The sequence below is a fragment of the Myotis myotis genome, unplaced genomic scaffold (assembly GCF_014108235.1).
Source record: "Myotis myotis isolate mMyoMyo1 unplaced genomic scaffold, mMyoMyo1.p scaffold_m19_p_5, whole genome shotgun sequence".
NCBI classification, from domain to species: Eukaryota; Metazoa; Chordata; class Mammalia; order Chiroptera; family Vespertilionidae; genus Myotis; species Myotis myotis.
In genome coordinates this window covers 71202284-71324179 of record NW_023416357.1, presented here as the reverse complement: position 1 = coordinate 71324179, position 121896 = coordinate 71202284, and the positions used below count along the sequence as shown (strand labels likewise).

At 40.4% G+C, this 121896-nt stretch overlaps 1 protein-coding gene and 1 pseudogene across 3 annotated transcripts; one reads left to right on the top strand and one right to left on the bottom strand.

The window, feature by feature from the left end:
• Positions 1 to 1034: 1034 nt before the first annotated feature.
• DTWD2 (DTW domain containing 2) lies at positions 1035 to 73506 on the top strand. Of its 3 annotated transcripts, XM_036310171.1 has the most exons (7): positions 14948 to 14980; positions 16642 to 16797; positions 17649 to 17739; positions 27786 to 27880; positions 30574 to 30766; positions 67079 to 67207; positions 72883 to 73506. In XM_036310171.1, the coding sequence occupies exons 2-7, from the start codon at positions 16784 to 16786 to the stop codon at positions 73051 to 73053; spliced, it is 693 nt and encodes a 230-aa protein (XP_036166064.1). In that variant the 5' UTR covers positions 14948 to 14980; positions 16642 to 16783; the 3' UTR covers positions 73054 to 73506. The 3 variants fall into 3 exon arrangements, with proteins under 3 accessions (XP_036166062.1, XP_036166063.1, XP_036166064.1); XM_036310169.1 differs by lacking the exons at positions 14948 to 14980; positions 16642 to 16797 and adding an exon at positions 1035 to 1317; XM_036310170.1 differs by lacking the exons at positions 14948 to 14980; positions 16642 to 16797; positions 67079 to 67207 and adding an exon at positions 1037 to 1317.
• Positions 22616 to 24223, bottom strand: LOC118655902 (annotated as a pseudogene).
• Positions 73507 to 121896: the final 48390 nt, after the last annotated feature.

The window sequence follows — 121896 nt, the reverse complement described above, 5'->3', positions numbered from 1 at the left end:
TTCTTATCCCTCCCTTTCAGTAGTAGTCCAAAAGAAATGATGGCTGCTGTTTGCAGGGGAAGAGAATACAAGATAGTTGAAAACAGCCCTCTATTCTATTCATAAACTTGACTTTACATTACTGAAAACCGAACAGTGAAATAAAACACTTTAAGAAATACAATATTTGCTCTATTACTGTTAGTGGTAAATCTACTTTATTGGTGGAAGTAACGTAAAGTATTAATAAGTTAAAAGAAGCAGTATCATTTTGGGCAAGTAGAAATTCCGCTTTCGTTGTAAGGCGGACTTCATTTTGGCTTTTAAAAAACTGCGGGCTCTACTGCTGTTATCCAGGAGCTGTAAAAACTTGAACAAGGTAGTTTTCTTTCTCTGGCTCCCCCACACACACACACTCCCCGCTCCGTCCCGCCCCCCTCCCCCCCCCCCCCTAAAATCTCAACCTTCCTATTGCCTCCTGATCTTAGGGGCCTTGGAAAACTCAAAACCTCATTTAACAAAATCTTGGTGTCTTACTGTACGCTTGATACCGGGAGAAATACCAAGTACAAGATACAGGACACAGGTCCCTGCCTTTCTAGAGCAAGAAGTTTGCATGAATCAGGCAAGAGTGAATCCAATTTTCAGTCAGTGCAACATCTCCTGGCGTGGCCTTTAGCTATCACATGCATCAGCTGCTGCAACTGCTGTGAACACTCACCCAGCAAATTCTTCAAGGGCCATGCTAAGGCGGAAAACGCTGAATTCCATCTTATTTTCGCTTTTAAAGAAGTGAAATTAAGGACGGTTCACTGGGTTTTGCTACCTGCGGCGTTTTCAGAGGGCATTCCTTTACCTGCCCCAGCGATGCAAAGCTAACCTCACACTTCCCCAGGACAAGCCACACTTCCCAGTCTGGTTCTAGGTGAAAGGTCGCACTGGACATTGACCAATGGGCTCGTTCCTTCTCCGCTGAGGGGCGGGACCATGGGGCGTAAACTTCGGAGGCCCGTCCCCGGACGTGGCGTGCGTGCGTGGCGGCGCGCGGCGCGAGCCTGGTTCGCTGGCGTGTGGCGCCCCCTGGCGGCAGCGGGGACTCAGTGTGAACAGCCGGAGCTGCGTCCCCGCCATGGACCCGCAGAAAGAGGCGCGAACACCCCGGGAACTGGTCACGCGGCCGCCGGCCTCGCGGTCTCAGACGCCGAAGGAGGAGGAGCGGCGGGAGAGCGGCGAGGCGCCGGCGGCGGCCCTGGGCGAGGAGGCGGACGACAGTGCGGACGGGCTGTGGGAGCTGCCGGTGGAGCCGGCTGAGCGGAGGCCCGAGTGCAGCCGGTGCAGGTGACGGGGAGCGGGGAGGTGGCGGGGGGGACGCGGGGCGGGGCGGCCTCCGGGGAGGCTGCGGGGCGCTCCCCGACGACCTAGGAGCGCTGGCTCAGGCATCGCAGCGCTTGGGGTGCGGGCCCGCTGGCTGACCTCGCAATCACGGAGCACACTTGTCACTGCTCGTTAGTAAGAAGCCGCTTATCTAGGTTTCGTGTTATGTAGCCTCACTCCCCGCAAGACCCGGAGCGCGTCACGTGATCAGCGGACTTCAGTTCTCCTGTCAAGAAACTTAAGAGTGATGGGAAAGAAAGGCTTAATGGCAGTAATCCTTGTCATTGTTAACACCGTTATGCATGAGCGACAGTCATCTCACAAATAAAAGCAAAACAAAATGCATTAGAGGACAGAAACCATCAAAAGTGGCTAGTAGAGGCGTTGAAGAGTGTATTCAGAATTCTAAATTCCCTCAGAAATATTTACTGAGCACCCACTGTGTGCCAGGCACCCTGTTAGGTCCTGGGGATGCAGGCATTTATGGATAAAACAGGCGTGGTCTCTCACAGTCCGAGGGCGAGATTCTGGACTGAACGCGCAGCACCGCCACCAGCTCACATTATTGAATGCTCACAACGCGCGCAGTTGTTTGGGTGCTTGTCAGGAGGGTTGTGAGGATGGCTTTCCCTACTTGTTCGAACGTTTTGCTGTGGAGATACACGATTCTCTTCCCGTCCTGGGTGTTCTGGATCATTTTCCTTGGTTACCGAAGGTCTCCATCTATCAGCTAGCTCCCTGGTGCCCTCCGCAATGTAACTGTTAGGTGGAGCCCCTGCGTCCTCACCTTGGAATCACACTGCACTTAGTCCCCAGACGCATACTTTCCTGAGTTGGCTCTCACGAAAGCCACCAGATGCAGGAGGTGAAATCCAACGGATCCTTTTCTGTTCAATTCTTACTAGACTTTTTGGCAGCATTCTGCTGTTGAATACTCACTTCTTTTTAAAAAAAAAAATATTTTATTGATTATTTACAGAGAGAAAGGGAGAGAGATAGAGAGTTAGAAACATTGATGAGAGAGAAACATCAATCAGCTGCCTCCTGGACACTCCCTACTGGGGATGTGCCCGCAACCAAGGTACATGCCCTTGACTGGAACTGAACCCGGGACCCTTCAGCCTGCAGGCCGACGCTCTATCCACTGAGCCAAACCAGTTAGGGCTCACTTCTTTTTTTATATATGTATAATTATTACTTTTTATTTATTTATTTGTTTATTTATTTAAATATATCTTTATTGATTTTAGAGAGGAAGGGAGAGGGATAGAGAGATAGAAACATCAATGATGAGAGAGAATCATTGATCGGCCACCTCCTGCATGCCCCCCCACTGGGGATCAAGCCTGCAACCCAGGCATGTGCCCTTGGCCAGAATCGAACCTGGGACCCTTCAGTCCGCAGGCCAACGCTCCATCCACTGAGCCAAACCGGCTAGGGCTCACTTTTTATTTTTTAAAAGTGGTACAGCCGCTTTATTTTTATTTATTTTAAATCCTCACCTGAAGATATTTTTCCATTGATTTTTAGAGAGAGTGGAAGAGAGAATAAAAGACAGAGAGCAATATTGATATGAGAGAAACACATTGATTGGTTGCCTCCTGCCCACACCCGGACCAGGGCCCAGGCCCAGGAGGAGCCTGCAACCAAGGTACATGCCCTTGACTGGAATAGAACCCCGAACCCTTTAGTCCGCAGGCCAATGCTTTATCCACTGAGTCAAACCAACGAGGCCCGGGCAATACTCACTTCTTGAAACACTTTCTGTGGCCTCCCTTTAGTTTATCTGACTTCTTTGCCCTAGTCTTCTTATTCTGCTTTAACTCTAAATGTTGCACTTCAGGTCATGGTTCTAAATTCTCTTCCAATGCCACACGCTTCCCACAAGTGATGTTACCAGTTTTCATGGGTAAGTTATCGCCTCTAACTCCAATATCTCTAGCCCAGCGATTTTCAACTTTTTTGATCTCATAGCACACGTAAACTAATTACTAGAATTCTGCAGCACACCAAAAAAGATTTTATATATTTTGCTCATCTGAAAAAAAAATAGGTATAATTTTGATTCATTCACACTGGGCAGCTATTGTGTGAGCTGTTGTCATTTTTTAAATTTAACATCTCAGGGAAAAGAGCTCAGTGCCCCTGACTAAAGAGTCAGATGTTGCATGTTTTAAAAATTCTTGTGGCACACCGGTTGAAAATTGTTGCTCCAGCCCAGTGGTCAGCAAACTGCGGCTTGCGAGCCACATGCGGCCCTTTGGCCCCTTGAGTGTGGCGCTTCCACAAAATACCGACTTCTGCGCATGGGCCACGAAGTTTCAATCGCACTGTACATGCGCGCCCACACGTGGTATTTTGTGGAAGATCCACACTCAAGGGGCCAAAGAGCCGCATGTGGCTTGCAAGCCGCAGTTTGCCGACGACTGCTCTAGCCCATACACTTCTCCTGCGTACCGGACCTATGCATTTCTTTAACCATTGTTTATTGAGTGCTCTGCTGATCACTGGTAATAAATACAGTGGAGTCAGTGTCCACATGGACTGTTCAGTCTGGTATTGGATACAGATAGTAAACCAGTAAACAAGAAACCAAATATGTAATTACAGTTTTGAAAAAACACCCAGCAATGAAGAAAAGGAATAGATTGCTATGATAAAAATAGAAGGGGGGGTGGTGTCAGGAAAGATTTCTGAGGAGATAGCATTTATATTGAAATTTGAAAGATGGGAAGGATTCAGCCAGGAGAAAAGCATTCCCAGGAGACTAGGACAGACCCGCTGAAGATCTGTACCACTTGAGTGCTTGGGGTATCTTACTGGGGACATTTTACAAGGGCTGGATTGTAAGACCTCAGAAGAAGGGATCTGGAGTGTAAGGAACTTTTTATATTTTCTAAGTGTACTATGTATAGTAGAACCTTAATAGACTTTTGAGAAGGATGGATAATTTGTGTCTAGAAGGCACCATTTATATGAATAGAAGGGGCGTTGAATATAATTTATTTAAATAAGCTGTCTAAGGGTGTTAGATGATAAGACTTAAAAATGATGAAAGAAAAGTGTTTCAAATATAAATCCAGGGCCAAAGTATCATGTGAGCTTTATTATATAGTTTTCAGTCTATTTAAAACTGCTAATTATAAGTGTTGTATATACTTTTAAAAAGTAGTCTCCTCTGTTTAGCAAAGGGTTATAACTTTTCTGATCTGCTTCTGCCCTTTAATAGACTTTACTTTAAAAATAAAGATTTTTTATTGATTTTTAGAGAGAGAGAGCGAGCAAGGGAGAAGGAGAGAGAGAGAGAGAAACATCTTTGTGAGAGCAAGACATTGATTTGCTGTGTCCTGCTGCTCCCTACCAGGGATCAAGTCTGCAGCCCAGGCATGTGCCCTGCCTGGGAATCAAACGGTCAATTTTTTGGTGCACAGGATGGCCCAACCAACCTAGCCATATCATCCAGGGCAACAGACTTTACTTTTTAAAGAGCACTTTCAGATTTACAGCAAAATTGAAGTGGAAGGTATGGAGATGTCCCATATAATCCTTGCTCCTACCAATCCATGAATAATTTCCTTCATTATCAGCATTCCCCACTAGAGTGGCACATTTTTACTGTTCATGAACTACATTGACACATCAGTATCACTCAAAGTTTATAGTTTACATTAGGTTAATTCTTGGTGTTGTGCATATTTTAAGTTTGGACAACTTTTAATAACATATATCCACTAGTATAGTATCAGAGAGAGTATTTTCATACCCTAAAAATCCCCTTTGCTCTGCATTTCCATCTTTCATACCCCCTAATCTGATCTGCTTTTGAAAAATAAAAATGACTTGCTGGATTTTAGCTTGTTTTCAGTTACATTTTGTTAATATTTTAGGGTTATGATTCATGCCAATTTTTTCTGCATGTAGCTTTTTCTAGTAAATTTTTCTACCTTTTAAAAGCTCTTCTCCCTGTTGGCATGCTATGCATTTTGTTTAATTGTTTAGAATACAATTCTAGAAATATGAAGACTATTAGGCAGCGGTTCTCAACCTTCCTAATGCCGCGACCCTTTAATACGCCAGGCACTTGTATGTGGGCGTATCTGCATGTGGGCGGACCCGCCTGGAGACATATAGAGGAGCAGTGTCTCAGTTCATAAGACCATCAAAAATATGTCTTTTCCGATGGTCTTAGGCGACCCCTGTGAAAGGGTCGTTCGACCCACCAAAGGGGTCGCGACCCACAGGTTGAGAACCGCTGCTATTAGGTGTTACCAATACAATATAAACTAATTGATGGCTCTTTATATTTTATAATATTAGGCTGTTAGGGTCTTATTATAATGTTTTCTGTGTGAACATTTATGCTTAAAATAGTTTTAAAAACGAAAAATCATTCTTATATTTGAGTGATCACTAAATCACAATTTTTTGGCCATTTATTTAAAATAGTATTTATTTCTCTAAACACATAACTAGCCTCCATGTATTTGAATGTTTTTGGGTGTTTCTATTGTAGTTGATTTCTAATTTCATTCCACTGTAATCTGAGAAGATGCTTGATATGATTTCAGTTTTCTTGAACTTGTAAAGACTTTTTTTGTGTCCTAACATGTGGCCTATCTTTGTGAATGATTTATGTGCACTTGAAAAGAATGTATATTCTTCAGCTTTGGGGTGAAATGTTCTATAAATGTCAGTTAAATCCATCTGATCCAGTGTGTCCTTTAGAGTCACTGTTTCCTTGTTAAGTTTTTGTCTGGAAGATCTATCGAGTGAAGTCAGTGGGGTGTTAAAGTCTCCTACTATGTCTGTCTCTCTCAAAGTCCTCTAGAAGTTTTTTGTTTTTTTAATATATTTACATTGGGTTCATATATGTTTACCAGGGTTATATCCTCTTATTGGATCGATCCCTTTAGTATTATGTGTAGTGACCTTTGTTGTCTCTTGTGATGGCCTTCATTTTGAAGTATATTTTGTTGGATATGAGTATTGCTACTCCAGCTTTTTTTTTCTTTTCCATTTGCATAGAAAATTTTTTTCCATCCCTTCACTTTCATCCAATGTGTGTCTTTTGTTTTGAGGTGGGTCTCTTGTAGATAGCATATAGTTGGGTCATGTTTTTATATCCACTCAGCTACCCATGCCTTTTGATTGGAACATTTAATCTATTCACATTTAGGGTTATTGATAGGTACTTATTTGTAGCCATTTTAATTCTGTATGGTTAGGTTTCTCTCTGTTTCTTCTTCTCCTTACAGCAGCCCCTTTAGCATTTTTTATAATGCTGGCTTGGTGATGTACTCCTTTAGCCTTTTTTTTGTCTGGGAAGCTCTTTATTTGACCATCTGTTTTGAATGATAGCCTTGCTGGATATAGTAATCTTGGTTTCAGATTCTTGCTTTCCATTACCTTGTGTAACTTCATCTCATGCCAAAAAATCTTCTGGCCTCTAGAGTTTCTGATGAGAAATCAGGTGTCAGCCTTATTAGAGCTTCTTTGTAGATAACAGTTTTCTTTTCTCCTGCTGCCTTTAAGATTCTCCCTTTGTCTTTAATTTTTGGCATTTTAATTATGTGTCTGGATCTGGGCCTGTTTGGGTTCTTCTTGCTTGGGGTTCTCTGTGCCTCCTGGACTTGTGTGACTTTTTCCTTTACTAGGTTAGGGAAGTTTTCTGCCATTATTTCTTAAAACATGTTCTCTATCCCTTTCTCCATTTCTGGCATACCTGCTATTTGAATATTGTTATGTTTCACATTTTCCCACAGCTCCCTCCTTTTTTTTAATTGTTTTTTCTTTTTGGTTCTCTGAGTGATTTTTTTCAACTCTGTCTTCTAATTCACTGATTCGATCTTCAGCTTCTTCTAATCTGCTGTGTATTCCTTCCAATGTGTTCTTTATTTCTGCTATGTCATTCTTTATTTCTGTTTTCATATCTTTTTGCATGTTGTTAAGCATCTTTACCATCATTATTCTGAACTCTGTATCAGATAAATTTCTTTTATCCATTTATCTCTTCTTCTGGAGAATTTTTACCGGGGTCCAGCCCCAGCGGTCCAGGGGGTCCCAAAGGTGTGAACGGAGTCGGCGAAGAATGTTTTACATGGAGACAGCGTTCAGAACTCTCTAGCTCTCTTTAGTCTCCGTGGATCTTCCTGTGCCTGGCTGAGACCACAAAGATCCTGAGGCAAGCTGAGCCTTTATTTTTATAGTCAGAGGTAAATAAGGTAGTGGTTACCATAGTTACACTGTTCTTGTGAGTTTCACTTGTTTACACTGTTCTTGTGAGTTTCACTTGTTTTTGTTCTTGTTGCACTTCCCTCAGCCCATTAGCTTCCCAGGTAAGATCTAGGGAGTGTCATAGGTCAAGCCTAATTATGCTAAGAGGACTATGCCCTCTAAGCTGGAACTTGTTTGTGACTTTGCCAGCAGGTCAGTTCGAGGCTTAATCCTATATTGGCTCCCCACAAATTTTCTTGTTCTTTCATTTGGGGGTTGTTTTTTAGCCTCCTCATTTTGGCTGCTTGTTTAGGTAGATTGCTCTGCCTCCCAATCTCTAGTGCAGGACAGTGTCAAATGCTGCTTCTGATTAGGCAAAAACTCAAAGACTCAAAGTCTCCAGAGACACCTCTGCGGTTCTCCACCTGTGAGTCGTGACCCCTTTGGCGGTCGAATGACCCTTTCACAGGGGTCGCCTAAGACCATCCTGCATATCAGATGTTTACATTACGATTCATAACAGTAGCAACATTACAGTTATGAAGTAGCAACGAAAATAATTTTATGGTTGGGTCACAACATGAGGAATTGTATTTAAAGGGCCAGAAGGTTGAGAACCACTGGTCTACAGATTGATAGGATTTTCAGGAGTTTTTTTCAACAGGGTGGAGCAGTTGCTTCTGCTTGGAGGTTAATTGTTATTTTCAGTCTCTTATAGGCCTGAGCAACTCCACACCATGGGAAAGCTGTTCTTCCCCCCAGGCAAGGTAGCCTGTATAGCAAATGTCTGCGTGAGGAAGATGACCTACCTCCACAGCATGAGGGAATGACTCAGCATAGGAAACCGGGGTGTCTGTCTTCTGAGCTCTAACCCCAAAGCCCCCAGTCCTGGCTTCTGCTCACACATCTCCAGTCCACTCTGCCTTCCCTCTGCCAGAGCACAAGGTGGTGGCTCGACAAGGAATTTTGTGTATTGGCCCTTTAAGAGGGTGCCTGAATTTCCAGCTGTATATTCCCTGGCAGACAGCGACCCTGCTGCTTTTCACAGCTAAATGTTATGTGGGCACCCTTCTCAGTTCTGGTGCTTTCTGCTGGGGGACCCAGCTTGGGGATTAGACTCCAGAGTTCTCAGTGGCAACCCACCCCCAGCCCTTTTGTACCTCTGCCCCCCTACCAGTCTCTCTGTGGTCTCCACTTTCGGTCCTCAGTTATTAGGCTTCTCTCTAGCAAGTCTTCTGTTGATTATTCAGGAAGTTTTTCTATATTTTAGTTGTAATATCAGTTTGGTCCTGGGAGCGTCTGTGTAATGTCCACTTACTCTGCCGCCATTTTTAATCTTTCCCCCAAGGCAGTATGAAATAAAGATTGTTGAATTGGTATCTAATTAGAATTAGAAAACAAACAAATTTTAAATTTTGGTAAATTTAAAATCAACTAGGTTAGCCCTGGCCAGTGGTGCCCAGTTTTTGGAGCATTGTGTCATACACTGGAGGTCGTGGTTTTTAATTCCTGGTTAGGGCACAGAACCAGGTTTCAAATTCAATCCCCAGTGGGGGTGCATATGGAAGGCAAGTGAGCACTCCATGTTTCTCTCTCTCTCTCCCACCCCCCACTTTCTCTCCTTCTCTTTCTAAAGTCAATAAAGAAACAAACATATCCTAAGGTGAGGATTAAAAAATTGAAATCAACTAGGTTATTGATGATAATTTTTAGGGTTAAAAACTTAGACAATCTGCAAGTTTAATTTTTTGTGCATTTCAAAAGTATCATATTCCTAAGAGAAAATTATTAAGGTAATGTTCTCTTTTCTGTTAGTATAGAAAATATGTTTACTCTTTGAAGTAGTTCATTAGTAATATATGTGGAAAGCTAACTGATTTACAGATTGCTTTGCAAGCTAATCATGTTTAAAGTTGAGCAAAGATGATATATGTCAAAAGGGAATTTTTTTTCATAATCTTAATTAAGTCTCCAAGGAGGAGTGACCAATTTTAAAAATCACATTAGAGCTTTCTAAATGTTTGATTTATATTCCCCAAGAAAAATAAGAGTTATTAGCCTCTGATAGAAGTTTTCTTCAAAGAACATCAAAGCATATTAATTCTTTAAAGTATATTTGCCCGAAATTAATAATTCATAGTTCTGTTAGTGCTTATGTAGTGAGAAAACATATTCAGAAGTAGTATAGTCTAAAATTTGTCATTACTTAAAGAGTTCACAGGTTACAAGTGCTTTTACATCTATATTTTTATTCAGTACATAAGACAGCTTTATGAATTAAATAGTTATTCACTTTTATAGTCTCTCCAGGTCAGATGACTACTAAGAAGTATAGCTGCTTTAGCTTTCATATTTTTATTAGTATACCAAATAATAATGAATTATACTGAAATGAATAGTATGGCTGCTTTTGTTTTCCTGTTGCATATAATAAATTCTTTGAGGGAAGTGTTTGTCTTATAATCCATCAATTCTTCCATTTTCCTGTGTCCATGACTACTTTTAGTTACTTTGGGATGAGCAATTTTTTTTTGTGGTGGGGGGGGGAGGGGGGGGAGGGGTGGGGGGGGGGCAGTGGGAGGGAGGCAATTTTAATTATTGTCTTTTTTTTTTTTTTTTTTTTTTTAAGATAGAGCTTTTATCTCTTGAATCCTTTACCTGCCTATGGTCAGCGTCTCATTTGTATTAGTGGCATCTCACTTTTCAGTCAGAAAGGCAAATTTGTCAAAGGGGAGGGGTTGGGGAGTGGAGAGCACTGCTTTAGACCTCTGGAGCACAGGTCTCTGAAATCTCATTTAAAGATATTTATTCTCTTTATAGAGTTGTTTCCTTTCCTATAACATGATTTTATTTTCTAAGCTTATCCTTCCTCTACTCTTGAAGGCAGTTATAAAATAATAGTATAGTGATAAAAAAAAATTTTGGGAGTATGAAAATATTATTGTTATTTATATTTGAAGCAATCAGACATGTAAGTTATTTTTTTCTCTTTATGAGGTAAAAGTTTACTATAATAAGAGAGAGAGAGAGAGAGAGAGAGAGAGAGAGAAAGAGAGAGAGAGAAAGAGAAACATCTACATGAAAGAGACACATTAATTGATTGTGTCCCGAATGTGCCCAGACTGGGGCTGGGACGAGGGATAGATCCTGCAACCGAGGTAGGCGTCCTTGACTGGCCAGGGCAGAGCTGTTTCTTTTTTAGTTGGTTTCAGAAATTTAAAAACTTGTTTATTATAAAGATTATATTCCTTTAAAATGACAGTAGAGGGCACTGTGGTATTTAGTTTTTTAAAGCTTGTTTTAAAATCAAGTTGTTGGCATTTTTATGTGTAATAGTGTCTATTCAAGTAATCTATTGAAGGCTATGAAACTCTTTGTTCTTTGCTTTTTCACTCTGTAGGGGCTATAAAAATCTTGTTGAGTATTGGGAAATCTGAGGTGCACTATTTTTCTGTGTTCAGCGTTTGCTTTTTTTTTTTTATATAGGTAAAAGAAATCCTTTTAAAATATTCTTGTAAATCTATTCACTAATCTTTACATGTTTTTCTCTGTGAGATTTTCTTGTTTAAAATTAGTATTATGAGAAACGTAGTTTTGGTGGATCTTATCTAAGGCATTTAATTAAATTTTTGAAAAATGTTTTTTGTAGGTTCTAGCACAGCCGTGGGCAAACTACGGCCCGCGGGCCGGATCCGGCCCATTTGAAATGAATAAAACTAAAAAAAAAAGACCGTATCCTTTTATGTAATGATGTTTACTTTGAATTTATATTAGTTCACACAAACACTCCATCCATGCTTTTGTTCCGGCCCTCCGGTCCAGTTTAAGAACCCATTGTGGCCCTCGAGTCAAAAAGTTTGCCCACCCCTGTTCTAGCATCTCTGGTCATATGCCAGCTACAATTTCATTTGCCTACAGGCTGGCAGAGATAGCATGCCCAGAGTGACAGATTACCCTTTTATTATAGCATTCACTTCAGAAGCCAGTCAATCTTAGTCTGATAGGAGTCCTACATATTTATTCCCGTAATCCTTAATGAGAAAAGAAAAAACCCCCCACAGATTTTATAAAATATCCTCAGGGAAATTGTTGGGGTCCAGCCCCAGCAGGTCCAGCGGTTCCCAAAGGTGTGGACGGAGTCGGCAAAGAAGGAATGACACGGAGGTAGTGTTCAGTCTATCATCATAGCCAGGTTCTCTAGTCAGGATCTCCAGCCAAGTTCTGTCCAGATTCTCTTGCCATGTTCTCTCACTGGGTTCTCCAGCCAGGTTCCATGTTCTGCGTTTATTGTCTTGTTACATCTGTATTTATACTAGTTGATTTTAATCCTATCAATTCTATTCCAAAGATTAGGGCGTTTCTTATCCCCATTCCAAGGTTACTCTATTGTTCTATTAAACTACAAGGAAGTAACTGAAGGAGAGTATCCTAAGTAAAGATTATGTAGCTTGTTCGTAGTTAAAGTGATTAATTACCCGCCTGGCACTTAATTAAGGGGTTTTATTCCCTCCCTAACTCCAGGGAAAAATCCTCACCTGGGGAAACAACCTTTCTTGAGGAGGTGGTTCTGTTTAAAACACATAGCGTTAAGAGGGGGAGCAAACATATGCCATATACGCCAGGTCCCTTGAGACATAAGCTGTGCAGATGTTTCTTCCCTTCAGCGACTGTGTCAAGCAGCAAGGGTGGACCAGCTTCTGGCAGGAAATAATTAAAAAATTTTACTTATATTTTAAGAATATAATTAACATTAAGTGGGTTGTATATATTTTAAAGAAGATAAACCACAATGATGAAAAACAGTATTTATAATACATTGGCAATACATTATACATGTGGAAGAGGGAAAAACCTTAGTTCATACTTTGGTCATTCTGTTATACATTAGTTGAAAATTAATATTTGTAAATGATTATAATTTTATAACATTTGCTTATGATTCATTCAGTAGTTATTCCCCAGAACTTTACTGGCACTTTATTACCAGCTTTATGAAGGAGGAAATTGGAAAACCTGTGACGTGTTCCAGCTCACATAGCAAGACAATGACATTGTCAGTGACATACCTTAATAAGTTATTCCCCAAACCTATACCCAGTTGACTAGTTGATATTTCCTCATATATTAATTTTTCTTTCTTAGATCTGTACAGATTCTAGAAGTAGTTTGATTTTTTATTTTAAAATGAATGTTCATTATGTGTAAATAATGTTTTGATGTGTAGTTTTCTGTTACTTTTTTTCTTTCTGTCAACCACAATAGTTCAAAGGAAGGAAGGAAGGAATTTTCTGGCATATCAAAAACAAATAAGCTCCATGAGAGCAGGAATCTTTGTTTTGTTGCCCCAAGTGCCTAATATCTGGCCCATAAGTGTACAGTAAATATTTGAATAAAAATTTTTGGAATTTATAATTTTTTAATCTAGTAACAATTTGAAATATTTAAATCTTTAAGAGTTAAGTTTGTATATAGGAAGAATTCTTGTTCTTTGGGAAAAGATTTTAGAATGAGGAGAGCAATTGCTATACACTTATCCACTAGTTTGGTAAGAGAGGGTTTAACATTTGGACAGCTAATCACCAGCACAGTGTATGCAGACTATTGTGGAAGAGAAGAGTATGAGGAAAATTGCTGTTAACGTATAAACAAATAAGCACAAATTCATATTGTAAGGTAACTTGCTAAGATATAAAGTTGACCAGTTATAATGCAAAATGTTCAAAAGAACTATAGTTTTTTAAAATTTGAGGTAAATGTAACAAGACTTAGGTTAACAAAGGAGACATGCTTTATAGTAAATAGGTGATGATATTTTATGAGCATGTCAAAGCATAAGCCAAAAACAAGTAATTTCAGCCTAAATCAGTTACAGTGTCTACACATAAAGTGTTTAGATGTTTTTTGTTTGTTTTGTTTTTAAATATATTTTATTGATTTTTTACAGAGTGGAAAGGAGAGGGATAGAGAGTTAGAAACATCAATGAGAGAGAAACATCGATCAGCTGCCTCCTGCACACCTCCTACTGGGGATGTGCCCGCAACCAAGGTACATGCCCGTGACCGGAATCGAACCTGGGACCTTTCAGTCCGCAGGCTGATGTTCTGTCCACTGAGCCAAACCAGTTAGGGCTAGCTGTTTTTTCATTAGTAAACTAGAGGCCTGTTGCATGAAATCCGTGCACTCAGGGTTGGGAGGTCCCTCAGCCTGGCCTGCACCCTCTCACAGTCCAGGATCCCTTGCTCCTTACTGCCCGCCTGCTCATGGCTCCTTACTACTCAGCTTGCTGCGTCTCTGGGGAGAGACCACGGGAAGGCTCCAGGGCATGTCCGACCCATCTCGATAAGTCCTGATCGGCCGGACCCCAGCAGCAAGCTAACCTAACCAGAGCGCCTGCCCCCTGGTGGTCAGTGCATGTCATAGCGACTGATTGACCAGTCGACTGTCTGCTCCCTCGTGGTCAATGCATGTCATAACCTGAGCTGGGGCAAGGTAGGAAATGGTTTATGGCCCAGATGCCATAAACTGTCCCGGGGATAGGGGATGGCATGGAATGGAAATAGAATCATAGTTGTTTAATAGCTACTCACTGGGAAGAAGAGATTTTCTTATAGACCCTGGGAAACTAAACAACGTATTATAAGAAGGAGAACAGACCCTGGGGTAAGACAGCCAGGAGCTCAGATCAAGGACAGAATCTATCTGAAGGGAGACAGCGTTCCAGGCTATCTTTGCAGTGTTATGGGGCTACTCTTTGCAAGGACAATGAATGAAGGCAGACCCTAGGGTAGGAACTCACTAACTTTAGATTTTTTCCCACCCACTAACCCTCTATGAGCTTGTTTGAAATGAAGGGTCAGAGCAGTCTTTTCAGGGTGTTATACCTGCTGCTCTCTCAGATTGCCAGCTATCTGATTAATAAATGCACCATAAGGATTCAACCTCATCTGTACTTACTTGACTCTGGTAGTGGTGGGCAACTAGGACCCTTTCGAGTCTGGTTTCGCCTATACCAAATTTTAGTAGGCATTCTTGAATAATATTTCTTTATTCGAATATGTCCTCAGGGCAATTTCTAGACTTTAAATGGTTGTTTTTAAAAATAGTTTTTGTCGGTATTTGCTTGCTTCACTGGCAAGTGGGTCTGTGAAGCAACGTTCCCTATCATCCTGTAAGTGGAACTCTCCAAACTACTTAATTCCAAATATTCCTAAAGTTCAGAATGTCTTCTCAGTAAGGAAATTACCATCTCAAGTAACTGAGTTTTTTGTTGTTTTTTTTCTCTTCTGAACAGAAGTTTTGGTCAGACATGAAACCCAGAGCTACCAATACCAGGGCAGTGTTTGCACTATTCTGTCATATTAAGGACTTTAATAATCACCATATATATCATGAGCTAAAGATGTTATTTTCAGGGTATGTTTACCTAGTTTTCTGCTATTCACAGAAATCTGAAGCTTCTTCCCAGCGTGTTTACTTGATTGCAGTTCTTTGGCTCTACTGATGTTTCCTGCATAGGACAGTTGTGTTTTTTTTGGGGGGGGGGCATTCTTTTGTATTCTTAGATATTTAAGTTGATATTAAATTAAATTCTGAATTTTTAAAATGGCTTCATCTTATCTGAAATTACATTTTATAAAATAATTTTACTGACATCTGTGCACTTTAGTCATATACAGAGTTACATATAAAAGAGTTAGATACTTAGCCCTGGCCGGGTGGCTCAGTTGGTTGGAGCATCATCCTGTACACTGAATGATTGTGGGTTTGATTCCCCATCAGGTCGTATAGCTAGATTGTGGGTTCCATCCCTGGTTGGATAGTATACTGATCAGTTTCTCTCTCACATTGGTGCCTCTCTCCCTCTCCTTTCCTCCCTCCTTCCTCCCTCCCTCTCTAAAATCAATAAGATTCTTGGGTGCGGATTACAAAAATAATAAGTCAGAAGCTTAAAGTTTTAGTAGTTGAATGTGCATCATTTTTTATTCTACTGAATGGAGAATCCTTTCTAATTGTCACCCTTGATATGTTTGTCAAAATACCTAGTTCAGTCAGTCACTCTGTTCCTTTTTGTGTTTACTTTTGTTTACTCTTCTTGTGACCACGGAATGACTCCATTCCTAAAATCTCACATTCCTGGGAGAGAATCCAGTGTAGGGCAGAGTAATCATACCAAATAATTTTGTATGTTATTAGAAAGCAAGTATATTGGTTTTCCTTTGGTTAATCATCCATTTAGTTTTGATGATGGAGAGTGGAGTGGGGACATGTTGTAAAATACATTTATACCTCTGCCTAAGATTATCACATAGATAATTTCTTCAGCAGGAGCATAGGTTTGACAGTTTCTTGCAGAAAGAGATTGTAGATACAATTGAACCAATTTACTCACACTCTAAGTTTATTGGCATAAGCATTTCTTACCTCAGGCTATCCCTCTGCATAAGCAAGATTACTGATAGTGGTTAGTTTTGTAGTAGTTTGTATGCTCTTGGGAATTCCCTATAATATCACATTCACTTGTACACTATTGTAATGTCATATAACACCTGTCTGTAATAGTGATCTGTTGTGAAAATTTACTTCCATGATACACTGTGTCTGGCTGCTTGATAAATTTCATACTGGTAAACACACATATCAAATGTAGGGTTAATGGTAAAATATCCATGTATGTTTCTACAATTCCTTTGAAAGGACACACAAGTAACTGGTCATTGGTTGCCCCTAGAGAAGAGAATACTCTAAGCTAGAGGGCTCAGATGGGAAGTGCACATTTTTATTCCATATGCATTTTGTAATGAATACAAGTGTTACTGAAACAGTAGTAGCTTTACTTACTAAAAAGTAAAACAAAAACAACAAAGTAAACAACAGCAAAAGGGAATATAGGCAGATGCTCTGCCTATTGTATTTGGATATAATTCCAGCCAAATATAATTTGGTGGCTGCTGTTTGGGTTTCTCACAATTATTAAGCTCCCGTGTTGATTGATGTCTAAATTTGATTAGAACTTTCTTTTAGGTGGTAATTCTGTTCTAATACTTTATCATCATAATGTTCCCTCCAACTTCCAGATGATGTAGAAAAGTTGCCAAGTTTCTCTTTGACATCAGATTTGTTCTTGATGTGGAATGCAAGTTAGTACAAGTGTTGCTTCATGAATAAAAGACTATGCTCCTGATTTATGAGTATTGTTCAACTACAGATAACTAAGACATGATTTTTTCGAGGTACTTTGATCTAGATGGTAAAGAATTTACTAGAATCTTTTTTTCAAATTCTCATATGTAAAGTCTGAGTGAATAAATTCATTCTTGGTGTTTCATTTTAAAAGAATGCAACTTTAGCCTTGGCCAGTGTTTCTCAGTGGTTGGAGCCTCATCCTGTGCACAGAAGGGTCATGGGTTAGATTTCCAGTCAGGGTACATATCTATGTTTTAGATTTGATGCCTAGTTGGGGTGTGTGCTGGGGGCAATCATCAATGTTTCTTTCTCACATTGATGTTTCTCTCTCACTTTCCCTCTTTCCTTTCTTACCTCTCTCTTCTTCTCTGTGCAGAGCATTTGGTGAGCTTGAGGGGCGGGGGAGGGGGGTGGGTGGGCGGGGACGGTGAAGGATGTAGAAAAAACAAAGAATAAGCGGAGTCTGATTCTAGGTGGATCTCCTGTGCCTGGCTGAGGCCACAGAGAGAGAGACACAGACAGCAAGCTGATGCTTTATTTTATAGCCAGAGGTAAACAAGGTAGTGGTCACCATAGTTACAGTGTTCTTGTGAGTTTCACTTGTTTTGGCAGCCCCTTAGCTACCTAGATAAGATCTAGGGAGCTTCATAAGGTCAAGCCTAATTATGCTAAGGGGGCTGTGCCCTGTAAACTGGGACTTGTTTGTGGCTTTGTCAACAGGTCAGCCCGAGGCTTAACCCTATAGCCGCTCCCTACACGTCTCTCTCTAGAGTCAATGAGAAAAAAACCCTCCAATGAGGATTAAAAAATAAAAAAGTTGGGTTATGTTCAAGTTTCAGGTTATTGTCATATTTTATTTTAAACATTTACAGGCTTTCTTTTCCTTTATGCCCTTTAGCCGGCCTCAGAAAGTGTGTTTATGTCCGTTTCTACCAGTGCATCCTCTGCACATCTCTACCTACTTGTACATAATTCAGCATCCGGCAGAGGTGAGTAAGACTTCATAAAATGCACAATTTCAAATAGAATATTAGTGTACAAAGGGAAACACACAGATAAACATGCTCGTTCCTCCCAGCTGCTTAGCATTTCTGGAAATAAATCGATGATAAATGCTTTCTCTTCGGGAAAAAAATAGTTTCTTTTATGTATTATATGGTAGTATGGTGTTATATGCTTTGGAGATGGAGAAAATAGTGTTATTTCATAAAAACTGTCATTGAATAGTATAGAAATTTAGAACTTCAACAATATTGTGTGAAGGAAAAAAGATTTTTGTGAGTAAAGAGTTAGTAAAATCATTGCTATTTAAATTTTGATCATAGCTTATATTCATTGATGTCTTGTTAAAATAGAAGTGCCTCTCAGCATATTTTATTTTTTGCTTTTATTTCTTAATTTTGATTTTTCAGTTAAAGTTGACATACAATTTTATATTAGTTTCATTTATACAATATAGTGACATTTATTTAACTTATGAAGTAATCACCCTGATAAACCTAGTAAACATCTGACACCATACATAGTTATTACAGTATTATTGGCCATATTCCCTATGCTATACTTGACATCCCCATGACTATTTTATAACTACCAGTTTGTACTTCTTAATCCCTTCCCCCTTTTCATCTATCTCCCCAACCCCCGTCCATCTGGCAGTTGTCAAAGTGTTCTCTGTATCTGTGTTTGTTTTTGTTTTGTTTGTTCGTGTATTTTGTTTTTCAGATTCCACATATAAGTGAAATCATATGGCATTTGTTTTTCTCTGTCTGACATTTCATTCATCACAATACCCTTTAGGTCAGGGGTGGGGAACCTTTTTCCTGCCAAGTGCCATTTGGATATTCATAATATCATTTGCGGGCCATACAAAATTATCAACTTAAAAATATTTGGTCAAACATTGAATTAGCTCATCCCTAATGCCTTGGTAGGGCTAGACCAAATGATTTTTGTGGGCCTTATGCAGCTCACAGCCGGACTTTGCTATTCCTGCTCTAGGTTCGTCTGTGTTTTGCAGATGGCAAGATGTTCCTTTTTTTTTTTTTTAAATCCTTACATGAAGATATTTTTTCCATTGATTTTTAGAGAGAGTGGAAGGGAGGAAGGAGCAAAAGAGAAGGAGAGAAAAAGAGAAACATCGAAGTGAGAGATTGCCTCCAACACATGCCAGGGGCATGATCAAACCTGTAACCAATGTGCCCTTCACTGGGAATTGAGCCCTCGACCCTTTGGTCCATGGGCTGTTGCTATAACCACTGAGAAACTGCCAGGGAAAGTCATTTTTTATGGCTGAGTCATATTCCCTTCATTGCGTATATGATCCACTTCTTTATCTATTCATCTACTGATGGACATTTAGGTTGCTTCCATATCTTGGTGGTTGTAAATAATTCCACAATCAACATATAGATGTATATGTCTTTTCAATTTAGTGCTTTTTTTTTTTTCAGATAAATACCTAGAAGTGGAATTTCTGGCCCTTCTGTCTCTCTTATTATACTAGTATAGCCTTTAAAAATTTTATTTATCCTCACCTAGTGATGTGTTTATTAATTTTTGAGAGAGGAGGGGGGGAGAGAGAGAGAGAGAGAGGAACATCAATGTGAGAGAGAAACATTGATCGGTTGCCTCTTATATGTGCCCTGACTGGGGATCGAACCCACAACCTTTTCTGGCGTATAGGACAACACTCCAACCAACTGAGCCGCCTGATCAGGGCTAGCCTTTGTTTTAAAGTCTAATTTGTCTGGTATAAATATTGCTACCCAGCTCTTTTTGTTTGCTTGTTTCCATTTTCATGAAATATCTTTTTCCATCCCTTTACTTTTAGTCTTTGTATGTCTTTTTTGATCTGAAGTGAATCTCTTATAGGCACCATATGGGGTTTTGTTTTCTTATCCATTCAGCTGCCCTATGTCTTTTGATTGGAGAATTTAATCCATTTATATTTAAAGTAATTGTGGTTATTACCACTCTCTGCATTTTAGTGTCATAAAATGAATGTATAAAATAATTTTTTTGTTTTTCAATGAGTAGAACAAATATGTATATTTTATAGTATACATGTTATATATAAAGAGTTTCTGATTAATACTCTCCTATATTAGGAAGTGTATGCGTGTTTATATGTTTGTAACTCTTGATTAACTGTAGTAATGAAGAGAGAAGAGAAGGAGGTCTTAGACAACCAAAAATTATATTAAAACAAAACTAGTCATAGTATGTTACCAAATGGGTTGAGTGTAAATTGTCACAGCATTTAGGGACCCATGACATCATAGATTGAACCAGGTTTTTGAAGGACTAATTTCTTTTTTTTAATATATTTTGTTGATTTTTTTACAGAGAGGAAGGGAGAGAGATAGAGAGTTAGAAACATCACTGAGAGAGAAACATCTATCAGCCGCCTCCTGCACACTCCCCACTGGGGATGTGCCCGCAACCAAGGTACATGCCCTTGACCGGAATCGAACCTGGGACCCTTGATTCCGCAGGCCGATGCTCTATCCATTGAACCAAACCGGTTAGGGTGAAGGACTAATTTTTTAAAAAATTTCTTAAGCCTATACCAATTGAAGACTTTAACAAAGATATAAAAGATATTACCCTGTCTTTTTACTTTTCCAAATGATGAAACACTTATTCTTTAATTACAAATTGTTAAATATTCCATTTATTGGGCAACCTTTTTTTCAATGTTAACAATAGCGTATTTTGGTCAGGACTGTGACAGTTTGGTAACTAGCATTATTTTGTTACATTTAAACTTGCAACAGTGTGCAGCTCAAATTTACATAAAATGATAGCTTACTGGCTATAACAGTTTTGACTAAAGCTTAACTTTAGATGGTGAATGCTACTATCATTTTGCAGTATATACTGTATGGTGTCTTTTTATTATTATGTGCTTCCAGACATAGATGGCTTTTAAAATGTAGGTGTTTTCATTGATTTGTGGCAACTTCAATGTTTTCAAATCCTCCCTCCCTTCTTCCTACCTTCCTTTCTTCCTTTCACTGTTAATTCACAATTTAGGTAATTAGTCCACAATTGTGTGCTCCAAATGTATTTTATGTGTATATAAGTACATCCATATTGTTTTCCTTATTGCCCAAGGAATTTTCCAATCTTCATTTATCTCAATAACACTGAACTGCTTGTGCTCAATCTCAGTACACTATTTTCAATAAAAGAATATACCAATTTGATGACTCCCTCTAAAAAGTGATTGAAAACCATTTGGATAAGTGGCAGGAGGTGGCTTTGGGAAAAGGAGACTTAGTGGCATGGATGATATGGAGGTGATATGATGGAGCATTTTGAGAGTAGGTATATATATGTAGAAAATTACTTAAGAATGAAAACAAGACAGTCTCTCAAAAAAGCTTTACAAGAAAGAAATGTTAAACTGCTTGGCCATTTGTGAACAATGTATATGTAGCCATAATGATATAAACATTGTTTATTGATTTAACTAAAAATATTAGAAGCTCTGGCCAATATGGCTCAGTTGGTTGAGGTGCCATCCTTACACCGAAAGGTGGCAGGCTCGATATCGCTCAGGGCACATACTCAGATTGCAGGTTCAATTCCCTGTCGGGACACATATGGGAGGTAGCCGATTGATGTTTCTCTTACATCGATGTTTCTCTCTTTCTCTTTCCTTCCTTTTTCTAAAATCAATTAAGAGCACAATACAAAACAAAACATGTCCTCAGGTGAAGATTACAAAAAATATATTAGACATGAGGGTAAGGGGTGACGTCAGAAAGCTGAATCCTCATTTATTTTGAGAGGCTGTAGTTATAAAGGGCAAGTAGTTAAGAGTAAGGGCAGATTGTTTGAGTTTAAATCCTTCATAACTCTGTAAAGTCTGTAACCCTGGGCAAGTTAATTAACCTCCCTGTTTTCACTTTTGTTATTAGTAAAATGTGCATGTTAAAAGATACACTTCTTTACTGGTTTATTATGAATAGTAGTTAAATATATTTATAAAATGCATTTTGAATTATGTACATTAGAGTTAGTTATTATGATAATGGTAGCTTGTAGATAATTGATAAATTATTAATACAAGAAATAGCAAAACACGCATTATTTAGAAATAGTGAGATCAATACTAAAAGATAAAACTAAAACAGTTGAAGTGATTGCCTCTGGAAGTGGTTTAGGGGAGTGTATTGGAGAACATTATAAATTTTTGGCACTATTTAATTTGACATATATACATGCATTAATTTGATGCATATATATATATATGTATATATGTCAAAAGTTTGGAAAGTGATTTCAGTATGTGTCAAAGTCTCCTAGTGATGGTCTAGAGAGGTAAGAAAACAGTATGAAGCACTGTAAAATGTCCTCTCTCACCTGTCTCCTCTTAGTTGCATTTATATTATTAACTGCTCCAAATTGCTGTTTTCATGTTTCCTTAGAACTCCAGCTTGCTACACGTTCTTGAAAAAATCCCAGCAAATACTTAATCTCCTATTTTCTTTTCCTACTTTTTATTAGGTAGATGAATTTAGCTATTCTCAGCATCTTTAAATTTATTTTTCAATGATAATTTATTATTATTTTAATCAATAATTAAGGAACCCAGGAGAGAAAGTACACACAAAAATGTCCCTAAAGGGTGTATATACATGTGTGTGTGGTGGTGAATGGTGAATACTGTTATGACAATACTTTTGTTTTGCTGCTTGATCAATAAGTATATTATTGTCTGTATCTGAAAAATCTTTATAGAAAATTGTGACTTGGTTTATTAGCTCTCAGCAGCCCATTCCTGAGCTCTGAGGAAGCTTGCCTTCTTCTGAGCTACTTGATCTTTCTTCTGGGCAAGAGACAGTTTGAGACGTTTCACCTCTTATTTTTAACTTCTTTCTTAGGCTTCTTCTCATAAACTGGTTTCTCTCCTATAGCAGCATGAGCTTTCTTATACTTCTCCTCCATCATGTCTGGAGTTACGTTGTTTTTTTATGTACTGAGAGAATTGTTTCTTGTAAGCATCTTCATCTTCTTCCATTAGGTAATGCAGATATTCCAAAACTAGAGGCCCAGTGCATGAAATGTGTGCACCGCGGGGGCGGGGGGGTCTCAGCCCAGCCTGCACCCTCTCCAATCTGGGACCCCTCGGGGATGTCCGACTGCCAGTCGGACATCCCTCTCACAATCTGGGACTGCTGGCTCCCAACCGCTTGCCTGCCTGCCTACCTGATTGCCCCTAACTGCTTCTGCCTGCCAGTCTGATCACCCCCTAACCACTCCCCTGCCAGCCCGATCAATGCCTAACTGCTCCCCTGCCAGCCCGATTGCCTCCAGCTGCCCTCCCCTGCTGGCCTGGTCGCCCCCAACAGTCCTCCCCTACTGGCCAGGTTGCCCCCAATTGCCCTCCCCTGCCAGCCTGGTCACCCCTAACTGCCCTCCCCTGCCGGCCTGGTTGCTCCTAACTGCCCTCCTGCCCCTGCAGGCCTGGTCCCTCACAACTGCCCTCCCTCCCCTGCCAGCCCAATTGTTCCCAACTGCCCCTGCCGGCCTGGTCGTCCCAACTGCCCTCTCCTGCCGGCTCAGTCACCCCTAACTGCCCTCCCCTGCTGGCCTGGTTGCCCGTAACTATCCTCCCCTGCTGGCCTGATTGCCCACAACTGTCCTCCCCTGCCAGCCATCTTGTGGCTGTGGGCGTCACCATCTTTGAGGGTGTGACAGTCAATTAGCATATTCCCTCCTTATTGGCTGTGAGTGCCGCCATCTTTGAGGGTGGGGCAGTCAATTAGCACATTCCCTCCTTATTGGCTGTGGGCGCAGCCATCTTTGTGATGGTGTGAGGGTCAATTAGCATATTTCCTCTTTATTAGATAGGATGTTCTGACCCATGATGTGCTTCTGATGTACTTCTGCATTGAATTCCTTGCTTTCTGAATCATAACCAGGGACTCATTTGGAACTGTAAGGATTAGACGAGTCTCTTTCCACAGCTCCCTTTAGGGACCCAAAAACTTTATTTCTTGTAGTAGTTCTGGCAAGCTCTGCACTCAAATGGCATGTGAAGGCACCAGGTTTACCATCAATGCTTTCCACATTGTATTTGTCTCTGACACCTACATTTGGCTCTCACAGATACTGTCCTGGCGAAACCTATGGGAAGCCTGTGGGCCAGCAGCAGGCCTGTACAATGTGCTGCAGCATAATTTGTCAGGCCAACCTGCACCTCATACTTTGGGAGTTTATGAGCAAAAGCTACACAACTATCATATCTCCTTTCAGATGGGCATAAGCAGTCTGACAAATGATGTGTCTGTTTGTTACACAAACTGTCATCCTGTATTTGGGTGTGTTGTATTTATTTTTATTCTAGATTACTGAGCATTTCCAGGAATCAGTTTTACTCTCTCATCATCTTGTAAATCTCACTTGGTATTTCTTGAAGTAGGCCTTATTTTTGACAACGTTAACAAACCCCATTCTGTGGAAGAGAGGCCTGTGTCCGCAGCTCTGGTCCAGCATAGCTCCAGTGGGAGTGAGGGGAAATACAATACTTTCTATTTGTGTTACATTACTGTTTTGTGTAGTAATTTGCTAGGTAAATGATATTCCCAAAGTAAAGTAAATAATATTTCATTATTTCACATACACAAAAATAACCAAATTATTCACTGCAAGGATCTATACAAGCAGGATTATATAAATTGAAAAAGATAATATTGGGTTGTATGTAGGTACACTGATGAGAGAGGGGCTCTGTTATACATGCGATCAAGCATGACATTCCCAGTTGGACCTGAGGAGCCAGAGAATGGCTGAGCACTATAGACCAAAATCACCAAGATAAGTGCAGGCTAATGCAGAATAGCTAATCACCTTGCTCTGCTGGGATTAAGGATAGAATTCCTGCGCCAACAAGAAAGATTTTTAAGAAACTAAGATGGCGGCATAGGGAAACACTGAAATTGCTGCCTCCTACAACAACTTCAAAACACAATAAAAGGACAGAACGGACATCATCCAGAACTTACAGGAGGGCTGGCAGAGTGGAAATTCTACAGCTAGAAGGAAAGAGAAAAGCACATTGAGGTCAGGAGCTGAAGAAGTAAAGTGCAAAGGTACGGAGGCTCGAGAGTGCGCGGAAAGGGGCTGGTACCTGAGGATGCGGCTGTCTTTTTGAATCGGGAGGGAGTCACAAGCTCCCGACTGCTCTGAACTCCGGTTCCGGGAAGTCTCTGGGGACCCAGGACTCATACGGGGAGAAACTGGACTGTCTGGCAGCGGGCAGAACTCGGAACTCGAGGGCGGCTTTCCCTCAGAGGTGCTTGCAGCAATTAAATTATCAGGACACTGAGACGCGCGCGGCCCCTTAGGGCAGGGCTGAGAATCCGCCATAGTTCCTTGCTCCGCCCTTTGATTCCCTGAGACCCCGCCCCACCCAAGCTGCGGCAGAGGCTTTTGCATATGAATGCCCTGGCCCTTTGCAACCTGAAAATTACCTAACAAACTGCAGCTGGGCCACAGACCCAGAACTTCCAAGAGAAGGCCCAAGGCCCCACAGCAGCTTGCATTGCTTCACAGCTGGGCCTCATCAGGGCACCTTCAAACTCCAAAAAAGGACGGGGAATCTGCAGTTCTCTTCATAGCTCCTGCTGGGTAACCTCCAAGAACCAGTGTACCCAGTGGTCAGAGGTGGACCATCCGGATTACAACTCCTCAGATCCATAAGGGACACACCCAGGGGGCAGACTCAGTGAGCAACAAAGCCCCACTGAAGCAAGTCTTGCCTCAGAAGGGTGTCTTCAGCACAGAAGTTCTCCCACTGCAGACACAGCCGATTCTCACTGCCAGTTGGCCTGGAGGTCAATTTCTCCCAGTGATCTTACAACAATCAAGGCATAATTACAATAAGACTGTGCACAAAGCCCACAAGGGGGTGCACCAAGAGTGTCCACCTCAGGTAACAGGGGAGGCTGAGCTACTAGGCCCTATAGGACACCTAGCACACAAAACCACTCTACCAACACAGGGAAGCATAAAAAAATGCAGAGACAAAGAAACAGGTCACAAATGGCAGAAATGGAGGAAAGCAAACGACTGGATATAGAGTTCAAAACCACGTTTATAAGGTTTTTCAAGAATTTTATGGAAACCGCCGATAAATTTAGTGAGACCCTCAAGAAATCTTGTGAGACCCTCGAGGATATGAAAAAGGACCAACTAGAAATTAAGCATACACTGACTGAAATAAAGAATAATATACGGAAATCCAACAGCAGACAAGAGGATCCCAAGAATCAAGTCAAAGATTTGAAATACAAAGAAACAAAAAATACCCAACCGAAAAAGAAAAAAGAAAAAAGATTCCAAAAATATGAAGATAGTGTAAGGAGCCTCTGGGACAACTTCAAGTGTACCAACATCAGAATTATAGGGATACCAGAAGAAGAGAGAGGGCAAGATATTGAAAACCTATTTGAAGAAATAATGACAGAAAACTTCTCCTACCTGGTGAAAGAAATAGACTTACAAGTCCAGGAAGCGCAGAGAACCCCAAACAAAAGGAACCCAAAGAGGACCACACCAAGACACATCATAGTTAAAATGCCAAGAGCAAAAGACAGAATCTTAAAAGCAGCAAGAGAAAGAAAGTCAGTTACCTACAAGGGAATACCCATATGACTGTCAGCTGATTTCTCTACAGAAACCATGCAGGCCAGAAGAGAGTGGCAAGAAATATTCAAAGTGATGAATAGCAAGAACCTACAACCAAGATTACTTTATCCAGCAAAGCTATCATTCAGAATAGAAGGTCAGATAAAGAGCGTCACAGATAAGAAAAAGCTAAAGGAGTTCATCACCACCAAACCAGCATTATATGAAATGCTGAAAGGTATTCTTTAAGAAGAGGAAGAAGAAAAAGGAACTCTTACCATTTGCCACAGCATGGATGGAACTGGAGAGCGGATAAATACCACATGATCTCACTCATTTGTGGAATACAATGAACAACATAAACTGATGAACAAGGACTGATCCAGAGACAGAGAGGCATTGATTGGACTGTCGGGCCTTGGAGGGAAGGTAAGGGAGGGTGGGGATAAGGGGGAAAGATCAACCAAAGGACTTATATGCAAGCATATAGGCCTAACCAATGGACACGGACAATGGGGGGGGGGAGGGGTAGGGGGTACCGTGGGGATAAGGACACATATGTAATATCTTAATCAATAAAAAGTATATTTAAAAAAAAAAGAAAGATTTTTAGTGTTAGATGTTAGGACATTAAAAAAACAAACCACTTTTGATAGTTAACGGGATTTACAAATATGGTCACCAGATTTTTTCACTTTAAAAGATATTTTTCTTCCATTTCTATACTCTTTATTCTTTGGAAGTAAGGTCATAAATTCAGCCCATACTCAAGTGGGAGTGAGAAATTAAGCTCTACCTCCTGCAGTGGCAACATTTATTACTTGGAATTCTCCTGTCTCTTTTCTCCCATTTATTTGTTTATAACAGTCTGGACTCTTATTTTATACTTTGGGTTATAATTCAAATAATATGTTAACTTAATTTTGTTGCTCATATTATTCTATTTTGGGCCATTGGGAGCTCTTAAGATTGGCTTCTATGTGTCATTGATATGCTCCATCATTTTGTTTTTTGAAATCTTCCTTGCTTTCTGAGCATAAAGATCTAGGCAATTATCTTCAGGTAATTACTAATGGAATAAAAAGTTTTTCAGAATAAATGATTCAATTTAGTTAAAAACAAATTTATATTTTTCATAATTTTAACTATGATTTAATATTATCTTGTTTTGATCAATAAACCTTTAAATATACCCAAGTAGAATAAAAATGTATACTTGTAGTATATTTACTACTGATAAATCAGAGAAATGATAGTTCTTTTTATTAAACTGTGGTCTGCAGTAAAAGACTTGTGAAAATTCTGTATAATGTTATGAATCAAATGTTCATTATAAAGTTTTAAAAGTGTGTTTGTCTAAATAAAAATCTACAGCTTAATTTTTTAATTAAAGGAAAGCAAAGTGTTGCGGACAGTTCCTCTACTAGCAGCATGCCTTCCCCAGGACAAGTGTAAAGTCAAGATCGGTCGTCGTTTTAGTGAAGAAAGGTAAATTAACTTTTAGGGCAACTTAAAATGATTTGTCTCCATAGATCTTTAAAAATGATTTCTTTAAACTTACCCTTTATACCTAGAAGAGTGATGGCGAACCTGACACGCGAACTCATTTTTTTGGTTGATTTTTCTTTGTTAAATGGCATTTAAATATATAAAATAAATATCAAAAATATGAATCTTTGTTTTACTATGGTTGCAAATATCAAAAAATTTCTATATGTGACACGGCACTAGAGGTAAGTTAGGGTTTTTCAAAATGCTGACATGCTGAGCTCAAAAGGTTCGCCATCACTGACCTAAAATGTGGTACATTGGAAGCAGTAAAACAAAGTTAAGTTCTGCCTTTTCTCTCAAAATAATACAAGATAAAGCAAAACATAAACAAAAACATTTTTCCAAAACAGACCAAGTGGAATAAACAAAGGAATGACAGCATTATCTAAATTGCATACTAATATATATTGGGCCTAAAAGACATAAATTACTGTCTATTTCATTTTTGTTTAGATGGTAAGGTACTTGTATTTAGTTTCATATTTTTATTTTTTTACATTATATATGAGATACATTTATATAAGTAAACACGTATCTATCCATTTCTAGCTCATTAAGGCTTTTCTAATATACAGTGATTAGAACTATATTTAGTATCCTAGTTATAGGCACATCATCTATTTTCTTAAGTATAAAACACAATCTCCTGTCATATTTAAACTATTCTTTTTTGCTTGGCAGGTGTCGCTCAGTGATTGAGCATCGACCTAAGAATCAGGATATCGTGGTTCAATTCCTGGTCAGGGCACATGCCTGGGTTGAGGGCTTGGTCCCCAGTAGGTGATGTGCAGGAGATAGCTGATTCATCATGTTTCTCTCTCATTGATGTTTCTATCTCTTTATCCCTCTCCCTTCCTCTCTGAAATCAATAAAAAATGTATTTTAAGAAATGTCCTTTTTGATGAGGCCCACTATTTTTATGTGCAGTTACCATTAGTTGATATCTTATTGACAGATCTATAATGTTCTTGGATCTTATTTTACATTGTATTACATAAACCATTATCATAAATATATGTTATATACTATATATATTTAAATTTTCTACAAGTCTTTTTATACCTTTGAATCATCTGTGTTGCTTTTCTGCCCATTCACAAAGCCTTCACAAATTACTTTGATCCTGTCTGCACAATTAAATAAATCTTTTGATGCAAAATTTAATTACTCATGAAAGTATGGAGATTTCGTTTTCAGTTAACTTAGAAAACTGTTAAGTAAGACTTGTACTAGCATGAAGCCCAGTGAATTGACCAAGCTTTTTCCTTACTTTATTACTTTAGCTTCCTTTATAATTTAGCTTCATATAATGAAAATAACATCATATTAGAACTTTATATAATGATATTTTTCTTTTCTCTGAAACTGTTGGTTAGGCACACTCTTCTCATATAGAATTTTCTATTGTAGTTTTTGCATAGCCTTGCCCACAAAGGAGAAATTTGCTCTGGGCTTGGTGCTGCTATTGGGAATTTTGCCATTTTGTTGGGAATGGAAGCAAGATCCAGAGCTTATCACATGGGGAGCAGCAACATCATTTACACTGTGACGCTTCTTTCATAAAGAGGCTCTTTATGATAGTTCCTCTATAATTCTTGGGTGGATGTGGCTATATGGGTGGAATAGGGTCCTACTTAATCTCTCAGCTTGGATCTAGGTTATTGTATTGCAAAAGTGATGAGCACCTATGGTATTGAAATGGAAACTACTTGGGCCATCTCTGACATTTTGGCTATGTAACTCCTCTAGAATGTGCTTGGGATGAGAAGCTTGACATTTTTACAAATAGCTTATCCCATTTTGAGCACATTATAGAAAGTAGTTCAGTTTTTTTCCATGGTATCTAATATAGTGCTTACTCAGTAAATTATTATTCACTGATGGATTTTAAACTAAAGCTCATTGAGATTATTGACTTAATATTAATCTGGTAATATTAACAAACTTTTCCTAGAGTATGTGATATAAGCATAGGGGAATGATTATGAGGCATTACTTTTGGTATCCTTTATAAATGGACATTAAAAATGCTTATTTTTAACTTTTTGCCTCTATTGTATAAGAAAACTTTTGGGGTTTCTTTCATGTGTTTTTTTAAACAATTGGGTTTTACGTATCAACCCTATATCCAGTGACTTTGTAAGTTCATTTGTTAGTTGTAGAAATTGTTTTGTAGATTCTCTAGGACTTTCTGTGTAAGTATCATTAGCATATGCAAATAGGGTCATTTATACTTTTTTCAAATTTTATGCCCTTTTTTTTCTTGCCTTATTGCAATAATTGGGACCTTCAATACAGCGTGTATTAGGAGTGGTGAAAACCAACATCTTTACCTTGATCCCAGTCTCAAAGAACATTGTTAAAGAACATATGAAATTGGCCATACATTTTTATAGATGCCTTTTACTGGATTGAAGAAGATGCCATTTGTTGTCTTTAATTGACTCTTTAATTTGTCTCCTTTCCCCTCAAGCTTGTTTTGTTTCCTGTAGAGTAGACAGAGGCTGTCTTACTGTGCATCTCCAGTCCCAAAATGCTTTGATATATATTTTGGAATGAAGTTCAGTAAGAATAATAAAACTTTTTGTTACCCCACCAGGTAATAAAGATTTTTTTAAAAATTCTTTTAGAGATCCTGAACTTTCAACTGTTTGTCGGAAGTCTGGTACATTAATATTATATCCAGGGGCTGAAGCTGCTAATTTGGAAGAGTTTATATTAGATTCTCCTATTTATCCTTCCACAATCATCATCATCGATGGTACATGGAGCCAGGCTAAGGACATTTTCTATAAGAATTCCTTGTTCCGACTGCCCAAACAGGTAAACATATATTAAAGACAAATGTATTATTATGCATGTTATATATGTTGTTTGTAAGGGGATACATATACATTTTATGGTATTTGTATAGGTGAATGTGTACATAAATATGTGCATGCTTCTGTGTGTGTGTGTTTGTGTTGGAGGGGTGTAGGTTTGAGATATTTGTGTAGAAACTTTCAAATTTGTCCTCCTTTCTCAGTTCCCACTGCCTAACTTCATCATAGTTCAGGCGTTTTGCTATATGAAGAGTTTCTCAGACATTTAATTAGAGATATCTAAGGATAATTTCTATTTGTATTAATGTTTTTATTGAGAATTATTATGTTTAAATACTTTTATTTGGTAACTAAGTTACTGTGTTCTTATTAGAATTGACTGAATTTTTATGAAATACTTCTTTGTATTCTTTATTATAAGCATATGATTTATCCTTCAGTTTGTTGATGTAATTAATGATGATGATACATATCCTACTATTGAACCATTCTTGTGTTCCAGGAATGAACTCTACTTGGTCATATTATGTAGTCCTTTTTATATATTGCTGAAGCTTATGTTTTATTTTATGACATTGAATTATTATTTATATGTTTTTTTGTACTTTCATTGTCAGGTATACTAAGATGATATTAACTTCACCAAATAAATAGAAGAGATTTTAGTATTTTTCTGTGGCCTTGGATAGTTTAAATAATATTAGAATTCCTTGCCCCGTAAAAATTAGATAGAACTCATTGACAAAACCTTGTCCTGTTTTTAAATTGTTTCATACTCTTTATAGGTATTATTCAAGCTTTCTAATTCTGGTTGGTTCAGTTTTTAATAACTTTTATCTTTTCTAGGGAATTATTTCTTTCCCTTGAGTTAAATTGGTTGCCATATGCCTTTATGTATTCTTTATTTTATTTTTTTATGTTAATATTTGCTTATCATGATTTAAAAAAAAAATACTTAGCCAAGGATATTTTACCATTGATTTTAGAGAGAGTGGAAGAGAGAAATATTGATGTGAGAGAAACACATCGATTGGTTGCCTCCCACATAAGCCCCGACCAGGGCCTGAGCTGGGGAGAAACCTGCAGCAGAGGTACGTGCCTTTGACCGGAATCAAACCCAGGACCCATCGGTCTGCAGGCCAATGCTCTATCCATTGGAGCCAAACTGGCTAGGGCTCTTTATGTATTCTTTATTACTTATTTTAACTTAAAAATATTCCTTTCTTCCTTCTAATCATATGTAAAACGACATATACATATTTTTCCCCATGAACAGACTCAAAAGAGGTTTATCTATTTTATTGCACTTTAAAAGGTATTAGACTTTAGATTGTTTTAATAGCTGTTATACTTTATTCTCATTTCATTCATTTGAGCTTGTATCTTGATCAGTTTACTTTGCCCTTTTTAGCTTATTTTTTCTGATTTTTAAGATTTGTACTAAGAGTACTAAATTCCTTTGTTAAGGTTTGTATTTCTTCTTCATAATAAAGGGAAAGGAGACTGCAATATTTCTTTAGTATAACTTTCATTGTATCCTACAACTTTGGGTTTCCGTTCTTATATTTAGAACACTGATATAATTTGTAATTTGTTTTGCTTTCTTTCTACCCATGGATTATCAGTAGGTTTTTAAGTCTCAAGAATAGTTAATGTAGTGAGTGCTTTGAATGGGCCAGTCCCACTTCCAAGTACTTTACATATATTAGCTTGTTTTAACTTTTTCCAAGTTCTATGAAGTTAAGTATTATTATTATCTTAGACCAGTGGTCGGCAAACTCATTAGTCAACAGAGCCAAATATCAACAGTACAACGATTGAAATTTCTTTTGAGAGCCAAATTTTTTAAACTTAAACTATATAGATAGGTACATTGTTATTAACGTAATTAGTAATTTTGGATTGAGTACTTAGTATTAACAACATGAGTTCAATACACTAATATATTTATGGAATGCCTATTATGTGTCTAAGGCTGGAGATAACATGACTTCCTTCTGGAATTTACATTCTAGTGAGGAAGATCAACTTTAAATAAATAAATAGTCACATCAAATAATTGCAGTTGTCATGAGTGCTAAGGAAGGAAATAAATAGTAAGCGAGAGAAGTTATTTAGCAAGGTTAGGCATTTAAACCCCTCTAAGCAGATAAGTTTCATTTTATAATAATAAAGCCACCAACACAAAATAATTATAATTCTTAAATTGATGACAAAAAAACCTGTAGGATTTGTGGCTGGTTGGAAAAATACAGGTAACTTTATGCTTCGAGTAGGTACTTTTGTCACCCACGCGCGATTTGCGGACGCAACTAGCACTAACCACTGCACAATGAGACTGCTGACTGGCTCACTCAACTCATGCATGGATTCTGCACGCCTCCCCCGTGCTGCGTATCCCGCGGCCTGCCTGCGCTGTGTCTCTGGTCGCCCAACCGACCGACACCCCCCACTTCCGAACCACTTCTTCAAAATAGACTCGCCCAGGCCGAAAACCAACTTCTGCACATGGGCCACAAAGTTTCAATTGTACTGTACGTGCGTGCCCTTACGTGGTATTTTGTGGAAGAGCCACACTCAAGGGGCCAAAGAGCCGCTTGTGAGCTGCGGTTTGCCGACCACTGTCTTAGACGAAACTGAGGCACAGAGATGTTAAAAAGTTTGCTTAACTATTTCACAGCAGAACTGCAATTTGAACCTATCTAGTTTAGAGGCAAAGCCTGTGGTCTTAATCAAAGTGGTATACTGCTTCTAAAATGGAAAATTTCTACCCAAGATATTTACATACTGGAGGCCCAGTGCACGAAGTTTGTGCACTCGGGGAGGGAGGGAATCCCTTAGCTTGAATTGTGAGAGGGTGCAGGCCAGGCCGAGGGACCCCACTGGTGCACGATTGTGACCAGGGAAGGACATGGGAGGTTGGCCAGCCAGGGAGGGACTGTGGGAGGCTCCAGGGTGTGTCCTGCCTGTCTCACTCAGTCCCAATCAGCCAGACCCCAGCAGCAAGCTAACCTACCAGTCAGAGCGTCTGCCCCCTGGTGGTCATGCATGTCATAGCAACTGGTCGACCGATTGACTGACTGCTCCCTGGTGGTCAGTGCACGTCATAGAGAGCGGTTGAGTGGCCTTAGCATATTATTAGCATATTATGCTTTGATTTGTTGAATGACCAACCAGGCAATCAGACACTTAGCATATTAGGCTTTTACTATATAGGACTAGAGGCCAGGTGCACGAAATTTGTGCACTCGGTGGGTGGTGTCCCTCAGCCCAGCCTGCGCCCTGTCGCAGTCCGGGAGCCCTTGGGGGATGTCGGACTGCTGGTTTCGGCCCGATCCCTACAGGCAAGGGACCCCGCCAGTTCACGAATCCATGCACCAGGCCAGTTTCAGCCCGATCCCTGCAGACCTGGCTGATGGACCATCTGGGACCCCTCAGGGGATGTTGGACTGCTGATTTCAGCCCGATCCCCACAGGCCAGGCCAAGGGACCCCTCCAGTGCACGAATCCATGCACTGGGCCAGTTTCAGCCCAATCCCTATAGGCCTGGCCGAGGGACCACCGGATTTGTGCATCAGTCCTCTAGTATGCATATAAGATCTTTGTTTAAACTCTTCGCACCCTTCTCCCTTTCCTCTGAGATTCATCAGTCTGTTCCATGTTTCCATGCCTGTGCGTTGAGCATCTGCTCCCTGGTGGTCAGTGCACATCATAGCTACTGATTGAATGGTCGCTTAGGCTTTTATATATATACTAAAGATCTGGTGCACGAAAATTTGTGCACTTGAGGGAATCCATCAGCCCGGCCTGCACACTCTCGCAGTCCAGGACCCATCAGGGGATGTCCACCTGCCGGCTTAGGCCCGATCCCCAGGGGATCGGACCTAAGCTGGCAGTCAGCTATCCCTCTGGCAGCCCAGGAGCCCTCAGGGGATATCTGACTAATGGCTTAGGCCTGCTCTCCACCTTCGCTGCTGCGCTGGCCAGCCATGAGCTGGCTTCTGGCCGAGCGATGCTCCCCCTGTGGAAGTGCACTGACTCCAAGGGGCTGCTCCTGCATTGAGCATCTGCTCCCTGGTGGTCAGTGCGTGTCATAATGACCAGTCATTCCTGGTCTTTCTGCCGTGAGGGTAAATTTGCATATTACCCTTTTATTATATAGGTTATGATAGTCACCATTCTTAGATCCCTAAGACTTACTTATCTTAAAACAAAGTTTGTCCCTTTGACCCCCTTCATCCATTATGCCTACATCCTACTCCCCACCTCTTTTAACCACCAAAATGTTCTCTGTATCAATGAGCTCACTTTTTTTGTTTTGTTTTGGTTTTAGATTCCCAATATAAGTGATATTTTATTGCATTTGTTTTTCTTTGTCTGATTTATTTCACTTAGCATAAAGCCCTCAAGATTTCTCCTAGGTTGGTTTTATGATACGATTTAATGTATAGACACACCAAAATGGTATGTCCGATATGTAGAAAAATCATACAGTAATACAAAATCTGTATAGCATAAATGGATGTCAACTTTTGATGATTTATAAACTTAGAGCATCTGGTCCTTTGATATCATTAATGACTTTGCATGCAGTTCAAACCTTAAGATTCATATGGCATTCATTTGTGTAAATATGATAGAAAATAGCTCAAAAATATTATAGATTTATGAGTTATAGCAGGTATTAAGTCTACTCTTCCCAAATGAATGCTTGCAAAGGTGATTATGATTGCAAAAATTTAATTCTTGTTTTTACCCTCTGCCTTGATCAGAAACATTTTAAAACTGTATATTCAAGTGTGAATATGATTCATTGAGACAATTATGTTAAGGAAAAATTACGATAAATGTTTGGATATAATTATAAATTTAACTGAAAATACTCAATTCCACCTCAAAATGTAATTTTTTGGTTTATAGAAATCTTGGTGCTCTTACCAGTGTATGATATAATATTTTATCTATTTTTAAGTATAATGAATTATAGTTGTCATATATTTATGTGCTTTATAATTTTAGCTATACATTCTCACAGATGTTCATGCCTACATTTCACTAATTATATAAATACTAGAGGCCCGGTACACAATTTGTGCACTCGCGGGGGAAGGGAGGGTCCCTCAGCCTGGCCTGTGCCCTCTCGCAGTCTGGGACCCCTCAGGAGATAACGCCCTGCTGGCTTAGGCCTGCTCCCAGGTGGCAGAGGGCAGGCCCAATCCCTAGGTGCAGCCCCTGGTCGGGCTCAGAGCAGGGACGATTGGGGAGTTGGGGCGCCGCCCCCTGTCATGCACAGAGTAGGGCGGATCGGGAGGTTGCGATGTCACCCTCAGTCACGCTCAGGGTAGGGCCAATTGGGGGGTTGGGGCACCGCCCCTGTCACACTCAAGGCAGGGTCAATGGGTAGGTTGTAGCGCCACCCCCTGTCACCCACAGAGCAGGGCCAATGCAGGGGTTGGGGCGCTGCCCCCTGTCACGCACAGAGCAGGGCCCATCAAGGGGGTTGGGGCTCCTTACCCTGTCACGCACAGAGCAGGGTCGATCAGGGGGTTGGGGAGCTTCCCCCAGTCACTCACAGAGTAGGGCCGATAGGGGAGTTGGGGCACCGCCCCCTGTCACACACAGAGCAGGGTGGATGGGGAGGTTATGGCTCTACCCCATCACACACAGAGTACGGCCCTTGGGGGGAGGGGGGCGGGGTTTGGGGCTCGCACCCTGTCACACACAGAGCAGGCCCAATCAGGGGATTGGGGCGCCACCACTGTCACACACAGAGCTGCAGGGTGATTAGGGGGTTGGGAGCTCCCCCGTATCAGGCACAGAGCAGGGCTAATCAGGAGGTTGGGGCGCCTTCCCCTGTCACAAACAGAGCAGGGCGGATAGGGAGGTTGTGGCCCTGCCCTCTGTCACACACAGAGCTGCAGGGCGATCAGGGGGTTTGGGCGCTGCCCCCTGTCATGCTGATCCCAGTGCCGGGAGGCCTCTCAGCTCCGCTGATCCCAGTGCTGGGAGGCATATTACCCTTTTACTAGATAGGATAGAGGCCTGGTGCATGGGTGGGGCTGGCTGGTTTGCCCTGAAGGGTGTCCTGGATCAGGGTGGGGGGTCCCCACTGGGGTGCCTGGGCAGCCTGGGTGAGGGGATGATGGCTGTTTGCAGCTGGTCACACACCCTTCAGGGTGGGGGTCCCCACTGGGGTGCCTGGCCAGTCTGGGTGAGGGGCTGAGGGCTGAAGCTCCCAGCTGCTCCTTTTTTTCTTTCTTTTTTTATTCTGGGCCAGCTTTAGCTCTGAGGCTCCAGCTCTGTGGCCTCTGCTGCTGCTGAAAGCAGGTATCTGGTTTGTTTCGGTTCTATAATCGAAACAACGTATAACTCCATCTCTGAGATCCCGGCTCGCTGAAAGCAGGTTTCTGGGGTTTTGTTTAGCTTCTATATTTGTTACAATGTTTCTTAAACTGCAAGCTCAGAGGCCCGCAAGGCAGGCGGGGAACGTTGGTTTCCTCTGTCACTGAAGCAAGCAAGCCTCATGTTAGTTTCAAGCTGCCTGGCTGCCGGCCGCCATCTTGGCTGGCAGTTAATTTGCATATCGCCCTGATTAGCCAATGGGAAGGGTAGCGGTTGTACGCTAATTACCATGTTTCTCTTTTATTAGATAGGATTTATTTGGTCTCTACATGTTTTAGGTACTATTCAACACAAAGAACGTATATTTTTTTCTTTTTGCCTTTGAACATTTGATAACTGATATTTCAAATACCATAATTGAAGTTCTCCATTATTCAGTACTTCATCAAGTTAAATAATTATATTTTTATAAATTATTTTGTTTCTCAGAGGATCACTAGATAGAGTGATGATATATTGATACAGTATAAAGTGAGAAAAGATGCTATTATGTGATATACAGATATATTACTAGATTATGTTTGATGATAAATTGCCCAAAACATAGAAACAATAGAAAATAATTAAGTATGAATCTTTAAAAAGAATTTAAGATTACAATGAACCATCTGATTTAATTTTGAGTTTGAGTTTAAGGTGAGAGTTCCTAATATAAAGTTATTTAATCTCCTGATGATTTGACTTTATAATCTACTTTTTACACAGTTAGGACACGCTTAAAGAACTTCTCTAATTTATGTTGACAGGTCTCAGACACCACCCATAACTAGATAACTAGATAACTAGATCTTCCTTGTTTAAATTCACATGGTGTACCCCAATATATTGTATACTAGTATAGCATTTTCTTCAACTACATGAAGTTGTAATTTAGACCAGATAGTAAGCTTTAGAGAAAATATCAACAGAGGCATTCTGTACTCTGTGTTTTAATTTGATTCTCAGTAAAAATCAAATTATTAAAAACTGAACTGTTTAGGATTGTGAAACTATTTTCTCCAAATTTGATTGTTTTAATGCTACCTCATTATTTTTATTGTTTTATTATTTTTTAACATACTTTAACATGTGATAGTGTTAAGTTTTCAAGCATACTTATGATGTAAGGTATGTACTTACATATTTGGAATCCTCCCATCTTTTTGTCAGTGTTTTGATTTTGCATTTTAAAGGGAGATCATAAGTTGTTGATTGTTTGTGGCTACCCAAAAAATACAGGAAAAATGTCATGGAAAAAATATAAAAACTATTGGCACTAGAAGTTTTAACAATCTTTATTATAAATTTAATTATATTTGCATGTTATGTTTCACAATATAGTTAAATCCTGAGAGACTGTAAAATATATGTGAATCTATATATTTGGGTAGTGGTAATGATTTTGAGACCCTCTGCTAGTAAGTACATCAAGAAATAAACTTTTGAGTAGTTTTTCCATCATTGATTTTTGTTTAATCTAGTAACTCTGTTAATCTATCTTAAAATATTTTATCTTTTTTAATGTCAAGATCTGGACTATAATTTCTAGATGGATAAAGTTATTCTCTTCTGCAAACTGAGCTATCACTTCAGTTCATGGCTACAATTTTGCTCTCATTATCTTTGTAGTTAATACCATGTCTGCTAAACTTGTGTGAAGCTTTACAATTATTTATAGATATTCAAATAACAGTAAGTAGATTTTCTTACATTTACATTTAAAATAATTTAATTGGGATCATTTTAAAAGATATTAAGCTAACAAATAGAAGAATGTTCATATTAACACTTATTATGACAGCCCCAGTTCTCACAGAATAAATTGGCTTTATAATACTAATAAAACTAAACTTCAACTAGCAACATGAATGAATTTCATAAACATAATGTTGATGAAAGCCAGACATCAATGAATATGCCTATATGATTCCATTTATATAAAATTTAAAACTGGCAAAACTATGGTTTTAGAGGACAGGATAAAGGTCAGTTTATTTTGTGGAGGTGCGAGTGGCATGGAAGGGGTCTGGATTCTGGTTATATTCTATTTGTTGGGTGCTGGTTACACAGATATGTTCCCTTTGTAAAGATTCATAGAGTTGCATTACTCATGACTTGCGCCTATATACAGACACTCCTCGGGTTACGTCGGGTGACGTCGGACTTGACATATATGTTGTTTCATGGTTACGTTGCCATCTCCCATTTATTTATAAAAAAAAAATTCCGTTATTTCGACATATGTACATATGTGCTTTACGTTTTTTATTATTTATTTACCACAAGTAAAGGTCAGGAATTGTTATCCTTCTTTTAAATTTTTTTTACTGTTTCACTTCATTACTGCTGTGTGTTTGCTCCATGTGAGTGACATAGGTGCTTATGTAAGTGGGTTCCGACTTAGAGCGCCGGGGTCCAACCCCAGCGGGTCCAGGGGTCCCCAAAGGTGTGGACGGAGTCGGCGAAGAAGGAAGGACACGGAGACAGCGTTCAGTTGATCAGCAGCCTAGCCAGGATCTCTAGCCAGGATCTCCAGCCAAGTTCTGGTCTGGATCTCCAGCGAAGTTCTGCTGTTTATTGTCTTGTTACATCCGTATTTATACCAGTTGATTTTAATCCTGTCAATTTCTATTACAAAGGTTAGGGCGTTTCTTATCTCCATTCCAGGGAGTAAAGATTATGTAGCTTAAGCATGATTGTTTGTAGTGATTAACTACCCGCCTGGTACTTAGTTAAGGAGTTTCATCCCCTCCCTGACTTCAGGGAAAAATTCCTACCTGGGGAAACAACCTTTCTAGGAGAGGCATCCCCTCCCTGACTTCAGGGAAAAATTCCTACCTGGGGAAACAACCTTTCTTGGAGAGGTGACCTTGGTTAAAACACACAGCGCTAAGGGGAGCAAACATATTAAGAACAGTATGCTATATATGCCAGGTCCCTTGAAACATATGCTGTGCAGATGTTTCTTTCCGGCAGCGACTGTGTCAAGCAGCAAGGATGGACCGGCTTCCGGCATTAGAGAAAATCGCATTACGTTGTGCTGTAGGAACAGATCTCTGATGTAACCCGAGGACCTACTGTATCTCTACATCTCTATATATCTATATCTATCTATATCTATCTATATATCTATACCTATACCTTTACCTATACCTATACCTATATCATCTACATCTACATCTATCTCTATATATATATCTTTAAGAAGAAGTATGTATACAGTTGATTCTTATTATTTACTAGAGGCCCATCCCGCAAGGAGGCGCTCCGCTTCCTGCCGTGTAAGGAGGCACCTCGCGGGGGGGCCAGGACCCACGCCTGACGGGCAGAATGTCAGCCGCTGCGTTGTGTAGGCTGGGGTGGGGGCGTGCTCCGAGCCGCACCGCGGCTGCTCGGAGCACACCCCTGGCTGCTGCGTTGTGTCCACTGGGGTGGGGGCAGGCGCTCCTGTGTGCTGTGTCTCCACTCTGGCCTGCCCCCAGCCCTAGCCTCCCCGAGGCCGCTGGGGTGGGGGCGGCACGCAGTCCCCTCCCGCCCATCTGCACACGCAGCTCCTCCTGAGTGGTCGTGACTCTTGGCTAATTAGGTTAGTCCCTGTTTATATATATAGATTATATATATGGATGATAGCTAGACTATATAAAGTTGCTGTTTACATTGAATTAGTGAGTATTGAGCCATTGCCTTTAGGGGAAATAAAAGATTAGTTTTCTATAGCCTCTCATTACAATGGTTTTGCCAGTCAATCAATACATAACCTTGTTTTATGTGTGTTTTTGTTTACAGAAATTATTTAATACATACATTGATTCATTAACAGAACTCATGCCTGAGTGAAGCTTATTTCATATATATTTTCTCCGTAAGCGCACATCTCAGCCTTCTTGTGCTTAGGAATACTAGACAGCACTTGAACACTGTGCTGGGGGCCATTTTAATCATGAAATCATCAACAAAAAGCACAAAACTGCGCAAAACGTGGTACTAAATACACCGAGGAAAGGATACTTGTTTACAATATGAGAGCTGAAATGATAAGGCACAGTGTCACTGTGTTCTACCCCAGGTGGAAATGTGTTCTTTGGGCAATGTAAATTTTCCACTTTTCTGTGTGTGAGCATGCTTGCCACTGACTGTAAAACCTAGAGTATTGATCTTGGAATTAAAATTTAATTTTAGTGAGTAGGTGAGTTACAAATACAGAATCTATAAATAATGAGGATTGACTGTATGTGGTGTATATATATCAATAGATATATATATCTACACTACATATATATATATCTACACTAATAAAAGAGAAACATGCAAATTGGTGTCACTGCTACACCCACCAGCCAATCAGGATGAGTATGCAAATTAACCCAACAAAGATGGCAGTTAATTTGCATATGCAGGCATGGAGCGAAGATTGAAGATGACTGAAGACTGAAGATGACTGAAGACTGAAGTCGACTAAAGACTGAAGAGGCTTGGCTTCTCTGCTGCAGCTGGAGTGGAGAAGCCAAGCCTCGCTGCTGCGGCCAGAGCGGAGAAGCCGAGCCTCGCTGCTGCGGCCGGACCAAAGGCCTGGGTCCCAGGTGCCGGAGGAAAACTGGTGCCGGCAGCCAGGGGAAAGAAGGCCTATTGTGCGAATCTTTGTGCAACGGGCCTCTCGTATATAGCTATACTTGCTGTTAGTACTTGAGTAAATATTTCTAGATCAAGTATGTAATTGGACTTTTCTCCTTAAACTAAATGTTTTTAATGCCAATTTGTGATTAAAATTAGATAAATTCTAGAGTACTAATTTTGTTAATATTTTTTCCCAGACTACAGGTTTACATGATAACCATAATGTTTGGTGACAAGCTTTATTAGATTTAAAATATTATCTTCTGATTCCTTACAGATTCATTATAACATTGCACATTAGTTTGCTTTGGCCTGGTAACAGCTTACCAACAGGTTATTACTTTTCAAGTGCTGTAATTCTTACCCAACCTTTAGGAGAGTTCAGAGGTACCATTACAAAAGACTGGATTAAGAATTAATTTTCAGATATTAAGTTTACTCAGTGATTTTTTGCAATTATGCATATTTCAAAAGTAAATACTATTTAGGACGATTTATTTTATGCACTGATTCCTTTTAACTACCTTTAATTTAATTTTTTTCCAAGGAACAGAAAATAGGCCATTTAGGTCAGTCCCAACCAGTGGTTTGTATAGCCTAATACATTGTTTTTGACAATGACGTGTGGCTGTTGTTTCAATTATCTCTTGCTATATGTGCAGAATGCAATTAATAGAGGTTTGAGTTGGCTCTCCTTAGAAACAAGAATGCTTGCAAATATGGCCTTTGGCTGGCATCTGTGAGTGTGAATGGCAAACAGTTTCCTACACAGATATAAAAATTTTCCTAAATGGTAAGAGTGGTTCCTTGTGCTTAAATTATTTGTGCAAACAATCCTATATAATAAAAGCCTAATATGCAAATTGTCCCCTCTGGCGGTCGTTTGTCCAGGAATTCGACTGGGAGACTGGGAGTTTGATCATTCACTATGACCAGCAGGTGGCGACCAACCTCCCATGGCGCCTGGGCAGGGGGCTGTGACCTCTCACCGGCTACCTGGAAGTGGGGGTAATGGGGTCAGAGGTGTGGTGAGAATGCGGGGTGTCCGTCGAGCTTGCTCTCCGCCTGCTACCCTCCCTGGGACACCAGGGCTCGTGTGTCGGGAAAACCCCCATGCGCAGGTGCCGGGCGCCCGCAAGGAGCCCACCCTGCACCCGCATGGCCTCTCCCGAGTGAGCTGGGCCGCAGCTGCTGCGACTGCAGGGGCCAGTTGGGCTCCCATGGGTTCACACAGGATCCGATCTGCGAGGCCGGCCAAGAGAGAGCATGCTGCCCACCCTGCTTCCATGTGGTGCCGCTGGGCGGCCCAGAGGCCCACACTGCGCCTCAGCCCTTGGTGTCTGGCCGCACTTACCACATCTCCACATGGGGACTCGGGTGCCGTGTCTCAGGCAGAGGGGGGCGCGCAGGGACCTGGGGGCCCAGGTGCTGCCCAGGGCCCAGAGGTCAGCTGGGACCTGCCTTTCCATGCCAGACCCTCACACTTCGATTGCCGGCCAGGCCTAGGGACTGCACCCATGTATGAATTTCGTGCACCAGGCCTATGGTGATATATCATGAGTACCTGCTTTTCTCTGGGAGTCTGAAATTTGGTATGTGCCAGGCAGAGGGTGCCTAAGTGACTCGCCTCCATCAAAGACCGTGGGCTCATCTTCAATGAGCTTCTCCAGTAGACAACACTTCACGTAGGTTGTCACAGTTCAGTGCCATTTTGGGATTTACGTGCATCTTAAGCAATTTCACTGGGAGAGGACTCTTAGAAGCTTACATTGTTTTCCTCTGGACTCTGCCATATATCTGTTTCTTTTGCTTATTCTGCTTTGTATTATTTTGCTGTAAGAAATTTTAGCCATATTGACTATTTGCTGAGTTTTGTGAGGCCTAGTGAATCTCAGAGCTTGTGCGTGTTCTTGGGGACTTCTGACACACTGCATAACAAATTTGCATAAAACTTGGTATGAAAACCACAACCAATTTATTGTATTTCACGATTTTGTTAGTCAAACACAGTTTGATTTGGTGTTGACAGCGGTCACTGGGTGGTTTGGTCTGGACTTTATGCACATATCTGGCATGTTGGCAGCAAGGGATGGAGGGTTGTGCTCAGCTTGTATTGTAGCTTAGAATGTAGCCTCTCCTGTTTTAGAGGCCTGAAATGCCAGTGAAGAAGTCAGATGACCCTGGATAAATAGATTGTTCATTCACTTACCTTCTACTTCTGAAATAAGCTTATATTGTTATTCTTAGCTGGAATAATTGGAGTAATGAATTCCCTACATTATCACATATTTTATAAATTTGTTAATTCCTCTTATTTTTCCTCAGACCACCTTCTCCGAGTATTAAGGAATTTCTTTTTGTTTTACTGAAGAATTCTATGTTCATTTTATCCGTACCCTGTATGATTTTATTAACATGTAACATCTTCTCTTGGCTTTTATTTTTCTCAGAAGATAATTAATGTTTTTATTGTATCCGTTTTAGAGAGTGATTATTCTGGTTGTCTTTATCTTTAATCATTTCCAGATTTTTCATTTTGAAAATGAAAAAAATCTGATCTACATGCAGTATGATAGGCTCAGATGCACCATAACATTTGTTCTCCAGAACTATGGAAGTATGAATTCCCTTTGCATAAAATTTTATGACTAGAAATTATTTTTAATATGGAAAAATTTCCAACCTGTGATGAGAAATGTTTTTTGTTTACTTGCTGGTTTATAGTTCCTACAGACCCTCTGGAGCCTTCTTTTAGGAATAACTGAAAAATTATTGAATTCTCTCAGTGGCTATTACATATTTTAGCTTGTAGTTTGATATTTTCATATTTGAGTTCCTTTAGAACTACCATGTGAATGTTATTCAATCCTAATTTATTTATATTCAATAATTATTTTTCAATATTAACAATAAATGACATCTCTGTGGGATATTGCATGGTAGAAAATAATTTAGTATGCATTATATATATGGCAGGCAGGATAGTGGCCACTCCACTTGCCTCAGGTTTTGGAAATTTGATGTTCTAAGCTAGATGTTTGGATAGTCAGGGTAAATCCTGAACATGAATGGCCACTGTGAGGCTACCCTCTGCTTTTCCTCATTTAGAGTGCCCAGTCTAGGTGGCTGAATTTCAGTCTTGATTTCTGATTTAACTTTTTGTTTCCTCCAGTAGGACTAAACTCTGCCTTAAACCTATACTTTCCTAGTTCTTGTCCTTAGAAATTGGACCACAAAAGCTCCACCTACTGGCTGGAATCTTGTCCAAAAGATAGGATCATGATGGTACCACCCACCTGAGTCTTCTGGCCTTGTTTCACTTACTAGTTGGAGTTCTTCTGGCTATTTATCACCTTTTCAGTACTACTAACAACATGGTAGTTTGGTTGTTGGTCAGCTTCTTTTTTGGGCAGTCCTACAGTATGGGCTTACTTATACTCACCTTCCTCATTAGCATATATTGAAATTGAAACCATAGTAAGGACTGCCATACTTCCTTAGAATAATCCTAAACTGTTAATTAAATTTAGATTCTTTTCACTTAACATTTTCTCATATATGTCTTCAAAATTAAAATGAAATTAAGAATTCAGACTCTGCTCTAGCCAGTTCGGCTTGTCTGCCTGAGTACCGAAAGGTCCTGGGGTTGATCCTGTCAAGGTCATGTACCTTGGTTGCAGGCTCCTCCCACGCTGGGGACCTGGTTGGGGCTTGTGCAGGAGGCAACCAGTCGATGTGTTTCTCTCACATCGATTTTTATCTTTGTCTATCCCTCTCACTTCCACTCTTTCTAAAAATCAATGGAAAAATATCCTGGGGTGAGGATTAAAAAAAAAAAAAAAGAATTCAGAATGTCTTTAAAGTAATAATTTTCATGAATGGTTGAGTCTAAGGTATACATTTGTGGGTCATTTCCAGGTAGGTGGTAAGTTAAATGAGGCTATTGATGATGTTATCTAGTAGGAAAATATAGAGTAAAAAGAAAAGAGTATTTAAGTTTGGGCCTTGAAGAACTTGAGTATGTAATAGCCAGGGGAGAACCACAAAGGAGACAGAGAACATGAAGCTAGCTAGGTAGAAGGATAACTAGGGGAGTCTGCTGTCTTGGGAACAAAGAAAGAAGAGAGCGTTACCAGAGTTGAATGCTCCTGTGAGATCAATTAAAATGAAGACAGGGAAACATCCATTAGTTTTAGTGACATGATGTTCATTGATGGTTTTAGTAATAGTGTTTTAGTGGAGTGATGAGTTGGAAATCAGGCAGCATGGCTTAAGGGGCAGTGCTGTATGAGAGTGCCTTTTTCTTAATAGCCTTTCCAACAAAGTGGTTAAATTTATCTCTGAGTATTTCATATTTTTGATGCTATTATAATGATGTATATTTTGTTGATTTAAATTTCTAATTGTGGCTAAATAATAGAAATACAATTCAATTTTGTATATTGACCAGAGACCTTTCTAACTTATTATTTGCAGTACATTTTATTTTATTATTATTTTTATTTATTAAGGTATTGCATATGTGTCCTTATCCCCTTACTGTCCTCCTACCCACCCTATTCATGCCCTCACCCCCCTGGTGTCTATGTCCATTGGTTAGGTTTATATGCATGCATACAAGTCCTTTGGTTGATCTCTCCCTACCCCCACCCTCCCCTTCCTTCCAACTGAGGTTTGATGGTCTGATTGATGCTTCTCTGTCTCTGGATCTGTTTTTGTTCATCAGTTTATGTTGTTCATTATATTCCACAAATGAATGAGATCATGTGATATTTATCTTTCTCTGACTGCCTTATTTTGCTTAGCATAATGCTCTCCAGCACAGTGGCTGCACCAGTCTGCATTCCCACCAGCAGTGCACGAGGGTTCCTTTTTCTCCGCATCCTCACAAGCACTTGTCGTTTGTTGATTTGTTGATGATAGCCATTCTGGCAGGTGTGAGATGGTTCCTCATTGTCATTTTGATTTGCATCTCTTGGATGATTAGTGACTTTGAGAATGTTTTCATATGTCTCTTGGCCTCCCTTATGTCCTCTTTCTAAAATTATCTATTTAGGTATGTTGTCCATTTTTTGATTGGGTTGTTTATCTTCCTTTTGTTAAGTTGTATGAGTTCCCTGTAAATGTTGGAGATTAAACCCTTATTGGTTATAACATTGGCAGATATGTTCTCCCATGCAGTGGGCTTTCTTGTTGTTTTGTTGATGGTTTCCTTTGCTGTGCAAAAGCTTTTTATTTTGATGTAGTTACATTTGTTTATTTTCTCTTTAGTTTCCATTGCCCTAGGAGCTGCATTGGTGAAGATACTGCTTCAGCATATGTCTGAGATTTTGCTGCCTGTGGATTAAATATATTTCTTAGGTTTTTAAAAGCTTATATGGGTGTATGTAAGTCATTTTTAGATGGTGAGATGGTAAAAGAAATTATTTCTATTGTGGAAATTTTGTTAGAAAAAGATATTTTACAAAAGTTGAAAGATTTTCAATTTAGCTACCCTACAATTGCTCATAGACTATAACAGGGGTGGGCAACCTTTTTGTGAGTGCATGCCAAAACCAGCAAAATCTCTGACTCAAAATTCTTCTGTGTACCAACCCTAATTTTTTGAGAACATGTTACGCCTACTTGATATCTCTTAAGGTGTATGTATATGAAGAACCTTGAAGAAATAATAAAATTCATTTGAGCGACAAACACAGTATATGATGATGAAAAATACATTTATTTTTTAATGTATACATGTACACTGATAGTCCGACAGAAAATTTTATGATTCCGTTTGTTATCATCAGTGGGACTTTTGCTGCTGCATCACTGATGACAGAGATTTTACATCAGGTTTATATTTCGTGACCTTCAGAGATATGCACGAGCTATAAATGAAAAAAAATCATTTATTTCATGTGAATAGTATCCCAGCTATGATAGGATAAAAAGATTTTTTTAGAATTTTCACGTTAGAAATATTTTATTTATTGCTTCATTTAATCATTTATTACATATTGAATATATTTGTACCTTAGTTTTCTAAAGTAGTATCTCTGAAAAGTAATCATGTATTCAATTGTTAAAAATAATTATGTGTATATGTGCAAATGCTATGAATTATCACTGGCTAATGGTGGAACAATTGAAAGAAATAGAGGACAGTGAACTTAATCAATTGTTATATGCTAATTCTTGTTGGTTGCATAGTAGAAGAATTGTACAAAAAAAAATAGGTATTGTTAACTCCAAGTTAAAATGTTTACCAAATGTTCAACAAACAAAAACAACAACAAAAAATGGCATTGTGATTAAAGTTTTTTCACCATTATTGTAGTTTATGCAGGTGAATTTGAAGCTCAAGGAAAGGAAATTGTAAGAAAAACTTGAGGATTCCTTTGTTGACATTGATAAATTTGAAATTACTTTTCAATTTATGAAGTAACCCTTTGAATTTGACATTAGTAAAACTGAGTTGACATAAGGTTTAGTGAATTTACTTAATACACAGTCATGGATTTTAAAGTGGTAAGCTTTTGCTTCTGAGTTAAATTAGTGATTTTAAAAAGATGAACCAATTTAGTCAATGTGAATGTGTATATTGAAGGGATATATTTATATGGTATATGAATGTATGATTGGAAAACTTTGAAATATGTTGGAACAACTTAGATGTGTGAACTACTTTTAAACTCTTATTGATAAAATCTAAATGCCGATTAAGTATTTATGATTAAAATTTATCCAACTAAATATATGTTCTGTATATATAAAATACACAATGGCTTTCAAAGACTTATTTTTAAGAAAAGAATATAAAATCTCAATAATTTTTATACTATTATAAAATAACTAGAGGCCCGATGCACAAAAATTATGCAAGAGTAGGCCTTCCTTCCCCTGGCTGCCGGCACCGGTTTCCTTCTGGCACTCGGGACCCGCGGTTCTCTCACAACCCCGGCTTTGTCCGGCAGGCCGTCCGGAAGGGTGTCTGGTCTAATTAGCATATTGCACTTTTATTATTATAGATTTTATAATAATAGTTATTATTTTAATAATAGTTATAAAATAATTTTCTATTTTGACTCTTGTGTTAAATAAGATATATTAAGATTAATTTCACCTTTTTTGTTTTACTTTTAAAATGTATCTATTAGAAAATTTAGTGTTACATATATAGGTTGAAATATATTCTCACTAGAGATAATAGAGGTAGATTATTGTATAAAAGTTTGTGGGCATTTTCTGGATGCTTGAGGTTAAGAGAAGTTTGAGTTAGGGCAGTTTGGTCTTTAATTCAGTCACTAGTAATTTCTTGGTTGTCCTGGTCACTTCAACAACTCTGAGAAAGGCTTATAATACATTTTTTAAAAATCCTCAACTGAGAATATGTTTTTTAAAATTGATTTTTAGAGAGAGAGAGTAGGAGAGAGAGACAGAAACATTGATCAGTGGCCTCCCATATATGTCTCAGATCAAACCAGCAACCTAGGTACAGGCCCTGACCAGAAATTGAACCAGCCACCTTTTGGTGTACGGGACGATGTTCCAACAAACTGAGCCACCTGATAGGGCAGATTTATAATGCATACTATTTATTAAATACTAGAGGACCTGTGCACAAACTCATGCACAGGTGGGGTCCCTCGGGGTGGCCTGCAGGAATTGGGCCCCAGCTCGTGCCCCCAGCCTGGCACCCCACCTTGGCACCGCCCCCTCACCTACTCCACCTACCCGCCTGTGGGCGATTGATCGGGCTGGGTGGGCCCCTCTTCCAGCTCCCTTAGCACCTGGGAGCTAAGTGGCGGCCCCGCCCCCTGCCGCCACTGCTGGTCGCTGTCTGCGGGGTGATCAGTGGGATGATGGGGCCCCTGCTCGCACCCTCCTTGGCCTGGCGCTGCACGCTTACCTGCTGCACCATCACACCACAGTCCCGCTCTCTTCAGGGCCCATCAGGCCGGCAGCACCTCCACTGCCAACTGCTGCCAGCGCCATGTCGCCAACGCCTGCCATGTTCCGTGCCGCCCCCTGGTGGTCAGCATGCATCATAGTGAGTGGTGGAACTCCAGGTTGGACAATTTGCATATTAGGCTTTTATTATATAGGATTAATACCTGATCCAATGGATCCTACTGGGTTGTAGTCATATGTGCAAGCATCTGCTAACATAAAATGAATTTGTGTTTGTATATATTAATTACTGTAATTTCTAGTGAGCCATATTATGATATTGATGGTCTTTGTCTCTAATTGCTTGCATTCTTTCAGAAGAGTACATTATTCAGAACTATTTTGCATTGCCACAGTTGGGAGTACATACATACTGTGAGTGGCAGTATATACTCTATAAACTTTCTTTTTTTAAAAAATATATTTTATTGATTTTTTACAGAGAGGAAGGGAGAGGGATAGAGAGTTAGAAACATAAATGAGAGAGAAACATCAATCAGCTGCCTTCTGCACACGCCCAACTGGGGATTTGCCTGCAACCAAGGTACATGCCCTTGACCGGAATCGAACCTGGAACCTTTCAGCCCGCAGGCCGATGCTCTATCCACTGAGCCAAACCAGTTAGGGCACTCTATAAACTTTCTTATAACAGCTGCCAGTTGGCAGAGGTAATCCTGGAGAAGTAATACATTAATTCAGCTCAGTGGACATAGTTATTTCAGAGAAAGAAGGGTTATTTGCATAGCAGGCATGCTTGGTGTAGTTTGGCAACTGTCATGATTGTTTGTCTCAGTTATAGGGCATGGTGGGTAAAATTGCCTCTGTTTACAAAGGATTGTGGCGTGGGAAGAGATGGCTGAAAATTCTTGACCTTCCAATACCTTACTAATAATGAAAATAATTTTAAAATTTAGGATTTTTGTGTAAGTTTGGAAAGTGTCTTGAATAGAAATGGAAAAATCAGAAAAAAGAATACATATTTTAAAATATTTTATTGCATCAAGAGGTTGCTGATGAAATTTCATTATTGATAAAATCTATAATAATAAAAGCATAATATGCAAATAGACCGAACAACCGAACAGCAGAATGACCGAACAGCAGAACAACTGGACAACCTTCCGGATGACCATGCTATGACACGCACTGGCGCCAGGCCAGCCAAGGTGGATGCGATGCGATTGGTCAGGGGGCCCCGCTATCACCCCATGATCGCCTGGCAGAGGGAGGCCCAGGCTACCTTCTGTGGTTCGATCGATGTGGGGGCTCTGCAATCGATCGCCCCGCAGAGGGAGGCCCAGGCCAGGCAAGTGATCGCACCCCACGCCTGTTGCCTGCAGAGGGAGGCGACCGGTGGGGGGGGGGGGCAGCACTGCACAGATGGCAAGCAGCGGCAGCAGCGGGGTTGGGTCATCTGCCAGTGGCCAGGGCTCTAGTTGTTATATAAATATGTAAGAATTTTTCACCCTGCAAAATTTCATATTTAGCCCTTTACATATTTTGCTCTATTTTTATCTGCTTAATCATGAGCTGTACATGTATTTAAAATATTTTTTACGTATGTATTTATTTGACTTCTGAATTAAAGAGTAATTCAAGTAATTAGCTTGTGAAATTGAAAGTTTGTGAAATCAGGATTTTATACTTGGGCGACTTGCTTTAATTTATATTCTTAGGATAGCATTCTGTCTAAAAGTAAGGTCCACCAGTTTTCAATGCTACGTAGAAATTTAAATGAATTAATTCAAAGTCTAAGAACTGTAAGTTTACTAGTATGAAATGTGAATTACTGAGAAGTATGTAGAAGATTGTCTGCTTAGAACTTTAGTGTACTTGGTGTAATGAAATGTGCATGACAGGGTGTATGGCAAAATGTGTCCGAGCTCAGGTCCTGATGTGAGACTGCTGGCTTTAAACTTGTCTCTACAACTTTCTGGCTGTTTGACATGGCAAGTTACATTTCTGCTCTTAGATTTCTCATTGGGAAAATGGAAATAATGACAGCATTTACTTAATAGGTGCTTGTGAGGTTTAAATGAGATAATATATTGCAAAGCATTTAGCATAGCTCCTGGCTTATAGTGAGCATCTACCAAGTATTATTTATTGATAATGTGTATAACAGTATTTATTTTTGTTGGGTGACTGGGACTTGCCTATTTATTTTAGCTTTTTCTTAGTTAATAGATTATACTTTGCATCACATTATTACCAAAGAGTAACAGAATGAAATATATATTTCTGAAGCTAGAGTATCTTAAATTTTAATACAAAGCTGAGTGAAGTTCTTCATATTTTCCTGAATTATATTTTCTAAAGGGTACATCTCAGAAAGCAATGATTTAATCACTTTCTTGCATCACAATAATTAAATAATTGTTGTAAAGACTATAATTAGTATTTATTTTTGGGAATGTAATACTTTATAAAAGTAATATGTTCATGTGGCTGAAAATTCAAAAGATGAGAGTATGTAGTGGAAAGTTTTCCTCCTACCTCTATACCCCATGTACAAAGAGGTGACCAATATATTAAGATTTTTGTCTATTTTTTCAGATTTACTTTATTGATATGCAACTAAATATGTATATATATTCCCCCTTAGATATATGGTAGATACCTTGCTCGTTTCATTTAACAAGTATCTATGCTATCTGCAGGATATCTTCCCACCATTTTTAAAATCAAGAGATTAAATCTATGAGTGGTAATGAATATAAACCCCTATCTCTGATCTTTTTACTCTCATCCTTGTCTCTTTACCAGACTGGAGTGTACTTCCACCATGCAAAATCTGTGAAACAACGAGCCAGCCTGCTTTAGTCCTTGCAGATAGCACATAGACACTTGGCATTTCATTTAACAATGGATTTTAGGGCCTATTCTGTATCTGTATATACACAGCTCCCTCATTCATTTTTAGCTGCCTTGTACTTTGTTTCTGGATATACTGTAATTTATTGCTTGATGTTAAATTATTCTTCCCTTGACATTTGTTTTTCCTGTTTATTTTCTCCTTAATTTTCTGGTAATAGCTGTGTAGGATCCTGTGCTGGTTTCCTTTTTTGTTTACTCATCTTTCTATGAGGTGGATTTTTCTTGTTATTTGTAGGTGATACTTGTGAGGGAATGACCAGAGCCCTGGGAGGAATTTTTTTTAAAAATCTTGGGTTTGACTAGATTTTACCAAGAACATCATTCATAAAAGAATAAGTTGACTTGGACTCTCATTAAAATTAGAAGCTTCTGCTCTTCAGAGACACTGTTGAGAAAATGTAAAGGCAAGCCACAGACTGAGAGAAAGTATTTGCAAAGAATAGAGTTGAGAAAGGACTTGTGTTTGGAATATATAAATAATTTTCAAAAAATAAGTAAACCATCTCAATTTAAAAATGATCAAAAGTTTTGAACACTTTGTCAAAGATAAATGAATGGCAAATATGCATGTGAAAAGGTGCTTACAATTATTAGACAAATCAAAATAAAACCACAGGGTGATACTGTTACACACCTATTAGAATGGATAAGATAAAAAAGACTATCCACACCATGTATTGGCAAAGCTCTAGAACAGCGGCTCTCAACCTGTGGGTCGCGGCCCCTTTGGCAGTTGAACGACCCTTTCACAGGGGTCGCCTAAGACCATCCTGCATATCAGATATTTACATTACGATTTATAACAGTAGCAACATGACAGTTATGAAGTAGCAACGAAAATAATTTTATGGTTGGGTCACAACATGAGGAACTGTATTTAAAGGGCCAGAAGGTTGAGAACCACTGCTAGGGTGACTGACATGCTCGTACACTCCTAGGGGCAATGTACAATGATACAGTCACCTTGGAAAATAGTTTGTCAGTTTCTTAAGAAGTTAAACATACGTCTGACATGGGATCCAGCCATTCCACGACTTGGTATTTACCCAAGGGAAATGAAGGTTAATGTCCATACAAAAACTTATACATGAATGTTTATAGCTGTTAAACTTGTAATAGCACCAAACTAGGAACAACCAAAATGTCTGTCAACAGGTGTATAGATAAAAAATGTGTGGTATATCCATATAATGGAAAACTGAGCAGTAAAAAGCAATGAACTCTTGATACACACTACAACACAAATGAATCCAAAAATAATTACACTGAGTGAAAGAAGCCAGGTAACTGTATGATTCCATTTACATAAAATTATAGGAAATTCAGATTAATCTATACTGTCATAAACAAGATCATTGCTTGCCTGGATGGGATTGGGTGGGGGGAGAGGAAGGGATGAGAAGAGATTACAGGGTTACAGGGTGATGGTTATGTTTATTTTGATTGTGGTGTTGGTTTCACAGATATATACACATATGTGCTTTAATTCTGTGCAGTTTATTCTATATCAGTTTTACCTGAGTAAAGTACTAAAAATAATCTAAGGCAGTGGTCGGCAAACTCATTAGTCAACAGAGCCAAATATCAACAGTACAACGATTGAAATTTCTTTTGAGAGCCAAATTTTTTAAACTTAAACTATATAGATAGGTACATTGTTATTAACTTAATTAGGGTACTCCTAAGCTGGCCTTTGCTAAAAACGTCCTCAATCTGATTGAGGTACGTTCGCTGAGGTCGACCCCTTCCAACTCTCCCATCCACACTCATCTTTGATACTTGTTTCGTCTATCTAATTTCGTTCATCCTCTCTGTATGTCCAAACCATCTCGACATACCTTTCTCAATCCTTGACGCTACATCTTCTTTCACTCCACAACGTTCCCTAAAATTAACTTAATAAACTTTACTTAAAGTTTTAAGTCAACTTCACACTGTATGTGTGCGCCCGCACATGGTATTTTGTGGAAGAGCCACACTCAAGGGGCCAAAGAGCCGCATGTGGCTCTTTGCCCACCACTGATCTAAGGGAAGCAGACAAAAGTCCACATAGTTAGAGTAATCAGCAATACAGTCCAGACTTCAAAAATTATTGCTAGGATGTGCACAGTTGCAGATGGTAATGTCAAGTCAGTAAGAGTCACATTAAAATGTCTAGAGGTTTAGCCATTCCTCTTGGGCCCAATCTTTTATATACATAAGGCTAGAGTAGTATATTGATCTGGATATGTGCAGGAAACCATCTCCTGTGGCTGGGTAAACACATTAAACAATATGTGCTGTGAAAGTATAGATCTGTACACTTAGATGTGAACATAGTCTTAATTCATCACCCTTAGGCTTCCTAGAATGTCAAAACATGATCCAAGCACATGGCTAAACTGAGTATCAGTTAACAAGACTCAAATTAACTGGAAATCTCTGTGACTCACTTTAATATGCTCTTGGATCAACTTTATTAGGCTCCATCCTTATATTCTGACACAAACGTTTAGAAGATCAAATGTTATTACACATTCTATTTATTATTATTATAATTTTTAAAAAATATATTTTATTGATTTTTTACAGAGAGGAAGGGAGAGGGATAGAGAGTTAGAAACATCGATGAGAGAGAAACATCGATCAGCTGCCTCCTGCACACTCCCCACTGGGGATGTGCCCACAACCAAGGTACATGCCCTTGACCGGAATCGAACCTGGGACCCTTGAGTCTGCAGGTCGATGCTCTATCCACTGAGCCAAACCAGTCAGGGCTCTATTTATTATTTTTAATTAAATTTATTGGGGTTAATAAAATATTGGTTAATAAAATCACATAAGTTTCAAGTGTACATTTCTTTTGATTTTAGAATAATTGCAGATCCACATGCAGTTGTAAAAAATACTTCAGAGAAACATTTCAGCTTTTTAAACCTTATAATTTCAGTACAACTGTAATATAGCTGAAGTAATATTGTCTTTAACCCTTTTTACTTTTCTGACTGGGGCCTTGCAAATTAGACTGACCAGCCGGACCCCATCCATGCACGAATTCATGCACCGGGCCTCTAGTTTATACATAATTTTGTTATTACTATCATGCTGTCTTTGTAGAAACAGTTTGGCTTGGTGCTTTTGATGATTATTATTTTTTAAAGAATAGTAACATTTTATAACTGTAAGGGTGCTGATTCTGTCACATATTTTCATATAAGGAGACTAAGTCTCAGGAAGTTTATATAACTTGTCTGATGTTACACAAATAATTTTAAGTGGGAGGGATTTTTTTAAAAGGCAAGTGACAATTGAATAGTTTTTAGATTTATAACTTGTGTGCCTCATCTAAAATGGAACATATTAAGTGGTTATTTTAGAGGTCAAGTTTATCAGGAGAACTTTTACTGTTTTACTAAGGACATTTTTAAAAAAATACATTTTATTGATTTTTTACAGAGAAGAAGGGAGAGGGATAGAGAGTTAGAAACATCGATCAGCTGCCTCCTGCACACCCCCTACTGGGGATGTGCCTGCAACCAAGGTACATGCCCTTGATCGGAATCGACCCTGGGACCCTTCAGTCCGCAGGCCGGTGCTCTATCCAGTGAGCCAAACCAGTTAGGGCTCTAAGGACATTCTTAAGTGAAATTGGATGTATGGATCTATCTATATATTTATCTGTCTATTGATATTTCTATGTGTAGAGAGCATTGTGGGGGTGTGTGTGGCCTGAGATGTCAATCATTTTGGTTATATTCTGTTTCTTAAATAGTTAGAAGATCCAGGGATGTCAGTTTTAGTCTTATACTTCATAACTCAACTGTTACACATTTTATTTTGTATACATAAAGATTTTTATAATTACATATTAAAAACCAAAGTATTGGAAGAATAAATACCACTAGTAAATAGTCATTGTCTCTGGGTGGTGACATTACAGGGCACTTGACTTTTTATATTATGCATTTCTGTATTTTTTAGATATTTTATAATTAACATTATATCTAGAAAAGACACTGATGAATATAGGAAGTAAGAGCACAAATGTAAAATTTTTCAATTATTTTGCTAATAAAGATGGTAACCTTGCGTTATACACTATCTTATTAAGCTGTCATGTCAGACTTAATGCTAAGGATATTTGTTTTTTGTAAATCATTAGGCACAGTATTTACTCTCATTTCAGACTTCCAGATAAGCCTCTTTATCTTTCATCAGAATTTTAGTAAGTCCAAATTTGGGTCAGCAAATTCTCCACTGGTATAATATATAGGTGAATTTAAAACCAAAGTTGACCTTTGAGTGATCAAAAGATAACTAATATATACTATATTGTTACAGCGATAGTACTTAATTATCCTCTCCTATGCAATATTATTAAACAATTCCAAAACTACTCACTTTAAGTAAAAGTTTATTTTATAAGTTGTGTAACAAGTGTCCTCTGTCTTCATGACACTTCACATTTTTAGATTTTTTTGGAACCTATAGCTAAATATAAATATATTATGAAAAGTTAGAGTAAAAATGATAAAACATTTTAATTTTAAAGAACAAAATATAAATTCTGTGGTTATTAAAACAGTCTCTGATTATTTTAAAATCTTTAAAAAAATTCTAACTTTATATAGAATGTTAAATGTTTTAGAAACATGAATGATATAATTGATCATGAAACACTACCTTCCATGATATTAACTTTATATATATTTCTTGGGTTGACAATTTAGAAACTTTTTGGTATCTCTATTTTTATAGTAAAATAAAAATGTGTGTATGTATATGTGTGTGTGTATATATATACACACACACACAAAACTTTTTCAACTGGTCCATTTGTCTAGTCATATATATATATACTAGAGGCCCGGTGCACAAAAATTTGTGCACTCGGGGGGAAGGGGGGGTTCCTCAGCCCAGCCTGTGACCTCTAGCAGTCTGGGACCCCTCGGGAGATAACAACCTGCTGGCTTAGGCCTGCTCCCGGGTGGCAGAGGGCAGGCCCAATCCCTAGGTGCAGCCCCTGGTCGGGCTCAGAGCAGGGCCGATTTGGGGGGTTGGGGCACCACCCCCTGTCACACTCAAGGCAGGGTCGATGGGGAGGTTGCGGCACGACCCCCTGTCACACACAGAGCAGGGCCCATCAGGGGGGTTGGGGCTCCCTACCCTGTCATGCACAGAGCAGGGCCCATCAGGGGGTTGGGGAGCTCCCTCCTGTCACGCACAGAGCAGGGCCCATCAAGGGGTTGAGAAGCTCCCCCCTGTCACTCACAGAGTAGGTCCGATAGGGGAGTTGGGGCACCGCCCCCGTCACACACAGAGCAGGGCGGATCATGGGGTTGGGGCGCCACCCTCTATCACCCACAGAGCAGGGCCGATTAGGGGGTTGGGGCGCCGCCACTGTCATACTCAGGACAGGGCTGATGGGGAGGTTATGGCTCTACCCCGTCACACACACAGCAGGGCCGATCAGGGTGTTTGGGCGCTGCCCCCTGTCATGCTGATCCCGATGCCGGGAGGCATATTACCCTTTTACTATATAGCATAGAGGCCTGGTGCACGGGTGGGGGCCGCTGATTTGCCCTGGAGGGTGTCCTGGATCAGGGTGGGGGTCCCCACTGGGGTGCCTGGCCAGCCTGGGTAAGGGGATGATGGCTGTTTGCAGCTGGTCACACACCCTTCAGGGTGGGGGTCCCCACTGGGGTGCCTGGCCAATCTGGGTGAGGGGCTGAGGGCTGTTTTTAGGCTGTGGGTGACTGAACTGCCAAACGCTCCTTTTTTCCTTTTTTTTTTTTTTTTTATTCTGGGCTAGCTTTAGCTTGAGGCTTGGCTCCAGCTCTTAGGCCTCCGCGCGGCTGAAGTAGGTTTCTGGCCTTTGCTTACAATGTTGCGAATCTGCTGGCTGAAGTCCGGCAGTATTTGTTACAATGTTTCTTAAACTGCCCGCTCAGAGGCCTGCAGCCGCAGGCGGGGAACGTTGGTTTCCTCCGTCACTGAGGCAAGCAAGCCTCATGTTAGTTTCAAGCTGCCTGGCTGCTGGCCGCCATCTTGGCTGACAGTTAATTTGCATATCTCGCTGATTAGCCAATGAAAAGGGTAGTGGTCGTACGCCAATTACCATGTTTCTCTTTATTAGTGTAGATATATATATATATATATATATATATATATATGTGTGTGTGTGTATATACATATATACACACACACATACATATATATATGACTAGACAAATGGACCAGTTGAAAAAGTTTTTGTGACATTTACTTTCTTTATATGACTGTACAGTTTAAAACATTTCATGACATTTATTTCCTTTATAATTTTTTTCTTTAAATGAGTGCTCTGAAAATGCCACTTTGAATTAAAGCATAATGTCTGGAAAAGATAACTTATTTATGTTCTTGATGTAGATTTCAGTAACATGCTGAGTTTTGCTCTAGTTGATTTTTTCCTGTATCCCTAGAGAAATTGCTGAAAATATTTAGATATAAGATTTTCAAATTTTGCATCATAGAGAACAATGTTAGAATTGCATAGAATAAAAGAAAGTAATCATTTTAATATTCTTAGAAAAGGATAGGATAAGCACTACATATTTTATAATTAAGAAGAGTTCATATTTGATTCATAAAGTCTAAGTGCTTTTTATAGATGCCTCAGCTTAAATGCAGATGTACTATTTTTGGCTAAATTTCTAGTTCTTGTAGGATTTGTGTGCCATAGTGGGCTCTCCCTGCTATATAAACTTACTAACATCCCTCAAAAGATGTAAATTATGACTAGTATATATTTTTCAATTCTAGCCTTTCAATGTAAAAATTGATAATCGACTGATAATATTTTATCAGCTTCATAAGCTTAAATTCAGACACTAATCCCTAACCTCTTTATACAGATCCTTTGTCCACTTCTCATTTTTACATCTGCTTCCCCAGTAAAGTCACCCCCCCCTCCCCAAATTAAGTGTTTCTGGGTTTAAATTCATAGGTATAGTTTGTTTTATAATCGCTGTGATCAGTGTTCATTAACTTAACCACTACTGAACACCAGCCACTGGGTGTTGAGCACTGTTCTTGACACCAGAATACAGTGGTGAGTAAAACAGACAGTCCATGTCTTAATGGAGCTTACATCATGGAAAATAAACAGCCAGTTAGATCAGTATATAATTATAAATTAAAGTAAATTTTATAAGGGTGCTTAAAATGGGGATTTGGTTGAAGTTGGGGCTCACAAAGACCTCTCTAGTATTTGAAAACTAAAGAATAAGTATTAGTTAGCAAATAGAAGGGTAAAGAAAATTTCATACATAGTCTGGCTGGTGTGTAGTGTGATGGAAGTATGGAGAGAGCAGTCTGGATGAGGTAGAAGATTTATAGACCATGTTAAGGATGTAGCTTATTGGCAAGCTAAGGATTTTAATCTGAGTGATAATGTGATCAGTTTTTTGTTGTTGTTTTAAAGAGCAGTTTGAGGTTCACAGCAAAATTGACTGGAAAGTACAGAGAGTTTGTGTTATAAAATATTTTATTATGACTTCAGTTTTTTCTTTATGATAAAATATAATGATGCAGCCCTATAAAACCTTTAATTCCATATATTCCATTGAACATTAGGAGAAAATATCAGGTTACTCTCTCGGTAAAACACTGTGCTTCCCTCAACATTTAGAAACCTGTAATCCATCCTTGCAAAGTCCTGTATGTTTCCTCTTAGTGAAGCCCAGAGTTTTATGCCTCTTGCTCCAACCACTGCCTATTTATTATTTATTTGTTAGATTTCAAAGGCACACTTGTTTATTTTTTAAAGGATCACTTAGGTGACACAACAAGAATGATATAAGAAGACTTAAGCAGAAGCAAGATTATTCAGATAGGCCTGTGCAAAGATTCAGGCTAGAAATGATGGTAACTTAAAATTGAATACTATCATTGGAGAGAACGTTATCTATATTTTATATATATAAAAAGCCAGTGTTTCTAATGACTGGAACGACCAAATGACCAGTTGCCATGAAGTGGCATTGACCACTTCTGGGTCCCTACACCCCACCCCCGCCTGTGAGCGGGGGTGAGGCGAGACTGGTGACTGGCAAGCAGGCTGAACTGCTGACCTCTTGGTCCCACGCCCCCGCCCCTGACCCACAGGCTCCATGGATCAGTAATGGCGAGAGGGGTAATCGGGGTGGGTGGCGGGAGGACTGGGCTGGCTGTCAGGCCATTGGGATCACCAGCTCATCCCAGGCTGCTTGGGGGCTCAGGCATGCGGGAAAGCAGGCTCCGGTAACTTCGCCTCCATGCGCGTGCACTGGGCCAGCCGCTGATGGAATGCGCTGCCCGCTCAGGGCAGCTCATGCCCCGGGGGGTAGGTCGCGGTGCGCCCTGCAGCCTCCATCAGCGCATCAAGTCTTAGCAGCAGTGGCAGCGGCAGCGGCAGTGGTGGTGGTGGCGCCCGTGTGAGCAGCCGGAGCAGGCAACGCGTTCCATCAGCAGCGGGCCCAGTGCATGTGCATGGAGGTGAAGTCTCCAGCGCCCGCTTTCCTGCAGGCCTGAGCCCCAGAGCAGCTGGGGATGAGCTGGTGCTCCCAACGGCCTGACAGCCCAGTGGTGGAGGTGGCATTTGGCTTGGGCACTGGCGAGCAGGCAGAAAATGGCCCTGATCGCAGGAGGCTAGGCCTAGGGACCCTACCTGCACGATTTAATTGTGCGCTGGGCCTTTAGTTTAAAAATAAATTCTGTGCTATATAAGCTGTAAGTGAAAAATCAATTTTAAAAAATGATAAAATTCATGCTAATAGTTGCAAAGATTTTGTGTGGTTGGTTGTGTCTCTGGCTTAGAATGTTGACCTTGTTTAGTAGAAAGAGAACTAATTAATATAGATGAAATTAGGTTCTAGATATTGCCAATAAATTAAATACACACAAACAGCTTTTACATGGGTTAAAGAAATGATGAGAGTCTTAATAAGATAATAGTAAGTTAAAACTACAGGAGAAGCTTTCATTAAGCAGCTGGTGAAAAACAATATAATAATAAACCACAATTTGTTAAATATTTTATATTATAATAGTGGTACTTTTATTGTAATTAATGCCTTTCACAAAGAAGTGTGGAATTAACATGTCACTGGTTTTGATTATATTTAATAGAATATTTAATTTTGATTTTGATTTAATAGAATTTTCATTTAAATCACTTGCAAAGATGAATAAGCTTTGGGAAAATTCACTTTTAATTTGAAAGCAGAATATATTTCCTCCTGAATAGAAAAGAAATCTCTGCCATTTGATAAGAATTCTCCATTTCATATTCTTTTCCCTTATTCTTTTTATTCTTCATTGCAGTTATCAGTGCATCATCATTTTCGGGGTTGATAATTATTCAACTTTAAATGTGTCATTAAAAACATTCATTTATCGCCGAAAGCAGTTTGGCTCAGTGGATAGAGCATCGGCCTGTGGACTGAAAGATCCCGGGTTCTATTCCGGTCAAGGGCATGTACCTGGGTTGCGGGCACATCCCCAGTGGGAGATGTGCAGGAGGCAGCTGATCGATGTTTCTCTCTCATTGATGTTTCTACCTCTCTATCTCTCTCCCTTCCTCTCTGTAAAAAAATCAATAAAATATATATTAAAAAAAACATTTAAAAAAAACACACAAAAAATTCATTTATCAAAAAAACATTTATGCATGTTTTCCATTCTACAAAGTTGACAGAATTTTACCATCTTTCTGAGTGGAACATATTGTATCATTAATGGTGATTACACAGGACTTTGTTGTTTTTGAATGGATTCATTTAAAAAGTACCAGTTCACTTTTTGGATTTCACTAGCTCTCTTAAATAGTCTAAGAAAGTAATTAACAGAACAAATATAAGTATTATCTAACATCTCAATATGTTGACTTATACTTAAATGGACAGTTATCAATAAAATTAAATTCCACAAAACCACAGAATATAATGCATGTTATATTTCTCTTTACTACCTTTTCAGCTCTCACACAGAATGGTTATTGTATATTTGAAATTTTTTTTTTTGGATATTTGAATTTAAAGACGCATTCTTCAATCAGCAGCTGTTTATATCCTTGTTATTTTGTTAGCCTGATAAGGTAGTAAATTCAGGGTCAAAATTTGGCTGATTATTGTTCTTTAAATAATAGACAAATATTATGTTTGCATGTATGCCTATATGCAATTTTTTTTCACTTTGCTGCACAATGAAAATGGAAAGAATATACATGTAATTCAGTCAGGGTCTCCATTTCATTTAGTTCGTTTTCTGGAGATTTGTCCTGTTCTTTCATTTGGGACCTGTTTTTTGGTCTCCTCATTTTGACTGCTTCCCTGTGTTTGTTTCTATGTATTAGATAGAGATGCTATGTCTCGTGGACTTGGTAGAGTAGCCTCCTGTAGTAAGTGTCCTGTAGGGTCACAGCCTACCCAGTCACTGGGTGCTCTAGGTGCGCCCTCTTCCCTCCCCCACATTGTAGTTGAACCTTGATTGCTGTTGGCAGGTCACTGGGAGGGATTGACCCACGGGCTGATTCTGCTGCAAGGACCAGCTATGACTATTGCTGGGGTCCAACCCCAGCAGGTAGACCTTGGTTAAAACACATAGTGCCAAGAAGGTGAGCAAACATATTAAGAACAATATGCCATATATGCCAGGTCCCTTGAAACAGCAAGGATGGACCGGCTCCCGGCAAATTCTCCCTTTTTTATTTTTTAAAAGCAGGCATTAAGAGTAGGATTGGCGCTTTCCGCTATTACCTGAGTCCTAATCTATCACCCCAGGGAGAGCTTGCCAATCCTGCACTTTCCCGGGGTGGAAAGGCTGCAGTGGGGTTAAGGATAAGGCTCCTTGGGCCAACCTCCTCCCATGCCTTTACATTTACCTTTCCTTCCTCAGAAAAGCATGGACATACTTCTTGTATAAAACGTTCTGTCTGACTGGGAGTAACCTTAATTCCTCTGCTAGCAAGCATATGTGTTAAAAGATCAATACAGAGTCTTATTTCTTTAGACTCAGTATGGCACATCTTCTTAATCTAAAGATCAATACAGAGTCTTCTTTCTTTGGACTCAGTATGGCACATCTTCTCAATCTAAGTTCTGTACTATCCACCTTCTTTACCCTATTTATCCAGGGGTTCCCAAAGGTGTGGACGGAGTCGGCGAAGACTATCCACCCTCTTCCTATGGTGGAGTCCTATCTGTCCGAGTGCAGGGCGCTTACCTAGGGGTCCCTGTTCGGGCGCCAGATGCTGGGGTCCAACCCCAGCAGGTAGACCTTGGTTAAAACACATAGTGCCAAGAAGGTGAGCAAACATATTAAGAACAATATGCCATATATGCCAGGTCCCTTGAAACAGCAAGGATGGACCGGCTCCCGGCAGACTATAGAGGAGGCCAGTGGTCTGATTTTTATAGGTGAGGAGGAAGTGAGAAACTGAAGGACTTGACTGAGATTGATTAATTATTGTTAGGTTTGATATAATAATCCTGGTCTTCAGTAAGTCCTCTTTCTATATTCCATGCTGTTATCATATGTTAATTTTTTTCTTTGAATAACTTTGCCTTGAATTTTCTTCTACATTTACTTAAGAAGATAAGACAATTTTTGACCAATTATTTCTTATGATGCCTGTGACTTCTCAAAAAGATGGATCCACAGCGTTTCTTTTTGCACTTGTTTATTTACTCATTGAGTTAAATATCTGATGAAGGTGAAATAGCACAAAAAAGAGGAGCTTGGAGAATGTCATATTAGCATGCTCTAATAACATCCTATTTAATAAAGAGCTAATATGCTAATTAGACCAAACAGCAGAACAACTGTCTGGATGACCTTCTGGAAGAAGCCGGGGCTGCGAGGGCTGGCCAAGGCAGGCAGGGCTGCGGGGGCCCAGCCCCTTGCATGAATTTCATGCATTGGGCCTCTAGTGTGTATTAGTAATATGACAGATCTTAGTTATATACTCTTTTAATATATCCAGTTACTGGATAATTCCCAGAGAGATGATGTGTGTAGGATATTCTGAAGTGTAACACATGATAAATTTCAAATTCTGAGTTTTCATATAGCCATGTGGGTCACAGTAAAAATTAAAACACCTCCCTGAAATGAAAAATGTCTTTTAACACATTGTTTGCGGGTAGTTTTTATCGCGCACTAACAGGTGGCGCATGCCATTTTTGCTAATTTTTTGCGCAAATGGCAACATTCAGTAAAATTACGATAACTTTAGTTTTACATATTTTTTTTCAATGAAACTTTTTGTGATTTACTATAAAATGTATACTGAATTATTTTTCTTAGAATCGCACTGAATGCGTGGCGAGGCAGAGAATTGTGTGAAGGGATGACTCTACGCAGTTGAATAGATTACCGTTATACCTGGAAGTACATACATAATTCACCATTGTATGTGTTAGAGACTCAAATTTTGTCCTTTGGAATTCGTATATCTGCATGTTATCATCCCTTTAGAGCAATAAAAAAGTATAAAAATAAACGTATTTATACGTTACCCGCATTCTACCGCTAGTCTATAAAAAACGTATTAGTACGTGTCCCACGCTCTACTACCAGTCAACGTAAAACGTATAAATACGTTTCCCGCATACAATGTGTTAAAAATCAAATTCATTCCAATAAACAAAACTTACTGTGAATTTTGCATGTTTCACAAACATTTTGTTTTAATCAGCTGTCTATTATAATTTTTTCAGTTTTGACTTGAAATTGAGTGTTGAAAAACTATTTGTCTGTACTCCGTTCTACTAGTTGACCTGATGAAATATTAAAGCTATTAGTAATTACAGTTAATCAACATCATGAATTATTCTTACAGTTATTTAATCATAGGCTTTCTTTCATCACTGTACATGTTTTTCAATTTTTTCCTCCATCTCTTTGCTTCCCTGCATCTAATTTTTATTTTGCTATTGGTAGAAATGTCGAATAATCTTTCTATGATCATATCTAAAACATTATTAGTCAAATATGCTTTAAAGGATGTATCCCAAAACCAAATACATTATGTAGTGAATCTTGATGATACCCACTGTGCTTCCTCCCTCCCGTCCTTTCTTTCTCTCTCCCTCTCCTCCCCTTCCTCTCTTCCTTTCTTCTTTCCTCCTCTTCTCCTCTCTTCCTCTTTCTGAGGAAAGAAAGGAAACAAGTTCTAGAAGAGAATTCTTTGAACAAAAAGCAATTCTAATAGAACTATATTATGGGGGGACTGCATGAGAAGCAAAGGAGGGAAAGGATTGAGGGACAAGATGCCATGGATGGGTTTTAATGGTATAAAGGAATGAGAGACTCATGGGACTTTAGAGATATTAGAAAATAAGAGAGCCCAGCCCGCGTGGCTCAGTGGTTTGACCGTCAGCCTATGAACCAGGAGTCCTGGTCAGGGCATATGTCCAAGTTGCGGGCTGGATCCGTAATGTGGGATGTGCAGGAGGCAGCCGGTCAATTATTCTCTCTCATCATTAATGTTTCTATTTCTCTCTCCCTCTCCCTTCCTCTCTGAAATCATTAAAAATGTATTTAAAAAAAAGAAAATAAGAGAGAACACCTGATTTTAATAAGTTGCTTTGTATTAATACTTAGACACCACTACCTTCAATCCCCATGCTTACATAATTTATGAGTAAAAGCTGGAATTCTCATCTATCCACACATGTTTAAATGTGATTCTGATCAGAGTGTGGGCTAGGAATATGGCTTTGTGAGTATAAAATTACTTGTTCATTTAATTACAATAGGAATCTAAAGGCCAAATGTGTTGACATTCAAATTTTTATTGCTTTTTTATATCTGATTCTGTCTCAGTCATTAGGTCTCAGTTAAAATATTATCTTCATGGATAAAATATGTATAGTATGTCACCTTTTATCTAAAAAGAGAGGATACATACATACATATGTGTATGTATGTGTGTGTCTATATTTATACACATTCACACCCATATGGACATACACCTATCAGTTTATATTAAGAAATAATGGGAGGATATCAATCATGAAATAAATTCTCCAAAGTGATTACACCATTTTCAGTGCCACTACAGTGTTAGAGAATTTAATTTGCTCCATATCCTCCCTTGGTCCCTGGTGTTGTTAGTCTTTTTGATTTTAACTGTTCTGGTGAGTATGAAATGTTATATCATTGTGATCTTAATTTACATTAAATCATGCTGAGCCCTTTTACACATACCTATTTGCCATTCTTATATCTTCTTTGTGAAGTATCTATTCACTCTTTTGCCTATTGAGAGGGGGCTATTAGTCTGTTTATTTTTGATTTGTAGGAATTTGTATATATGTATTCTGGTATCCTCTTATACTATTTGAAAATAACTAACAGGATATGTGTATAGAAAATATTGATATATTTAATATTTCTAAACTGGCAATTCAGAAGGAAATTAAATTAATTAGTATTTAAAACACAGACTTTATAGTTTTAAATTTAAAACAAAAATTACATTCTGTTCTGTTTTTGGTTTCAGGTGCAGTTAAAAACTAGCATTTCTAGTCAGTATGTAATTCGGGCGCAACCAACTAATAGGTGCCTGTCTACACTGGAGTGTGCAGCTGTTGCTCTTTCCATCTTAGAGAAAAATAATTACATACAAGAGGTAGGTCTGTCTTTGAAAGATTATATAGTTTTTGAAAATAGGATTTTGATTAGATTTTATCTAGAAAAGTTAGAAATACATAGCTTGTTAAGTTTGTAGCTCAAGTGACAAGTAGAATGTATCTGTGATAGAAGTTTGTGGCCTTTGCCAGTGTGGCTTAGTTGGTTGGATCAGCCATCATTATACCAAGGATCCATTAAAAGTTCAAATCTTGAAGGGAAAATATAATATTCTTTGTGTATAGATATAGAACTTATTTCCTTGCCCTAACCAGCTGGCTCAGTTGGTCAGAGCATCTTCTTGTATACCAAAAGGTTGTGGGTTTTATTCCAGGTCAGGGCACATAGGTTGGTTCGATCCCTGGTCAATTGATGATATTTTTCTCTCACATTGATGTTTCTCTCTTTCCCTTTGTATGTATGTATGTATGTGTGTGTGTATGTGTAATATATATCTCCTTTCTTTTTCTCTCTACCTCTTCCCTTTTTATAAAATCAATAGAAACATACCCTTGACTGAGGATTATGAAAAACAATAAAACTTACTTTCTTCTCCTTCTTTTGGGTTCTAAAAAGAATCCTCTATTGAGGTATATCTCTTACTCTCACAATTGAAATTTGATTTTCACTGCAATCCCAAACAGAAGCTTTAATGTTGGTAGTGATGTTGGTTTAATAATAATAGTTGTAAAATAATAGGGCTGGGGTTCAGGATGGGGTTTATATTAGTACTACTACTAAATGCTGCTACTGCTGCCCCCTTTCCTGGTTTTATAAAATAGATTATTCTGGTATTAATTAATGTACTATGATAGCAGGAAACATATCTTATGTTCTGAGTATAATATCTAACAACAGGCAAAGTTTAAGATATAGAATGATGACATGATCCTTCATCTCTTCAGTTTTTGTTATTGTTATCTATGAAGAAAATTGAAAGTAAAATCCCAAAGTAATAGTCTAATTCTCTTTGCTTTTTCAGTAGGAAAAGGATGTTTGACAATCAGACATGTGATCTGGGAGGTACTAATGAAATGGTTGGTTAAAGTATGAGCAGAAGAAATGCAAAATGAAACATCCCAAGTTGTTTATTACTGCAGATGGCAAAAACGTAGCTTGCTTAGTGGGGGCACCCCAAGTCCAGCCTGTTCAGATCTAGCTATCATAAAAAAATTGGTACATTCTTCTGAGAAACATAAAGGTGTTTTCTCTTTTTCCTTTGCCAACCCTTCCCCCCACTCATAACCTTTAATTAATGGCATCATTATAGAACCTTAACATGATGGGGGAGAGTAGTAATTTTTCAGCCTGCTTCATTCTATAGAGGTAGGGCTCCTCAAAATAATAGCCTTCTTAGTCTGTTGATTTATCCTCATCCTTTCTTCTTGAGTAGTTTTTCAAACACTTGGAAGTCTAGCATGATAAGAGCTTTGAGCAGGTTTGACAAACCCTTGGAAGTCTAGCATGGTAGGAGCTTTGAAGCAGGTTTGAATTAAAACTTCATCATTTATCATCATTATTTTTTGCCAGTGGGCAATTCATGTAATCTCTTAATGCTTATTTTCTTATCTGTAATATAAGAAAATTAATTACCTCATAGTGTTGTGAGAATTGAATGGGATAAAGTGTAATTGCCTGACATCAGGCACTCAAAATAATCCTTTTGCCCTTCCTCGGCCCTCTGATAGGATTGACAACAATTTTGAACTGAAAATTGGTGATTTTCATCAGCTGCAATAAAATTTACCAGGGTTTTCATACCTTGGAAATCTCGAGCTTGGGAATCTTTTTTTATTATAGCGCCCTCTCTGCTTATGAAGTTTGACCTTATGAACTTTTATAACCAGATGTGGCCAAGCTTTGTGCTGTAGCCTAAGTGCCTTAGCTACACTCAGCACCAGCAGTTGGTAATAATGGTCCCTTGAAAACTCACTTTGTACCTATAGACAAAAGGATTTACAAAACACTGATTTTCCCCCAAGTAACCTTTTTAGGAACTATCTTGTTTATTTTATAAAATAGAAGATTTTCTTTGTTCCTGATATCTGGTCCATCTCTCATAAAGCTTCAGAGTGCCTCAGATATAATGCATATAATGTTATATCTGAAGAAATCTGAAACACTGATTTGAAATAATATATGCACCCCTATGTCTATTGCAACATTATTTACAATAGCCAACATTTGAAAGCAGCCCAAGTGTCCATCAGTAGATGAGTGGATAAAAAAGCGGTGGCACATTTATACAGTGGAATACTACGCAGCTGTAAAAAAGAAGGAAATCTTACCTTTTCAACAGCATAAATGGACCTGGAGAGCATTGTGCTAAGTGAAATAAGCCAGTCAGAGAAAGACAAGTATCATATGATTTCACTCATGTGGAATCTAATGAACAAAATAAACTAACAAAATAGAAGCAGACTCATAGATAGAGAACAGACTGATAATTGTTAGAGGGGAGGGAGGTTTCAGGGCTAGGTGAAAAAGGCAAAGGGATTAAGAAAAAAGCCCCCACAAAAAAACAACACCTCATAGACACAATAACATGGTGATTACAAAAAGGGAAGGGTAGTAGTGGGGGAGGTAAAAGAAGATAAGGGGGATAAATGGTGATGGAAGGAGATTTGACTTGGGATGGTGAACACACAATAAATTATGTAGATGATGTACTATAGAATTTTATACCTGAAACATAATTTTATTATTTAATGTCACCCCAATAAATTCGATAAAAAAATAGGCTGGATTAGGCTCCAGTAACTTAAAAGTCCAATATTAAGAATGGCATAATACAACAACGGTGTATGGCTCTCTCACACTGCCTGTCCATTGGGATTGCCAGGCGATCTCTGCTCATTGTAGTCACTTAGGGAACCAGGCTGATGGAGGCACTATCTAGACATGTCATTCCATTTTCTTCAAGGAACGAATAAAGGGAGGTGGTCAATCATATACTGCTTTTAAAGCTTCTGCCCAGAGGTGGCATATGTTTAGGAGGTAAAAGTTAGAGGCTCTTAACCAGAGGAATATAGTATTCCCTTGTCTATGCAGAATTTAATAAATTCCATAAAGTTGCAATAGAACCTTCAATTGTCTCAGTCTGTACATAGTCCTAGATATGTTTTCTAAGTACAGTGATACAAAATCCAATCAATTCACTGTGCTAACTCTGTAAAGTAATATATAGTCATCTTCAAATTTCCTGTCTTGTTTGAAGACTAGGGGCCCAGTGCATGAATTCGTGCACCTTGAAAGGAACAGTGGGCCACTAGGCTGTGGTAGGCACAGGGGCAGGTCTTGGCCCATCCTCCGCACCCCTGCCCAGCCCCTCCCGCCACGGCCCCTGGTCCCCTCTCTACTGGCAGCCCCACTCCCGCCACTGCCACTCACACAAGCAGATGGTGCCAGCCCCACTCGCACCCACTGACAGCACGGAGTGATTGGGGCCAGCGCCAGCAGCAGGTGCGAGTGGGGCTCATGTCATTAGTGGGTGCAAGCAGTGGCTGCTGCCCTAATTACCTCTCAGGAGCAGGGGGAGGTAGAGAAGCCCTCAGGGGTGATCAGGGCTGGCAACCACCACTCGTACCTGTGATGGCACCGAGTGATCAGGGCTGGCGCCAAATGCCAGCAGCGGGGCCGGCACCGGCAGCATGCGTGAGTGCCGGTTGAGACCACGGCGCACGGGAGCAAAGACTTTTCAGTAACCACCAGAGACTCACCCCGATGACAGCGACTGGAACTCCACCTTAGTCTGGCGCCCCTGCTCACCTGTTCCACCATCCTGCTGCGGCCGACACCCGCCACGTTCCATGCTCTGCCACCTGCTGCAGACACCCACCATGTTCCGTGCGTGCCCCCTGGTGGTCATTGCATGTCATAGCAACCACTTGTTTGGTTCTGTCATTTGGTCTATTTGCATATTAGGGTTTTATATATATAACATATATCTATCTATCTATATCTCTATATATATCTATATCTATCTATATACACACACACACACACATATCTAAGGGTCTTTCTACAACAGTGTCATGCAGAGCTTTTCCAGGATATTTGTCTTACGTAACAGATCACTTACTGCAGTGGTTGAACCATATAGCAATTTCTTTTCTCCTGTAAATAAGAAATGCTGAGGTGAGCAGTCCAGGGCTGGTGATGCATCAGAGACGCAGGTTTTTTTCCTGCTTTTCTGTTCATTGTCATATATATTTTTGGTTTAATCTTCATGTTTCTTGCCCTGTAGTCACAAGGTGGTTATTCCATCTCTAACAATCATGTTCCAGTCCAGAAGAAAGAGCAAAAGCCTCTGTCTGCTAGGTCTGTCCTGTTTTAAAGAGAATCCCTGGGAGCCCCACCCAAAGACTTACACTTATATCTTATTGGATAGACTGTGTCATTACCCAATGTCATATCACTAGCTGGACACATTGCCACCTTGAATACAATTTTTGATTTTTTTAACCAGTTAACTGCCATGCGTCCAAAACAGAAACCACGCCACGATATTTTGAATTTAATTAAAAAATCAATTTGCAATGAATATTATAAAAATAAACATATTACTCACAATTTGGGTGTTCTTGAATATTTTCAGTTGAAAATTCTCATGAAAAATGATTTTTTAAAGCATCTATAGACGCTTATGGTGTACAAAAGGCTTAATAAGGAAGAAAAGAATGGATATGAAGAAGCAACTACTAGTGACTGCTAAAATTTGTAAGAGTTCATTGCACATTAAAGCTGTTAAGAAGCCTTTCTACCACTTGTGTTGTATATGTGGGGGAATAATTTTTCACATGGATATTTTAAAATTTTTATAGTTTAATCTGAGTTTTTCTTTGTTCCTTTTTTTTAACTGCTCAATCAAGTGTTGCTATTATTATTTAAAAGAATTAGATCAGGGATCTTAGGCTTAAGGAAAGAATCTGACTCAAAATATGATTAAAACTGAAATCTCTATGGTATAAAGCACTGATATAGTGTTTTTACTTAAAATTTTTAAAAATTTGCATAATTTTAGGAAAGGTATATGCTCCAGTTGTTTACAACCTCTACCACTTTCTGTTATCCTATGGATCCACCCAGTTCACATGCATCTGTTAAATGGCTGCCCTGTAGGTATTTAAATTGGGCTGGTATGTATACAGTTAGAATTATTTTGAATGCACCAAAACCTGGTGTCTGACTGGCATGTGGTCCATGTACTAGTCTGCGTTAGTCAACCACTTACCCATCACTGCCATCAGCTAATTGTTATTAGATAGCAGGAAGCTTGTATCTTTCTGTTATTGAAAATGAATCAATTTATATTTATTAACTAAAGGTCTCTTGTTGTCTGTTACAGATTAAATTATTATAATGGCAACACTTTTGTGGTGTTTGAATATCTTAATGTATAAAACTAAATCTAAGCTTTATCACCTATATGGAAAATCAATTTGTGTCTTTTTACTGGAGTTACTTAGTGGTATGTAAGGTATGAATTTAAATAAATTACTTATTTAGAAATCCCATATATTTATTAGAATACTTGTTGCTCTTCATAGTTAAGAGCTAATAGTAATGATAATTAAGGTAATAATGCTTGTTTCTGAAGGAAAAATCTAGATAGAATGTCATAACTTGTCACAGACACATTTTTAGTTTTTTTTTCTTCTTTTTTTATCTTAACAGACTTTGCTTCGCCCTCTTCGAGCTTTATGCTCTTTCCAGCTTCAGCATGGTGCTCAAATTCGCCTCAGCAAGGAACACCTTCTGAAAAATGGATTATATCCTAAGCCGATGCCAAAGAACAAACGCAAACTCAGGAAGATGGAACTGTTAATGAACAGTGTTAAAATTTAGCACAAATGTTCTTATGGTGCTATTTATGGTGTCTTCAGCTGACAGTACCAGCTTAAGTTTTCATACAACTTAAGTCTGTGTGGTTTTTTGGTTGTTTAAAGAATGAGGGTTGTATACTAAAGGTGTCCAGAAGAAGGGCGTAAATCAAATAGCCATGAAAGCAAATAAACAAGCAAAATTACATGACTCAGTAAAAAGCAAGATTTCATACTGTATTTGCTTTTAAAAATGTGCCTCTAATACATTTTTTTCAAGTCCTTAATTGAAATGGGATTAGTTATTAAGCTGGGTTAGAAGTACTTTTTTTAAATGGAAGGAAATCCCTGTGCCTGATTGGGACAGTAATGTTTCCATTACTGTTTTATAGATAACTAGTGGCCCATTGCACAAAATTCATGCACGGGGCGGGGGGGTGTCCCTAAGCCCAGTCTGCACCCTCTTCAATCTGGGACCCCTCGGTGGATGTCCGACTGCCGGTTTAGGCCCGATCCCACAGGGGCAGTCGGACATCCCTCTCACAATCCAGGACCACTGGCTCCTAACCACTCACCTGCTGCCTGCCTGATTGCCCCTAACCACTTCTGCCCGCCAGCCTGATCGCCCCCTAACTGCTCCCCTGCCGGCCTGATTGACACCTAACTGCTCCCTTGATGGCCTGATTGCCCCCAACTGCCCTCCCCTGCTGGCCTGATCGCCCCCAAGGCTTTTATTAGTATAGATAATATACACATTCAAATGTACAGATGTATCAGGCCGGCAGGGAAGGCCTATCGTGCAAGAGTAGGCCTTCCTTCCCCCAGCTGCCAACACTGGCTTCCCTCTGGCACCTGGGAGGGGCTGCCCTCGCAACCCTGGCTTCGTCGGGAAGGATGTCCAGTCTAATTAGCATATTACGCTTTTATTATTATAGAAATACAAAATCTCAGGGCATTTGCTTGAAATTTCTTGAAGCAAACAATAGAAATCAATTGCAAAGTTCTGAGAATCCCAGAACGTCCTAACTCTGATAGCATTACATTGCTAGGTCAAAGTCCTTGATCTGACCAAACTGCAGTTTCTATTCTGCATTACCTGTACTTCCTCACCTTTGCTTGCTTCAGAATGGCAGCTTGCCAATAATTGTCAAGGTCTCCTAGAAAGTGCCTAGACTGGAGCGGCATCCTCTTTACTTTGAAGATGCACACATATGATTTTGTCTCATTTCCAGCTCCTTCTTTCACCATCTAGTACAGCAGTTCTCAACCTGTGGGTTGTGACCCCTTTGGCGGTCAAACGACCCTTTCACAGGGGTCGCCTAAGACCATCCTGCATATCAGATATTTACATTACGATTCATAACAGTAGCAACATTACAGTTATGAAGTAGCAACGAAAATAATTTTATGGTTAGGTCTCAACATGAGGAACTGTATTTAAAGGGCCAGAAGGTTGAGAACCACTGATCTAGTATTTTTGGGATAGTCATCCATTGCCACTTTCCCAGCCTTCAGAGCTGAACAGAAGCTCTCCACCCAGACAGTTGTGGATTTAGACCCTGAGTCTTCCTCTCCTTATCTGGAAAATGAAGTTTAAAAAAAGCACACATCTATTTTATAACGTTCTAATGGTATGGATAAAGTGTCTAATGTGTGAATGATGCTTAAAGATGAAAGATCAGTACAGTAGCAAAGAGCTTATCTTTTTTGGGCGAGTCTGGTTTTCAGGGAGTTGGGCCCTTTAAGGGGGCGTCACCCTAGTTTCCTATGTGAATTGTCCCGCCTGTCCTGGAGCAAGAGGCAGCAGCCCTCTAACCTGGAACTGATGGCCGTGCTTCCCCCCCACCCCCACCCCCCGTGCCGCCAATTCGTGTCCTGGAAGGAGCGAGCCTGCGGCACATGAGCAAGTGAGTGAAAGCGGCGCTGCCCTCAGGTGGCAGGTGCAGCTGAAGCCTGCCATTCCCCACCTCTCCTTGGAATTCTTCCAGAGGAGGTGGGTGAGCTATGTGCGATCACACTGCTCCTCTTTGCACTACCATTCCCCAAATAGGGGCTCCCCATTCCCCACCGTCCACGCCCCTATGTGGGCTGGGCACTCCATCCGCACACAGTGCCCTGCTGCAGCGCCCAAACTGGATGTAGCATCCCTATCCCACTCCCGTCCTTGCCCATCGCCTCCGAGGCCGGGGTGAAACTGGAGGACTCTGGTGGGGCGGCTGCTCATGCTGCCCGCTCTCTCTGGGGTGACCCAGGATGCCAAGGCTTCCCACCCGCTCTCCTGCTTTCTGGCCGGCTTCGTGGCTCCGGCTGGCACTGCCATCTTTGTCGAGTCAGTTTGCAGTTTTCCTCCTTACTGGCGGTGAGTGCCGCCATCTTTATCACGAAGTGACGGTTAATTTGCATATTACTCTTATTAGATAGGATTAGGTGTAGACCTATAATAGATGATACCTCCATCAATTTGCAGTAGTATACATGGACTTTATAGTTTAAAATAAGTAACAAAAATGATAATCAAGTAGTTTAGATTGAATTTATTTCATAAAACAGTATAAAAAGTAAGGAAACTAAGTATTTTTAGGGATTAAACTTGAACTCAGTTAATGTGATTAAATGTTCTATTAATGCCCATACATTTTTTTTATTACGGTATAATTGACATAAAATATTAGTTTTAGGTATATAACATAATGATTTGATATTTGTATATTGTAAAATGGTCACTACAATACATCTTGTTAACATTCATCACCACACATAGTTTTTTCTTGTGATGAGAACTTCTAAGATTTGCTTTTTTCTTTTTTAATATATTTTAATTGATTTAAGAGAGGAAGGGAGAGGGAGAGAGAGTTAGAAACATCAATGATGAGAGAGGATCATCAATCAGTTGCCTCCTGTATGCCCCACACTGGGGTCAAGCCTGCAGTCTGGGCATGTGCCCTGACTGGGAATTGAACTGTGACTACCTGGGTCACAGGTTGATGCTCAACTATTGAGCCATGCGGCTGGGCCTAACGTTTACTTTCTTTGCAGCTTTGAAATATTCAGTACAGTATTATTAACTACTAGAGGCCCAGTGCATGAAATTCATGCACGGGTAAGATCCCTAACAGCTGCAGGCTGCCAGCTGCCAGCCGGGGCTTTCCTCCCCTGGCTGCCGGCTGCTGGCTGGGGCCTCCCTTCCCCAGCTGTGGCCTGCCAGCTGGGGCCTTCCTTTGTTCCATGCCACCCCCTGGTGATCAGCGCATGTCATAGCGAGCGATCAAATTCCCAAGGGGACACTCTGCATATTAGGCTTTTATATATATAGATAATCATCAAACTGTACATTATATCCCCATGACTTACTTATGTTCTAACTGGACGTTTTTACCTTTTGATCCTCTTCACCCATTTGCCCCCAGGCCCCCCCCCCCCCAAAAAAAAAACTTCATCTGTGGCAACTACTATTCTCTGTATCTATTAACTTTTTTTTGATTCCACATATAAATGATGTCATATGGAATTTGTCTTTATCTGATTTACCATAATGCCCTCAAGGTTTATCCATGTCACAAATGGTAAGATTTTATTCCTTTCATGACTGATTAATATTCCATTTGGATATATATATAATCTTTATCTATCTATTGATGGGCACTTAAGTTGTTTCCATATGTTGGCTATTGTAAATAATGCTCCGATAAACATGGGGGTGCCTATATCTTTTTGAGTTATTGTTTTCATTTTCTTCAGATAAATACCCAGAAGTGGAATTGCTGGATCCTATGGTAGTTCTACTTTTAATTCTTTGAGGAACCTCTATACTGTTTTCCACAGTGGCTGCACCAATATCATTCCACCGAGAGTGCACAAGTATTCCCCTTCCTCACCAACACTTATTTCTTGTCTTTTAAATAATAGCCATTCTGACAGGTGTGAGGTGTATCTTATGGTGTTTTGTTTTGTTTTTAAAGTGGAACATTTTTTAAAAAAATATTGTTTTTATTGATTTTTAGAGAGGAAGGGAGAGGGGGAGAGATGGAAACATCAATGATAGGAATCATTGATTGACTGCCTCCTGCATGCCCCCTACTGGGGATCGAGCCCATAACCCGCGTATATGCCCTTGACCAGGCGGAACCCTTCAGTCTGCAGGCTGATGCTCTGTCCACTGAGCCAAACCAGCTAGGGCTTATGGTGATTTTGATTTGAATTTCTCTGATGGTTGGAGATGTTGAGGATCTTCTCATGTACCTGTTAGCCATTTGTATGTCTTCTTTGGGAAAATGTCTATTCAGATGCTCTACCCATTTTTAAATCAGATTGTTGTTTAATTTTGCTATGGAGTTATATGAATTCTCTATATATTTTGGATATTAGCTTCTAATAAGATATATGCTTTGCAGATGTTTTCCCCATTCAGTAGGTTACCTTTCATTCTGCTGATGGTTTTCTTTGCTGTGCACAAATGTCTTAGTTTGATGTAGTCCTACTTGTTTATTTTGCTTTTGCTGTCAGATTAAAAAAAAAATATTGTCAAGACTGATGTTAAAAAGCTTACTGCCTATGTTTTCTTCTAGGATTTTTATAGTCTCAGGTCTTACATTCAAGTCTTTAATCCATTTGAGTTAATTTTTGTATATGGTGTAAGATAGTGGTCCAGTTTTATTCTTTTTTGTATGGCTCTTCCGTTTTCCCAGCATCATTTATTGAAGAGCCTGCCCTTTTACACATTGTTTATTTTTGCTTCTTTCGTTGGCCCAGGGAGGACTGGTAGAAACTCTTCTTGTAACTGATAATTTGTGTCCTTTGACCTATATCATCCTATTTCCCCCTACTCCTATCCCTGGCAACCACCAAGCTATTTTGTTTCTTTGACATTGGCTTTTTTTTTTTTTTAGATTCCACATATAAGTTGTCTTTCTTTTTCTGGCTCACTTAGCATAAATGCCCTTAGGATTCATTTATGTTGTTGCAAATGGCAGGATTTACTAGTACTTCTCATTTATGGCTGAATAATATTCCATTGTATACATTTACCACATTTTCTTTATTCCATCAATTAAAGGACATGTAGGTTGTTTCCATATCTTGGCTATTGTGAATAATCCTGCAATTAACATGCCAGTGCAGATATCTCTTCCAGATTCTGATTTCATTTTTTTTTTTTTCAAATATATGCACAGGAGTGGGATTGCTGGCTCATATGGTATTTCAATTTTGAATTTTTTTTGAGGAACTGCCATGCTGTTTTTCTTAATGGCTGTTCCATTTTACAGTTCCACCTACAGTGTATAAGTGTTCCCTTTTCTGAACATCCTTGACAATACTTATCTTTCTTCTTGATAGCCATTTTGATAGGTGTAAGGTAATATCTTGTGGTTTTGATTTTCATTTCCCTGATGATTAGTGATGATGGGTGAAGCAAGACCCAACTGCTTGCATTTTATAAGAAGTACCAGGAACTTTTTTTTTAAACCTCATCTGAGGATATGTTTTACTGATTTTAGAGAGAGGATGAGGAGAGAGAGAAATATCGATGTATGATAAAAACATCAATCAATTTCCTCCCATATGTGGCCCCACCGGGGATTGAACTCACATTCTAGGTAGGTGTCCTGGCCAGGAATTGAACTGGCAACTTTTTGGTGCACGGGATGATGCTCTAACCAACTGAGCCACACCAGCCAGGGCAGCACCAGGCATTTTAAATACTATAAAGACAAGGTTAAAAGGAAGAGGATGGAAAAAAACACTATGTAGACCTTAACTTTCTTCATATTCTAATCCTTTTTATTTATTATTCATTAAATAAATATAAGTTTATCACCTAGTAGGTGTCAGGTATTGTCTTTAGTAAGTAAAAAAAAAAAAAAAATCTAGCTACTTGGATTTTCCAATATTTTAGTTTCTAGATAGGAAAACTTGATAGTGTTAGGATATTCTCAAATAAATACTTGTTCCTAAAAACATGTTCTTAAAGGAAAAAAGCCAGTTGTACAACCTGACTGTTCAGTTAATTCTCTTTTTGTAGTTTAAATGTCTGCCAGAAAAAAAGAATACTTTTAATCACAGAAGTAGGCTTCAGTAGGCTTTAGTAAATCCTTTAATCCTGCCTGGATCTTTATAAGGAAGCATACAACAGTAATATTTTAAATATACTTGTTTGATTAAAATATTTGTCTCAATTCTTGTGATCTAGTCACTAATTCCTTAATTTACCACTTTAGAAATCATGTCACATCCACTTCTTTTTTGAATGAAGAATGGAATCTGATTTTTCCTCTTGAGCCCAGGATGTTGCTCTCAAACTGTGGTGAGTCCCTGTCAGAAGTGAATAAAAGCTTCATTAGATGATTCTTATAAAGAAAATTAATTTCTCTTTCTTAACCTACTTCACTTTATCATCATCTGAATATAACTCAGAAAAAGGATTGTAATATATGTTGACAGCGCCTTCCTGCCAAGAGGTTGCTCCAGTTAACTTGCTGATTTTTATAGGAAAATGCCTTGCCTAGTCCACAGTTCAAGTTAGACAGTGGTCAGGGATTGGGCTGAGCAGAGATTTCATGTTGGGACCAAAGTATTCTATGTAAAATGTATGATATTCTTAATGCTCATATTTAATATTTAATAAATCCAGTCCTGAAGGATAGTTTTTGAAATGAAAGTTCAGCTGCATGACTGGCATTTCTGTGTGCCACAATTAGAACTGTCAAAATGATCTCTTTTAAAATAGAGCCAGAAGGAGCTTGAGTGCTTTTTGTCTGGAGTTGTACCAGCATTACTTGAGGTGAATACAGAGTTTCCTCAAAACATGAGGGAAGAAAAAAATGCTTTCTGGTTGTAAGTATAGCACTATATATAACATATACCAGTGGAAATAAACATATTTTTCAAGACTAATGGTAAGATCTTTTTCACTAATCCTAATATACATAAAAATCTTGGGTACGTCACATCTGCAACGACCAGGAGGCTTGATCAACTGGAAGTCAGTCCTGCAGTTGGCGCCAGGACCCAGCACTGACTGCTGAGGGGGCTGTGAATCAGGCTCAGAGAGAGGCTTAAAGAGGGAAGCAGGGTCTGATCCGTAGCCACTGTGGCAGCTGTTGATCAGCACTTGCCTCTCTCTTTAGCTCCAGACCTGGTCAGCAGCTGCACGTCCATTTATCTCCAGGCCTCTATTGGGGCTGCTGATCAGCCCCGCCTTTCTGATCAGGCCCTGTTGATAGACCCAGAGACACTGGCATAGAAACTGACCAATCAGAACCAAATTGGCTGGCAGAGGAGGGCAGTTAGGGGCGACCAGGCTGGCAGGGAAGGACAGTTGGGAGTGAGATCAGGCTGGCAGAGAAGGGCAGTTGGGGGCCATCGGGCTGGCAGGGGAGGGCAGTTGGGGGAGGGATCAGGCCGGCAGGGGAGGGCAATTGGGAGCGAGATCAGGCCAGCAGGAGAGGGCAGTTGGGGGCCATCAGGCCAGCAGGGGAGTGGTTAGGGGTTGATCAGGCTGGCAGGGAGAAGCAGTTAGGGGCAATCAGATAGGCAGGCAGGGGAGTGGTTAAGAGCCAGCAGTCCAGGATTGTGAGAGGGATGTCAGACAGCCCTCAAGGGTCCCAGATTGGAGAGGGTGCAGGCTGGGCTGAAGGACAGCGCCCCAACCCCAGTGTACGAATTTCGTGCACCGGGCCTCTAGTCTATATATATATAAAGAGCCAGGGGCCATCGCAACTGAATGGATGACCGAATGGACAACCGAACAGGCTGAGTAGGGCGACAAGGCTGGCAAGGGGATTAGTGAGGGATGACCAAATGACTGAGCAGCAGGCTGTGTGGGGTCACCAGGCCAGTGGGGGGAGAGGGGATTAGTGAGGGACTTCCAAACAACTGAACAGCAGGCTGTGTGGGGCAACCAGGCCGGCAGGGAGGCAGTGAGGGGCGACCAAGCCAGCAGGGGGATCAGTTGGGGGTGACTAGGCCAGCAGTGGGGGCAGTTGGAGGCGACCAGGCCATCAGGGGGGGCAGTTGGGGGAAACCAGGCCAGCAGAGGGGGGCAGAGGGGCAACCATGCTGGCAGGGGGGTAGTAAGGGGCAACCAGGCTGGCAGGGGGGCAGTTGGGGGCGACCAGGTTTGTGAGAGGGGCAGTTGGGGGTGACCAGGCCAGCAGGCAGAGGCAGTTAGGGGTGATCAGGCTGGCAGGGGGGTTAGTAGGGGCAATCAGGCAGGCAGGCAGATGAGCATTTAGGAGCCAGCGGTCCTGGATTGTGAGAGGGTTGCCGGTTTAGACCCCATCCTCAGGAATGGGCCTAAACCAGATGTTGGACATCCCCTGAGGAGTCCTGGATTAGAGAGGGTGCAGGCTGAGCTGAGGAACCCCCCACCTTCCCCCCCTGCATGAATTTTGTGCACTGGTCCTCTAGTTACTTAGATATTTGTGAATAAGCAGACATAGCCAAAAATATCTATGAAGAAACACGTAGATAAACATTTCTGAAATTAATTTACAGAATAAAGAGGCCTCAGATATATCCTTTTAATATGGAAAAGAAAATTGAGTGATGTAAGAAGAATCCTAAAACAATTGTTTATTAATGAATGTCATATATTTGACAACTGCTTTTTTTAGATATTCTTTAAAAATTTTTTTATCTTTATTGTTGAATGTATTATAGATGTCCTCTTTTTGTTCTCCATTGACCCACTCCACCCTGCATCTTCTCCCCAGGCCTTCACTGCACTATTGTCTGTGTCCATGGATTATGCATACATACATATACGTTATTTGGTTAATCTCTCCTCCCACCCATCCCCCCACCCCCAAATTTTAGGACTGCATGGAGTAAGTGAAGTAAGAAATGGCTCATAGGTCTCTAATCTCTTCTTTCTGCAAAACATTTTCTCAAATGATCAAAATCTGAAATCTGAGTTTCCTAATTCACAAATCAAATTCTCATTATGCATTATTGCTAGGATCCCACCAATCAGCCATGCAAAGTTGCAAGATATAGTTTACAAGATAGATTCTTGCATCAACTTCTTGCTCCTCCTTCAACTTATTTGCCCTTGCATTTGAAAAAATAATACGGAAAATTTTATTAGAAGCCAGGCTCCTGATTGCCAGAATTAAAAATTCTGATAGGAATTCTGCAACAGATTCTGTGGCAGCAACTCAAACATGTCAGTTATGACCTGCCCACTCCTTTTAAGTAGGAAAATAATGAAAAATCTATACCATAATATCAAGTATTCTGCTCTCAGACTGATATGCTCAAAAATCCACAAGATCAAAGAGAAACGTTGGCCCCTGCAATATGTGGAATTTTAAAATGTTACCCTTTGAAGGAAAGGCTAAATTTATTGTTAAGGATTTTACCCCTAAATTTAAGCCTTGCTGTTCACTCCCCAACTACTCCCCTTGACTTTGTATTGTGACTGCCTCCAGCTGAGTGCTGGAGATGACCAGCTAATGGTGAGTCATTGCATTAGAGTAGGGGGGTCAGCTCCATCTGAACAAAACTATTAGAGAGTGAAACTCTCAGGACTAGCCAAAGGGGAGCTCCCAAGGGTACTTGACTGTTACATTAGCAATTATATCACACACAGGAAATCCTATGGATGGAGCCTGGAGCGGTCCGACTCATGCTGATCCTCTGTGCAGAATGGGTGCTCTGGATCCTAAATCCTGTGATCTATATTAGGATCACCTTTCTAGGCGTGGGGGTTTTCCTTACTGTATCTTTGGAGCTCCCAATAAAATACGCAGACCAAACATACATAACTGAGAAATAAAAAATAAGTGTTCACTAGTTTACAAACGAGGGAGCAGGAGAGAAGAGGGGCATAAAGATAATTCAAAGGAGGAAGAGTTCAAGTCTCCTAAATTGCTGCACCAATTTTGCTCAGTTTCTTTGGCTGATTTATGTCAAATCACAGATCTCTTCTAACTCTGGTTTCTGGAGCGTCCTTCTCCCCATGCACTCCTCTAGGGGTTGCTGCTTATTCAGTAGTTGTGCAATGCCCTGAAGCAAGGGTCAGCAAACTACTGTCCAGGGTCAAATCAGGCCTACTTATTTTTGCAAGACCCTGCAATTAAGAATGATTTTTACATTTTTCAATGGAAGTAATCAAAAGAAGAGGATTTAGTAACATATAAAAATTGTATAAAATCAAAATTTCAGTTTCCACAATTACATTTTTATTGGCACATAGCCACATTCATTTATTTACATATTGTCTATTGCTGTTTTCACACTACATACAATAATGGAGACGAGTATTTGCAATAGAGACTGTATGGTTCGTAGAGCCTAAAATATTAACTATATGGTTGGTCAGACCCTACCCTTAGGAAGAACACACCGGTGATTTGTTTTTTAAAATATATTTTTACTGATTTTAGAAAGGAAAGGAAAGGTAGAGAGAGAGAGAAAAAAATCAATGATGACAGAGAATCATTGATCAGTAGCCTCCTGCATGCCCCACACTGGGGACTGAGCCCAAAATCAAGGCATGTGCCCTGACTGGGAATCTAACTATAACCTCCTGGTTCATAGGTTGATGCTCAACTACTGAGCCAACGGGCCAGCCTGATGATCTTTCTAAAGATCTGGGCATCAGTGACATTAAATCACCTGTGACAATTGTGAAAATACAGATTCCTGGATGTCAATGCCACACTTTCCACTAAAAAAACAACCCATAGAGTCGTGCAGACTACAGAGTCAACATTTTTAACTAGTGCTCCAGGGGGAGTATTTATGAATATCGTGAAACCAGAATCTCTGCTTTGCACAGGGAAAGGAAACTGGGCTTCCGGATTCCTAGAATTGACGGTCTGGGCAGACTACTGGGTTCTACATGAAATGTCATTAATTTGAGAAGGCCAGAGCATTCTCTATGAATTCTACATTTTTTTCTGTGACTCCCTCCTCACTTGCAGAGCTTCTAGGAAGCCTTGCTATTGAAGTAAGGTTTTCTTTGTCTTGTTGTATAAAATGGTTTCCAAAATGGAATGTGCATCCTCGGAATCCACAATCCTCTCACTGCCAGGAAGAAAATATTACAACTATTAATTTTTCTCTGTAAGAATGAAATACATTTACAAAGCTTAAAAATTGAAAATGTTTATAACGGAAAAATAGTATTTTCCAGTTATGTCCATTACTACCCTCGTTTCTTTTCCCCAAAGGCTATTGTCATTGCCATTTACCCCTATATTTCTGTTTGACTTTTCTATTGTAGACATTATCTGTTTACTTCTATTATGAAAGATAAGGATTGTGTTCTCCTATATTCTACTTATACTCATACTCTTGCCTTAACACTATTGTCTCAGTATGATTACATAAAAATTTTGTTTACTATTCAGTGTTTACATTATTAAGGCAGTGGACTGGTTGCCTTCTAGATATGAGGTGTAGCTATTTCCCTTTGGCTTTTCTTCACCATTTTAGAATTAATTCTCTTTGCATCTTTTCTTTGTTGGTTTCCTACTTGGTTGTATTTAATGTTTTCCTTTTTCTTGCTTTTCTCCCTCACTTTGGTGGATCCCATTCTCCAATGGCTTCCTGATAACAGGCATGTGGGAGAGAAGCTGTGGAAGAACGTGCATGTCTGAAAATGCCTTCATTGATAGTTTTGATGAGGATAGTATTATAGTTAATTTTTTTCTTTTTTTAAAATGAGATTTATTCTCTTTTTAAAATATTTATTATTACTTTTTAAATCCTCACCCAAGGATATTTTTCTTTTTTAAAAAATATTTTTTTATTGATTTTCTACAGAGAGGAAGGGAGAGGGATAGAGAGTTAGAAACATCAATGAGAGAGAAACATCGATCAGCTGCCTCCTGCACACTCCCCACTGGGGATGTGCCCGCAACCAAGGTATATGCCCTTGACTGGGATCGAACCTGGGACCCTTCAGTCCGCAGGCCGACACTCTATCCACTGAGCCAAACCGGTTAGGGCCCAAGGATATTTTTCTATTGATTTTTAGAGAGAGTGGAAGAGAGAGGGAGAGACAGAGAGAAACATTGATGTGAGAGAGACACATTGATTGGTTGCCTCCTGCATACGTCCCAACTAGGGCCAGGTAGGAGCCTACAACCAAGGTGTGTGCCCTTGACCGAATGGAACCCAGGACCCTTCAGTCTGTAAGCCAATGCTCTATCCACTGAGCCAAACCAACCAGGGCATTTTTTTTCTTTATAAGGCATTGTTTCATCTACTTTTAACTGTCAGAGATGCTATTAAGAAATCTAATGCCATGTTGATTCTTGATTCTTTGTTTTCCTCTGAAAACTTTTATAAATGCTCATTCTTCCTCCAGTGATCCTAAATTTTAGGATGATGTGCCTTCTTGTTATGCCTTATTGTTACTCTGTCTTCATATTATGCAGAGCACTTGGTGGTTCCTTACAATCTGGATACCCCTTCAGTTTTGAAAACTTTTTTCTTGTATTATTTTTGTCTTAGTTCCCTTTCTTTCCTCTGTTCTCTTTTTATAGAGCTCCCATTAATTATATATGTGAACTTCCACATTAATTTTTATTTCCTGATTTCTTTCCTATTTTCTATATCGTTATTTTTTAGTTCTACTTTCTGTTGTATTTTGTTATCTTTATCTTCCAGTCTTTATGTTGAACTATCTCTTTTTTTTGGCTGACATTTTTATTTCCAACATGTTTTCCTTTTTCTATGACTCTTCTTTGATTATAACCCATTATTCTTATTTCATGGGTATACTATAGTCTCTTAGAGCTCTTATAGTTTGATTATAAATTGTTCTTTTAGTTTGTTAATTTCCCTTTTTAATTTTTGAAATTTGTGCTCTTTTTTTTCTGAGTGCCATTTCTACTCTGTTAGTTTTTGTTTCTGTTTTTTTTGTTTGTTTGTTTTTTGTTATGTCGCCCTGCTGCAAATTTCTGTTTATCCTTAGCTCTTTGTTTATGTTAAAGAATGAGCCGCAAAAAAGCTTAATGAAATTTGCATGTGTAGGTTTGAGGCTTATCTGTTGGTGAGCTTCATGATAGGGTAGTAAGGCAATGAACATGCTTTTTCACTCTGGAATAGCCAAATAGTGTAGCTATTCTTTTAGTGGTTTCATTTCCTCAGAGGAATTTCCAGTCTCATGCATGGATGTAGTAAAGTTGACTTCTAGTATTCTGGTTGCTGAGTGAAGGAGGGGGTTTGGAGGTCTCACCTTTCAGTATGTAGAACGTAATCACCATCAGTAAAGTGCTTTGCTCTACCATACAAAGCTTTCTAAAGTAAGTTTACTGTCTTCTGCTAGAATGTATAGGTTGGAGTGAGGAGAGACATTTAACCAAATAGAGTGCAGATGGGTTCTTTCAACCAATCCTCATGTTTCCACTAAGACTTCTACTCAGTGTTTCTAGTTTCCAAGTCCTTCTGAAATCAGTGTTGTGAGTTGACCTTTCTAGTCACTTTACTTCTCTCAGTCCACTACCCTCACCTCTATTACTTGCAAGATGCCAGTTTTGTCATCTGTAAATCTTTTACTGTCAGTTTTTTTCGGGTTGGGAAGAGAGTAATAGGAAATGTGTATATATAATCCACTATGTTTAATGTGTGGAATAGAACTCTTTATTTTTGCAGATGATCTTATTAAATTTATATTGATATGTATTATACTTATATAATAGTAAAGAAAACATGTATATAATTTATAAATATATATATTTGAAGTTGCACTAAAATATTTACTGATGGAGATACTGGATAAAATACATTTAGCAACTAGTCATTTTAAGTATGTACAGTTAAAATCTTGAAAAGTATTTGTATATAAATATGGAAGTTAAACTGAGGTTTCATTAAATAATAAATACTAAAAATTTTGCAAAAGTAAAATTTAACAAAGTTCAGTTATATAGCTTTGTATGCACACAAAAGCAAATGTACTAGGTTAATTACATGCATTTCCAGAAGGTGACATTGGGTGGAAATTTCAAGAATCCTATTTAGTTCCAATTTATAGGAGTGTTTTCTTAGAATTGCTCAAAAATGAAATGTGCTACTTTGAGATTTTATTTTTGCTTTAATAATTATTTTTCTCCTTTACTTTCATTATACACATTTATGTCTAATTTCTAGAGATATTGTACATGAGGTTTCTCTTTTGGGTGATTAATTGGGCTACTAAAATTCTAAAGTCCTGCCTATGGCTAATATTCTATAGATTTAAAATGTGATATTAAGTTATAAAATACTATTCTAGAGTCAGTTTTGAATAAGAAAAACAGAATTCAGAGTAATAGTTACATATATCATGCATTTTGTAGTTATAGCTTCTTTACTCTTTATAGCAGAAGAGTTGTCTCACTTACAGAAGGTGTTTCTCAGTAGGCTTACACAGAGCTCCTTGACCCTTTCAAAATAAAGCCTTGTCTTAGTGGGAAAATATCCTTCCATTTCACTGGGCTATTTTCATGTGGAATGAAATAATTAGATGTCTGGCTTTAGTAGTATAGTACAGTATAGTCTTATCTTGAGGACATGTAAGGTTTATGTAATATCCAAATATCAGTCAATTAGACCAATTTAAAAAAAAAAACAAGTCAATTTTATGAGTCTACATGAGTCAGGCATTTGATTATCCTGAGATAACAGGGGGTCTGGCTCCTTTCACTGAAGCTTTCCTTTTGCAATCAATTAACTGCTGACTCTTGTTCTATTGACCCTCACTAATTTTGTTGCATGGTCTATCATTCCTTATCTGGAGCAAGAGGGAGACTCCTCTATAAATATCAACAACAAATGAGGTTAAAAAGGGCTCCATCTATTCTGGGCCCATTGTTCTTAGGGTGTGTATGTGTGGAGGACTTTGTGCAAAGCTTGGTGCCTAGCACATTTTCCAAGAACAACTAAGTTATAGCTTTTACACATACAACAAATTGTTGGACAGCCAACACCAGTGTAGATATTTACAAATTAAAATTTTATTTTGTCTTTACTTTATTCTTTACTTTTCTTTTTTAAACAATCTTTTTATTTATTTTTTAAAATATGTTTTTATTGATTTCAGAGAGGAAAGGAGAGGGAGAGAGAGAGATAGAAAAATCAATGAGAGAGAATCGTTGATCAGCTGCCTCCTGCATGCTCCCTACTGGGGATCAAGCTCATAACCCAGGCATGTGCCCTTGATTGGAATCGAACCTGGGACCCTTCAGTCCGCAGGCCTACGCTCTATCCACTGAGCCAAACCAGCTAGGTCTCTTTAATTTTCTTTTGGTGTTAATCTTCACCAGAGGTTATTTTTCCATTGATTTTTAGAAAGTGGAAGGGAGTGGAGACAGAGAAAGAGAGAGAGGTTGAAGTGAGAGAGACACATCACTTGGTTGCTTCCCAAACTTACCCCACCAGGGTGCAGGAAGCAAACCTGCAACCCTTTGGTGCATAGGCTGACACTAACCACTACTCATGGCTATTCTTAAAATTTTTTTTGCATCATATTCTTATTAGTATAAAATTTTGCCTTTATGTTTGCGACTCAATAAATAAATTATTTTTGCCAGCCAAAGATTAGCTGATGCTCTTTTATTTACTCTCAGTTTTTTTGTGCCAAAAATTCAAGTGACAGAGATCCAAGATGGTGGCAGAATAGGTGGATATTATATTCACCTCCTCCCAGGACAAAACTGGAATTACAACCAGAACATAGAGCAATCAACCTGCATAACCAACTGAAGACTAGCTGAAGAGAGAAGTCTTACAACCAAGGATTTACAGAAGAAGCCACATCAAGACTGGTAGGAAGGGCTGATATGGAAAAGGACTAGCCTGGCTCCCACAGGCAATGGCTGAGATTCTGGAGAAATATCTCAGCTATAAAGCTTCCCCCTGAAAAACCAGGCTCCCTAGTGCAGAGCACCAGAGCTGGGAAGAGGCACCCACATTACCTCTGGCTGTGAATATCAGTGGGGATTTTGTCGGCAGTGTTTGACACACTAGATTAGATGGATTTAATTGATATCTTCAGAGCATTTCACCCCAAAGAAGCAGAGTATACATTCTTTTCAAGTGCACATAGAACATTTTTCTAGAATAAAACACATGTTAGGTTATAAGACAAGTCTCAATAAATTTAAGAAGAATGAAATTATATAAAGCATCTTCTCTGATCATAATGGTATGAAACTAGAAATCAATTTCAAGGGAAAAAAAAGACACTGAAAAAAACGCAAAGACATGGAAGCTAAATAGCATGTTACCAAACAATGAATGGGTTAACAATGAGATCAAGGAAGAAATCAAAATATTCCTTGAAACAAGTGAAAATGAGAACACAGCAACCAAAAACCTGTAGGACATGGTGAAAGTAGTCCTAAAATTAATAGCATTATAGGCCTACCTCAAGAAACAAGAAAAATCTAAAATAAACACTCTAACTTGGCATTACATAGAACTAGAAAAAGAACAAAAAACAAAACAAAACAAAAACACCTGAGTCTGAAGAACATCTTTTGCTTCTCTCCACCAACTACTTGTACTCCTACTGGATAAACCATGTGCAAGTCCCTGAACATCTTGTTTTATTCCTCATCTCTGCATCTGATTGTTTCTTCTACCTATTAGAATCTTTCTTCTTAGTCTGCCTGGACATTTTTCAAGACAAAGTTCATGTGTTTTTCTTTTCCTGTGAAAGAAAAGTATGTACCATATGATTTCACTTATATGTGAAAAGCAAAGTAGAAAACTGCTTCCTTTGTGCCACTACTTATCAAATATTACAACCCTTGTCACACTATATAGTTATTTTTATTCACTCATGCGTCATTCCTTCAGGACTGTGCACTCTAAGTGCTCAATAAATGTTGAATGAATGTTATTTCTTATGCCTAGAATGTGTTAGATCAGTTATCAATTGTTGCATAAACTCTCTAGATTTATGGATGAAAGCACCATAAATTTGCACATTTTCCCCCTTGTTCTCACTTGAGCTCACTCATATGATTGCTCCTGACTTGCAGCTTGACTGGGATAAAGGGTCAAATTTGGCCTTACTCATGTGTTTGGTGCCCCAACTGGAACCGTAGGGATGACTGATGATTCTCTCTTTGTCCTCTTTCATCTGGGCTTCTTCACATGTAGGTGGGCAAGTCCTAATGGACCGGTGCTATGAGCCTCCATGGTGTTGTATTTGCTAATATTCCCTTGGCCAAAGCAGGTCATGTGGTCAAGCTCAGAGTTAGTGTGGGAAAGGACTATACAAGGGCCTGGATGCCAGGATCCAGGCTTCATTGGGGGCCACTAATGTAATAATCTAGCATGTATACTTACCTCCATTGTCTAACTGTTAAATAACTTTTGTTCAGAACTCCTTTTGATCATTTTTCTCCGTTTAAGAGGCCTTTCATGTCCTCCCCAGAGCTTTCTTATGCATTTCTATTGCGTATGGGGTAGTCTTAAATTATCCCTCTTGGGATCAGCAGTGAGATGCTCAGGCAGAACTTGGAGAATGTATTAATTTATACTTCACCTTGTTCCAAAAATATTTAAGGCATCGATTTTGAAATAGAGGACATAGGATAACTGTGAAAACACTAACTGTATAACCTGTAAGATTTAATACATAAGTCAGTCCTTACTAAAGGCATTAATTTCTTCAAATATCAGTTTTGAAAATATAAATGCCCCAAACCCCCAATACTCTGCTAGTAGGGTTCAGGGAGAAGGCCGCTTTTACATGCTGTGGGATTGAAATTGAAATTGCAGTTTTTCTGTAAAGCAACTCGGCAGTCTGTATTGAGACTTTAAAAAGTTCATATTAAGTCAACTCCAGTGATTTCACTTCTAGAAAATCATTCTAAGGGAATAATCAGAGATGATTTTGTGCAACGTTGTTTATTGATGCCTCATTTATGCAGAGAAAAGGGAAAAGTCCAAATTGGGAAATGATGAAATTATGGAACAGTTGTGTAATGGAATTTTATGCAACCGATAAGAAGTAGTCTATACAGAGAAGCATCAATCAGACCGTCAAACCTCAGAGGGAAGGTGGTGGGGGCGGGGTAGGGGGGAGAGATCAGCCAAAGGACTTGTATGCATGCATATAAACCTAACCAAGGGACACAGACACCAGGAGGGTAAGGGCATGAGTGGGGAGATAGAGGGGACAAAGGGGGGATAAGGACACATATTAATACCTTAATCAATAGAGAGGGAGAGAAAAAAAGTAGTCTATAGGAAGAAATTATTGACTTGGGAAATTGTTTACAATGTAAAATGTGACCCAAAGGTATGCAGAGGATTAATTCAATTTCATAAAACCCTATATGTACAGGTGTTCATGAATGTGTATGTGTTTGTATGTTCAGATCACACTGCTTGGCACTAGGCTCACTCAGCTTACAGATAAATGGAGAAATAGATGTTGAACAGTGCTGATGCTGATGGGGAGAAAGTCAGATTTACACTGGGAAAGGACCAAGTAGAAAATGGAAAGAGCAAGAAAACTTGCTAATTTCAAAAGAATGAGTGAGTTTTGAAGGAGATAAATAATTTTTGGAGGTGGGAGAGAATTATAGACTTGCAGCATTGAGAGAAGAAATCAAATGAAATAAAAGGGTTTAAAAGAATTATTTTTAAATATATTTCTGCTTTGTCTTTTTTTTTTGGCTGAAGATTATTGAAGACGTTAAATTACTTTTCAATTATTTTAGATGCTGCACTGAAATATATTTGGATATGACATCATGCTGTTATGAAACATGTCAGCTTACCATAGGATACATATACACATATGTATATGATTACCCACTTATCCATCCATCCATCCATACATACATCTATGAAAACGTAGTAAAGATTGGAGGAAAAATGCATTCTAAAACTAGGAGATGATTACAGGTAATTTTAATTTTGTTCTTGTCTGCAGTTAGAAAAATATGTGCATCATTAAAATTAGATACATTAAAACTTTTAAAATATGAGTTAATATGAATGTAAGTTGGTCAACAGGGAAAGCATGCCATTGCTTGACCAGAAGTAGGGTGACTGTTAACTACTCAGGTATCCCCAGCCAGTTTCACTAGTGTGGAGATTAATTCTTTGTGCTTTCACAGCCTGCGGTCATCAAATGTGTTGCATTCAACTAATTTCTCTATACTCATCTAAACATTCTTCTGAGAATAACTGAGAATGTGTATGCAGATCTGTCTTTGGAAGCAGAATGATCTGGCTGTGTCATCTTAAGCCCTCTGTCCATAATTCTCAAGGAAATGTAAGGTTCTTTTCTTTTTTAAAATAGGTTTTAACAACTTAAACAAGGGAGGAGTTTGTTTTTATAAACTTTTTTTTTGGGGGGGGCAGGCAATGCAAATTTCATTGTAAACTAGTTAATTAGAATTAGACTTCCTGATTATGCATTCTTATTGATAAATTCAGTTATTGTATGTTAATGTCCCAGAGACAGATTTATGCTCAACATGCTGACAGTCAGATTTTTTAGTTCTTCAGTGAGCAGACCAGGCCAGGTAAGTGGAAATTTACCAAGGCGGCAGTTCTGAGAAGCAGAGTGGCAGTTAGTCATGTGACCCATTCTGTTCACACTTGCACTTTAATATATGTTTATTTTCCTTAATATTCTATGTAATTTAAACTTTATAGAACCATGTGTATCTTCTTGTTTTCCTTACTATAGGGAGAAACCTTTGAAGGCAGATATTTCTTTTCATATATGTGTACTCTTAGCACCCAGCACAGTGCCTGACATAAAATATGCATTTAATTAATATTTATGAATGAAAACATACATGAATTGAGGTTAATTACCATACATATTTAACCATACTTTTAAGATAAATTTTGGGACATCTATTCTTATGGGTTATTCAGACCTTACTTTTACATACATTAGCCTAATAATCAAATAATGGCATTTGTAAACTATTATTCCATGTTCTTCTCACCCCTTGTACAATTTTTATTGATTTTTTACAGAGAGGAAGGTAGAGGGATAGAGTGTTAGAAACATCGATGTGCCCGCAAACCAAGGTACATGCCCTTGACCAGAATCAAACCTGTGACCCTTCAGTCCGCAGGCCGATGCTCTATCCACCAAGCCCAACCGGTTAGGGACTTGTACAATTCTTTGTGTGAATATTGTTGCAGTATTATTATAGGTGGGTGATATTTAAGGATGTGTTAGGCCATAAATGCTACCACCACTCTGTTCTGACTTGTGAGAAATGATAAGACTAGGGATAAATGGTGATGGACGGAGACTTGCCTTTGGGTGGTGAGCACACAATACAATAGACAGATGATGTATTAGAATTATACACCTGAAACCTATGTCATTTTATTAACCAATGTCACCCCAATAAATTCTTTAAAAATGACAAGACTGGGTGGATGTAACCCAGTGTACCTAAGGTAAGAAATCAGTTTATCTGTGGCTGAAGCTTAAGTCTATTCCAATAACATTTTCTTTTGTTGTTTTAAAAGTCTATCCTTCCATAAAAAAAATCTGCAGAATGAATGCATTGAGGGCTCAAGAATCAGGAGAGCATTGGCATGTTCTCTTCTTTATAAAACAAATTGAGAGACTGGGAAGAAAGGTAAATACTTGTGACCTCCTTTCAATAGGCCTCCACTGAACTCTCTTGGAATGAAATGGGGCCTGCAGTGAAGGGTCCTCCTGGAGGCCCCCCAGGTTTCGCCTCATCTGATGGGAACTCTTTTGTGCTCTCCCAGGAAAACAGCTAATAAGCTTAGGTAGGAAAAATGGCTCCACATGCATTGTGCAAATTTCTTAACTTTCTTTTGCACAAAACTGCTGCATGACATTTCCTCAGCTCCAGCTACTGTCCATACCTCTGGGGAGCAGAGTGTGAGGTCAGCACCTCAATGAGGAGGTTTTCTTGGTTTCAAGAGGAACCATACAAAAAGTAACACTGCTGTATCGAGAGACAGAGCCAATGTGGGCTGAACCAAGGGGAATTAGGCTAACCTTGCCCATTGCCCAAAGGTCCCAGGACGGGCTCCGAGGTTGATGTGGTGTGACTCAGGTTTGAAGCTGGCTACTTAATACATGATCAATTTAGAGTAACCCTTTGTTTTCAGATTCACATGTCTGAAATTCACTTGACTGTTTCAATCAGTTTTTTCCCCCCTTGTTTTGAATTGGGGCCCTACTCACATTTTCAATTATCTTTATATCTTTTATACACAATTTAATGTTATATAGGCCAACTCCTTTTGTGATACATCCCTAAGAATAATTTATGAATCTACTATTTCAAACCTACTGTTTTTAGTCATTGCAATGTTCAGGGCAAGTTTTTATTCTAGAGGAATGTTTTATAGTAGAGCGCAGTGAAAAAAAGTTAAGAAATTTTTAAGAAAAATTTTAGTGAGAAAAATTTAAGGAAAATTCAATGAGAAAAAAAGAATCCTGATTTCAGGGTTATAAGAAGGCAAGGAGAAATATTCCTACATGCTTTAGATCATAGCTGCAAAAACTAGGAGTCATATTGTTGCTGTAGAGTTGAATTGGGAGATTTCTCCATTGCTAGTAGGAGTGGGGTGGCTCTTGCAATATCTTCAGAGAAGGAATTTTCTAAGACTTGAATGGGAGAATGAATGGTTTTTATTGGCATGGAATTATATTCCTTGGGTTGCAAAGTCTTATTGTCCTTAAACCAGTCTTGGACAATATGTAGCTGGGGCTCCAGCAGAATTCAAAGTAGTGCGGGCCAGTGTCCAGAATTTCCATTCCATGGTGGCGTTGAGTCCCATGTAGCATCAGGCTAGATTCAGTCCATCAGTCCATTGTGTGGGTCTCGAGTCCCAAGAGAGGAAGAGGGCCAAGAGGGCAAGGGCACAAGAGAGGGAACTCTCTTGTTCAGGAGTTGAAATATCAAATCTTCCCAAGTTTGCAGTGGCCACAACTATTTTGGCCACTGATTTGATTCTAAGTGTGACTGATAGGTAATCTCCTTTCCACGTCACCCAGACCTTACTGGGCATGTGTCTAAACTGCCTTTGTCCACTCCTTAACACCATTGATTTGTGGGGAATAATAGACTTGGAAAGTGTTAAACTGCAGCTTCCTGGCAAAGCTGTATAAATGGCATGCGTATATTATCTAGTCTTCCCTTCACTCCTTTCCTGTTAAATAATAACCAGGTTATTAACAGTACCAATATGTTCAGAAGGAATTCATAATTCCTGAGGTTTAGCATAAAGGATCTAGAGATAAAAGTGGAAAGTAACTGATACACAATTATATTGGCTGTATAAATATTCGTTTCCACAGAGTAGCATCTCATCTGAAATCATTACAGTCATTGATTTTAGTGGTAGCTAAGAGAAAACCAACACAAAAGCCAGAGGAAAAGAATTCAATGCACATCAAAAGTGAAAGGTGTAAGTAGGGCTGTTTGAGGATGGTATCACCAATACTCCATTTCTTCCCATCTCTCGTTTCTGCTTCTCTAGATTGTCTTCCCTCCAGGGTCAGCTCATTACCCTCGGCATCGTTTCCAGTTGGTCCTGCACAGCGTATGGGATTCACTCTGATTGAACTGATTTAGATCCCATGCTCGCTCTGAACCTTGACTGTGAGGTAGGGAAATACTATGCACTGGTTGACTTAGGCCTGGGTCATTGATTTCCCCTGGGGCCTGTGGAACCTGAATGTCCTGTGAATTGAGAGAGAGCAAGGGACAAGGTCTCCAATGAAGATTAAGGGCATAAGAAGGCTTAATGGGAGCTTGAAAGGCAATGATAAATGTCTACCACATGTACCAAAATTTATCTTACTTAAAAACATAATTTTCTTGTCTTCTTAAATAGTTTATTAGAAAAAGAAATAATATTTTGTAAAAGCCCTACCTGCGTCCATAAAATGTACTGCTCTAAGTACTTGATAGATTGTCAAATTTCCCTGCTGACTCATGTGAAACTAATATTTAATGTTCTTTGCATATAAGCTTTTCTTAAAAGGTTTGCTGAGATGGAGTGGACTAGGTGAGGTGGGAAATGCACTTTATATCCTGCCTCCTCCTCTTTCAGATCTTGGATTCCCAGTGAACCGCTCACAATGGCGCTCCAACAGCTAGTGTGTCTTTTTGATGTGAACATAGTGGGTGGGATGGATGAGCTCTTTTTAAATGGATGGTAGATTACTCTCTATAGGGGTAGTACCAATACGGATGTACCCAAATCAGGATGAGATTTAAGCAGGTGAACTGGGATGAGAAGATTCTTACCTGATGGTCTGGCTACCTGATTTAGCCAGGAGCCTCCATATGCTTGTTACAGAAGGGTAAAGAAAAACCAAACAAGCTTTCTAGAGAAAGGGAGGGACCCATTTATTAACAGTAGTGACTAGTGGACTCCAGGAAATAATTTCCAGATCAGAGTGAGGTAACATACAGAGGCTTGCTTTTTATAATCTTATGGGGTCTTTGTTTTGCAGATATGGTTCCGCCCCCTTGTGGGCTTACAGGAAGGCCCCCAGGTGTTGGGGTTCCCAGGTCATATCAGATGATCTTCCTGGGGCCAGGATAAAGACCTTCTCAGCCCGGCCCCCCCCAGGGCAGTGCAAGACCAGTTTCCTCTTCACGCTCACCCCCACCTCTGGTTTTAGAAGTGAGGGACTGTGGGGGTAGGTCAGCTTGGTGAATATCTACTCCATTTGGAATCTAATACGAATCACATTATTTCTATAACAAATTATCTGTCTTCAAGGTTTTTGAGAGAGACTGGAGTTCCACTCACATCTGAATTTTTGTGACATACTAATCTTTTCCACATTTTTTCCCCCCCAGCACAGCATCTTACCAATAATTACTTGCCTCTCGTCAGTCCAAGACTTGAGAATTTAGTGCCTTTTCAATCTTTATTAACTCTATTATGCCTAGGGATGAATTTAAGGTATTAAATAATTTCAGTTACTAGAAGGACACTAATGTAGAATGTAGCTAATAAGGTTGTGAAGCTTAATTGGAGGTAAGCACTCCTAAAGTCATTTAATTCCATTCCTCCTCCCCCTTTGTAAAATAACTCAGCCTTAATCGTGAAGTTTAATATTCCAATGTCCTCAAGGATTTTAGGGCAACTAGTACTCTTTCTCTCTGTGCAGATGACCCCAGGTTGTTAAGCTTTCTTGGTTTTATGTTATTTCTCCATTTCTAATAACTGTCACTTCTTCAGCGATCAGTGTACCTGTGTTTAGGAGGTTCCCCAGCTTCCCTCTCTTACTTTCTGTTTCTAAGATGAGGACAGCTGAGATGGCTTGCACACCATCCACATGAATGTGTTTAAAGCACCGACTGTGGACAGTTCCGTTTGACTTCTTGGGTGTCTCTCCTCTTCCTCCTATTTTCTGGGTTCTGGGCACCAAGGAAAAGGTGAGGAGCGATGAGGTCTTTGCATTTCACAAGGCAAATGTCTCATTTTTAGTTTGAAGGGCCTTAGATCAGACAATCTAATCTTGGTGATGTCATCCTTTTTGAAGGAACAAGTGGTTTTCATTCAGCCATTCTTTTCAGAATAATTTTTTCAAATGATTGGAGAAACTTATGTAATGAACATATGCTTATTTTGCTGTTGGCAGAGATGTGAAATAAAGCAGCCATAGGTTGGCCTGGCCCTCAGCTGAACTATGATGTGGATGAGGTTTGCCTCAGGGGCCCATTGTTGCCCTTCTCCTATTTTCTGAGCCTCATTCTCCACCTGCTGTACCCCCAGATATGCAGGGCCCTCAGGCCACGGACAGGCAGTCGGGTTCCTCCCTGCTCTGCCTGGCAAAGCCCTCCAGCCCCAGGCAGTGCATCAGCCCTCCTTTAGGGCTCTCAACCAATCATCTAAACTAAACAGAGTAGATTCCTAATCTTGGAGTCTGGGTCCCAGCTAGCTGCCACTACTGGCAATGAGTACCGCTACTGGAATTAAGCCTCATTGAAGTATTGATGTAATGTAATGCTTAATATATTATTTCTCCCAAGGATGCTGGCATTTTGATAAGAAACACTTAAGGAGCACTTACACTTAAGTCAAAGGAATGATCATCCTAAAGTGGAATGTCAGGCTACGGTCCAGTAGGTCTAAAAAGGGGTGACTTTCAGTATCTCCTCTGGGGCAGACAAATTCCTTTCTTTCTCGATTTTCTCCATGTTTTGCTCCTTCAGTAGAGCTTGTAAGAAACTCTCCTTCATACCCAGGCTGGCAGGGGATTGCTTTCCAGCTGTGTTCATGCCAGGTCCACATCCAGGGTTCCACCCTATTTGCAAAGCTCCCCACCAGTGTTGGAAGGACTTTCCTTGGATACAGCCCTACTCCAGATTTGGCTATCCTGCCACCTCCACTGCATTTGACTATTCTGAAGCCACATTCCCTCTACTTCTTTGTGACAGAACCCTGTTGCTTTCCATCTGCAATTGCTCCAGAAATGCCATATCTAGAATATGGACTTACTTTGTAAATGTAAACACCTCCCTGGGACTGCTGATTCTTCTCCCAGGCTTCCTGGTTTTGCTCTCCCTTTCTCTCTAGCTTTGGTTCTGTCTCCTGGTGCCCTGCATTGCCCGCCAGCCCTGTAGATAACTGTTGCAAACAATGGAGTTATGGTACAGGGCATGGCAAGTACATGGGGGTGACACAAGACATTCTGTAGTAAAGGAAGATTCATGATTTGAACTTTGGTTGCCATCAAAACTTTGGTAGTCACTCCACTCAATCACAGATACTGACCCCCTCCCCCCTTCACCTAAAGTCTTCATTTTTCTAAAAGAAAATATTCCATCCCTGCTAGGATAGGATTACCAGATTTTTTGTCATTCTAGCCATTTTCTTATAGGAAAATTCACTTTGTCAATATCTCCTTGAAAATTTGGTGTCCAAAAAGGAACGAAATATAGGCGGCATGAGAGTTCACATAAGTGTTTTATCATCCAGCCCACATTTCTCCATCTTGTCCACAAGGATACTGTGGAGCCTTTGTGAAAATGCCTTCCTGAAATTCTTGCACATCTTCACCATGTCAAAAAAAATCAGCCTACTTGATATAAAATTTACACACACAACACACGTGGAGCAATATCTGTACATTATACCGTAAATGTGAAAAAAATAGTATGCTTAATTTTCCATAAGTGATTGTCCTCAATCCCATATTCCACTTGGGAGCAAAAAAACCAAATCTACACAAGTTCTTGGTATCTTGGTAAATTGGTCTCTTTTGTTTTTAAATAGTGTTTGCTAGGTTAGCTCAGTGTCTTTCAGACAAAATATTTATTCAAATTCAATATTTGAACTTCTAATCCAAAAGGGGATAATTCTGCTCTTTCAAAGATTTACCTTTTCACTTCCTGCTCTCTAAGGTGCCATGTGGGTATCAGCGAGGGGGCCTCCAGGAAGTCGTTGTAGAGAAGCTATCCTTGTCTGGTTCTTCTCTGGTTACCGTGGAGATGTTCCTTATCTTTCCTGGTCCTTTGGTATCCTGTTGGCATCAGCTGTAGGAGCCTGTAGCTGGTGAAACACCCAGTCAGAGCTCAGTATAAAACATCTACCTGCTATAAATCATAGCCCCATTTCTCACTCTCAAAGGGGACAAAAGATGATAAGTGAGGGGACAAAAAGATGATAAGTGAGATGAACTGTGTGGGACTGAGATGGGCAGTACATTTTAGGCTGTTGACTTGGCAAGAGTTGGAACAGCTGCCGTGGCTCTGGCTGCAGAAGAGCTATTGCGGAAGCCAGCCCGGAACCCCTGGTCCATGTCAGCTGAGTTTTCCATAGGAAAGCTTTTGCAGAGTGTCGATCCCATTGTGGAAATCTATGTCTCAGGTCTTCATTTTCAGAAATGTGCTCATGTGCAGGCTGTACTTTGTGAGAGCAAACCAACGTCTGTAATCATGGAAGCGGGGGCAGAGTGAACAGAACACAGGCTTGGAGACAGAGCTGGGTTTATTTCTACCTACTCCCTGTTGACCTTGGTAATGTTACTGACCTTTCCTGATCCTTGGTTTCATCATCTGTAAAACAGGGGCATAAATGCCTGGTTAAAGAACAATGTCCATCAATAAATGGCAGCTGTAATTTTAAATCATGACATCTAAACACACTGTTTTTCTAACATTCTGAAGAGATAGCTTGTTTCCTTTACTATTGGTTAGCTTCATTAAGTTTGACATTTCCCCCCAGTAGGACCATTTTTCTTGGAGACAAATGCCTTTTTTTTACTCAGAGGGATGTGTTTCTCTTCCTGACAGTGCCCAGAAGATCCCTGTGAACATCCTTCCTCTCCTCCCGCCCCCTCCCGAGATTGCTGGGGCACATGGGCCCTGTATCTTTGCCATCATTCCTTGGCCCAGGGAGGACTGGTAGCAACTCCCACTGTGGCTTATTGATGTCAAATCTGAGGATGTGCAAGATGGATTAAGAAAAAGCCTCTAATAGTTTTTACTTTTCAGGAAGCCAAATGTTTTTCAAATCAGAAGCAAAAGGATTTAGCACAGGCAGGCCAGGCCCATATCTCTGTCAAGGGAGAGACAGCAAAACTCTGACTTTCCCTGCAGGCCCTGGTGCATTTCCCACAGGGTCTCACCCCCTGTCATGCTTTAAGCCTTCCTTTCCTGATCCTCCTCCTAGAAGCCTCTCGGCCGGATCCTGCTCTGTTCTGTATCCAGAGTGTGATGGGGAAGAAGGCCGGAAAGGCAGAGCGCTCCCGTCTGTGTGGAGCAGGGCCGGTTCTATTCTTGTGGTTGTGTAGGTGGGCTTTTCCCAGCTGATTCTGTGTGCTTTCCCTATTTACTTAATTTAATTTCTGCAGGAAGACTTACAAAACAGAAGAGTAACTACTTTTCCTACCAGTTGTTGACCCCTAAAGTACTCTCATGGGGAGCATGGCAGCCTGGCTAAAGAAGCCTGGTCCCAAACCCAAGAGTTCCTTTCCTCTTTATCAGGGGAAGTGACTCGAAATAGTAATGTCCCTCTTGCCTTCTGCAACAACAGCCCTTTGCCCGGCTATCGTTGGGGCATGGAGGGAGCTGTGAGTGGAAGCTTAGTAGTACAGTCATATCCCTCTTGTTGACAGAGAATTCTCAAGCTTTTGGAGCCAAAAAGTAGTATTACAAGTGATCCTGGTCTTTGCAATGTGGCTAAATGGTCTCAAAGATGCATTTGCAGCATTAAAAGTCAATCCAAAGGCAACTTGGTCTGGGATCTTGTAATATGTAAAGACATGTAGAGACCTCCGCAGATCACTTTTCTTAGGAGTCCAAGATTCTACAATAGGCATCATTCACTTGCTAGGGAAAAATGAGGCCAGCGTGTGACTACCGACATGCAATAGAAACAGATGACCAGAGGGTGGCACTAGCAGTATTTATAAAGCGCGGCTACAGAACATTAGGTAACTGCTGCAGCGCTTGCCTCTTTCCAACTGGCCCAAAGTGAGACAACTGTGTTTTGTTAACACGGAGTTACACAGAGGCTTTTGTGTGCATTTCTGCTTTTACCCACACCTCCGCAGCCCACTTTCCTGCCGTGTTAGGGGAGGTACTTACAGTGAATTCAAAGGCCGGAAGGTTTTGTTTGTTGAGGTTTGCTCCATGTGTTTATGATGCTTTTTCTTTGAAGTTTTGACAAAAACAGTCCCCAATACTCTGGGAACTGAGAACCCACTTGTTTAGCAACTGTTTTCCCATTTAGGGAGTGTTCCGGGGATCCAGATGCAAGGTTGTTATTGTCCATCCTGTCAAATTTTTGCTCATAATATTCTCTTTATTAAAGGCACTAAGTTAATGCTGCCTTTACATGATCAATAGACAGCCTCACGAATAAGTAAGTCTGTCTATATATTTTAATTATATAAGAACCAACTTAAAAGGAACTTGAAAGCTACCAAGAAACTTGGGAGAAACTCAGGAAGCAGCCTCCCTGACTGTTAGCACTTGCTCTGCGGAGGAAGATTTTTCCAGACAAAGTAGTTGACATCAGTCCTATTGCTGGCGACACAGGAGCCTGTCCTCTTATCCCTGTGGCAAGGGGCTGCCAGTCATGGGAACAACTCCAGCAGAGGTTGCAGATTTTCCTGTAAAGATCCAAATAGGAAATATTTTAGGCTTTGTGGGCCGTAAGGTCTCAGCTGCAGCTGCTCCACTCTGCCATTGTAGCGTGGAAGCAGCACAGACAATATGTAATTGAGTGGACATGGCTTTGTTCCAATAAAACTTTATTTACAAAAACAGGTGGCAGGCTGGATTTGGGAGATGCCATTCATCAATGGGCCACTGTTTGGAGATCCCTGAACTATAGGAAGGAGACTTAGCTTTTCCCTTTCTGATGTGGACATTCCCTTTTTGAATGTCTTGTTTTGCTAGGGAGGTAGCTGAGGCTTGTCCGGATGTGTTTGGCCTTGCCCTCACAGATTTCACACTGTCATTGAACAAAAGGGCAGGAGCAGGTTCTGTTTCTGTGGTCACTGAAAGTAGGGAAATCACTGACAAAAGTAGGAGACAGAGGCAATTTGTTCCTTCTCCTCCTCAATTTTCAGAAGTGAGAGTTGTATTGGGTCAAGTGGATTCAGCATAATCTGCTGGTGGCATCATATTTGGCCAATAGTCATCCTTTAAAATAGGAGTTGACACAGGACAGCCTGTGGGCCAAATCTGGCCATCTCCTGTTTTTGTAAGTAAACAAAGCTTTATTGGAACACAGCATGCTCATTTGCTTACACATCACCTTGGCTGCTTTTGCTTTATAATGACAGTCAGGTAGTTGCTACACTTTATGACCTATATAGCTTCAGATATTAGCTATCTTAATAGAAAAGGTTTCCTGGCCCTTGCTCTAGGGTAGTGCTTTTCAGACTCTGTGACGAAGTACTAGTCTTCCTTTTCTTTTTTTAAAACCCATGAGGATGATGTGGGACTCTGTTGCCCATGACTGGTAGAAGATTGTGCCACATGTCATTCCCCACACAAGTGCTGAACCCCCACATTTGTCCACTGCTCTTGAAGGACTTGTGTTCAGTGTTCATGTGCTTGGATGTGAGTACAATGTCAAATGACTATGAAAGTCTTAAGTGCTTATGGCCAATGTCTGTACTTACCTAGTAGTTGACTAGGACTAGCAGGTTGTCAATCAGCAGCATGGTTCTAGGGCAGTACTTCTCAGAGGGCATGAAGCCATGCACTTCACTTGAATACGCTGTTAAAATGCAGATTTTGACTCATTCAGCAAATCTAGGGTGGAGCTAGTCATTCAGAATATCTTACAGACTTCTGGATGATGTTGATGTTACTGGTCTGTGGGCTATCCTTTGAGTGGCACTGCTCGAGGTATTTCTAAAGCAGTCAAATTAGGCATCAGATATAGCCTCTATTCACAGAATGGTGCTGGCTGTGTTATTCCCACTGGACTGATGACGACTATGATGCTTCTTAGAGAAGTGAAGCAGTCTGCATTGGGCAACCAAGAATAAAATGCAGATGCCATTAACCCAGGGATGCCTAGTAAATTACACCTTTATCCTTCCCCTTCATAATATTCCTAGCTGCCCTAGTATTGACACCATTGCTAAAACCAGATCAGTAGTAGTGCTGGTTATAGCCCATTAAACAAGTGTGGGGCATAGAGAGGTGCAAACTGCTCTTAACCTTTCTTCCCCTTTCACCTCTCCTCTTTCCTCCTCTCACATTATTATGTATTTTTTGGAGATGCTCCAACTCTGCAAGACATTAGGAAAGAATATATCAAGCAGGAAATAGAATCCTTTTTACATTCTTATAACAATAATGTGCAAAATATATACTTAAGAGATCAGGCAAATGCCTTTCTGTGTCATTTGGGGGCACTGTTGTAGTCACATAGGCCAGACTTTGAATTTGCATTAAGATTTATGTCAATAGAGCTGGATTTTCCTGGTTTCCTGCCCTCCCTTAGCTACTGCTTCTCAGAAGCTTTTTGTGTAGTTCAGCTGCTGCTTTTCTGTTTAAATGATCTGGACCACTGAGAAGAACAAAAAAAGAGGCTAATAAGGGGATCTTAACTTCCTAGGTTGCTTACCATGAAAAATTGATTTAGGAGCCAAATCTTTAAAAAAATTGACTCCAGGCCTGGCCGGCATGGCTCAGTGGTTGAGCATTGACCTATGAATCAGGAGGTCAAGGTTCGAATCCTGGTCAGGGCACATGCCTGAGGTTTGGGCTCAATTCCCAGTAGGGGGTGTACAGAGGCAGCCTATCAATGATTCTCTCTCACCATTTATGTTTCTATCTTTCTCCCTTCCTCTCTGAAATCAATAAAAATATATTAAAAAATAAAAAATTTCACTCCGTATATTACATTAGCAATGCTGATGCTGATGATGTTTGTTAATCAGCTCTATAACAAACATCGCTTTGGTTTTGCATACATACTGTTGCTACGTAGTTTTCTCTTTTCAGAAGTGTTTCCAATTGGAGTTCATTCATAATGCAGCCAATCAAAATGTAGGCATAGTCACTTCTAAGGTAAAGTACCAACCTGGGGCAAAGTCATTTGTATCAAATTCTTTCTTAGGAGCTCCCTTCTTCTCTCATAAGTACCTTAGCCTCTCCCATGTTTTCTTTCTAGTACTTTGCCAGAGATAATATCAAAACCATGACAACTTTTCACTGCTAATTGGTCCAATGTTGGAGTCATGTTAGAGTGGTATTTGAAATGAGGTAGTTTAACCTATGGACAAAGCATGACTGTGTTGTTTGTGATGCTTTGTGTGTTGGACAAGTTACTTAAGATGTAAGGATCAAAATACAAGTATTCTAGTTACTTGACATCTCGAATATTTCATCCTTGGAAAAACCAGGAAACTGTCAAGATGAAATAGATTTCTATAGGCTAAGATCTTAAATTAACCAACAAGAGCAGAAAGAAGGCACCCACAATTCAACACATGCAACATTTCTTTCTTCTTCTCAGTCATGGAATGTGATCACCTATCCTTCTGTATGCTCTTATCATCTGCTGCAGGGCCACCCATCCAGGCTTCCTGCATACATTCCAACCTGTTCCTGAACCTCCTGCTGCCCCTCCTACAGGTGCTTTTCATTGTCTGATGTCTTGACTTCTGACATAGCTCCTGTGTGATCCGACTGCCTAAAGTTTTATTCTTCTTCTGTCCTTTTACCATCTGTCTGGAACTGAAATCCCATATGTCATTCTCATTCTGAGATTCATCATTACCAGAGGGGTGACATTCCTTTACCTCTGGGTGCTGTACCAGTCCTCATTCGTGCTCCCACGCTTCTCCATTCCCACCGCCCACCACTCCCTGCATTGCTCTTCATACTTCAGTAACATGGAACTACATGTAGTTTTCAGAAATGTCATGCTCTTTCATACCTTGAACTTTTGTTCATGATTTCCCCTCTACCTATAAGAGTCTGCTTCAGTGATTTTCAACGAGAAGCCATTGTGCCTCTCAGAGAGATGGTTTTCAATGTCTGAAGATATTTTTGGTTGTCATAACTTGAACAGGGGTGCTACTGTCATCCAGTTGGTAGAGGCCAGGGATGCATGAACAGCCTCCCACAACAAGAAATTACCTGGCCTAAATGTCAGGCCTGCTAAGGTTGAGAAATCTTGATCTATCTCTGCATTTCCAGCAGGATTACTTCTGCTTTCCAGTTATGACCCAGGTAAGACATTCTCTCCTCTAGCAAACTGTCCTTGACACTTCCTTTTGTGGGCTTGGTGAAGTTCCCCTCCCCTGTATTAGAAAATGTCATCTATGTATAACTCTGATATCACTGCACAGGTCATATTTTATTTTTATTTTATTTATAACTAGAGGCCTGGTCCACAAAAATTTGTGCACTCAGGGGGGGAGGGGTCCCTCAGCCTGGCCTGTGACCTCTCGCAGTCTGGGACCCCTCGGGGGATGACCACCTGCTGGCTTAGGCCTGCTCCCCGGGTGATTGGGCCTAAGCTGGCAACCAGACATCCCTTTGGCAGCCCGGCAGCCCTCAGGGGATGTCCACTTGCCAGCGGGGAGCAGATCTAAGCTGCAGTCGGACATCCTTAGCCCTGCTGAGGAGGCAGGAGAGGCTCCCACCACCACTGCTGTACTGGCAGCCATCAGCCTGGCTTGTGGCTGAGCAGAGCTCCCCCATGTGGGAGCTCACTGACCACCAGAGGGCAGCTCCTGCATTGAGCGTCTGCCCCCTGGTTGTCAGTGTGTGTCATGGTGACCAGTCATTCCCAGTCTTTCTGCTGTTAGGGTCAGTTTGCATATTACCCTTTTACTATATAGGATAGAGGCCTGGTGCATGGATGGGGGCTGGCTGGTTTTCCCTGAAGGGTGTCCCAGATTGGAGGGGGGGTCTCGCTCGGGTACCTGGCCAGCCTGGATGAGGGGATGATGGCTGTTTGCAGCTGGTCACACCCCCTTCAGCGGGGGGGTCCCCACTGGGGTGCCTGGCCAGCCTGGATGAGGGGCTGATGGCTGTTATCAGGCTGGCCACACCCCCTTTAGGGTGGGGGTCTCCACTGGGGTGCCTGGCCAGTCTGGGTGAGGGGCTGAGGGCTGTTTTCAGGCTGGCCAGCGACTGAAGCTCCCAGCCTCTCCTTCTTTTCTTTTTTTTTTAAATTCTGGGATTTATTTACCTTCTATAATTGAAACTTTGTTGCTGTCACTGGAGCTGAGAGCCGGTTCCTGCTCACTCCCAGCTCTGTGGCCACGGCCGGCTGAAAGCAGGTATCTGGGGTTTGTTTAGCGTCTATAATTGAAACTTTGTTGCTTACAGAGCTCAGAGCCGGGCTGCGGCAGGCGGGGAACCTTGGCTTCCTCCATCACTGGAGCAAGCAAGCCTCCTGCTCGCTTCAGCTGCATGGCTGCCGGCTGCCATCTTAGTTGGCAGTTAATTTGCATATTGCCCTGATTAGCCAATGGGAAGTGTAGCAAAGGTATGGTCAATTACCCTTTTTGTCTTTTATTAGATAGGATAAAGGTAATATAATAGGCAGCAACACAAAGTCCAAATTGTCCAGAAGGATGCTAAATCCCACATTCTTGGTTGAAAGCAAAACCAAGAGGTGATTCAACTATCTCTCCTCAGGTGTAATATAGAAACAAATTCTGAAACAAGCTCTACACCAACCACCTTCCCTCCACACAGTCAACACAAGAAGAAAGGCTATCCCCCCAATCACATGTCTGTGGAGGACATGCTTTCTTTGCTGAAGGCCAAGTGGAGATCCCAAAAGAATTTCTGTTTAGAAAAAAAAAGGTAAATCTATGAAAAGGGTGACTGTCATTTTAAAAACTTTTTAAAAATGTGTTTTTATTGATTTTTTTTGGAGGAAGAGGAAGGGAAAGAGAAGGAGAGAGAGAAACATTGATTGGTTGTGTCCTGTACACACTCTATCTGGGGATTGAACCCACAACCTGGGCATGTGACCTGACTGGGAATTGAACTGGTGACCTTTTGGTGCATGAGACAACATTTCAACCAACTGAGCCACACTGGCCAGAGCAGGTTACTGTAATTTTCATTTTTGTTTGCTTTGCTAGAGAACTGGGGATAATCAGATGGGGGAAATGAGCTTTCTAAAATAGTTTTATTTATTTTTATTTTTTTAATCCTCATCCGAGGATATGTGTTCATTGATTTTAGAGAGAGAGGAAGGGAGAGAAGGAGAGAGAAAGAGAAAGAAAGAGAGAGGGAGAAAAAGAGAGAAGAGAGAAACATTGATGTGAGAGAGAAACATCAATTGGTTATCTCCCATACACACCCCAACCAGGGATCAAACCTCCAACTTAGATATGTCTCCTGACTGGCCTTTTGGTGTATGGGATGACATTCCAATCAACTGAGCCACACTGGCCAGGGCGGGAGTGAGCTTTTTACCTGTGGATTGTGTTGGAGACACCATCTGTCCACTCTAGCCATACAGAGTGCAAGAACAGCAGCCCCACCTACCACAGGCAGGACTGTGACTGGACCAGTCAGGGTGGTATTTTTAGCTCTACACTGACAGGAAAGGAAGCAACAGTGGGTAGAGGAAGGGTAGAGGAGAGAAGCAAAAATCAGACCATGTGGCCCCACCCCCTCCATTTCAGGTCAGTCCAGTCAAAGCTGTAACTTGTGGTTGGGGTGGGGAAGGGTAGAGAGAAGAGATTTGAATCAAATGTAATACCGAAGTTTTTAAAATAAATGGTGCTGAGTCTTGGAAAATGAAAGGATATTGTTTATATAAGTCAGAATGTCTGAAAACTTATGGAATTAGGTCAAGATGATATTAAGGAAAGCATTACTTATATAAGACATCTAGGAATAGTTACTGGCAAAAAATATCAGGTTTATATTTTAATGAGTTGACAGTCCTCAATAAGTCAGTTTTATATATCCATGATAAAAATTTCAAACAGTACAGAGAGAGATAATATTTATCTCATAATAACATAATCTATTTTGCAACACAACACTGGGGGGTCTTTGGGCCCTTCTGTTTTGTTATGGGTCAAGTTTGGGGCTTCTTAGGTGCTTCCTACATTGTGGGAGCCTGTTACTTCAGAAAGCCTCCTGCAAGCCCGGGGTGAGCGGTGATAAAGAGCTTGGTACCAATGCTTTTCTCCACTGGAGCTCAGAAGGAAAGGGACAAAGCCAAGCTGCCTGTCCCATCAGCCTCCACCAGACCCTCATGACTCACTCTAATATCAATACATAAAGCTTTAAATTTTTTTTTTTTTATTGTTTAAAGTATTACATAAGTCTCTTTTCCCTCCATTGACCTCTCCCGGCTGCCCTCACCCCCCAACACATGCCCTCATCCCCTACTCTCTGTGTCCATTGGTTATGCTCATATGCATGCATACAAGTCCTTTGGTGGATCTCTACTCCCTTCCCCTTACCACCCCCCCCCCCCACACACACACACCTTTCCTCAGGTTGGACAGTCTGTTCGATGCTTCTATGACTCTAGTTCTATTTGAGTAGTGTAAGAAAGATTTTATAGAGGTCAAAGTTCTAGTGAACTCAGAAGTTGTCTTATAATCCCCAAGGGAAGGCATGACCTGTTCATACCATCCCCATTCATGAGCTGCTTCATATCCTACTGCATGCACGCGCATGCACACACACACACACACACACACATTCTCATGAAATCCTATCTTTGGTTCTCTTAGTCTGATAGGATGACTCTACTACTTTTCATGATTGAATTCTCTCCATGGATTTCTTTTGTACAGTTCTGTGCAATTTGAGAAATGTCTTAGACTCTGTGTTCTTGAGCATTGCCCTTCTTTTCTGCCCTTCACATGGGCTCTGGATGACTTGTGACCTGCCTCATTTCCTGAGCCTAGAATAAGGTGATACCTCTTAGAACTTGTGTACATATATGCATAACCCATGGACACAGACAATAGGGTGGTAAAGACTTGGGGTGGGTTGGGGGTAGGCTAGAAGGAGTCAATTGAGGAAAAAGGGGACAGCTGTAATACTTTCAACGATAAATATTAAAAAAAAAAAGAATTTCAAATTGTGATAGCAGACCACTCAACCACACATGGGAGCCTTGTTTGATGGGGCCCTGTTTTTCTAGTGAGTAGGAGGCAAACTGCTGCTTTGCTGGGTCACCTATAAAGGGAACATAGTTTTTTAAAACACTAATTTTCCCTGAGATAATGTAGTCATGTACATCTCCCAGAAAGAACGTTTCCCTGCTCGTATGACTTTGACTTTGCCCTCCAGGAAAACACGGGACCCAAGATGGTGCTGTGACACATTTGAGTCTTTGCCATCTGCCTGGGCCTGACAGCTTCTTAAGAGGAAAGCCCTGCCCCCAGACTTTTCATGCTCTGCTCTTGCTTAAGCAATTGTGTTGGTGCCAATGGATTTATTTTGATTTATTCTATCTCTGACAGAAGGGGAGGAGAGAATCTCTATTTCTTTTCTTGTGGGTGTGTGTTTGGTAAAATATACATATAAAATCAACTGTCTTAGCTATTTTTAAGTGTACAGTTCAGTGACATTAAGTATATACACATTGTTGTGCAGCCACTACCACTATCCAACTCCAGAACTTTCCCGTCATCCTAAATCAAATTCCTTTTATTACATCTGTTAACCTGGACCAGAAGCCCCTTGAAGGCTGAGAGCATAACGTACCCATTTTTGAATTTCCATGGCCTTTCATACAGTAGACACTCACTGTGCTTATTAAACTGCATTTACATTCAGCAGAGGAAACAGAAAAGCAAGCTGTTGTAACATTACCCATGGAGATGAAAGGAAGCCGATGGTACAGTTAGTAATCTTTGCCTCTGTTACTGATGCCCACCCTTTCTTTTCCCAGGACATTATGTGAATAGATTTTTTCATATATAAATTATATTCCTTATAATGGCCTGCTTCTAATTAGCCTTCCTAAGTTAAATATATACAGATAAAACATGTTAGCCTGTGTTTCATCAGGGTATATCATTCAAGTTCAAAAAGTACTCATGCTCAACAATAAAGGTTGGGAAAATTACCTGCTTTTTCCTTATATTCCCCTACAGCCCTCTGCTATAAGCTGAAGGAATTCAGACTCCTGGAAGGAATAACAAGAGAATTGATATCAGAAACATTTGACTGATAATACTGGGAATATATTCATGGCTATCATTGTGAAATGTGGATTTTGGGTGATATATGAGGATTTTCAGTTCGATTGGAGTCCTATAGCAGAAGAGAGTGTGAAATGGGAGGTTTCTGCTCAAGACCATCAGAGCGAGGTAACCCAGGTGCTTTGTCACTGCACAGGTGTGAACAAGTCTTCTCCAATTAATCTTCTCCACTTTTCAGCTAGGGAAACAGGCTAAGAAAGTGTGAGGAACTCAAAAAGGCCATTGGTTATCGATTGGCAGAACTGAGGATCGAGGACTGTGGTTTGTCTAATGCTGATTTTCATTTATTGTTTGCTTTTGAATTGCCAACAGGCCCAGAAGGAGCGAAGACTGATGGATGATTCCCGAGGGACTGGACAGGGCTTCATTGCAGAGAACACTTTGGCATTTAGAAGTTGGATGGAAGGTTCCTGAAAACCACCTTAGGGCTCAGAGACTTGAGCTGTAGGCAGGGAAGGCCTAGCCAAAAAGCCTTTTAGTGTCACTGTTGCTGAGAGTGCGAAACAGGTTAGGAAGTGGGGTTTCTTTCCTGCTTCTAAAGGCACCGTGGCTCATAGGCCAGTCAGACTCCTTCACATGAACTTGGGATCATTAGTTTTTTCCTTCAGCCTTTTGAATACAAAGGAAGGAATGCCTTGCCTCTTTGGTAATGCAAATAGGATGTTCCTAAAGCCAAAGGACCCACCTCAGTCATTATCACTTAAACTAAATGATTTACCTGGGGCATGTTGAGTTTCTGGTGGCACTTGGGAGAAACACCAGCAAAGACAGTTTCTACATCTTTCAGATGATGGAGATGATGACAAATGGCAACAATAGTGACGATGACAACAACAATAATAATAGCAAGCAGCAACTACTGCTTTCTTTTTTTTTTTTTTTTTTTTAAATATATTTTATTGATTTTTTACAGAGAGGAAGGGAGAGAGATAGAGAGCTAGAAACATCGATGAGAGAGAAACATCGATTAGCTGCCTCCTGCACATCTCCTACTGGGGATGTGCCCGCAACCCAGGTACATGCCCTTGACCGGAATCGAACCTGGGACCTTTCAGTCCGCAGGCTGACGCTCTATCCACTGAGCCAAACCGGTTTCGGCCAACTACTGCTTTCTGTATACCATGCACTGTTCTAAGCATTTCCCACATGGTAACTCATTGAATCCTCATACAACCTAGAGATAAAGCATGATTAGGGTCTTTCATGTGGTCACACAGGCAGAGGAAGGTTAAGTAGAGATTTGTGTATACAGTCTTAACCATTATGCCATCCTTATACTCTTTTAGATATTTTAAAATCAAAGTCAAGAAAGCACTGATATTATTTAGTGTGAAGTACACTGAAAATAAATACTTTTTGCCATATAAGAAGCTTAAGTTTAAAGTACTTGTTTTCCTAAGGATATAGAGCGGATAAATGGTGATGGAAAAAAATAAACTTAAAAAAAAGTACTTGTTTTCCTAAAAGTAGTTGTTTTGAGACTTATTTTAAATATTTCCCCTAGTTCTTATAATAGTGACAAACTTACTATAAGAAACAAAAATCCTTTCTATTTCCCCAAATTCACCATTTCATAAAACTACCTTAGAATATAAGTTTTCTTGCTTATAGTTTAGAGGAAATGAATAAAAATATTTTAGTTTTATGAAAAATTTTAAACCAATAAGTAGGTAAATATGTCTTCCTTTTCTACAAATGCTAAATTCTTACTATCTATTTATCAGAGTAGAAACTCAGCTAGGTTTTACATTCTTTGTTTCCTTCAGAGTAGTCAGCAAACATTTCTATCTATCATCTATCTATCTATCTATCTATCTATCTATCTATCTATCTATCTATCTATCATCATCATCTATCTTTATCTATGTATGTATGTATTTATATCTATTTCTACACAACACTAACATATCTACATCTATAATAGTCATTATATTTTTATTTATTTTCTTTTTTTGACTGTCCGAAATTGTTTATTAGGTAAGAATTTTACAAACATTACTTATATTAGCGTAAACGGTGGAGCTGAAGAGTATTGAGCCTTCTCCAAGCTGCGCGGGGAGAACCACCAATAGTGTGGTGGAACTTGTGGCCTTTCCCAGGGCCACACCTCTTGCGTCCTGCAGATGTCAGCACTCACATCTCCCTGTGCTCTTGTGGACTGGTTTGGTGATCTATTGGGTTTCAGGATTATATGTGATAGCCTTATGGAAAGGATCAATGAGGATAACCTCAAAGAATTTATACGTGGAATCTTCACCAACCCAGTGAGAATTCAGGACTCTCAGTTCACTCCTTGCCAACACACAAACCCAATATATGACATAACTTTTTCTGTCCTTGTATCCCAACAGCATACCCTGAGAAGGAAGCACATTACATCTGACTGCTTCTTCCTCCATAGCTCCTGGATGTACCTGTAAGTGCCCATCTTAGTTTTCCTATGGCTGTGGCCAGATGGAAAGCTTTTTAAATTAAAGTAACTTCTTCCCTAACTGGTTTTGCTCAGTGGATAGAGCGTCAGCCTGTGGACCGAAGGGTCCCAGGTTAGATTCCGGTCAGGCTCAATACCTGGCTTTGACTTGTGGGAGGCAACCAATTGATGTTTCTCTTTCATGATTCTCTCTTTCTGTTTCTCTCCCTTCCTTCCACCTTCTCTAAAAATCAATGGAAAAATATCCTCAGGTGAGGATTAACAACAACAATAACAACAACAACAACAAAAAATAGAAAAAGTAAATAAATTAAAGTAACTTCCAATGATACTTTGGTTTTATTGTTGACTTATTATTTGTATTTTACCCCATCCCACAAGAATAAAGTGGCTAAAATATATTACCCAGTAATTCTATCTAATAATAGGCAAACATGGTAATTGACCATACCTTCACTATGCCTCCCATTGGCTAATCAGCGCGACACGCAAATTAACCGCCAACAAAGATGGCAGCTAATTTGCATACTGCAGGCAGGGTGGGCCAGTGCAAGCCACCAGCTAGGACCCTCGTGTGCGGCCCTGGGTGGCTTGGGGCTCAGGCGGGGTGCGGGGCGATGGCGATCCATCGCGGTGGCCCCGCCCCGTGTGCGACCTGGGTGCGGGGCTCAGGAGGTGCGATCAGCAAAGCGGGACTGTGGATTGGGAATGGGCACAAGGCAGACCTCCTGGTCCTTCCCCTCAGCCGGCAGGCTCCTATCAATCTCCAGATTCTACTGAAAGGAAATTGGTGCCTCCACTGCGTAGCCTCCCAGGACTTGGACTCGCAGGCTCCGGAGTGGAGACTTCAACAAGGACTTCAGAGCCTGTTCAGGGGAATAACCGCCACCTCCCTACTCCACAGCTGCTTCTGTGTCTGCAAGAAAATGCACATGCTCTTTCCTGTGACATGGGTGGGGCCAGAGCCTGAGTTGAGCAGTTCCACCATAGCGATAGCAGCTGGACCAGTGCAGGGATGTAGGGAGGGAGGGCAGGGAAGGAGCAAGGGGAAGCCCTGGTTCCCTGCTCCTCCTCCCACAGGCATGGCCCTTGCTGCTGTTATGATAAAAGGAGTTGTGTTTTTCTAACTCTGTCTGGGTAAAGGAAACAAGTGTCTGTTGACTTCTGATCTTCCTCTCAGAGCTGCCAGTTAATCCCTCTGGATGCATCATATCCAACCTCCAAAGGATCAGAGGGGCAGGATCAACCTTCGTTCCATAGTTGAGGAAACTGACCAATAAACACATGTGTCTCATGCCTCAGTGTCAACTCCCACAGAAATCTCCAGGTAATGACTCAGATTCTATATCTAAGGGTATATTTTCTTCTGTTTTCACGTTTAATTCAGCCTGAGGAATCAAATAATACAATAAAGAATAAAATGAGTTCAGAGGGCTCAGCATTGTATTCCTAGGGCCTTTGGTCCCACACAAACCGCAGAGCTCAGTTATCCTGAGATGAAAGGAAAGGAAAGAGAAATGTGAAAGGTTTCCCAGCTCAGTCACAGAGACATCTCATAACCACATATTAAGGACATGACATTAACTTAGGGGTGGAAAGGACACAAATGGAATAGAAGATGGAGCCATTTGGAGTGAGCAGGCCAGGAGGGGGGCAGTTGGGGGCAAGCAGGCCAGCGGGGGGCGGGGGGGGGAAGTTAGGGGTGAGCAGGCTGGCAGGGGGGTAGTTGGGGTGAGCACACTGGTACAGGGGGCAGTTGGGGGTGATCAGGCTGGCGTGGGGCATTTGGAGGTGAGTAGGCTGGCGGCGGCAGGAAGTTGGGGGCAAGAAGGCTGGCAGGCAGCGTGGTTAGGGGTAATCAGGCAGGCAGGCAGGTGAGTGGTTAGGAGCCAGCAGTCCCAGATTGTGAGAGGGATGTCCGACTGCCAGTTTAGGCCCGATCCCTGTAAACTGGCAGTAGGACATCCTTCAGGGGTCCCAGATTGGAGAGGGTTCAGGCCGGGCTGAGGGACACTACCCTCCCTCCCCGCACAAATTTTTGTGCACCGGGCCACTAGTATATTATAATAAAGGAGAAAATTGGAAAAAAGAGAAAGCAAATAAATTAAGAAGGTAAAATCAGGGTAATGCTTTACCCAATTGTATGCCATAAATGCCAAAGTGCCTAGACAAAGTGGGCTACAAACTGAGTACAACATTTCTAACAATTGATTTAAATGTTATAGAACTTACTGAGTTCCTAAGATAAGAAGTAAGTGATAGGATCTGAATTTTAATTCCAACCACACGGAGATTCCAAAGAACATTTGATATGGGGATGTGTGTGGTCAGTTTGAACAGTGGTTGGAACGCCCTCTTAAGACAGAGTGCTTATTTCCTGATGACTCCTGGGCCTTTCAAGGATGTCCGAGCACATTTCTGCTCATTGTCTTTATCAAGATCACTGGAGTTGCAGGAAAAAGACATAAACCTTGTCAGAGGCCCTGAGCCAAGGCAGAGGGAGTCTAGATGCTTCCACGAAGGTCATTCCCTGGGTGATTCGTGGTTTCTGCTTCTTGTCATCTTTATTACTAAGGGAAGCTTTACTGAGAGGTTATCCAATGCCTTAGAATATGAGTCTTCATCCTTTATGTCTTTTTGTTTTATTATTCCTCAAGTTGTAGGTATTTCTTGATCTGGATTACTTACTGGTAGTAAGAACAATACAAAAAATGATCTTATGTACAGCATTTTGCAATTGATATTCATTTGTTAGTATAACCCAGAGCAGGAGGGAAGGGGCAGAGTTATACTCCCCATTTTGTATATGGAAAAATAGAGGTCAAATAAGCAATAACTAGTGAAGATGGTTATAGAACCTAGGCCTGCCGACCTTAGGTGCAGTGCTCTTTTCTGTCACTCTAACCACTGAGCCAAAATGGCCAGGGATTCTTTTCACTAAGTTCTGATGCATGTGTTGTTTAGTATCCATTTCCAACTCAGTGCAGCAGAGATCCATTGAGTATTGGCTATATAGAAGATTCTGGGACTATAAAATAATAATGCTAAATCTTCACGTTTATAATTTGGTGGGATTGGAGGTGGGGACTGGATAATATCACCTACTTTATTACTTTAATGCCTCATTCTAACCTTAATAGAATTGAAAATAGGCTTGATTTTAGATTTTGCTTGTCTTGCATCCCTTTCTTTCAGCATTAAATATCTTGTGACTATCTATTCATTTATCTGAGACCAAGTCAGATGACAAAAGAACTTCTGAGGAGAATGTTCTGATGACAAATGACGTTGTCTCTTTCCCTTTAACCCTGATCCAAAGTGAGGGGCAAGTGGCAATTGGGACTTTAGTGGGTCTTAAACCTGAAGAATAAAAGAATTATTTATTAATATTTCAATAAGCTTGATGACCTATTGCGAAAACTCTGAGCTCTATTTTTCACTGCTGCCAATTCATCATGAAAGAACAGAACGAATGCTCGCCCTCTGCAGCATAGACTGCTGGTTGTCCTCTCTCTATCCAATCTGGCCATATGGGATAAAGGCTACATTTTCCAGCTTCTTGCATAATGAGTCTGACTGTACGACTATGTACTGGCCAATGAGATGCAATGAAAGATTATGGCAGCTCTGGGGAATCTTAAAAGACATCTGACATGCACCATTTACCCTCTCCCACATGGTTAAAGTATGGGCAGTCACTTTAGGTCATGGATGGAATGCTATCGCTGGTGAAGCATTAGAGTAGAAGCCTTTATATTTTTGAGGGCTATCTCAGAACTTCTTTTAAGGGAGGTAAAATAAAAATTTGTCTATTTAGGGTCATTGTTGTTTTGGGTTTATGTCACAAGCAGCTGAACCCAATCCTAGCTGAACCCCCCCACTCCACCACCATAGGAATATCCCAAAGCCTGAATTTTATTTGTTCCCTGAAAACAACAGACCAGGTTTTTCTGTGTTCCTAAGGCCTGGAGTTTATCCATCTATAAGGACAAACCATGAAACAACATTATGAGAGATAGATGGGAAAGGGAAGGATTTAGGTAAAATGAAAGGAATTCTGGGATATTGGATGGATACTTGAGGGCTGGAAAAGAAATTGGGGTTTATAGTTTCATTTAGTAGTGGAGATCTGATCTCACTGACAAGCAATGCCTTTGTGGATGCAGGAATCTCCCATGAAGATGGTCATGTGGGTGCCCATGTAGACTAGTCTCTAGATGCTCAAGTCGTGGGAGCTTCAGTAAGAATCCCCATGGCTGAACATGAGATGGAGAGAGATCTATGGGTGGAGCCATTTTCTTTACCATAGATTAAAAACATGAGTGACCAAAGTAGAATAATAGCCCCTGTTCCATTTTTCTGAAGCTCATGGCTCTGTATTTCTTGTTTGAAAGAGTGGAAGGAGAGGTAATCTAAGAAGATGACTTTTATTGGATTTGTCAAAAACTTGTTTTTAGGGATTATTGAGCCAGATTTGATTCATCTTGGAACACAAAGAAATATTATGTTTCTTACCCCTCATGGGATAATTCATACCATTATGAATGGATGGAATGTTCATGATTTCCTTTTCATTTTTACTCAAAGCCCAAAAGGTATTCCTCCCCTGAAAAAAATGTACATCTTGTTTCAGCATGCCAACTGCCAAAGCATTTAAACTTTTATAGCAGGACAGTAATTAATTAATACATTCGATAAATAAGTTGAACTTATACTTTGTGCCAGGAACTGTTGCAGGCTATTGGGATTAGTCAGAGAGCAAAGACAAATTTTTTCCCTCATTGGTGCTTACCTTCTAGCTGGTGGACAGACAATAAACACAATCCATTAATAAGTGGAATATACTAGAGAGTGATTTACTAGGAGTCTCAGAGTGAAGGGACACAACATACTTTTGTTTCGTGGCTGCATTAAACATAGAGAGAGGCGAATCTGTCTGTACTCATGACAATGTACCAAATGAGAGAGTGCAATCCAGGGCATTTTAAGAGAATGGCCCTTTGTAAGCTTACATAGAGAATTCCTGCAATTGTCTAAAACAGTACCCTTAGGTATTACTGAAAACTATGCCAAAAGTAGCAGATTTGAGGAGCAGATATCTGATCCCAAACATTTTGCAGCTTATAAACAGAGCAGCACACTGACAAAAGGTAAAGACATTAAAATAACAACATGTGAATGAATTTTTTACTTTCCTGAGGCTAAGGACCATGGTGAACTTGGGGTTGGTGACAGTCTCCAAGGAGAGAGATTCATTTCTGTTGGCCTTTGAAATTTTTCCTGTTACAGAACACTTCCTGAAATGTGTGCAGACTAAGAACACGTTCATCTGGTAGGCTCTGAGTGATTACCTTGTGTATTGGTTTTAATGTAGGTCAATGTCTGTTCAGAGTGAGGATGACTTGGCAGCTCCTGTGGAGATGGATCTGGTGGATTTGGAGTGTTGGTGTCAGCAGGTGGCTCTGAGGGGAGGGGCCTGAGGAGTAGACAATTAGGTGTTATAAGAAAACATAAAATCATCAAAAATTGTTAAGATGTAGGGCAAGGTTTAGGGTCCCTGGCCATTTTGGATAATGGAAAATAGAAAATTAGGGCTTGAAAAGGGGAGATCTGGGAAGCCATTATTTAATACTAGAGGCCTGGTGCATGAAATTTGTGCATGGGGGAGGGGTATGTGTCTCTCAGCCCAGCCTGCACCCTTTCCAATCTCGAACCCCACTGGGATCAGGCCTAAACGGGCAGTCAGACATCCCTCTCACAATCCAGGACTGCTGGCTCCCAACTGCTCACCTGCCTGCCTGACTGATTGCCCCTAACCACTTCCCTGCCAGTCTGGTCACCCCTAACTGCCCTCCCCCAGCAGCCTGGTCACCCCTAACTGCTCTCCCCTGCCAGCCTGGTCACCCCTAACTGCCTGGTCACCCCTAACTGCCCTTCCCCTGCTGGCCTGATCGCCCAGAATTGCCCTCCCCTGCCGGCCATCTTGTGGCGGCCATCTTGTGTCCACATGGGGGCTGCCATATTGTGTGTTGGAGTGATGGTCAATTTGCATATTGCTCCTTTATTAGATAGGATGGCCAGAGGTGAACAGGGCCAAGCCAGGGAGAGTGTTCAAGGAATTTGTGGAGCAAGAAAGGCTAGAAATGAGGATCTTCCCATTGGGTTGGGAGGAGGTGACTCTGGGTTAAGGAGTTTTGCTCTGGGACTGAGAGCTGTGTTTGAGGACTAACAAACAATATGTAGGAGATTCTAAGGTTTACAGGCTGATTCTGCACATTGCCATAAAAGGGCATTTTAACCCATGCCTGAACAGTAAAAAACATTAGCTTCTATAGCATGTGCCATGTTTGTCTGTGGCACTGCTATTCTAAAGAGAGGTGTTGACTTTACCCTGGATGTGGGTATCTCCGGATATAAATGATCTGACATAGACCAATTGCACAGAGTAGGCATTCAAATGTTTCCAGAATTTTGGATTCAACGTAGCCATTGACTCAAAGCTATAGCAAACAGCTCCCTCATATTTTGGTTATTTTGTCTTCCCCTAAGAAATCAGGATGTTTTCTCCTGGCATAATATATGCAAAGTTCAATTAGAACCTACAGATTTTTTTTTCTTCAGATTTTGTTTTTTGTCACATTGTGTGTATGTATGTGTGTTTGTACAACTATATACTAGAGGCCTGGTGCACGAAATTTGTGCCCGGAGGGGTCCCTCAACCAGGCCTGCACCCTCTCGCAATCTGGGACCCCTTGGGGGTGGTTGGGTTTAAAATGGCAGTCAGACATCCTTCTTGCAATCTGGGACACTGCATGCACCACTGACCATACTTTTTACACAGTGAAAGGCATCTTGCTGTTGTATGGGCAGCTACATTTTTTTTGTCCTGATTATAAAAAGTAGTACATAACATGATCCTTCTGAGGCAGTAGTACTATTTTCCCATCTTATGGGTGGAAAAACTGAAGCAGAGAGAAGTTAAGTAATTGGCTTTGTCACACAGTTATAAGTGTCAGTTTCAGGGCTGACCACAAAATGTGCAAGCCAGAGTCCGTACATGTCATTGCTGCATCATCCATTTTTTTCAGTGTTAGAGTAGCCTTGCCAGATTTTAATTTTTAAATCTAAGAGACTATTCCCAATATATAGGGTAGGGTTCCTAGGCCTGGCTGGTGATCAGGGCCGATCAGTGGGGTGACCGGTAGGGTGATCGGGGGGGGGGACCCTGCTGGCATCCACCTTGGCTGGTGGGCTGGCACCGCCCACTTGCCAGCCCTGCCCCCTGCTGCCACTGCAGGTTGCCTCCCTCTGCTCGCTGGCATCCACCTTGGCTGGCCTGGCACCACACGCTTGCTGGCCCCACCCCTTGCCGACCAGTCGTTCCACAGGTCATTCCGCCATTCAGTCAACTTGCATATTAGAATTTTTTAAAAAATATATATATTTTATTGATTTTTTACAGAGAGGAAGGGAGAGGGATAGAGAGTTAGAAACATCAATGAGAGAGAAACATTGGTCAGCTGCCTCCTGCACACTCCCCACAGGGGATGTGCCCGCAACCAAGGTACATGCCCTTGACCAGAATCGAACCCAGGACCCTTGAATCTGCAGGCTGATGCTCTATCCACTGAGCCAAACCGGTTAGGGCACATATTAGAATTTTATATAGATAGATACTATATAGTGTGTGAATATACATACTTTTATGTAGCATTTATAACTGTAACTATCTACACTAATAAAAGACAAAGATGCTAATTGACTGTACCTTGACTATGTCCAAGCCACGCCCACCAGCCAATCAGAACGACTATATGCAAATTAACCCAACCAAGATGGCGGCCGGCAGCCACAGAGCTGGAGCAAGCAGGAGGCTTGGTTGCCCTGGCAATGGAGGAAGCAAAGCTTCCCGCCTGCTCTGGCTGGTTGTGGCCTCCACAAAAGGCAACAAAGTTTCAATTATAGAAGCTAAATAAATCCCAGATACCTGCTTCCAGCCAGCTTCCACTGGGAGCTTGGGTGGCTGGGGGCTGTGGCCAGCGTGCAAACAGCCATCACCCTGTCACCCAGGATGGCCACACCCTCTTGGGTGAGGGTGCCTGCTCGGGGCTTGCCAGCCTGCATACAGCCATCAGCCCCTCACCCAGGCTGGCCAGGTACCCCAGTGGGGACCCCAACCCTGAGGGGCTGTGGCCAGCCTGCAAACAGCCATCTGCCCCTCACCTAGGATGGCCACACCCTCATGGGGTGAGGGTCCCCACTGGGGACCTTGGCCAGCCTGCAAACAGCCATCAGCCCCTCACCCAGACTGGCCAGGCACTCCAGCAGGACCCCCCCACCCTGGAGGGGGTGTGGCCAGTCTGAAAATGGCTCTTAGCCCCTCACCCAGGCTGGCCAGGCACCCCAGTGGGACCCCCACCCTGATCCAGGACACCCTTCAGGGCAAACCAGCCGGTCCCCACCCATGCACCAGGCCTCTATCCTATATAATAAAAGGGTAATATGCAAATTAACCCTAACAGCAGAGCGACTGGGAATCACTGGTCACTATGACACACACTGACCACCAGGGGAAAGACGCTCAATGCAGGAGCTTCCCCCTGGTGGTCAGTGTGCTCTCATAGGAGGGGGTGCACTGCTTAGCCACAAGCCAGCCTTCAGCTGCCAGTACAGCAGTGGTGGTGGGAGCTTCTACCGCCTCCTCAGCAGCGCTAAGGATGTCTGACTACAGCTTAGGCCTGCTCCCTGCTGGCAAGTGGACATCTCCCGAGGGCTGCCAGGCTGCCAGAGGGATGTCTGACTGCCAGCTTAGGCCCAATCCC

What these genes read in the sequence shown, in the direction of transcription:
- DTWD2 (XM_036310169.1), top strand. Translation starts at nt 1,109, where the DNA reads ATGGACCCGCAGAAAGAGGCGCGAACACCCCGGGAACTGGTCACGCGG. An exon ending in CCCGAGTGCAGCCGGTGCAG is followed by an intron (nt 1,318 to 17,648) that starts GTGACGGGGAGC and finishes TATGCCCTTTAG; the next exon opens with CCGGCCTCAGAAAGTGTGTT. An exon ending in TAATTCAGCATCCGGCAGAG is followed by an intron (nt 17,740 to 27,785) that starts GTGAGTAAGACT and finishes TTTTAATTAAAG; the next exon opens with GAAAGCAAAGTGTTGCGGAC.